The sequence below is a fragment of the Diplotaxodon limnothrissa genome, linkage group LG20 (assembly GCF_057381915.1).
Source record: "Diplotaxodon limnothrissa isolate DT_005_m linkage group LG20, D_limnothrissa_male_GT1.1, whole genome shotgun sequence".
In the NCBI taxonomy this organism is placed as follows: Eukaryota; Metazoa; Chordata; class Actinopteri; order Cichliformes; family Cichlidae; genus Diplotaxodon; species Diplotaxodon limnothrissa.
This window is the reverse complement of record NC_140615.1, coordinates 24,502,485-24,646,663: the sequence shown is the minus strand read 5'-3', so window position 1 is coordinate 24,646,663 and position 144,179 is coordinate 24,502,485. Positions and strand designations below refer to the sequence as shown.

The 144,179-nt window shown below is 40.0% G+C and overlaps 5 protein-coding genes and 1 non-coding gene across 11 annotated transcripts; 1 reads left to right on the top strand and 5 right to left on the bottom strand.

Moving 5' to 3' along the window:
- Window positions 1–44,789: 44,789 nt before the first annotated feature.
- Window positions 44,790–46,327, bottom strand: LOC146610984 (potassium channel subfamily K member 15-like). The gene is made up of 2 exons (XM_085344591.1): window positions 46,036–46,327; window positions 44,790–45,790 (listed from the first exon to the last, which is right to left on the bottom strand). Exons 1-2 carry the CDS (start codon window positions 46,325–46,327, stop codon window positions 44,790–44,792), a joined length of 1,293 nt encoding a protein of 430 aa, XP_085200717.1.
- Window positions 46,328–58,395: 12,068 nt separating this feature from the next.
- Window positions 58,396–85,318, top strand: col9a3 (collagen, type IX, alpha 3). Of its 3 annotated transcripts, XM_085344099.1 has the most exons (36): window positions 58,396–58,521; window positions 59,044–59,109; window positions 59,206–59,287; window positions 59,387–59,465; window positions 61,981–62,047; window positions 70,827–70,895; window positions 72,161–72,196; window positions 72,887–72,958; window positions 73,094–73,147; window positions 76,235–76,270; window positions 76,698–76,721; window positions 76,910–76,963; window positions 77,728–77,781; window positions 77,962–78,003; window positions 78,108–78,164; window positions 78,674–78,727; window positions 79,229–79,282; window positions 79,414–79,467; window positions 79,554–79,607; window positions 79,738–79,791; window positions 79,871–79,924; window positions 80,009–80,062; window positions 80,152–80,205; window positions 80,308–80,352; window positions 80,442–80,495; window positions 80,614–80,667; window positions 81,402–81,455; window positions 81,538–81,609; window positions 82,155–82,190; window positions 82,385–82,429; window positions 82,946–82,978; window positions 83,592–83,738; window positions 83,850–83,904; window positions 84,025–84,207; window positions 84,881–84,958; window positions 85,134–85,318. In XM_085344099.1, the coding sequence occupies exons 1-36, from the start codon at window positions 58,396–58,398 to the stop codon at window positions 85,316–85,318; spliced, it is 2,391 nt and encodes a 796-aa protein (XP_085200225.1). The 3 variants fall into 3 exon arrangements, with proteins under 3 accessions (XP_085200225.1, XP_085200226.1, XP_085200227.1); XM_085344101.1 differs by lacking the exons at window positions 58,396–58,521; window positions 59,044–59,109; window positions 59,206–59,287; window positions 59,387–59,465; window positions 61,981–62,047 and adding an exon at window positions 70,006–70,071; XM_085344100.1 differs by lacking the exons at window positions 70,827–70,895; window positions 72,161–72,196; window positions 72,887–72,958; ... (26 more) ...; window positions 84,881–84,958; window positions 85,134–85,318 and adding exons at window positions 63,013–63,161; window positions 63,251–64,358.
- Window positions 85,319–86,853: 1,535 nt separating this feature from the next.
- Window positions 86,854–90,794, bottom strand: LOC146610982 (uncharacterized). The gene is made up of 7 exons (XM_085345498.1): window positions 90,732–90,794; window positions 89,111–89,682; window positions 88,859–89,015; window positions 88,690–88,756; window positions 88,419–88,575; window positions 87,388–87,529; window positions 86,854–86,976 (listed from the first exon to the last, which is right to left on the bottom strand). The coding sequence occupies exons 1-7, from the start codon at window positions 90,792–90,794 to the stop codon at window positions 86,854–86,856; spliced, it is 1,281 nt and encodes a 426-aa protein (XP_085201624.1).
- Window positions 90,795–91,872: 1,078 nt separating this feature from the next.
- LOC146610981 (uncharacterized) lies at window positions 91,873–122,953 on the bottom strand. Of its 2 annotated transcripts, none has more exons than XM_085345648.1 (17): window positions 122,862–122,953; window positions 119,521–119,605; window positions 119,356–119,437; window positions 118,113–119,274; window positions 117,763–117,994; window positions 117,302–117,598; window positions 116,973–117,150; window positions 101,711–102,245; window positions 100,812–100,971; window positions 100,608–100,724; window positions 100,365–100,469; window positions 100,049–100,205; window positions 99,326–99,938; window positions 99,073–99,226; window positions 98,874–98,963; window positions 98,574–98,769; window positions 91,873–98,424 (listed from the first exon to the last, which is right to left on the bottom strand). In XM_085345648.1, exons 3-17 carry the CDS (start codon window positions 119,402–119,404, stop codon window positions 92,366–92,368), a joined length of 10,104 nt encoding a protein of 3,367 aa, XP_085201774.1. In that variant the 5' UTR covers window positions 119,405–119,437; window positions 119,521–119,605; window positions 122,862–122,953; the 3' UTR covers window positions 91,873–92,365. The 2 variants fall into 2 exon arrangements, with proteins under 2 accessions (XP_085201774.1, XP_085201775.1); XM_085345649.1 differs by having other exon boundaries at window positions 117,302–117,595.
- A 4,194-nt stretch (window positions 122,954–127,147) lies between these two features.
- Window positions 127,148–142,810, bottom strand: LOC146610980 (MYND-type zinc finger-containing chromatin reader ZMYND8-like). 3 transcript variants are annotated; one of them, XM_085344038.1, is made up of 21 exons: window positions 142,683–142,810; window positions 142,353–142,588; window positions 137,395–137,465; window positions 136,654–136,817; window positions 134,533–134,754; window positions 134,119–134,232; window positions 133,899–133,991; window positions 133,653–133,740; window positions 133,519–133,574; window positions 133,340–133,417; window positions 133,101–133,216; window positions 132,487–132,962; window positions 132,236–132,364; window positions 131,968–132,117; window positions 131,135–131,647; window positions 129,974–130,402; window positions 129,711–129,856; window positions 129,521–129,601; window positions 129,362–129,440; window positions 128,982–129,221; window positions 127,148–128,318 (listed from the first exon to the last, which is right to left on the bottom strand). In XM_085344038.1, the coding sequence occupies exons 2-21, from the start codon at window positions 142,364–142,366 to the stop codon at window positions 128,143–128,145; spliced, it is 3,435 nt and encodes a 1,144-aa protein (XP_085200164.1). In that variant the 5' UTR covers window positions 142,367–142,588; window positions 142,683–142,810; the 3' UTR covers window positions 127,148–128,142. The 3 variants fall into 3 exon arrangements, with proteins under 3 accessions (XP_085200164.1, XP_085200163.1, XP_085200165.1); XM_085344037.1 differs by having other exon boundaries at window positions 142,687–142,810; XM_085344039.1 differs by lacking the exons at window positions 142,353–142,588; window positions 142,683–142,810 and adding an exon at window positions 139,577–139,617.
- Window positions 142,811–143,731: 921 nt separating this feature from the next.
- trnak-cuu (transfer RNA lysine (anticodon CUU)) lies at window positions 143,732–143,804 on the bottom strand. The gene has a single exon. It is a non-coding gene; the product is annotated as a tRNA-Lys (tRNA).
- Window positions 143,805–144,179: the final 375 nt, after the last annotated feature.

Genomic DNA, 144,179 nt, shown 5'->3' with positions numbered 1-144,179 from the left:
CACACTTCCAGCTATTTTTGAGTGTCACAGTTAGTGCTAATTGTTTTGAGTTTTCAATCACAATTTACCTAAAACACTTGACAGTAACAGGATTTCCATGTTATTTCCCCTCAGAAGATGCTCCTTTTTCCGGCTGTACAAGGATACTTTTTGCTTCTTTTTTAAATGAGGATTCTCTCAATGCAGCTCTTCCCCCACTAAACAGCTGAAATGGGAAATGATAAAACCCTGAAGATAGAAAAAGAGAATTTATGGTTTCAGTTACAAAGGTTGTGACTGGAAAGAGCTCCAGAGAAACCCTCATGTCAGGACACACAAACAAGATAACAAGAAGTAGGATAGCAGCTAAAAGCTTCATTTCAAGGTTCATTATTGTTGCTTAGACATGAACACGGTATAGCACTTTAAAACTTGTAGGTGCAGTCATGGTCTAATTGGTAGTAAAGTATTTTGTTTTTTATTTATCTATTTATTTGCTGGCTTAGACTTTAGGGGTCAGTGAAGCACAAAATTGCTGTGCAAATACATATTATTCACTACATGGCAGATTTATCGTCTCCATAGAAACTCCTCTCTGTTTTCTGCCTTGAAAGCAATTACTAAACAATAAGGTCAAGAGAAAATGGGTAAAATTGTCATGTTTAAATGAAATGACCCCGAGTGAGACTGTGGATGGAAAAGAATGAAACAAAAATTTTGTGTTTACAGGAAAAGAAACAGTTAATTTGTCTCACAAATGATTTGCAAAGACAATCACTATACTCCAGCACACAGAGTCAACAAGTACACCCTGACCTGTACTGACAATTCAGTGCTTTAAACTGAATGGTCAGCTAAGCAATAAGGTAATGGGCAGCCTGCATAACTTAAACTCAGGTGACATTTCAGCTCCACTTGTTTTTCTATTATCGCAGTGCAGTGTGGGACAGGTGTGCACAATTTATTTCAGATTGAGATTGTCAGCACAGTGACCTGAATGCAATTTTTTTTTTAAATAGTAAGGCCTGTTTTACTGGTAATGTTTTTGTTTGTTTTTTAATAGTAAGAAGACAGTGTTGTTATTTCCATCCATTCATCAGCTTATAATTTATAACTGGTAAGTATGGAGCTCTTTTCTGGGACCTCCCCTCTCTTCCATAGGCGAATGTTAGAAGGCTACAGAGAACAGTAGTAAGATAGAATAGAATTCAACTTTATTGTCATTGCACATGTCACAAGTACAACGCAACGAAATGCAGTTCCCTACATGCAAGATCCATGTAGGGAACAAAACAGACAGGACACTTACACAAATGAGGAAGACTGCAGGTTGAGGCGGGTTGCAAAATGGCTTGCAGATGAGTCGAAATTCGTGATGATGAGTGGCAGGTAAAAGTAGAGTATTGCCAGGTGGAACAGCAGAATTATCACCTGATGTTGGCTGGCTTTGAAAGCCTCTAAATTACCAGATTGCAGCTCAGCTTGACTTCCCTGCCTGCACTAAAGTCATGCTCGATTTTATTTTCTTCAGACCTAAATGGCAGTAGTAACACTACTGATTTCCTTGAATGTTTGCATAGATATTTGTGGTCTCATTGGGATTTACAGATGAAGCCTTTGTGTATTTGGTGATATAATGACTTTTCTTCAAGCAGTGTGATGAGGTTGTCTTTTGTTTTTCAGTAAAAAAGACTTGACTATTAATTGGATTGCTTTGAAATTTGATGCGCACGTTCCCATTTCCCTCAGGATGATGAGCTCTTATTTTCTCCTCCAGCAGCTGTTCAGTGCTTTGGTTTATGACTACATATCTGCAGAACTAATTGCATTCTCATTAGCCTCACCTGTACTTTATGTTTTGAAAGTTTTGATATGCCACCTCACTTGGGCACATTAAGCATAAACAGTACACTTGCTAAGATTAACATGTTAAATATATGATGTTATTGCGATTCCAAAGAAAAAGTTTATTCCATCACTAGAAATCTTAATCATTAGTGAAATAACACAATACACTAGTAATATTTTACATACAAATACTTCATGAGTCAATCACGTGGCACCAAATTAGTGCAATTAGTGTAGGCATGGTCATGGAAATCTGCTGAAGATAACCAACCAAGCATCACACTGGGGAAGAAAGATGATTTGAGTGCCTTTGAATGTGACATGGTTGTTGGTGCCAGACAGGCTGGTTTGAGTATTTCAGAAACTTCTACATGACCACCTCTCAGGTTTACAGATAATGGTCCAAAGAGAAAATATCTGGTGAGCAGAAGTTCTCTGGCTAAAAAAGGTTTATTGTCAGAAAAGAATAACCAGACTGCTTTGAGCTGAAAGGAAGGCAACTGTAACTCAAATAACCGTTTATTGCGACTGGCATTTGCAGAAGAGAATCTCTGAAGGCACAAGTTATCGAACATTGAAGCAAGTGGGCAACAGTAGCAGAAGACCACATGTCACTCCTGTCAGCTAAGAACAGGAAACTGATGTTACAGTTCCCACAGGTTGACCAAAATTGGACTGAGCTGAGTGGTGGTTATGGGTCAGCTCCTTGCTTCCATTCTTTCTCTCAGTGTGAAGGTCAGTGCTGTACATCAGCATGGCAGGAAGACTGGGTCTACGTTCCTTACCACCAGATATACCACAGGACCTGTGGATAAGACAAAAGTTCAAGATGGAGGAGAAAAGCGATAGGAATGAACGTTTATGGTACGTTTGTACACACATTTACACAGAAATTTGACAATATGAATACTAGAAAAACATTGCCTTCTCTAATAAATCTTGATTTGTGCTCCGACATGCAGCACATACTCAAATGGCCTCCACAGTCACCAGGTCTCAGTCTAATAGAGCACCTATGGCATGTGGTGGAACAGGAGATAAGATCTGATAAATCTGCAGTAACTGTGTTTCTATCATGTCAATATGAACTAAAATCTCTGAGGAATTTTTCCAGCATGATGATGAGTTTATGCCACAAAGAATTACAGTGTTTTGAAGGCAAAAGGGTGTCCAACCCCCTACCTAATGAAGTGGCTGTTGAGTGTGTATATTGCTGTAATGGAGTGAGTTAGGCTCACACTGTTTAAATGTTTACCCAATAAAAGAAGCTCTATCACTCTTCTTTCAATTTTATTTTTTCGTTTAATCCTGACAGAAATTTATCATGAAGAGTTTGTATCTAGCCAACATTGCTGTTTCATAGTTTTAATAAATTAGACAATTTTTGATGTCTTTCAGAAAACTATATCACATTAGCCATCCAGATTAGGGTAGACTTTGACAATGGAACGATACATACTATTAGATTACATTGTTAGGTAAAATTATATAACACTGGTGTTTGTGGTTAGATTCTTCTGAGCGTTGTCTTGCATCACAAGCCAACAACATCTCATTTAAATGCAGAGCAATATTACAAACAGACAGCTAGAGTGTATTTCATTATGGGAAACACAATTTTCAGAAAATCTGCAAACTAAATTTTGAATTAATATGGGTTTGCAGTCAGCACTGTTGCTCTGAATATAATATTTGATAAACAGCTCATGGCTCTCATGTTTCAGTCGCTGTTATTAAACCACTGCAGAAGAAGAGGCTTCATGAGGGGATACAATTAAAAGAGCATCAGACATATCTTAGACTATGAAAAAACTATGTGATGAAAATATTGCACTTTTATTCGTTTCATTTGTCAATTTTTCATTACTTCACTGAAGCTGGAGTCTTAGTTTATTCAATAAGCCAAGTTTTTAATGCCCTTTGTTGCATAGACATGCCCTATATATATATATATATATATATATATATATATATATATATATATATATATATACACATATACCGTATTTCCCGGACTACAAAGCGCACCTGAATATTAGCCGCACAAGCTAAAATCAGGGGAAAATCCTGTTTTGTACATACATTAGCCGCACCTGACTAAAAGCCGCAGGTGTTTCAATATTGACTTATCATATGTAAGAGAATATGCACAAAGCGAATTGTCAGGAAAGAGATGGCTGTTTGGAGACACACCCCTTTTATTAATATTTTGAAAAACAAGTTATGGGTACATATTTGCACATGTGCTGTGCTTCATAAATGAGTAACAAATGTAGTACATAACAGTAACCTACAGCACACCAGAAAAATAGATTCAGACTACCTTTTAGGCTCAGGTGCAGAGACACGGCTTTAACAAGAAGAAAAGTCAGTCATTCACCACCATCTTCCTGCGCACTAAAACCACCAAAGTCCTCTTCTCCAGTGTCGGAAACGAACAGGCTCAGGATGGCTTCGTCATCCACTCTCAGCTTCTTTCCTTCGTTGTCACTTTCAAAACCAAAGAAATCCTCATTGTCATTGTCAGTGTCGGAGTCGAACACCCTCTGAAGGGCCGTGGCGGTGTCCTCCTCTTCATCATGCAGCAGTCCAGCCCTTCGAAATCCGTTGGTGATCGTGGATGTTTGCACACTTTTCCACGCTGTCAGAATCCACCGGTAGAGTTGAGCATAACTTGCTTTTCGCAAGTTTATCGCCGCTCATCATCCACGCCTCCCGCTGAACGCGTAGCGCTACTTTGAAGTTTGTTTTTCGCGCTACTTGTACGGCACTATGTTGCCTGGCGGATGAACATGTGACCAACATACCACTCTTGAACCCCGATCCTTCCGCCAGGCAACGTAGTGCCGTACAACAGCGGAACAAACAAAACAAATCGTCTTACGATATGACAAAAATCATGGACAATCTATAGAAAAGCCGCACCTGACTAAAAGCCGCAGGGTTCAAAGCTTGTGCAAAAAGTAGCGGCTTATAGCCCGACAATTACGGTACATATATATATACATATACATATATATATATATATATATATATATATATATATATATATATATATATATATATATATATAGTCACCATCAAGTGCGGGATCTACCAAGGAGATGCTCTGTCCCCACTGCTGTTCTGCATAGGCCTGAACCCCCTCAGTGAGATCATTAACAAGACTGGCTACGGATACCGACTACGGAATGGAGCAGTTGTCAGCCACCTCCTGTACATGGATGATATCAAGCTGTATGCCAAGAGTGAACGAGACATCGATTCACTGATCCACACACCAGGATATACAGCAATGACATCGGGATGTCAGTGGGTAGTCAGAACTGAGGGGATCGAGCTACCAGAAGGCAACATTGCAGACATAGAGGACAGTTACAAGTACCTGGGGATTCCGCAGGGAAATGGGAACCATGAAGAGGCCGCTAGGAAAGCTGCAACCACCAAGTACCTGCAGAGGGTCAGGCAAGTCCTGAGTCAGCTGAACGGTAAGAACAAGATCCGGGCTATCAACACGTACGCCCTGCCCGTGAACAGGTACCCAGCTGGTATAATAAGTTGGCCAAAGGAGGAGATAGAAGCCACTGACATCAAGACAAGAAAGCTCCTTACCATGCATAGAGGGTTTCACCCCAAGTCCAGCACCCTGAGGCTGTATGCTAAGCGGAAGGAAGGGGGCCGGGGACTGGTGAGTGTCAGCACCACAGTCCAGGATGAGACAACAAACATCCAAGAATACATTGGGAAGATGGCCCCAACTGTCCGAGTGCTCAGTGAATACCTCAGGCAGCAGAAACCCAAGAAAGAGGAGGGAGACGAGGAACCATCATGGAAGGACAGGCCCCTGCACGGTATGTACCACCGGCAGATAGAGGAGGTGGCTGATATCCAGAAATCCTACCAGTGGCTGGACAAAGCTGGACTGAAAGACAGCACAGAGGCACTAATCATGGCAGCACAAGAACAAGCTCTGAGCACAAGATCCATAGAGGCTGGGGTCTATCACACCAGGCAAGACCCCAGGTGCAGGCTGTGTAAAGATGCCCCAGAGACAATCCAGCACATAACAGCAGGGTGCAAGATGCTAGCAGGCAAGGCATACATGGAACGCCATAACCAAGTGGCCGGCATAGTGTACAGGAACATCTGTGCCGAGTATAACCTGGAAGTCCCGAGGTCAAAATGGGAGATGCCCCCAAGGGTGGTGGAGAATGACCGAGCCTTTCATAAAGGCACCATTTGATGTGCTTAATTTCTGTTGTTTCAAATTCGGCACACATGAGGAATAGTAAACAGGATCATTAAAATTATTATTTATCACTGTTATCACTGTTGGCTAATTTGCAGTTTTGATCAGGCATTATTAATTTGTGTTTAAGTTTTTAAAACCTCACTGACTGGAAGTACACTCATAAAGACTTGCAGGTGTTATTTAGAGCAAAGTGTTGTTTTGGCCTTAGACTTAAGGAGCTTTTAAATTTGGGAATTTTTCAAGTGGAAAAAAAAATAGCCTGAGGCTCACGGGGTTGACTGTGTGACAGATTGAGGAATGAATGAGTTGTGGAACTCTAAACCTTGCAGATTGCAAAAGCAAGCAGAAAACGCAAAAGAGTTAACTCTCAAATTTAGATGAGAGTTAAAACACATGCTGTGAAGCTTAGATGGAGTCTTAGACTTTTAACACAGATGCCCCTCGATGTGGGATATTTTTGTCTGCTTTATGTTTTGCATAACTTCTAACAGATTAGTCGATGGGCCTTCATTTGTCTTGGACTCGGACAAGCAATAAAATGTATATGAATGCCAGTAAACTAGAGACAGGCAGACTGTTGGAAAGAAGAAAAAAAAAGAAAACGGATAAAATAGTGAATAAGGACTGATGATGAAGACTGGTCAGGGAAATCTGCTCACAAGCCATTCATTTCCAATCCCCCATCCTTCGCATCTGCTCAATCTTTCTCTATTACAGGCCAGATGTATTCCCCAGTGTGTGCAGCACCGGTGTCATTTCCATTCGACACTTTGCTCTTAGCTTCGGTGCCACTGGAAAATGACAAAACTGGAACCACAGCAGAACTTTCTGTTCCACACACCACAGGCAGAAAATTGCCCTCTTTTCACTCTTCTTGCTCCATTTCATCCAGTTGTAGCAGGGCTGCAGTATATGCTTATTCATTTACTGAGATCCATGCCAGACCGTGTCACTTCTTTTCTGCACACATATACAATTGTGCAATTCCTTCTGAATGCATAAGAAATGTAGAAATATGAGGGACCGTGGTGTGCATTGCTTTTTAAATGTATGTAAATCAGCTTGTCTCTGTGTGATTGACATCTAATGCAAGCTGTGTTTTTGCTTTGAATGTAAATGATTTGTGGCAGACAAGGATTACAAATTATTCGCTGACTTTATTTAAACGTCTCTAATCCCACTTAATTACGTACTGGCTTCCACACTGACTGCTATCCTCGAGTTGTTTACTTAAGTCTAGTTTATTCAGATATGGCTCCTGCCATCCCATCACACCCCCACAAATAAACCAAGCAACCACCTTCGGAAATACTTTCTCCTGCTATCTCTTTCATGCAAGTGCTACTATTTATGGGCTTTGTCTCTCTCTGACTGGATTTGTGTGCATGTGTGTATAGTTGTGTGTCTGTGCACAGTGAGTCTATATATAAGCCATTATGTAGAGTGCAAATGAGAGAGTATTATAACCTGAGTGTCACCTTACTTGGAAATTTCGAAATGAACTGCAGCTTTTTTTTTTAAAGAAAGAGGGAAACATTTACAGAAAACATGTCAACTTCCACTGAGTCCTGCACTGAGTCTGAAAGTAACTTAATTACTACAAATCATTTTGCAAAAGGCCTAAGCTGCATAATTTATCAATATCTCTTTGCTGTTCATGTGACATAAACCTGGGCTAGGGGGTTTTATCAAGTTTTAATATAGCCACTATTAGCCACAATAGCTGCTGGCCTGATCAATGGATTGCAAAATAATTCCAATATTTGTAGTTTAAAGTGTATTTGTATTTGTTAGAAAATATATTTGCTCATTTGTAAACTGCGTTTAGCATTTACGTGTGGACGAGGAAGACGGAGAAAACGCAGCGTCAAAGGTGTGCGCCTATTTTGACGCCACACTGTGCGCCATGTTTTTGTCTCGGTGCCATGAATTCCTACAATGGCAGACTTAGACAAAATACTGTTAATTTTATTATCTTCAGTGTTTAAATGCTTACATATACGGGTTTGCTTGTAATTGTTGCCTATATACATTTTAAGCTATTATTTATTATTTAGTTCAATCAATAGATCAAGTTTTGTAGTGACTATGAAATATATTGTAATTATCTGTTTCCTGTTTATCCTAGACAGGGCAAAAAAGGACTCCAAATTAAAAAAAAAGATAAAAATGAAAGACTGGTGCATTGTGCAGTTTAGCACTGGTGGTACAAAAATAGTCCCTAGATCATGGATAAATGGGGAGAAATTGTCATGGCCTCCATATCCTCCGTGAGACACATTCAGGATCCACGACGCAGTAAAGAGGAGAGTTCATCCTGGTGCAACATGGCTCACCTATGCACCAGTCCGACTTCTAATAAGCCATGGTGGGTATCATCTGGATTGGTGTTGTATAAATGTAACAATAACAAGTTTTTCGTGTCCTAATTTATGTCTGGCCATACATTGGGTTTGTACTTCCAGACACATTTCACGAAGCAGAACGCAGTCTTCAGAAATATCTAAGTGAACACTGTGATATGTCTGACCTTCAGTCCGAAGCTGAAACTCAGACCAGTCATAAAAGAAAGCACAAGTAAAACTTTTTTTTATTTCTTATTTGATTGCTAAGAATTTATGATCTTGTCTTTTATACATATCTGTGGTGCTTGCATACTGCAATATCACCACATAATATAGTCCAAAAAGTGGAAGCTTGTAAACTTTTTATAAATGCAAAGCCGTGTACACTTGTGCACTTCAAAAATTCCTTGTATACTGTACCTTCTTGCACATCTGTTTCCTGTGTGTGTTGTTATAAATCAAACTGTAACTTTAGGAAAAAATATTCCAAAAGCACATTTGTAATTACTTATGACCGTTTTCAACTTTTTTTCTTTAGACCAAATCCCCTGTACACATATAGTGACTCAGAGGATGAGCAGCCCACCAAAAAATGGTTTCCCCAGGCCCCTCGAGTGAAAATACCAGGTAATAAAATACTGTCTAGTGTCTTTGTACTTATCTGTGTGTGACACAAGGAAACGTTTGACAAGTTGTCTGTATTCTTAAATACTTAAAAAAAATTTATCTTTTTCTGTCAGACCTGACGAGAGCTGTTAATGAACTCCGTGAGGAGGTCAGAGCCATCCGCAATGAATCGGTAGATGCTGGGGTACTGCCTCTGGATTTGCCCTTGCACAACATTGAGGAGCTAAACAATGCAGAGCCAGCTCTTCAATCACAAGAGGCAAATAAGGCAATGGTAAGTATATAAAGGTTATGTACACTTTGTAACTATAAATTGTAATAGCTGTCAGATGTGATTTAAATACATAACAACGGCCTGTTGATTAAACACACAAGCACTTGCATACACATTTAAGACATGAGACACGCTAATTCCATCTCTTAAAATGTGTCTATAGGTGAGACGCTTTGCCTTGATTGGAGCCTGACGCAGCAGTTAGGGGCAAACTCTATGTCCGAGTTTGTCTTTGCACAAGCAGTGCAGAAATGGCTCCGATACGCCCCAGATCGTTTGGGTGGGTGCAGGACGCACATCATGCAAAAAAATTACAAACTTCTGTGAATCATATAAACGTAAATAGGAAACTGTCTTTTAATAAAGTATTTAGCAAACGAAACATGCCTATTGACCTTTTTTTGTTTATTTTTTTTCTCTCTTACATCACATGCAATGCTTTCTTATTTTAGGATATTAATGTTGACATGATACATTGTGAGACATTTGGGTTTTTTTATAAAGGGTGTCCAATTTAAGGAATAAGTACAATTATGTGTTTAGGTGGTTGAAGTATTGATGGAAACATGCAGTAGTTTAGTATTGGTTAAAATACCTATAAAGAAAGGTAGATTTCCAGTCATGATTTAACTGTTGTTTTAATAAAAAGCAACTGTGCGAAAGAGGTGGAAAATCAACACCATAGCTCAACAGTGTTTCAATATCAGAATCTGACATTGTTTCAATGTCAGCAGTATTAGAAAATATAACGTTGAATCAACGTCAGGTTTCAACATTGATTCAACATCAAAACCTGACGTTGTTTCAACGTTAAAAAAGGGTGCAAGAGTGACGTTAGGTCAACGTCACACTTCAACGTTGATTCAATGACACAGCCTGATATTGACTCAACATTGTTTCAATGTTTCCTTGCTATCTGGTATGTAGTACATGAACCATCAACCTCCACTTCAAATGCATCCTAAGCAGTTTCCAGTCCTGGGCGTTTTTTCCTTGTATTGTTGCAAGTTAGGAATGATAAAATCTTCTGGCTGTGCCTAAATGGCAAAGTTGAGCTGCGGTTGATCAGTCTAACCTTTTGATCTATGTGGAACATGTGTGTTAAGCAAAGCGCTTCAGTTCTCCATTTTCATCATGCACTCCATGCTCTGCTGTGCTCCCTGCACTAGAAAAAAATACCAACAGAGAATATTAACTAAACAAGATTATTTCTAAAATAGTTATGATCTTACTGTAAGAAAACATCTGAAATTCATGATAAATGATGAAACCTGGATGTCAGTATTTCAGAAAAAGTTCACATCCCAATCTGGGGCTGCATCTGAAGTGCATCACATGTTGTTGCATTACACTTCTGCAAAGCTATTTTTAACTGAAGTATTGCCATTGTAACTGATGTACATCTTGCTGCTGGTGAGCTCACCTGGAGCTATGGGGTCTTATCTGCCTCTGCTCCGATTTAAACCCACAAAAGTGAGAGTGCTGCTCAGAAGTGCCTCGGCAAAGCGTGCAGTTTTGAGTTACGGGTAGGTCGGTAATGGAAACTCAGCCTTCAGGTTATATGAGTTTTCTCATCAAACCAGAGAGCATGGTAATATGGTTGGTACAGACAAACCTTGAAGGGTTGTGGTGACTGTGGAGAATCAGGGTGTGGGTGCTCAGGTCACTTAAGGTTTGAGATGATGATGTAAGCAGTGAGAGAAAACATTATGCTGCGGGATGAAGCCTGGTATTGCTGAGTCCTGAGTGGACGGCTGAAAAAGCAAGTCAGGAGGTGATGTGTTGGATGTTTTCGTGTGAATTAGGTGTTGTAGATTTTCCAATTTCCTTTTAGAAGAATGTTGTTTTGAGAAATACTCAGCACGATGTGTTCTGTAAACGCATTCTTTTAAAAATGGAATTCTTACAAAGAGCGGAAATTCTAAACAATCGCATAGCAAGAATATTGTGGAAATGGGCTTGAAGCACATCATGGCAAAAATGCGATAGTACTCAGCAGACTGTTCGTTACTGCAGCACAAGTAAAGTTTCTTAAAAAGGTGGTCATTTCTCGGTCTATGTGAAATATATCTTGAATATCTTTTTTAAAGTCTGTATCATTACAGGCCATTTTCTCCTTTAACCAACAACATTCGGTTTAATGTGGCAAAGAGACACTTTGAGTGATCTGAAAAAGGAGTTCAGAGAAAAACGACTGCAGCCTCACCAAGTGTATCAGCCAGCCAAGCGTTGATAGCATTATCAGAACACTCCACAGAGAGCCAAACAGCCAAACTTTTCACATCAATGTGCTGCTTCTGTTGTTTTTGTGTGCAGCTGAGAGACAGAAAGTGTGTATGTGTCTGTGTAGAAGAGCGCGAGAGACAGAGATAGATACTCTATAATGAGTTTCCATAAAGCACTCAGTGTGCTATCATTGTCGTGATTTTATGAATTCATCATAAAAGAGTGAGTAAATGTCACAGTTGAAGGTAATGGAATGGGATGCTGGGTCGAAAATGAAAGGCAGAAGAGTAAGAGAACAAAAGGGGGGGGGGGGAAGGAAATTGTGGGGACTCCTGTGATGATTCGGCTGATAACAAAAGCCACGACTGCTGTTGCTCGTGTGTGCCGTCTTTACCCGGGGAGATGTGGGGGAGGGGGGGTTCACTGGGCGAGAGCTGGCCATGTCTCTAAATAAAACACGACATTGATTTATGAGTGTGAGCCTGCTACGAGTGTAGCAGGACTCTGCAATCACCCGCACAAGTGCGCACACACAAATACACACACACACGCAAAATCACAGTGCAGTTAAACCACTGAGTACAGTCTTGCACTGTACATCTCAGCAATTCTACTTTGCTTCCAACAGAGCACAGCTTTCGGCACTGCTCTTTTTTTTTTTTTTCTAAGAAAGGAAAAAGAAACCTTTTAGGTATTATTCATTCCACAGCTACTTTTCTTTGAGACACCATAATGCGCTCTTCAGCCTTCATCATCACAATGAAAAGGACTTCAAAGCGGGGAAATTAATTAATGAAAACCAATCACTGTGCATTTGAGTTTGGAAATGAAAGTCGCTGGCCTGTTTGTGTAAAATGATTGATATGGTGGCGTTTCGGGCCCGTCACAATGAAGTTTGAACACAGAAGTGGCGAGCTACTTCCGTGCCAAGCTGACGGCAAACAAACGCTGCAAAAGCAATAAATTCTCCCTTGAAGTGCCTGTTTGTAAAGTTGTGAATCTTTGATGCCGTATTAAAACTACTGCTGTTATCTGGCTGTGCTGCTTGGTGATATGCGTTTGTATCATTTATGTGTCCTTTTAAAAAAGCGCACCCAAGGATGACAAGGTTTTACCAATCGAATGTATAATGTGTATAAATAAAAATGAGCAGGAACCACAAATATAACCAAAAGTTATCAACTGTAAACTTAAAGTTTAGGCTGTAGGTCATGAATGATCCAAGGAGAGAAACAATGGTCAAATTGGGCTTCAGAACAGGTTTAAATTAGTTGAAGCAAGAAAACTAAAGAGAAGAATGTTGCACTAAATGTTTGATTGAATCACAAAAAGCTGATGATCAAGCAGTGAAAGTTTCATGGTGTCCCATTTACCTCGATGGTAAATAAACAGCTGGCAAGTTAAGCTTTAATCGTGTCATTTTGGTTTTAATTCAAATCCTGTTAATGTCAAGTTCACCTTTGCTCAGTTTTGTCCTGCTGCACTGCACTTGGCATAAAATATTCTCTCATATTTCAGATATTTATCCCATTACCAGACAACACTGGCTAAATTAGTATAAAAGACGTCCACCTGGGAGGATGAGCTCATGACGTATATTGAACTTTTGCACCTGATGGTAAAAGTGTGGCCGCATGCAAACTCCAGTCCCAGCTGATCCAAACGCTTTAATCTGAATGACTTCAATCTGGATGAAAGGACCAGATGTACAAGTATTTTCAGTATCTTTAGGATACTGTATTAATATAACAATGTACCATTTTTTTTATTATTTAAACATCCTGAACTAATGTAGCACATAACAAGCTGAAACAGCAGAGGTTTGTGCAGTCGTTCCACTCTGTCGGCCTCGCTTGAATGCAGCATCAGGTCCAAATAAACTGGAACAGTTTGCCAGCAGCTGAGGAGTAATCAGGACAATGAGAGGCAGCTGAGTGAAGTCAATCAAGGAAGATTTAGTACCTGTAATGGGATGTAGAGGACTCGGCCATGACAGAAATGACACCTTTTAAGTTTGTTTGAACTTCAGTCTGCTTGTAATGTGCTCAAATGTCATCCTGAAGCGGAACCAATTTAAAGAAAAGCAACTCCTTTTAAGAAGTATTTTTAGATTAATGATGTATGATTACTCTTTGTAATTTCTATACCCAGCAGTACTTTGAAAAGCTCACTCCACGATCCGTTAAATTAACCAAAGACCTTTTAAATGAAGCAAATCAAAGAGCGAGCTAACAATTAATATAGCTCTGAGAATAGCACCAGCTGAGCTGACACAAAATCCCAGGCACAGTAAAGAGAAGTGGACCACTTCAACTTGAAAACTTTTCAGAAGAAAACTGAACGTGGGAGCTTTATTGCCGTGTAATTAGTGGACAATGTACAAGCTTGATAATGACTGCAAGGGTTCCTGTAGTTTCACGAGGATGTGAAGTAAAGACTTTTCAGGGAAAGTATTTTATATTTTTGTATCTCTTTTGATTTCAGTTTAGGTTTTGTTGTTGAATTCTCAGAGCTTGTCTGCTCACATCTATCAGTAGCACATACATGCTGTTCAGTGCCATTGCACAGTCTGTATTTATGACTTTTTTGATCCTTTGATAAGACACAACAAAAGAAAACACAATCCCAAAACGAATGTAAGGTGTTTGATTCTCCAGCCTTTGTTTAAAAAAGGGGGGGAAAAGAAATGTGGCTTAGATAGATGTGAGGTAAGAAAATGCAAAATAGTTGAGCTGACAATCAGCGTGAACATTATGGAAAATTAGCTGGTGCTGTAAGAAGGTTGCTCTGTTCTTTTATTGTTCTGAAGCCTGAAAAAATAATTGTGCTTTTACTCTTTTTTCCAGCTCCTTGATTTTTCTTTTTTCTTTTGGTTGAAGGTTGAATCTATGTATCTCCGCTTCCGTGCGTTTTAACAAATATTATCTCTCCATGCAACGTTTATCACAATTTATTCATACTTAACAGCAACTGCACTTCTAAAATGGCATCCATTAATGTGTGATATTTCAAAGCCACATCCAACAAAGGCTGCTATTATCCAGCCTTTTTCTCTCTTTTTTTCTTTTTTCTCCTTTTTTTTTTTTTTGATGTTAGAACTTTGAGGGATTCGCAGCAGAAAACAATGGGACAGTAGAACGAAAGGTCTACACAGCTGCGGACAGACAAAATGAATAGACCTGGAAAAAGTCACCAGCATCACCTTTGTACCTGAGCCTCCCACTGCTACTTCACTTCAGATAAATCAAAATGCAGTCATTTTCTGTTTCCCAGTTCTAACCACGACTTTGTCTACACATTTCACATCATATTTTTCTCTTAAATGAAACATCATCACTTGCAAATTAGCAGATAGCACGGCAGGTATCATAAGAAATCACTTGGTAGCTTTTGTCACGACTGATTCTCAGCGAGAGATATTTCAACTGAAAGATATTTAAAGGAGCTTGAGTTGTTTACCTAACCTCCGCACAAAAACTAGAAACACAGGGTTACGCAAGGTGACGCTAAGCTTGACACCTTTGGTGACATTTGTTTGGTCATAAAATCAGACATTTCTGTTTTATCTTCAAGAACACTTTTAGACAGTAAACAAGTCAGTCCCACGGGCAGCTCTAAGACGTCGACCTTATACGTATGGACAAAAGAAGCTTTAACAAAGAAACTGAGACCTATCATGTGACAAACTTTCCTTTATTTCTTTTTTTTTTTTTTAAATGACATCAGAAACAGCAGTATGCGACATTACGTGATGGCAGAGCTTCAGTTCATCCTTTGTCATTTTTTTTTTTTTTTTTTTTTTTTTTTTTTAATAAATAGGACAGGGGGAATGAATGAGAGAAAGAGGGGGAGAGAAAGAAAGAAAACCAAAGGGGAGAAGAGACGGTGAGAAGGGGGGGGAAGAGAGAGAAAAAAAAAAAGAACTCCTGGGTCACCTGTATGGAGAAAAAAAAAAAAACAAACAAAAAAAACAAACAGAGGAGACAGCAAACAACAAAGAGCAACATAATAATAGAGAAAACAAAGCACCATCACAATAAACTAGCTAGTCATAGATATCAATATTTACTAAATAATAAACGATATTGTGCAGCACGCAAGATAGACAGCGCACAGTGTGCTTTGAGGCAGCAGCCAAGAAAGCTTTAGTCCGCGTCTGTGAATACCCATGTGTGCATACCTGTGTGGATCAGCATGCTTGCATTCCAAAGGTTTCTCCATGTAATGATCTGCTAGGGAGTGTGGGGGGGCCACAGCCCCGTCCTCCAGGGTGTGAAGCGGGTATGGAGGAGATCAAAACTCCAGACATCCAGAGGCCCCAGAAGTATAGCTGCAAGGTGAAAATTTTTACAGAGAAAGTGCTTTTTTTACTCTGATATCCAGTTTTTTGTGGTAAAATAGCAGATGTTAATCAATATTTTTAAAACTTACACTGAACTTTTTTGTAATGATTTTCTACCCATTTTTTCATCCTCTTTCTGTATCCTGTGGGTATCATATAGGGTAGAAGTGGAGTCATGCACATCAAGAAAAGTAAGCATCCACATTATTGCCTCCTGTGATTTTACTCAGATCCCAGTTTTTTCTCCTTGTTGACTTTGTATGTCCTGTTTTTAAACCTATATATTAGTTACATATATCAGTGCTTCATTTCATAACTTGGTTCTCAGTTTTTTAAACTACATTTGCTATGGCAAGAAAGTTACAAAGAGAAAGAAACTCTGAAACTGCACAAAAATTCTCTTTCCCTTCACTTTTTTGGGTTAATCTGTTCTTTGGCAAACTAAGCTTTATTTAGTTAAAACACTTAATGCGCATTTCGTGTGACTCATGTTGAGTGTGAGAACTGCAACACTGGCATCTCTCCTTCTTTCAAGTGATGTAGTTTTGCTATGCATATTTAAATAGTGGAAGCTTGTGAAAGATGTTCTTATACCAGAACCAAAAATGATAAACAGAAGGATCTTGTATGTTGTCAGAATGTGTGCTGCAGCAAGTGTGATTTTTAAAGTTTCATGAGAAAGGCGAGGGTTTAAATCTTCCTGCCTGAATATTGGATCAGACAAGCATAAGTAACAATCACTAAGGGAAAAACAGAAAAATCGTAATGTGTCAAAATCAACAAGTTCATCCTTTTTACATAATCTCTTGGTTGCACCAGTAAACACAATATACCACTTATAGACCATTTCAGCAGGTTCAGTGCATCCTCTGACTCAGGCTACAGCAGAAATCAGTCATTTGAACATGATGCTTATTCACAGCTCTTTGATGCCAACATTGCTCTGTCATGCAAAGTGGTGCCATCCTCCATGAAGTATTCAGAATCTGTTGGTGTACTGTCAAAATCAGGGGAATGAACCTGTGTTCAATCATGCAAAAACTTCTTAAAATGGAAATTAATAGAGGGCCTAAAGGTGGGAGAGAATGCAGAAATATACAAGATGCAATAAAACATGCATAAATCGCCTTTGCCCCTTGACTCGCAAAATTGAATATGGAAAATGCATTTGCATGGTTTTGGGCACTGGCAAAAACTGCAGGCCCGGAAAGATGAGCTGACTGTTCTGTCTTAAAGTGTGGGCAGAGTTTATGTATGAGGATACATATAGTAGTTTTATTATCTGTCTATATGCCACAAACACCACCTCTCACACCACCTCCTCTGTGTTCGTCTCCTTGTTTCCTGTGCACCTACTCGCATTTGAGTGACGCTCTGAAGGTTCACTGAAGATCACATCTGAAAGCGAAGACACTGGTGCATACACCATCAAGCTGCTGCATGTGTGTGGAGATGTGGCATTTGAAAAAAGATGAGCGTGCATGTTTAAAAAAAGACAAGGTGGAGGATGTGGGGGATGCAGGGGAGGGGCAGTCGAGCGACAAAAGTGCGCCAGCGTACCGCACACCGACAAAGTGCCTTGCGCCTGCCTGCTGCCTGGTGTGGGGAAGGGAGATGCGACCTGTCAGTATGAGGGGGCTGGCTGAATGACTTCACATCACCCTTTCAGCTCCAGCAACTTCCCATTTATATTGTAATGCAAATCCACGGCCTGTCCCAGATGGTGCTTTTCCAGCATCGTGGGTGCATAGAAATATGATTATTTATCCCAAGCACTTCTCAAGTCTTTAATGCACCCTCCTCCGTCTGTTTCTATCCCTTCTTTCTTCTGGCAGCAGTTTAAAGTCTGTGCAGTGTAATGTGTCTCTCCCTAATGGCAAAGGAGAAAAAGAATGGATGATAAATTTGCTGAGAATTTGACAAGGACCTAAGAGATTACAGAAAAGCTGGAGAGAAACAAACCTGAGTGCATAGGTCTAAGGAAGGAAAAGGGAAAAAAAATCTCAGGTAGATCATTTTCTTGGCTGAGCATTAGGGTGAGAGGCATACGCGGTAATTCTCGTGACTCAAAAGGCTTTTAATCACCACCACTGAACAAAATATAGCCCACAAGCCCACATCAGTGCTGAACATCATATTGCTGAAAGCACATTCAGAATTTTCCCTGAATCAATTTGCCCATCTCTGCCTGTGTGGCACATGGAGGCAGGCTTAATGTTTCCCGCTTACACCGGCTCATGCTTTGGTTTTGTACCATCAGTAGCATCTACTAAACAACTTATAGATTTCACTGGATTAAACTTTAATGAAGTGTTAAATAAGCAGTAGATTTTAAAAAAAACAAAACATTATAATGGATCTATTTTACAGATATTAGATACAGATAAGGACAATGGAAGTGGAAGGCAAATAATATCGACCCATACTCGGAGTTTTGATTATCCTGCTTTTGCAAATATTTTTTTATCCCACCTAAAAGTCAATTTTCAGACTGCTTTGACAGCGCTTTGTAGTCATTCTTGATGGGATCATCTGTGTGAGGTCATGCACAATAGCATAAACAGCATAGCTGTGTGAGGTTAGCACATCCTGAGGGAATGTGTGTGCTGAAATCAACTGTGTACTATAAGTCGCTCTGTTATACTGTCAGCATTTCTATACTTTCATCATAACACCTTCAACAGATCTGCCGCCTGCCTCAGAAGCATTTAGGTAGCACTTGACACCTCCTATGCAGAGTAATTAAAATCACGCTCTAGTGTCAGAACAACTCATCCTACCCCCCCTCACCTCATTATACCATATGTTCTGACGAGTATTTGTACCTCTAACATCAGTTGCCTTGACACTAAGTTTGAGTGAAGCGAGGAAAAGCGTCACTCAATTATGAACATTACTTGAAGATGATGGCTAACGACAAAACAAGGTGCCTACAAACGTACAGAAGCATGAATCTCAACTATTTCCGTTTTAAAAAGGAATGAATATAATTTTGTCCGTTTTTGCCGATGGCTTAAAGGGCGGCGCTGTCTGTGAGGGTGTAACACAAAGCCACTGTCTGTATCCATGTATGCCACAAATATATCTGCTTGTGTATGTGTTCCGATTATACCTGAAGTGAGTTATTTTTTTGAATTGTTCGAGCATAAAAAGGGGCCTAATTCAAAGCAGGGGCAAGTGCTGTGTCTACACATAAAAGACAAAGAACCAGTTTTACATTTTGTCCTCAGGCACTTCATTACCAGCACCATATCACAAAAACACATAATTTGTTCTCATTTCTTTAGTTGAATCTATGAAAAATGCCAATCATGACACAGTTTGACAGTCATAGAGTAGAATTTTTGTATCAACAAGCAGCTGTTAGCTGAAAACTTGGCTTATCTAGGCATGGTGTGCAGTGTGGCCATACGAATGTTTGACGGGACTGGACAAGCGGCAAAAGACGAATTTGCAGGTCTAAAAATCTATCTACAGTAGATCAATAGTATCTGAAAGCCAAGTCCTTAAGAAATAGGAGGCAAAATCCAGCAAAGACCTAATGCAGGACTTGAGAGGTTGATCCATTTACTGTTCACTGAACCCTCATCACACTTTGTCTCAATGGAAAGCAAATGTGGAGAAAAGGCTAAGGTATGTCAAATGACATAAGAGTATCAATATGCAACACCCTCATTTTTCAGCATGACATATAATGTGGATTTTAAAAAATACATGCATCGTGGAACATTGTCAGTTATGGATTGGCCTTCCCGGACCCTGGACCTCAACGTTATTGAAGTAGTGCTGACAAAGAATGGAACAAAAGACAGCCAACATGCAAAGAAGATCTTTTAAACCTTTAGAGCCGATCGGAGCGGACACGCTCTGTTTTGCGTAACTATTTTTAAATCCCAGTAGCACTGCAACCACGTAAGCTAGCGCAAAAATTTTTTTTGCATATGAAACCGGAGGAGTTGTACTTACATCTTATGCCATCAGCTTGTCCTAGGTCACGGTTTCCTTCCACATATAGCTTTGCAAAAATTGCATAAAAAGCGCTTGCAGGAACAAAAACATAATATTCCAGAAACACGCTTTACCGATCCGATCAGCTGTTCATAACACTTCCTATGTTGGAATAGACGTCAGCGCGAACTTTTGCATTTCCGCCATTACCTGCCCGAAACCGGAAGTGACGTCATTTTCGCAGAAATGTAGTCTTTTTTGCGATCAGGGCCTCAGGGCCTATACTGGTCTTTTTAAAACTTATCTTTGACTTTATGACTTTCTGTGTCGTTTCTGGGATGCTTAGGACTCATATTGCACTGCTGGAAATAGTTTATTTTGATGCATGTGCTGCTTTTTTGCAAATTTGCACTATAATATTTATTTTCGTTTTTCCTGCAGTGTATAAAAATTGGTGTATTTCAAAAATAAAACTATGAAGACACTCAAAATAAATTTCCTGTGGTGGGAAACTATTTTGTGCAACTTTTTTGTATTTACAGTTTTGAGGGATAAGCCTCTTAAATTTCTCTAACTACAAATATATGTTAAAAAATCAAAAACGATTTTCAATTTTTTTGTAGTTTATTGCACTTTTTTGCAATTTATGTAATTACTATGCACTTAATGGATACATATTATTAAAATCTGGGCTATAATGGTTGTATTGATGTATAGCAACTTGAAATGCTCCCAAAAATGGCTCCACAGCATGTAAAAATATAATATAAGCTCTGGCGGACTTGGTTCTATGGTAGGTCTTAAAGGGTTAATGTCTCAGAGGAAGACTAGAGAATAATTTCTGTAGAGAAATTACATCAAAGCTTCCCTAGGAGAGTTCAAGCTTTGCTGAAGAATAAAGGCGATCATGACTTCCAAGCTTGTTGTCAATAAATGCCAATAAATTAATAAATCACTTTACCAATTTATCATTTTTCAAACAAAATATAAAGAAGTGAGGCATGACTTTGTAACCACAGTACAGTTTGTAAAGGCTTACAAAAAAGCACATTTGAGGGGAATTTTAAGCAAAGAGAAACTTTCCCAAACTTCCAAGAGTTTGCGTTTCAGGCTTGGGGAGTATTAAAATGATAATCAAATGATGTGTGTTTTTGCACATTACACATGCACTTTATGAATACAGCTTGTTAAACAAGCTTACCTGTTAACTTAGAAGTGCATCCTCTCTGAAAATAAAAAAAATGGTGGCAGTGGTCAAGCTGACTATGTCTATCCTTTATAAACAGTCTATGCTTTTGGTCTCAAACTTGAAACTTCATCACTTCCTACTGTCAGCTCAGACAGGGTGCAGGCTTCAACATTGTGGGTGACTGTAGCTCAGGTGGCAGAGCAGGTCAGCCACTAATCAGAAGGTCGGTGGTTCGATCCCAGGCTGCCTCCTGGCTGCATGCCAAATGTCCTTGGGCAAGATACTAACCCCATGTTTGCCTACTGGTGGTGGTCAGAGGGCCCGGTGGCGCCAGTGTCCGGCAGCCTCGCCTCTGTCAGTGCGCCCCAGGGCAGCTGTGGCTACAATGTAGCTTGCCATCGCCAGTGTGTGAATGTGTGTGTGAATGGGTGAATGACTGAATGTAGTGTGAAGCGCTTTGGGGTCCTTAGGGACTAGAAAAGCGCTATACAAATGCAGGCCATTTACCATATCATAACGTAAAAAAACACAAATCCAAAGCTATTTTCCATTGCACAACAAATCCAGCTTTAGTGAGGATGAACCTCACAAAATGTCTAAATATTACACATAAACCACCTCGGTGTTATTTGCCTGTGGTCTGTTTGTTTATTTTATGGCGAATCATGGAAAGTCATGGTCCTTTCATGCTTCTGCACAGAGCACATTATCTGCTCATATCCAATAAATTCGCATTTGTTTACATTCCTAGTACTGCGGTTTTCAAATGATTGTTGCTGAAACATCTGAGATGACCCCAACATGATGGAGGGAAAACTTCAATTTAAAAAAGAATCCATAGCAAAACAATATCCCGATAAGTAAGGGATATCCACAAACACCATCAACAGTTTTCTTTGTGGTAGATTCGAGCGGGAAGTATCTATAACTGTAACTATACTTTATTTATATGGAAACAACCTCAAATAAGCTTTATGAATAACATATTAGAGCTGCTTCAGCATTTACCATATGAACTATATGAGTGATAACAGCTTGTTATTCACATGCGAGCATACAGTACAGCAAACATGTGGACACTAGAGAGATTTTTTTTAAACATCTACATGCAGATGGGTAATTTCCATAATATGCATGCCTTTATTTTTGTCAAGTTTTCCAAATAGAGTAAATTAAAGGCAATCTAACTTTGAGCAAATGTAAATGGCTTAATGGAGCTATCCCCTGTAATTGCTCCACTCAGTCAAGCATTCATTAAGTGCTGGGGAGGTTGGCTACCCTGTACTTTTTATAAACAAGTACAACTAATTTTCTCCTTGAGCAACTTTCACTTCAGATTTTCACCAATTTTACTTCTCAGATCTTTTCTAAGAGCCATAGAATGATAATATATGGAAGGATTCATTCTTATAAACAGGTCTTTGAAATGCATATGAAATTTTTTACATGCTTCCTCACTGAATGTCAACATAGATTTTATATATACTGTTTTTACTGCCTGTGGACGGCTGTGTTCAGACCAGCTTCATGTTGCGACGTATAGATAATACAGCAATTTTCTTAAGTTAAGTTAAGTGTGTCATTTGAAATATGTAATTAACTTTTCATGTTTATGGTATGTGGAGTATTGACACCCTAATAGCATCCATCCATGTGTGGGTCTGGGTCATGCAGGCAGCAGACAAACTAGGGAAACCTACACCTCCCGCTCCCAGACCACCTACTTGAGTTCATTCAGGGAGGATACTGGAGGTAACACATCCCCAGAATACCCCATCTAGGAGGGCTCCTTACTAGATGCCTGACCCATCTCAACTAGCTCCTTTTGATGTGGATGAGTAGCAGCTTTACTTTGGGCCCTCCTGATTGACCAGCCTCGTCATCCTATCTCTAAGGGAGAGCCCACCCAATCATTAGTGAATTGCCACCTTCTCTAGTGGAGGGGTTTGTTTGCCCTAGTGATTCCAGGAGCTGTGTGGACTTCCAAGGCAAACTGATGAGGGGCCAGATTTTACAGCTTGAGAAATAACAGCATGCTGTTTATATGCAATTTCATGATGTCACTGTTCTGACCCTTTAGGAGACTTAGTGGGAGTTAACAGGAGAAGTACCATAAGAACTAATGCTGGTATGTTGGTAATAGTGTCAGACACATTGTTGTTTTGTCTGTGCAATATGCATTACAAATAAACCTTACTTAATTTACTTTATTTTACTGTCCAGAAAATGTATACCAGCTCATACCGCTAGTTCTCTTAGAGGCGGTTAGGTGGATGTTGCTTTATTGAACTTAGCTGGAACTGGCGTCACACAGATATTCAAGCAAGGTTGTGATGCACTTCAGTATGTACCACTCATCCCAGAGAAGCCAAACTAACGGTCACAATAACCTAATGTCATCGGATGTGTTGTGAATCATTTCATCACTTCTAAAAGCACAAGCAATCAAATCCATTTCGGCCCCTTTTCACATCCCTGAATACAATAAAAACTGCAGAGCAAACACTGCAGACTGCTCCAACTGAAATTACAAGCTCTCCATCCGATTAGTTCTCTTTTTTAACTTTCTAAAACAATTGCTTGTTTACTGCAAGAGCCAAGATGACAGCATCTTTATTCAATGATCCAGCCATCAGGAAATTATTGTGTTCATCGTGTCTGGCCTCTTGTCATTTCACATCACTCAGCAAACAGTTTACCTGCCCACACAAAGAAAAGCATTTGGCCAAAAGCCTGAATGGTCCCCATAGTTTGATGTCATTCACCATCTGTGCTGAAGGCAGAACCTCACTACAGCCTTATAGTGAAGAGACAATGAAAGAGGTGAACCTGGGAGGTTAATGTATACTAATACTTTACACTACACCATCAGAAAGGAACATTGGATAAAAAGGACAAAATTAATGGGGCGTTTTTTTTCTGTAGGTAGCAATAGACAAGCCTTTTAACCCATAAATAATTTTTGGTTAAATAGTTTTGAAAGAAAAGGGGTCTTCAACTTCAGAGCAAGTTACAGAAAACAATACTTTTATATCTAGCCAGCAACTTTGGATTGTGTCAGCTGATTGATGCTTCTTTTCCACATTACTCAACATTTTCAGCTAATTAATGTTTAAAATGTAAAATGGTAGCTTTGACAGAGAAAGAATTTTTAATTGTTTCTGCTCTTTATGGCTCCGTATTAGATTCAAATTATGGGGGTGGGGGGGTACTGACTAATTACAGCCATGTTTATTCACAGTTACATTCTGCAGTTTGAATGCAGTTGGAAAAATGAACATAGTCATAATTAAAGTGGAGCTTTTTTTAATACTTTGCAAAAAAAAACACTTTAGAGGAAATTCCTGCCTGAAGTCTGAAACCCAGAGAAACCTGAAGGATGTTTTTCTTTCTTTTGTTTTTCAGGCCTTTCATTCAGCTATCTTCAGTTGTTTATTCTGTGGGTCGTCCAGCCTTTGGCTTTGTCTTCGGAAATTAAAATGCACGCTGAACTGGGTTGAGATTCGGTCCATTGCGCAGTAGTCCACTTCTTTACCTTCACAAGGTAAAGGTGAGGTAAGGTGAGTCAGTAAACAAATCCAAATTAATATTTTAGGTGAACAGAATCCAGCGAACTCTATCCTATCACTACTTTAGAAAAGTTTCCCCCACATCATAAGCACTGTGTTCTTCCCGTAGGCCATTTGGCTAATCAGAAAACAGTTGGTTTTGAGGCTGGTGGGCATTAAAGAGCTGAGAGCTGATATTGCCTCCTTCAGCACACAGAGGCTCAACCACTGGGCCAAATAACATGTAGTATGATACAAATAAAGATTTTTTTTTTTTTAAAAAACCTTTGAATAAAGTAAAGCTCTGGTAGAATCCCAGAATGAAAATATAGAGGTAGAAATGAGCATGACCTTTCTCTAGCAATATACTGGTGTATACTTGGAAACAGTGTTTGTAATTTCAGGCAGTGTGCTTCACTTTCATACAAGAAAAAGATATGAGAGTTAGAAATACCAGATACTTGAAAATATTAAATTATGAAACACAAATTCAGCTCCAGTTGCAAAAGTATAATTTGGAGGAGGTGTTTTAGTTGCATGAAGCTGTTAGATGTTGCTTTTAAAAATAACAATAGGTGTTGTTGTCATGGTCCACCCATCCTTCAGGTGAGGACCTGCCTTCTAGCATTCTTGTGTCCTTTTACTCTCTCTTGCTCTCCTCTCTCTGTGTAGCTGTGTGTGTGGCTGGCACTAAGCACTCTCTTAGAGGAGTGGGTGTGGTCCAGGGAGGACTCATCACAAAACTTGCTCTTCTCTCCACTTATTGCAACTTTGTCATTGTACTCATGTTGTAGTATAACTCAGGCCAAATACTTCTGCTTTGCTGCGCTCACCTTTTGTCCTTACCTGAGCTTACCTTCTCCATCCTGTGGTACCACAATAATAACCTGCCTGACCCACTCTCGCATTCCTTCAGTTGGAGACCTGTCTATCTCTGGTCTATGGAAAACTGGAAGCTTGAACCTGTGCTGGAAAAGTAAAAATACCCACATGAATACCTACCTAAGGGCATTTACCTAATTGAAGTCTTTGCTTCTAGAAAAACTGATCTTGAGCATAATCTGTTGCACTTAGCTGAAACTTGTTAAAATCATTCATCTGTGTCCTGCATTTGAGTTCCTCAGGTTGCACTTTAACAGTTGTTCTTAATGAGCCAAATTAGCATGGCCTGCTAATTTTAGCAACTTGAATAAAAAATAGAAAACAGTGTTCTGTTTTTTTTTGTTTTTTGTTTGTGAAAGAAAAGAAAGAGTCCATGCTGCAAAGTCTTAAAATACAGAATATCACTCTTACAACAGTCTGATGCACACCTGTTAAAGATGTCCACTGAACGTTTGCTAGCTAATTAGTCACTGGTCAGTTTGAGGAAACGGTTACAGGTACTGTGTGAGAGCAATGCTAAAAGAATGAGCAGCAGTATGAAGTTGGAGGCAGAGAACAGTAAAATAAACCATGATAATCTGATAATCCCCAAACACAACATAACAAATCTGAATCTATATGGCATGGGCATCTGCTGTTTTTGACCACAGCTGTCTCTTTGTTTGAGGAGGGATGATCACTTAAAGCCCCAAGCAAAGTCAGATCGAGGCTTATTTTGAGAACAGCAGGAAGTGCAGCATCACCATCTATAGGCTGGTACGGCAACGACACTCTTGAGCCTTAACAACAGCTGCTTTTTACACAGTGCCTGCTCACCCTGCAGACACACATTGTGCCCACAAACACTGCTTTCAGAATCAATTACTCACACACCACAGGTCACATAACAGTTCATTACTGTTCAACTACCAGTGATTGTTCAATAGTGAGCCTATTACAGAGATAAACCTCTGCCAAGACAAGAGGAGAACAATTAAGACATTTTAATGATGCTTTTAATGTAGATGAAGAGATGAGTAAAAATAAGTAAATAAAAACAGATGACGTGGATGAGAAAGAATAGGTGAAAAAGGTAGGAGAAAGATTGTAATCTGTTTAATAGAGAAGCTGGATTCTAAATTGTTATTGATCAGCTGTATTATATTAAACTTCCTGACCTTTAATCTCAGTATCTCTAATATTCTAATGATCAGTGCTGTTTCCTTTGTAGCAGAACAACATTTTTAAAACTCCTAAATGAAAGAAGCTGCATGTTTTTCTCCACTGACTCATACAGGTAGTTCAGTTCAGCAATCTCTTCGATGGCAATTCACTTGAGAGACAGTCTGCAGCGTTAAAGTCTCTGCTGTAGCTAATTAGGTCACACTTGACACACCTTTTCATATCTTTCTCCGTGGCAATTATTCTAGCAGAACCCACTCGTGGTAAACAGAAAGTTTACTCTTCGACTTCCTCCAGTTTTTAAATGTACTTTTTCGTTCCTTCACTTTCTTTTTCCATTCAGGTCTCCAGATTCCAAAGTCTGCCTCCTCGGTGGAAAACCACCACACTTACTTTAGGTTTCATCAGATGAAAATTGAGTTGTTGGAAAGAACATGAAAGAAAACAACAAAATTGCAACAACACAAAAAAAAGCTTCCGAACCAAAGAATCACCATGCCCTCATATAGATAACATCCATGCAAATGTTGACCTCCTGCAGCATTTTTACAGAAATACAGAACGGTGGGTCATGAAATCATTTAATTTTCTTCCAGCCTGAATGCAGCATTGAAAGAAAAGGTCTCCGTTGCCTCTCTGAGATTTGCGCTTGACATTTGAGAAACATATTGCATTCTGTTTTTTATGGTTTCTGCAGTCAACAGACACGAGCTGTCTCTGACAGTTACACTTTTTGTTTAATAAAAAAAACATCACATGCAGGCTGTCTGTGGAAGGATAGAGAGGTAAATCTGTATCCAAATAAGTGCAATGGCATTACTATTAGGATCCTTTCCTGAATGAAAAGTGCCAGTGCAATAAAACATTTGAAATGTGTTATGGTATGTGCTTTAGGTATCAAAGGTAAAGGACTATCTGATGTGATTATTCTAATCGGTTATTCCGAAGTACCAAATCAGCATAAAGTAAAGCATAAAGTCGGCTAGCTTAGTCCACCGATTTCCAACCTGATTGTAAGTCCCCTCTAAGGGTCACAAGTAAATGTGGGAGGTCACAAGATGATTAATGGGAAAGGAAACAAGGGAACATAAACTGTTGCCGTACACATTTGTATTAATTTTTGAGAGTTTTTCTTACTGTCTACCACTGATTACCTTCATAATAGAAACACAGCTATGAAAGAACGCATTGTCACTTTCATAAAGTTCACTTTTGCTATACGCACATATACATCATCTTTCACAAGGCCCCATTAAGCACTGACCTGGTGACTAAGATGATATATCATCTATCTGATATTGGTATTGTACTTTTCCATCATGTGAATGACACACAGGCTTTGCTGCCAACGTGAATGGATCCATTCATTCTTTTGTCATATTTGAAAAATGACCACTCATCATAAAGACTTACTGAAACCTTGGGCTGCACTTAATGACCACTGAATGGTTCTCGGTGTGTCTGATAATTTGCAGCAGTATTCAAATTGACATGCACAACTTACTGCAACATGTTCGCCATTAATGATGACCAAGAGCTGTGCTTACTCTCTGCTAGGTGAACCTGAGTTCCAGTTGACATAATAGAAATCACTACAAAAAATGCACAGATAAGTGGAGAAAAGAGCAATATTTAGACTCATTGGTTAACAAAGTCCTGCTGGGAACCCTCAAGCTGATGGTTTTTGCCTCCACCAGAAAGCGAAGGACAAGCGCACTCATACACTAGCATTAGTCACCTGGTAAAGCATAATCATTTATCCTCCTTTGGGACTCTAATGGCGACCATAATTTATTAAATCAACACCATATATTACTTCAAATTTAAAATTAACATACACTCATCAGGAAAAAATGTTGTATGGTTAAAGGCTAAGGAGAAACAAGTTCTGTTTAAGTACAGACAAATGGACGTCTTCTCGTAATCATCAGAGTCGCCTCCTGATGGTCATTAGAAATAATACAGGTACTTCTGCATTAGCTTTACTTGTCAGACCCTGACGTTAGCAGTCTTTTAGGTGCAGTCTATGGGAGAAACCTAGGGCAGAGAAGTCTAGCTAGACAGCACCAAGGATGTAATAAGGAAGGTAAAATATGTTTTGTAATTTAAATGTTGAACCTATAGAGGCTGGACACAGTTGTGGGCATTGATAGTTATTTGTCTTTCTGAAGTAACCCCGTGATGGACCGGTGGCCTGTCCAGGGTGTATCTCGAGCTCTTTCAAAGCTAGGATAGACTCCATGAGTATGGATGGATGGATGTATTCCTTTAATATTTAGGGGAGCTCAAATGTGTGCTCATAAACCAGACCGAATGGCTAATGATTACTGGTATCATGTCTTTATCTTTTATCTTTGCTGCTGTGCGGTGTGTAGCGCCCAGATTGTGAAAAATCCAAGTATTGACAGAGCTGAATTATCAGACAGACATTATCTACATTTATGTGAATGCTGAATTCTTCTGACAGGCGTAATTAGCGTCTATTGTTGCAGTGAAGAGAAGGCTGACAGATGATACTCGCGATAACACTGTTATCAGAGCTGTTAATGCAGTCATTATGTAAAAATGATAATGGCTTTTATTTGTCATTGCAGAAATCATTCAAAGAGGTTTTTCTTGCTAGAAGCTTGCTCATTAAGATGTTTTGCATTAAAGAGTTAAATAATGTGTATAAACACAATCATATTTCAGAGAACTGTAAAAAAAGACTGAAACATGAATATGTTATGAGCCTGAGAGCCATAAATCAAGCAAAAGACAATGTAAGTGTCATAATGTTGAATTATTTCAGAGAACTCTGTATGTTTGATCAATGCTTTGAATCTACCATGAAAACGCATTTCCCTCTTCAAATGCTCCCCGCAGAGCGTGGTCTCGCAGTGAAAAATAAGAGAGAAAGAGCGACAAGAGAAAGTTGGCTGGCAAGTACTGGCTCCCCTGGCGTCTTTTCCAGAACACAGCCAAGATGGCCATATTGTGTCTCTAAACATATCGAATGGTTGGCACTGTGACAAGTCTGCCTCTGTGGTGTTCAGATTTACAGAGTCAGCACGACTGTGCTCCTTCATTCCCAGGTCACCACATGCAGCAGCCAGCAGGGAGTCTTGGTTGTGTTTACTCTACTGCTGGATGGCAACTGTCATTAGTCTTTTGGCTGCAACGTAAAAAAAATAATAAAAAAAGAAGGATTGATTACTTTGTTCAAAGTTTATAAACTAAATGCATCTCCGCTTCTTTCCAATTCATTAAGCTATATTGTGACAAAAGGTTCCTGCTGGGTTGAGGCTGAGCTGTTTCTATATAATCGCATTTGTCCCCAAGCTTGAAGGTTTCACCGAACTCTTTCTGTGTCTGCACAGAAGACTTACAAACACTTTTCAGTGTGTAGTTTTGTTGCTTGCATTCACCAAATTCATTCATAAAATGAAAAAAATATTCTGCTAGAAAAAAAAAGCATGAATGGTTTGGTTGATAAAATGTCAGAAAACTCAAACAAATCACAAGATTTGTCCGGCCAGCATAGAGAGCCACAACACTGAATTAAAGCTCATATTAATTGCTTTACATTTTATAAAATGCTTACATTTTACAGTCTGCAGCTATTTAACAGTAAATTGTACTGAATCAAAGAAAAGAATAATTGATTCTAAAAGTAGTATTTTACATTTACTCATCAGTTAAACTACAAATCCTTTCACAGGTTTGGTTAGATTTAGACTACAGAAGGACTGGACTGAAAGAGCAACAATCTGAAACAATAAACCACTCTGAAAAAATCATATGTATATGGACCTTTGAGGACCTCTTATATATTGCCATTTTTTCCCGCAGAGGATAGTTTCATAATCATGAACAACTTGTTAGGTAATGACCAGGGTCACAGCTGAGATAAATTAAAAATCTTTAGTCTCCTGTGGCAAACAGCCCGTGCATCCACCCTTACTCTCTCCCCTGCAGACTTCATAGCTCTGTGAGTCACCACCAATAAAGTGACTGATGCTAAAAATGTCATATGCTGTGGGAGTGTCTGGTTGGGCGTGGTCCAGGTTCCTGTCATTTGTCCCTGGGAGTGGAGTTGGCCAGCTCATCACCTGTTGTCAATCTCCGGGGCTCCACCTAGAGGGTTTTTAAGCCAGCACGGCCTGCCACTCCTCGCCAGTTCGTCCTGCTACCATCTGTGGTAAACTCGGCCTCCTCTGAGCTCTGACTCTGTATATCTGGACCTTGGGTTAATATGTTTTTGTTTCCTGTATTCTTCAGATTCTCCACCCATCGCACTCACCAGTAGTGCTGTTTTTGGTCTCCATCCTGTCCTCCCATCTGCTCGGAACCCGAGGATTATATACTCCACTTCTCCTCAGCCTGCCCTTCAGTCTGTATTCTCCATCTCTTCGAAATCTGGACCGGACTCTCCACTCTTGACCCTCTTTGGAATACACCCCTGGCAGCCTTTTCCCCGTTAAATGACTAGGGTCGCCAAGTAAGCCCAAGACTATTCACTGGCACTCCGTACCTTTGTCCCTTACTCGTTTGTTTCCCATTCAGTAACATTTCTCCCCTGTGTTTACAGAAGTTCCCGTTAGAAGTCTCCCCGTGCTCTACGCCGGTTTCTCCGCCCACGGATTTCCTTTAGTTTTCTGCGTATGGTTTTTGTTAAACCCAGTTCCGTTCACGTTTTGTTCTTTTCAATAAATTATACACAGTTCTAAGCAAATTGAGTCTGCTCTTGAGTCCACCGCATTCTCGTCCGTGACAAAAAATGACTGGTGCTGTCATTTGTCTTGGGATGTCTCTATACAGCTTCTATAGATGGACCATAGAGGTTGTATCTTATTGCTGTACTGATTTATATTAGATTGCTTATAATTGTTCATATTATTTTATGAGCGCAGCTTTCATATACGCTGTGAACCCAAAACATGAGAAAATACTTGTCAAAGTCATCCAGTACAAGACCATAAACTTCCAGCTTATGTGAGCACAGAGCTGAATCAGCAGCTCTCTGACACTGCGTGAACAAAAACGAAGCATTAAACTTTTATTTGGTATTTATTACAGAACTGTTATGTTGGGGGTTCTGCTTTTGTGGTCACTCAGTGTATATTCTATAGTGAATAAATACAATTTGCCCACTTTCATAAGGAGACCATATAAAGAAGCTCATGCTGTCAGAGACAATTACTGCTATATATTCCCATATAAAGCTGTTATCTCTAAAGAGTCCAGAAACCTTTTTGTCTATGAAACAGAAATGGCTTCTCTCTCTGGGGCAGTGAATGTCTATTTTTTACGACAGCTCTGCAAAAGAAATGTCTCTGCAACACACACCTACACAAACAACATACACACACACCACACATTCCTATACACACACACGGCAAGGATTTGACAGCCTTAGACGCATACATCCATTACCGACTTCCCAACAACAGCCCTTTACAGGCAAATAAAGGGTATTTGTGTAAAAGCTGTAAAAACCTGTCACACCTCCAGTTATGTGTGTCAAGCTCTGAGCAAAAAGAAAGAAAGAAACATGTCCAGCGGGAGATAAAAGAATCGATAAAGGAAAGAGAGATAGTGAAGAGAGAGAGAGAGATTAGCCACATATGTGCTGTGTACTGACTGGGATGCAAGCAGGCTAATTGCTCGGAGACCAACATGAGGCACTGGGATGAGAGGATGAGGAGCGTCAGCCTGTTGGATCGATTGTGCTGGTGATATGTGAGTGTGTGTGTGTGTGTGTGTGTGTGTGTAGGAGAATAATGATCAGTTACTAAGCACATGTACACAAATATGGAAACAGTATTCTGATCATTCACTTGCTTTAGTTACATCAAAGTAAAATTACCACAATGTATTTACATTTAATTTAATGCAGCCACTGCTGGTTGTTTGTCTGTCTATCTCAGCCAGGGCACACTTAAAATATATATATTTTTAATTTTCCTGTTTAAATAAAGAATAAAGGTTTTTTTTTAAACTCTCTATTGAAATATCTGAAAAAATATATATTTTTCTGTTGTCTATTAATTATATTAACTATAAATTTAGCCAGCGCAGAGCTACCTTGAGCTTGCATTATTCCTAATGGTCAGCAGGGGGCAAGTGTTCTGGTTTCAGCTCCCTTACCTGACTAGTGATGTGTCGGTCACGAATGGAATGGCTCTTAGAGCCGGATCTTTGACGTGAACGACGCGAACCGGCTCCTTATCGCGAGCCATGGGGTTTTTTTTTCTTTCTCTCACCCTCTCTCTCTCGCACTTGTGCTTTACGCTGGGCAGGGGGCGGTAGTTACACTCAGTAGCACAGGAACAGAGCAGGAGGGAGAGACAGAGAAAGAGCCAGGGACAGTAACGTCACATTAGAAAGGTATAGTAATCATCCACAACTAGTATTTTCAGTTGCAGATGATAAAGGATTCAGAAAGTTTATTCATGCAGGCCCATATGACAGAGAATATGCATGTTCTTTTAGTTTTCACATTATAATTTATATTTAATTGTGTTGTGGTTTGCAGTGTTTTGTGTTGTTGCACTTTAAATTTGTAAAAGGAATAAGCTGAAAATTTAAATAGTTAAAAGTTGAATTGTGAATAGTTGATTTTTGTATTATTTGATTTATTTATTACATTTTATGTGTTGAGCTTTTGTTACCTAGTGGCTACATAAGCCATCAAGTACCAACGACCGGATTTGGTGTGTGGTAATAACAGGTAAATGAACTTTTTTTTAAGGATTTGACTATATATGAATGCTTGTGTATAAATACACAAACAATACACATGTGCTTTCATGCTTTCAATTGTGTAATTTAAGTGATCTAGGTAGCTCTGTTTTGGAAGTTCAGTTCATGCTAGAAATGTGTTTTGGAGTTTGTATGTGCTTTTTGGAGTTTGTACGTGTTTTGTCTCTAGGCACCGCATATATTTATATATAAACATATATAAATAAAACCACTTTTTTTTTTACATTAGTAATTCCTTTTGTGCATAATTTTATATTATTGATAATAATAAATTAATTAAAGCAACAAAACAACCTGAAGAGCCGGTTCGGAGTCGAAGGAGCCGGATCTTTTTAGTGAGCCAAACCGAAAGAGCCGGTTCTCTAAAAAGAGCTGGAAATCCCATCACTATACCTGACCCCGGTAAACGCTTTTCTCAGGATTTCAGTTTCGAACGCTACTTTCAAGACTTATTTACAGCATTATGTTAATTTTGTAAACTATACGGCCTCATATAGAGTGGAAAATGATAAAGAATCACTTGCACATGAACTTTGGGAGTTCTTTCATTTTGCTGGTAACATACAGCCTGCTCTGAGAGATTGCTCTTCATCATAGAGGGCCCACAGCTAGAGACATGTGGTTCGCTTGTACATGGGAATTCCGGCTCTTTTTAGAGAACCGACTCACTAAAAAGAGCCGGCTCTTTCGGCTCCCAACCGGCTCTTCAGGTTGTTTTGTTGCTTTAGTTAATTTATTATCAACAACAATATAAAATTATGCACAAAACGAATTACTAATTAAAAAAAACAAACGTGGTTTTATTTATATATGTTTATTAATAAATATAATAAACTTTTATTTATTCAATACACATAAAATGTAATAAATAAATTATAAACAGAAAATCCAACTATTTACATTTAAATTTTTAAATATTTAAATTTTCAGCTTTTTCCTTTTAAACAAATTTAAAGTGAAACAACAGAAAACACTGCAAACCACAGCACAATAAAATATGTGCAAAAAATATGCAAAACAAAAAGAAGATGCACTTTCTCTGTCATATAGGCCTGGGATGATTTTTTGGGAGAGTGTTTTCCTCCTTGGAATTGCATACATAAGATTCACTGCATGAATAAACTTTCTGAATCCTTTATCATCTGCTACTGAAAATAGTTGTGGATGATTACTATACCTTTCTAAAGTGATGATGTTGTCTCTTGATGTTGTCCCTGGGTCTCTTTCTCTGCTACCTCGAGTGTAACTACCGCCCCTTCCCCTCTGCTCAGCGCAAGCACAAGGCTCATGTGCAGAGTGAAGCAGAAAAAATGTGCGGCTCGCATCGTTCACTTCAAAGAGTCGTCTCTAAGAGCCATTTCGTTCATGACCAACACATCACTATTGTACACCCACTGCAACTGGATGTATGTACTTTGATTTCATCCGACGCAGTGTGTGCTCATGAGTTCATAATAATCCAAGAGATTTTTGGCTACACCCGTAAGCTAAGAAAATGGTGAAAGAATAATGGAAATTCCGAAAAAGTTGACATGTGGGAGTCCAGGCGGATCAGTCAAGGCCCAGTGTTTCTGACATCCAAATATTTGCATTGATGAATTCTTTCTGTTGTCACACAAAGGTCCTTACAGAGTTCACTTGTACATTTTCAATCAGACTAGCTTGCTTTTTAAAGGCTTATGGTGGACTCTTGTTGTTTATGTTTAACTGTATTGACATGTTGTAATAGTATTTTAATTTCATAACAGTGACAAGCAAGGGTGTATCTGGGCTAAATGCTACCATCGCCTTATTGTCATAAAAGCAGGTCAGACACATAATGGTGCGCCTTACGACTTTGCTTGTGCATACCTGGTTACGATGACAATGAATTGCCAAAGAGGTTTTTAAGCTTTTAATTAGGAACTGATGCCACGGACCAAAAGTAAAATTATAAAATAGAAATTGAGGGAAAAAACTCTTGAAAAAATTGAACTTACCAAGTGAAAAAGACCAGAAGGGCTGGTGCTTGAGCACCACCTGGGGTCCATCTGAAGATTTTCATTGGGAGTGACCAGAAGAGAAAGGACTAGAATTAGTATATCACAGGGACACAGAGAGGCAAGGCTGAGATGGATTGGGCATGTGCAGAGGAGGGATAGTGCATATACTGGATGAAGGATGTTGAAGACGGAGCTGCCAGGCAGAAGAAAAACAGGAAGGCCACAAAGAAGATTCATGGATGTAGTGAAGAAGGACTTGCAGAGGATGCTATGGCAAACCCTGAAAGGACCAACAAAAAGAAGAAAAATGTTTTAAAAAATCTATTTTTTAACCCTAAAGTCTCAAGTATTTAAAATGAAAGTTTAATACAGTAACTGGTAACATGGTGATGTGACTGTTTTGCTTGTAAAGACTGGACCGTGCAAAACTACAGATTGAACGTAATTGCAGGTAAAGGTCAGGCACGTAGAAATGTATTTAAAAACATATAAAAGAATATAAGTAAAATGAACATATAAAAAGTAAAAGTACTCTTAATGGCCCTTTTTTCAGATGGTTTCACTTATGTGCACAATTTGTGGGAATGCATTTTATGTAAAACCTCAGTTTTTACAGTAACCCGTGAGAAGCTGAAAGTGGAATAAAAAAATATTTATTTTCCTTCAAATGTAGTGGAGCAAAAGTACAAGAATGCAAATGGCCTCTGATCACACATTGGCACACAAATGGTGACAGAATTGCTATGCAAGACGCCGACCTTCCCAGTGGGAGGATCTCGGGGTTCAATTTCTTGCTCAAGGACACTTTGACAGGAGGAGGTGTTGTCTCCTCAAGTACTCCAACCCTGTGATTAATAGACAACCTCCAGAGCCGAGGTTTCCCCACAAAGTAACAAGTTTGGTTGGATTATATTGGACGGCTTTACCTCCTTCACCTGTGACAAGTGACCGGCACCACCTCTGTCAGATGACAATGGAGATTTAAAAGTCATGTGATGAAGATGACTCTTGAATATTTGTCAAAGACAAGTAAAATGTGAGCTGTCAGTGTCATTTGTTAACCACCAAGCAGTAGGCCTAGACAAAAAAGCATCATTTACACTGCCACCATGAGCAATGAGAATTGGCTATAAAATATTCCACTTGTCATCCTCATCCACTTAACTCCATTTCACACATGGATCAGTTCTATCAGTGGCAGCTCGTCCTCATTTAAAACCATTAATGACTTTCCTGCAGAGAATTTAGCAGGATGGATGAGATTACTTTGTCATTTTTGCACGTGTGTATGCGTGTTGGTGTCCTATTCATTTGCTCACATATCTATTTGAAGTAAGTGTTTAATTATTGTGGTGTTTGAGCCCCTGCTACAATGTGCTCTGTCAACATTTGTATTGAAATGAATGATGAAAGATTTAGCACATTAAAAAAAATCACATTAATATTGGCTTTTCCTTTTGTATCCGTTTAGGAAGACCCTGATTGTTATTCATCATCACTTACCTCCATCTCATGCTTAGCTCAGTAGTGGCAATAGTAAAGAGGATGGGGAGATTGGGAGTTTGGGGGGAAGTGGGGCGGTTGGGGTAATGACAGCACACAAGCTACAGCTGGGCAAACATAGGAGGTGCATTGTGTAAGCTATCTAGTGTGTCACTGCCTCTTAGTGGTGGCTACGAAAGCTGCATGACTGATTCATCTTTATTAAAAGCTCATCCCCTTCCTAGTTTCTGCGACTACGTGTGCTTCTGTTAATTAAAAGACCATCAAAAGGGTCCTTTGGATATCTAATAGAAAAAAATAGAGCATATGCTTGAGCTCTGGTCCTGTAACCATCAAACTCCCAAAAATAATACATATGTTGTTTATATGTACACCACAGCATTTGTAATGCCTGTCTCTCTATATATATATACATAACAATACTCTTAAACAGGGGTGTCAAAGTCATTTTAGTTCATGGACCTCGTAAATACATTAAAAGCTTGGGCGCGGCTCCTTGGCTAAACAGTCTTACTGCATCGTGATTTCTCAGGCAATTGAAAACGTCTTTGTCAATAAGAAGGCTATAAAGCTCACAATGACTTAAACCTCTGGTTATTAACAGCTCAGGCCACCATTCTCATGGCTTGATCCACGGATAACACCTTGAAAAATGATGCTTTCTAATATAAGAGGATGGGAAGATCAAAATTTAGGCCTTAGTTCTCTGCAGTTTCACACGTTGGCAAGCGGTCCAACAGACCAGTTCTATCACATGGACTATATGTTGATTGATTGATTGATTGATTGATTGATTGATTGATTGATTGATTGATTGATTGATTGATTGATTGATTGATCGATTGATCGATTGATCGATTGATTGATTGATCATACTTTATTCATCCCGAGGGAAATCGGGTTAAGGCTGCCAGCCGTGCCAGCGCCATCTTACCCTTCCAACCATACATACATTACACAAACATCACATGGGGAAGACAGGTCAGAGAGGTATAACAATGGAAAATACACAACATGAGGAAAGACGAGGAGAAAAAAGATCTCCCCCCAGACTGAGCTCCAACAGGGAGATGAGTTTGAGAACAGAAAAAAAACACCTCAGCGCATACAAAAAGCACATGACTATCAATACACCATGGAAACACAAGACAAGCAACAGGGGCGGGTCCGGTCCTGCAGCATATCTGCGCTGGTCCAGTCGACCGCCATCTTCCCCGGGAGGGGACAAGCATCAAAGGCATTTGGAAAGGGAGGGGGGATGGGTGTATATCAGTGTTGCACTCTCCTGCTCTAAATAAACAACATAAGAATAAATTCAAACTTTAGTAATGCAATAATCCTTGCAGGAAAATCCAGAAGGAAAAGTTAGAAAGTTAGAATGAGTCTAGAAGAAACCAAAATGTGCATGTGTATGATTTTGAATTTCATTATAATTTAATATATTGGAAATACAAACAGACATATAATTATAAAGGAAAATGGATAACACTGTAACAAAAACAAACTGGAACAGGAACCGTTGCCTGCGACCCATGCATGTAAAGAAAGTTGCGTTAATCCTATCAAATTATCAAACCAATAATCCATCAAAATATGGAGTGTGCTCCCTGTTTCTGTACTGCAGTCCTCTAGGATACGTCTATAGTTTGATTTATAGAGGCCCTGGGCTGTATGCGGCACATGTTCCTCATCATCAGTGTCACATCTCACATTAAAGAGATCAAGCAAGCGAGAAAGCGTTATTTATTTTTATAGCGCTTTTCACAGACAGGAGTCACAAAAATGCTTTACATCAGGCAGGAGTTTGCTGAGTGATGGAAGGAGAGATTCGGCTTTAAAGTCTTTGATGCATGTTTTCTTGCCATCATCAGCTGCTAAAGAGAACAGATGCTTTAAAGCAGCCCCATTATCCACGTGAGCTTAGATTGAAGACAGAACAATAAAGTGACCAAAACTTTTTTTGCATGGTGAATGCTAATTATGTATTCACTTCCTAGAACGGGGGGGGTCTTAGACCTAAGGCGCCGGCCTCCCGTTACATTTCAAAAGACTCAAATTTTCAATTAATTTGCAGTGACCATCACAAAAGTATAATAAGCTTTTCAAATGCTACCAGCACCATCTCCTATTTTGATGAGTCTCTATTTGATTATCCCTTTCAAGATTATTCATTTTAGCAGGAGATGTAGCACCTTACTTTGATCCATGTCCTCAGGCACAAGAAACCTTGTAAAACCCAAAATTGTTTGGGCGGATCATAAAATAGGATGAAGGGATTCTCCTGTCACCGCGGGGAGTTTTCTTGGGTTTATGTAACACTGATGTGTTAGGAGAGAAATATCACTCTCTCTGTTTCAGCCCACTTCAGCCGGGATTAATTTTACCTTTCGGATAGAATGGAAAATGTACAGTACAAAAAAAAATTTAATTAGCAATACGCTTAATCTGAGGTTATTTAAATTCATTTAATTCAACTGAAACCTCTTATCCAGAGACATCCAAATGAGACGTGTGAAGTGGCCATCCATAGCACACCCTGTCATATTTCTAGCTGTTTTATGTTCCATGTTCTAAAAGTTTGGCCATCTTGGCTTTGTTCCATCATCGTAAAATTAATCATGTCCTGGTTTAAAGCCAATACTTTCTTTGTACTACTCATGCAGTTCATTTGATAACTGGTTCCTGGAAAATTGATATTTAAATCGATGGATTCAGTAAGAACTGTGCAGTGGATTAGAAACGATAGCTACAGATGTTGATCCGACAGATATTGATAATCAAATGTAATTATGGCAACGTGGCCAGTCAAAGAGAAAGTATATACATGTGTACAGTACAGCAGCACGTTCAGCAATATCACCTTACATCTGTACATTTCTATACGTCTCTGTGTAACACTCACACTTGACAGTTAAAGGGATGTGGGGGAGTGTCTGTTCCTGGGGGCATGTGAGATGACATTTGAGGCAACATTCCTGTGGCTGAAAATGGGTTTAATTTATCTTGTCAAAAGTATCAATAAAACCAATATATAACATTGTTCTGAGTTTCGTTATCACTGTCAGTATTAGCAGAGCTAACTCGCCACATGGTAAGAAACACTACAGGCACTGCTACTGAACGCAGGCATGCATGGAGCAATCATATCCTCAGTTTCATTACATTTTTTCATTGGGTATTTGTTTAGAATACCTTATCTGTAACATACACATATGTTACATACATGTTCAGTGAAGTAACTGAGACTCGATAGTAAAAAGAAGAGCTACGTCTACGTGTCGTAATGGTGACATTGGAAGAACCTTCAGCTTTCAGGCCCTTCTCCCAGAACCAGCTCCCAGTATGGATTTGGGGATGAGACATCCTCTCTGCTTTTTAAAACCTTCGTTTTTGGTAAAGCTTATAGTTGGGACTGGATCAGGCGACCCTGTATTCACTCTTAGTTGCTGCAGTAGGCCTAGATGGCTTGAGCCCTCCCATGATGCCCTGACTGTTTCTTCTTCACTCACCTCTTTCACCATGTGTTCATACACCACTCTGCATTTAATCACTAGTTATTTTTAATCTCTGGCTAGCTACCACAGTATGTTTTTTTATCCTCTACCCCTCTCCTCACCCCCAGATGGCTGCCCCTTCCTGAGCCTGCTGCTGCCCTAGGTTTCTTCCTGTTAAAAGAGAAGTTTTCCTTCCCACTGTTGCCAAGTGCTTGTTCAAAGGAAGTTGTTTGATCGTCAGGGGTTTTTTCTGTGTTATTGTAAGGTCTTTACTTTACAATATAAAGCCCGCTGAGGCAACTGCTGTTGTGATTTGGCGCTGTATTAATAAAACTGAATAGAATTCAAAAGGAAATAATGTAACCTTTTAAAATACTGACATGTAGCAGGTTATTATTTTTGATCATTGTTTCGATACAAAGTAATAAAACTCACATCTTTGCCTCTCCTTTGTTTGTCTCTCAGCTCTCAGTTCCTCAGGGTGTATCTTTTCTTTTCCCATAAGTGTGAAAGGTATATTTCTGTACATTCTTTTTTTATATCCTTTTTGGATCAGGTATACCCGTACCTGGCATACCTGTTAAGCAAGAGCTGGAAGTCGTTTGTCCTCCTGGATCCATATTTTCCATCGTTTCACAATTCATCAATAATATTGTCATCTTGTATTCCGTGTATACTATCAATAAATTCTGTTCGTGTGACCTCTGCTGCATGTCTGAAGGATCCATCCTCTTTCCCCATTTTCTTCCAAAGATTCCTTCCGATTCTTTCCTACTGGAACTCTCCTGGGAATCCTTTGGGTTTCCATGATTTTTTCCTCAACCGAATTGGGGGTCAGATTATAGACCGTGTCATTTGCTGTACAGATTGTCGAGCTCTAGGGGGTAACAGTAGGAGGTGTGATTCCTGATGTCGGTGTACTGACTAACAAGCTGCTTGTGCTGCATTTTTTTAATGTCTTTGATAGTGCAAACCCAAACACACTTAAGTTTTTAGATTGCTAGACTCTTGATTTATATAGTTCAACCCTATAGATATCAGATAAAAACACAATTTTCATAAAAATGACAAAATAATGACATGTCTGTACGTGTCATGAGGGGGGGGGGGGGTTTGGAGTGCATGATCCTGTTCAGTATATCTGAGTTTACTCAAGCTACACTTTAACAGATGAAAACATCAGGGGGTTCACTGCCTTTTAAAAGACATACACTGCCCCCCAGTGGCTAAAGGTTTTTTATGACTTTACTTACTTCAAATAGCTCCAAAAACTGTTACCACCTTTAGAGGGCCCCCTTGTCAAAGGTATTGTAGCAGATTTCCCCTCCGTTTTCTCTGCCATACAGAAAGATCAAAATACTTCATATTCTAAAGTATGAGACAAACAAATTGTGTGATTGGGCTTGTTGTACTCAGCGAAGAAAGGATGAGATTTAGTGATGTGACAATATAAGAAAGAGCGTAAATGCCATTGTGTCCATTCACAAGCAGCAGGAGCAGATGGCATTTCAGAACCAATCACCATTTCAGATTCTATTGCCCAATCAGTTTTACATTTATATGTAAAGTAGCTTTCTGTTCCAGCAGACCAACAGATGGCTTGAAATGTAAGCTCAGGGACACTTATGTAAAGACTTTATGACTTCTGGTTTCCCATTCCAAACCAAAAACAGGTTTTAAAAATAGCAAATGGAGGCAATGGGCAGACATTACGACACGTAATGTGATTTTATCTCATGACAGTGGAGAAGACGTAGTGTTTAATGGCTTGAAATATTGGGTGCTCCACTCGAGAATGTAGTTTTATTTATTATTTTTGTTGTTTATTGCCACTTTTGATTTACTCCATATCTCAAATAGACAGGGGTACTCAGGAGAGTTAGAAGTATAAATAACATAAAAGGGCTCCTGGGCTGGATTTAATGCAATAGTCTCAAGGGAACTACATATGAATAGTTCATATGTATTTAAGTCCACAGGTAGTTATTAACTTGCTTTTGGGGGTGGTGTTTTAATATAATATGTATGTAATTTAAACTTTTTTACAGTGTATATATAAGTGTATGTGTGCGTGTGTGTGTCACACATGGTGACATGATGAAGAGAGCATTCAGAAACTATTTTTGTTTTATTTGTTTTTTTAATATATTTCTATTTATTAGGTAGTTTATTATCTAACAGCAGAACGGTGCAGTTTAATAATACATCTTAATTTTCTTAATGTAATGTAATGTAAAATCTATGCAGTACACAAAGTAAACAATGTGTAAAGTGCATTCACTGAATCAGAATTTCAGTGGCTCAGTGTAATTCCAGTAACTGGATCAAGTAAGTTACAATGCATAAATATAGGCTTACTTTTATTAAATTCCACCACAGTATGCTGTTGATTTGCACTGTTGCCTCATGTTGGGTAAATTGGCCATAGATTTCCATTTGTCAGCAGCCTGCAGTTGGTAGTTTATCCACCTTGGACAGACAGCTGACCTGTCCAGAGTGAACACTGCCTCACACCCTATGGTAGTTTAGATGGATGGATGATATTGTGAAATACCTTCAAATTTTTAACACAACTGGGCAACCGTTTCATGAGTTGCAGAACAAACAAATGGTGAAGGTACAGTTAAACTGGATACAGATTAACAAAAATATTTATGTTACCAGTGCTTTAACAGCTGTAATTGAGTGTAAAGCATGCACTTGATATATTGAAGCTGACATAACACAGAGAACTAAAAAATCTTGATATTTCAAATAAATTTGTCTAATTTTAATCTTGTCTACTGACCTAAAATAAATAAGCCAATGGACTAGGTTGTTTTTTTCTTTATGTAAACCCTATACCATCTTAACAAATGATGAAGTATCACCACAGTAAGTGCCTTCATTAAGGCACCTTTTTATATGCCTTTGCTCAGATATGTTTCTGCAGATAAAGGGAAGTCAACAAAGAGAAAACTGCTTCTTTCCTGCATATTTTTTTCTTTTCTTCTTACCACATATTGAGATGTTCCAGTAGATTAAAAACTGATCAGTGGAAGACAAGTGAAGGAAAATAACTGCATACAAAGAGGAGCGATTTTGTTTGATGAACAATAAGTTTGAAAAAAGTAAAGAAAAAGAAGCCACTCATTTAATGGCCCTTTTCTTTGGTTTAATAAAACAATAAAACAGACATTCACATTGAATACAAATCAAGTCTACAAAGAAACAGCACTTCCTTTGCTAAAAAAAAAAGTTTTCCAGTTTCACTAAAAACCTGCTACATATACGTTTCTGTTGTGTGCTACATTCAGATTAGTCCTCTAACAAGCGTAATTTCTTTATATCAGAGTGCAGCAGTGCATCCCACTTCACACCTGCAATGCTCGATGAGTAAAAAGCCACATTTGTCATGTGCTTGGTCAAAGTTCCTTAAGGCATTTATATGTGTATATATATATATATATATATATATATATATATATATATATTATAACCTGGATGTCCCAGGGTCAAAATGGGAGACGCCCCCAAGGGTGGTGGAGAATGACCAAGCTAAGATCCTGTGGGACTTCCAGATACAGACGGACAAAATGGTGGTGGCTAACCAACCGGACATAGTGGTGGCAGACAAACATGAGAAGACGGCCGTAATGATCGATGTAGCGGTTCCGAATGACAGCAAGTCAGGAAGAAGGAACACGAGAAGCTCGAGAAATACCAAGGGCTCAGAGAAGAGCTCGAGAAGATGTGGAGGGTGAAGGTGACGGTGGTCCCAGTGGTAATCGGAGCACTAGGTGCAGTGACTCCCAAGCTAGGCGAGTGGCTCCAGCAGATCCCGGGAATAACATCGGAGATCTCTGTCCAGAAGAGCGCAGTCCTGGGAACAGCTAAGATACTGCGCAGGACCCTCAAGCTCCCAGGCCTCTGGTAGAGGACCCGAGCTTGAAGGATTGACCGCCCACAGGGGCAAGTGGGGAATTTTATTTTATTTTTTTATGACATCTTCCATCTATGGCACGAAAAATTTAATTCTCTCCAAACCAGGAGCAAATTCCACTGAGGATTGTTCACATATCTTCACCAAACAGTTATACAGTCATAACCCTCATAGCCAAAATACTTTTGATTAAAAGTGTAGATTAAAAAGGCTGACTTTTTACATCTTTACATGGCACTCGTGCAGTCACCTTTTGTGCTATACATTCTCTTTAGCATGCACTGCACTGTGCCTAACATGCATGCAAAACAGCAGAATCACCAACAGAAAAAAAAACAGTGAAAGTAAAGAAAAAAAGAAAAAAAATCCTTCTCGCTTTAGAAATAAAATTATTTTCAATAGCCACAACAGACAACTTATTTACTAAACAGAACTATTGTCTTCATGCACAATGGAGAAGTAACACAAAATACAGTGTCTCTGAAAATACTGTTTACAGTTTGTGCAAACACAATAATGCTCCTTATACTGACTTTCTTCGTAAATGAGGGAACTCCCGGAAACTATGGCCAAGTGAGATCCTGCTTCCTGGCGAAGTTAGTCCAGTGTTGTCCCTGGAACTTGGTGAACAGCCCTGAATCCTGTAGGAAACTGAGTTGTAATAAACAGAATTAACGTGGCAGCCACGATGTTCACTGTGGGACATAAGAGGGCTATCGCAAATCTCTAAACGGTAGCACATGCAGGAACAGAGGGAGCTAAGGCTCGACTCCTGTCTGCTTCTGCCTGCCTTTATCTGGAAATGCAACCTGTGCCTGCAGGGGCTTTTTCGTCTTTCCTGATCCACCGGAGAAGAGATGAGGTTGGTGCGACTGGTTCCTTCCTCCATCGGGAGGAAAAGTGTGCTATGGCTGTGCACCATGTTGCTCCTGTTCCTCTCACTGTGGCTATCTCTGCTTTGTTCCCCTAAAACACCAAGGCCCAGGGTCCCATCCAAAAGGCCTCTGTCTCTCTTCATTGAAGCCCTTTCTTGTGCATCCCGTCGCTCATCCTCAGTGTTCATGGTGAGAAAACGGAGCACCACTAAATTAAGAAATGCCCCGATAACAGTTAATCCCACCAGAATGTACATAAAGCTGAAAGCGACATAGGGCGTTTTCTCCTGGAGGTCCTCTTTTTTCTGCAAAGCCACAAAGTCCCCAAAGCCAATTGTGGTGAGTGTGATGAAGCAGTAGTAGTAAGCATGGAAGAAGCTCCATCCCTCAAAGTGGGAAAAGGCTGCGGCGCCCACACACAGTGTTCCGATGCAGGACAAAAAGCCCACCAGGACCATGTTCTCCATGGACACCTCAGTGCGTCGAAAGCCCAGGCATTGTTTCAGCTTATGTAAGAGATAGCGGACAAATGTGTTCATCCTCTCTCCCAGGCTCTGGAACATAACCAAAGTGAGAGGAATGCCGAGTACAGCATAGAACATGCAGAAGATCTTTCCAGCATCTGTTCCAGGGGCTGCATGTCCATAACCTTAATGCAAAGAGATGGAAAATGTAATGACACTGTGACGCATCATGAAGCAACGCTTAGTTGGTAAAACATGGAGCAACTGTCTATTTTTAATCAACACGTCATTAAAACCAAGCCTCAAATATTGCATTCTTGCAGAAAAAATAATGTTGTGCTGTGAATTACGAAGCAAGCAAAGTGACACATCACCCGTCATTTCCAAAAACATAAAATAAAAAAGCAGAAGAAGCCTTACATTGACTTACCAATGGTAGTGATTACTGTTATGGCAAAGTAAAAAGAGCCAGCAAATTTCCACTGTCTCCCGGCGCGATGGGGCTCAGCTTGCAGCACTACTCTCTCGATTTCGCGGTAGTCGTCCTCGGAGAAGCGGTACTTCTTCTTCATTTCGTTGCGCTTCTGCTCCAAGATGCGCCGACGGGAGCTCTCCGACTCAGACTCCAGCGCGTCAAACACCGCGGCGCCCACCAGCAAGTAGGAGAACATGCAGAGGATGAGCGACAAGGTCCGGACGTTTTGCTTCTTCATTCTCGGCATCGGCACGGAAGTCGGAAGCACGAGCACGGTGTTACAGGTGGTACTGTTCTTCAGCTTAGACTCCACATTGGTTTTGCAGCCTGTTGCGTGAAATGTAATTTCACGAGGGGCGGGTGGGAAAATAACGCCTTTAACTCTTGACTGTGTTATGGTTCAGACGTCTTCTTTGTTTTTAAAACGCGCATATTTTCCTGTGCGTACCGAGAGCTATCGGCTCTCTGCGCCGTTATCTGTTTTAGTGGCCTCAGCTTGCCTTTTCGCATGCGCAAAACAATCACCAATAAAGAAGAAGAAGAAGAAGAAGGAAAAATGTTTGTGTATATCTATATAACATAGATATATAAGACATAGCACAAAATACAAAGTAATATTTTTCGCGGATGTTCAGTTATGTTATGTGCAGCAATTTCTATGCCTATTTAATATGAAGAGGTTTGCTCAGCACCATGGACAGCAACCAGTGGGATTTCACATTTGACCTGGCACTGTGACTGCACATACTAAGTGGAGGCTCAAGAGGCTGTGAAGCAGGGAAAAGGTTCAGGTGCGTTTAATATGACTGAAAATCTTTGCAGACACCAAATCTGGGGAACAACATAACCATTAAAAAAGTTTAAAATAAAAAATAAAACATAAAAAAGCTCAAAGTTCTAACATCTGGTCGTGAAGTAAGTAATCCCCAGGTTAAACGAAAGTTAATTAAAATCCATTCAACTGTACTAACATTAAAATGAAAGCCTAATTTAAGCCTTAAATAATAAAAAATAAACATATAAAGGTCCTCATGAGCTAAAGACATGGAAACAAATAAAATATCAGGTAAGACAGTGTTTAGAAATCTGGCGTATTGGATTTGTTCTATAAAATAGATCAGTAATAAAACAGCGAGAAAAATGAAGTAATAAAGATATCAACAACAAAAAAATTAAGGAATCAAGTTAACAGTAAAAATTAAATAAGACTGAAGGAATAAAGTAAATATATACATATATATAGTTTATCCCAAATTACAATGTGGTCAAAAATACAAACGGAAGTTAATACAATCTTAATTCCTTTTTTAAATCAGTTTCCTTAGAGCGTTACTTATGTGAGAGAGCTCTTGCGTTCATGTGCAGTGGCTAAAGAGGAAAAAAAAGCACTGCTATTGTAGACGCTTCTAGAAATTTTTCTGTAGGTGATGCTGGTTGCTATGGTTACTTGTACCAGTGGCACAGACTTGGACTATCAGTGAGGTTGACACTAATAAGTTAACAGTAATGAAGCCGGTTTCGTTAATAACGTTGTCACAGCATCACAACATAAATTATCCTTATTTAGACCTTTTTTTAAGTTAAGCAAGAAGAATCCTCTGTATGTCAGTACAGGGCAGCAGCAGGTGGATTATTGTGTGTGCTTTTGTTCCTGTCAAACAGAGCAACCTGCTCTCCGTGGTCCTGTTTTTGTGGCAAAATCAGCGCACTTACATCCCTGTTTTGATTCAAACCAGCGCTCCATAAATCAATTACATCTCAGCTGATAAGAGAGGAACACAAAGCCCCAACAGCCACCCATCAATCCAGACAGCTTGTATTCACATCGTTTTCAAAGCCCAAGGACCTGGAACAAAGCGAGAAGGCCCATCAATCCCCACAGAGTTGAAGGATAAGTGTTTAGACTTAAACAGAAGCTTCATTAATCGAGTTATACCTGTTGTCTGTTTTCTCTAAGGTGTATTTTATTATAACCCCGCAGACCTACAAATTAATATGTCAGGAAAATATTAAGTAGACTATGGTGAGGTCATATTTATACACATTCAGCAGGATGCATTAAAGGCAGTGTTTTCCTTTGTTCCCTAAACAGTACTTGTGTTTTGCTTTTTTCAATCTAATATTTATGATACTACAGTATGACACATCACAATGAAAACTTGAAATCAAGTAGTACATGTTCAAGGGCTGGATTATACTGTGTTTGCGTCCATATTCATTACATTAATATTAACTTTCTGACAGCTGCCACATGACAGCTGGTAAGTTTATAAGGCTAAATTATTTGTGGAGAAAAATGTGAACATAAACAGCTATGCTATGCAGAGCTGTGCACTATCCACGCACAGCATTTGCTATTTTTGTTTTGTTTTTGTTTTTGTTTTTATCTCACAAAGTCAGTTACACCCACAGTGCATGTGGTAGTTGGTAAGTGTATGCAGATTTTGCAAAACCTTGTTAAAGCTGCACATGGCATGCAGTGAAAAGAGAACCTCATGCCTGAAGGCCCATTTTTTTCCACTAAATAAAACCCATCTGTCAGCTCTACAACAACAAAAATGCAAATCTGTCAAAATCCTGGAGGAGAGATTGTAAAAATTAATCTCCTCTACAAAAAAAGAAAAAGAAAAAAAAACTTTCAGGGTCTTTTTGTTTAACAGGCTGCAAGGACAGAAGAAAGAAAATTATCTAGGGACAATACGTGTGATGCAAGAAGCAGCTAGACACAAAGACACGGACAGCTGTGGGTTTTTGAATCGAGATAATGAATTTCTTGTTTCTATAGCGTGGCGATTTAGGACAGCAAATAAGAAATTGTAGCAAAAAATCTAAATCAGATTGCTTGACAGCCTGGACATGTCATACTCTAATTTCTTTATGTCTTATTAAATATTTAAATTATGACCCTTAAAAAAAAAAGAGATGCTGACATAACCTTCTTATATAAATTATATATGTGAGAGCTGTGTCACAATGAATTGATTGAGCAGAAGTCACATCGGTTAAATCAGTGTCAGCACAGTATAACATACTGTCTTTATCAATAAAGAAAATACACTGCAAGAATAAAACAGTGTGTTGATCTATATAAAAAAAAAACCACCCAGCACGCCCCTGCGGGCGGTTTATCCTTCAAGCTCGGGTCCTCTACCAGAGGCCTGGGAGCTTGAGGGTCCTGCGCAGTATCTTAGCTGTTCCCAGGACTGCGCTCTTCTGGACAGAGATCTCCGATGTTGTTCCCGGGATCTGCTGGAGCCACTCGCCTAGCTTGGGAGTCACCGCACCTAGTGCTCCGATTACCACGGGGACCACCGTCACCTTCAACCTCCACATCCTCTCGAGCTCTTCTCTGAGCCCGTTGGTATTTCTCCAGCTTCTCGTGTTCCTTCTTTTTGATGTTGCTGTCATTCGGAACCGCTACATCGATCACTACGGCCGTCTTCTCATGTTTGTCTACCACCACTATGTCCGGTTGGTTAGCCACCACCATTTTGTCCGTCTGTATCTGGAAGTCCCACAGGATCTTAGCTCGGTCATTCTCCACCACCCTTGGGGGCATCTCCCATTTTGACCTCGGGACTTCCAGGTTATACTCGGCACAGATGTTCCTGTACACTATGCCGGCCACTTGGTTATGGCGTTCCATGTATGCCTTGCCTGCTAGCATCTTGCACCCTGCTGTTATGTGCTGGATTGTCTCTGGGGCATCTTTACACAGCCTGCACCTGGGGTCTTGCCTGGTGTGATAGACCCCAGCCTCTATGGATCTTGTACTCAGAGCTTGTTCTTGTGCTGCCATGATTAGTGCCTCTGTGCTGTCTTTCAGTCCAGCTTTGTCCAGCCACTGGTAGGATTTCTGGATATCAGCCACCTCCTCTATCTGCCGGTGGTACATACCGTGCAAGGGCCTGTCCTTCCATGATGGTTCCTCGTCTCCCTCCTCTTTCTTGGGTTTCTGCTGCCTGAGGTATTCACTGAGCACTCGGTCAGTTGGGGCCATCTTCCCAATGTATTCTTGGATGTTCGTTGTCTCATCCTGGACTGTGGTGCTGACACTCACCAGTCCCCGACCCCCTTCCTTCCGCTTAGCGTACAGCCTCAGGGTGCTGGACTTGGGGTGAAACCCTCCATGCATGGTAAGGAGCTTTCTTGTCTTTATGTCAGTGGCTTCTATCTCCTCCTTTGGCCAACTTATTATACCAGCTGGGTACCTGTTCACGGGCAGGGCGTACGTGTTGATGGCCCGGATCTTGTTCTTACCGTTCAGCTGACTCCTCAGGACTTGCCTGACCCTCTGCAGGTACTTGGTGGTTGCAGCTTTTCTAGCGGCCTCTTCATGGTTCCCATTCGCCTGCGGGATCCCCAGGTACTTGTAACTGTCCTCTATGTCTGCAATGTTGCCTTCTGGTAGTTCAATCCCCTCACTTCTGACTACCTTCCCTCTCTTTGTTGCCATCCGACTACACTTCTCCAGTCTGAACGACATTCCAATGTCATTGCTGTATAGCCTGGTAGTGTGGATCAGTGAATCGATGTCTCGTTCACTCTTGGCATACAGTTTGATGTCATCCATGTACAGGAGGTGGCTGACAACTGCTCCGTTCCGTAGTCGGTATCCGTAGCCAGTCTTGTTAATGATCTCACTGAGGGGGTTCAGGCCTATGCAGAACAGCAGTGGGGACAGAGCATCTCCTTGGTAGATCCCGCACTTGATGGTGACTTGTGCTATGGGCTTGGAGTTGGCCTCTAGTGTTGTACGCCACATCCCCATTGAGTTCCTGATGAAGGCTCTTAGGGTTCTGTTGATCTTGTACAATTCTAAGCATTCCAGTATCCAGCTGTGGGGCATTGAGTCATAGGCCTTCTTGTAATCAATCCAGGCAGTGCACAGGTTGGTCAGTCTGGTCTTGCAGTCTTGGCTGACTGTTTTGTCTACCAGTAGCTGGTGTTTTGCGCCTCTGGTATTCTTGCCAATCCCTTTCTGTGCCCCACTCATGTATTGACCCATGTACCTGTTCATCTTAGCCGATATGATGCCTGACAGGAGCTTCCATGTAGTACTGAGGCAGGTTATTGGTCGGTAGTTGGATGGGACCGGTCCCTTCTTGGGGTCCTTGGGGATCAGGACCGTCCGACCTTCGGTTAGCCATTCCGGGTGTCTCTCGTTAACTAGCAGCTGGTTTATTTGTGCTGCCAGACACTCGTGGAGTGCAGTCAGCTTCTTCAGCCAGTAGGCGTTGTAACGTCGGGTTGCGTTTAGTGGTTGAGAGGAGGCGACAAAACACTTAGCAGGGTAGCCAAAAGAGTACACACTCACGCTGGCGTTGGGAATTCCACAGTGTGTTCTTTAATATACCTTCTCTTCATCAACCATATAAGCCCGGTTGAACGGCTGCGGCTTAACAAACATAGCGCACAGTGTTCGTACAACCCATAACGTTGCAAACAAAGGTGTCTGGAGAGGTAAAACATGAAATCCGTCCCTCCTCATACACTAGCGTGCAAGCACATGTCCACACAATCACAGAGAGAGAGACCAGTGGCACAAACTGATGACACCATCAACCCTCGACTTGGGTGTCTTAAAGGGACACCACACCATAGTGGCTGTTACATATTCCCCCCGGGTTAACAAAGGCTGCCTTCAGCCGGACTCAGATGACCCTCCTCCCGCTACCCCCTTTCACCACACATAGCTACTTTAGGTAGTAAGCAGGTCGTGGAGGAATTGTTACACACCTGTACAGCATTGGTACAGTCCAGACTTAACCAGCCTCCATACATGGTCAGCAGGATAAGAAGTTAAAACCAAAACAGGGAAATGTACAGTGCAATATTGACAAACTGGCATACATGACAGTGTCCCACATGGTGAATGTCCATTTAAATAAATGTTAAAGAAAGAAAATAAACTTAGGATAGCCAGGACAATTACAGAATGAAATTCCCTTTTTCTTTCATTGCGTTTCTTCTACTTCACAAACTTGCAACAGACAGCATAATATGTGAAAACAGTACCAGAAAGTACTGTAGAAAACCTAAACAACAGTCATGTTACAACAGTAACCAACACGAAATACATAAGAAAAAAATGCAAATTCAGGAACTATGGCAAAGCTGCATCGAACCCATGCCCAGGAAACGCAGGTCCACGCACATCCAATGGAGCCACGACGAAGAGGCCAAACAGAGAACGGCGCCACAGTCCACAAACCATGCTGGAGCAGCTCCAGTCGTTGCCATGGAAATGCACCGCCGCGACCCTTTGATCCTCCCGACGTCCTCGTCCAGGCCAGCCTGGTCCGTTCCCGCGAAACATGGCGGACAGCCACTTTGCCGCGTCGTACCTTTTTATGTACCAATCATCAACTGCTCGAAGATACTGCATACTGAGGTCCAAGAGAAGATGTTCGGGCGCCATTTTGTAACGTCGGTTTGCGTTTAGTGGTTGAGAGGAGGCGACAAAACACTTAGCAGGGTAGCCAAAAGAGTACACACTCACGCTGGCGTTGGGAATTCCACAGTGTGTTCTTTAATATACCTTCTCTTCATCAACCATATAAGCCCGGTTGAACGGCTGCGGCTTAACAAACATAGCGCACAGTGTTCGTACAACCCATAACGTGGCAAACAAAGGTGTCTGGAGAGGTAAAACATGAAATCCGTCCCTCCTCATACACTAGCGTGCAAGCACATGTCCACACAATCACAGAGAGAGAGAGACCAGTGGCACAAACTGATGACACCATCAACCCTCGACTTGGGTGTCTTAAAGGGACACCACACCATAGTGGCTGTTACAGCGTGAACGATGTCGGGCCCTGGTGCTGCCCAGCTCTTCATACTGGAGACCCTTTCTTGGATATCTGCCACTGTGATGGTTACTGGACCCTGTTCAGGGAGGTCGCTATGGTCTGCCCTCAGATCCACTAGCCACTGAGCATTGCCGTTATGGGTTGTGTCCTTCTCCCATATGCTCTTCCAGTATTGCTCCGTCTCCAGCCTTGGTGGTGCTGTTCTCTTATTGTTCCCTTGCCACTGAGAGTACACCTTTGCTGGTTCTGTGGAGAACAGCTGGTTTATTCTCCTGCCTTCTATCTCTCTGGTGTACCTCCTCAAGCGGCTGGCCAAGGCTATATATATATATATATATATATATATATATATATATATATATATATATATATATATATATATAAAACACCCGGCACGCCCCTGCGGGCGGTTTATCCTTCAAGCTCGGGTCCTCTACCAGAGGCCTGGGAGCTTGAGTGTCCTGCGCAGTATCTTAGCTGTTCCCAGGACTGCGCTCTTCTGGACAGAGATCTCCGATGTTATTCCCGGGATCTGCTGGAGCCACTCGCCTAGCTTGGGAGTCACCGCACCTAGTGCTCCGATTACCACGGGGACCACCGTTACCTTCACCCTCCACATCCTCTCGAGCTCTTCTCTGAGCCCTTGGTATTTCTCCAGCTTCTCGTGTTCCTTCTTCCTGATATTGCTGTCATTCGGAACCGCTACATCGATCACTACGGCCGTCTTCTTCTGTTTGTCTACCACCACTATGTCCGGTTGGTTAGCCACCACCATTTTGTCCGTCTGTATCTGGAAGTCCCACAGGATCTTAGCTCGGTCATTCTCCACCACCCTTGGGGGCATCTCCCATTTTGACCTCGGGACTTCCAGATTATACTCGGCACAGATGTTCCTGTACACTATGCCGGCCACTTGGTTATGTATGCCGCTGTTATGTGCTGGATTGTCTCTGGGGCATCTTTACACAGCCTGCACCTATATATATATATATATATATATATATAGTAGTGTAAGTCTATATTAAAGTTTTTATTGCAACAGCAGGGCCAAAATAGACACACATAGCCCAGGTATGGAAATAATCTGCAGAGTGATCTGAAATTAAATTCTTCAACACTTGCTGAAAACTTGACTGAAAGAATTTTATCACAGGATAACAATCAAAATATAAGCTTTTATTCAGGGTACTCTGCACACATATTTACAAAATGTTACGGGAGCTGCTTTCTTCCTGGAGGTAAGCTGAATCTCCTAAAAATACTTGCACTCCACAAAGTGACACAAGACCAGCATTAAAAATATTTGACCTTTATCTCAAGAGAGGAACACAGCCGGTAAGAAGGCAATAGTACGGATTATCCCCCTGGATATGTCTCTAATTTACAGTTATAACAACTGCTGGGGTGTAGCAGACACACAGGCCTGTCATCTTTGTGCTGTACACAAGGGAGACCAAGGGTTAAATGCATAACACAGACTATTTGATCATACCTGATTTCATCAGTTCTCTTACTTAATTAATTCCAAAGGGAAATTGCACATGAAGTCACAGTCTATGCAGCTCTCCAAGAATAGTTTTGAATGTTCATCCTTCAGTCTGTGACTTCTGTCTGATATGAGAATTGATCTTTTTTGGCAGCTCTCTTTTTTCCTGTTCTTACTCTTCGCTTAAAATGAATAACTTTTCTTTCCTCCGTGTGCTTTATCAGCAATTAAACCATTTTTGTGAATTCTGTACCGCAGGTGTAAATGCATACTATTGATTCCCATTTTCCCAGTTCCCTGAAATAAAAGCACCCAGATATGATGAGACTGAAAAAAAAATATGACTCATGGTAATACCTCTGCAAGGCTTTCCCTGTTAAACAGCTGAGGGAGATATGGATTCTCTTTTTCCACAGAGTCAGGCACCAAGAACTAAAGATGTTCAATAAAGGTTGAGCTAAATCTTCATTTCCTTTGTGAAAACCTAAAAGGCATCAAACATTTGTATTACTCTTGATGGACACTTTATAAAGTGTGCCCTTTGACACTTGAAGCACAGAGTTCTTAAATGGCCAGCGAAAGCATATTTTGCACGTAATTAGGATTTTGATTTATTCTGATAATATGCAGTCGATACATTTTAACACACAAAGTCTGCACATCATTTGGTGACCACATTTAATGTCAGAATTATTATAACAGCAAGGTCATTATTAAAGTTAATGCACTCAAACTTAATCTTTCAGTGCTCCATTAACATGTGTAGAATACAGTGCATAAATGAGTATGTAAATGCTAAATATAATTATATTTAGATGCCATAAATAAATTAAATACTACATTTTAAAATGCTGGGACTGGGTTTTTATCAGAGATACAGGGTTTGTGCATAAAGGCACACATTTTTCAACATTTACATTATTTGTATGAGGAAGGAAAGGAAACAGAAACAGCTGTGTATTAATGATATCAACTTGTCCATAAGGCACATTATCTTCTCCTCATTGTAAGACTTATAATGCCTGGCTAACCATAGTAAAGTCAACAACTGGCAATTAAAATAAATACATACACCATGATTGTGCCCATTTGAAACTTTAATTGCTGTAAACCATCCACACAAACGTCATAGAGCCACTAGGTCCTTATTAGTAGGTTTTCAGATGGGTTTTCAGAAGTGACTGTGTGCATTTGTCCTATGCTTTAAGATGTAAGATCATTAAATAGCCACTGGTGAACAAACTATGAGCCATGCAGGGATCAAGAGAAACACATAAATGTCAGTGGTCTGGCAGCCGGGCCATGAGCTGTGTGCCTGCTTATGTTGGACATGTTGGATTACCTTGGGAGAGTTTAAGTCTGTCTTAAAGGAACGAGAGAACAGCTCTTTTACTCAGTGTGATTGTTTTTAATGTACTCTTAATTTGATCTGTTATTGTATATTTTACACATGTTTGTATGGGATATTGTATTTGTTTTAAATGTTATATACCTATGTGGTATGTGACTTTTGTTGCTATGATGCCAGGTCTCTCTTGGAAATGAGATTTTTAATCTCAATGAGATTTTTTACCTGAATAAATAAAGGATTAATAAATTAAAAAAAGGGAGCAAATTAGCTAAAAGAAGTTTCTATGCAAACTTTGCTCCACTCTACTTTCCACCAGGTTTCATGAATTTCAGCTTCATTTTGCATAATCTTGCTGAAAAACAGACATGTCAGGACTAATTATGTACCTCCAGCTGCTAAGCACCTGAATTACTACCTAAAGTTACCAAACAGGAGTATTGCAACACAAAAAAAGAAGAACTTGCAGATCGATCACAAATGGAAATATGACCATATATACTACTGGTAAAAGTGCTGTTGCCCAAGAAAATCTGTGTACTTACTGTGAAAAGAAAGTCTTGCATGCATGCCTTTATGTTTCTGGATGGCAGTGCAACAGATTTATTGAATTTGTGTTTTTTGTGGGGGTTTTTTTTAATCATTTCTAGTTAAGTAAATTAGTTTAAAATTGGCTTAAACATATGGTGCTTTTTGCAGAAGTAGCCACAAATGTTCAGCCGGTCCAGGTGTCTTCTTGTTCTGTTGCAGATGATCCTTAATTCCAACCACCAGCCTGTTGCCGGAAGCTCATAGTCAGAAGGGGTGGCAAGGGTTAGGCATTATATTACTATCAAATCTCTGACAAACACAGCTAGATGGGCTTACATGCTTTTTCTAATCTCTGTGTAGAGCTTCTCATCTGTACTGAACTTGCTGGGGGGGAAAAGGCGACAGAGAATCTGTTTTATGAGGCAGAGGTACTAAATAGCAACAGCAAATACTGGATGCCTGCAGAGCCCTCTGGTTTCCACAGTAACTGAGACCAAAAATAGTAACCCACACCAGCGGCTATTCAACACTGAATCCCCTGTGATAACACATGATTCTATTTATACCTTCTAATGCTGAAATACTGGCGTCTCGTATAAATAACTCTGTCCAATTACTGTCAAAAAATGATATAATGGTCCAATTATATGTTATCACCTCTTAATCCTTGTTTATGCTGCAGGTTCTTATTGTATGAAACCTAAATGCAAGTTATTAGACCGTTATGCTGAAGATATTGCACGAAAGAAAATACACAATCACATAACTTGTCAGTGTGCATTTTCTGGCATCAATTAAATAACTAGTTAGTAGACAAAAAATGTCATGATCTAATTGATAATGTCATTTTTTTAAGCTGAAATAATAAAACAAAGTTGCACTGTTTAATAACTAGTAAAAGATTAACTTGGGATTTTAGGCTATTGGTCAGACAAATAGTAATAGTAGTAAGTGATATCATCTCACCATAAGAAGGTTCCCAGTTTTCAAACTTCCTGGTTTGCTGAGGGATTTTTGAGTGGGTTCTCATGCCTGCAAGGGTTTCCTCCTACGGTCCAAAGACATGCTTGTTGTTATGTTAATTGGTGGTTCTAAATTGGCTGGACTGTTGTGTGAGTGTGTGTGTGGTTGTCTGGCTTGTTGTGTGATATACTGCCCCCCTGCCCCAATGACAACAGGAAAAGTGTGCATCCTTATAGACAGAATAACTCCCTCCTGACCCAGAAGTAGATGGCTTTGTGAGTGAGTAGGAAATTGAAAGATTGCCTTTTTTGTTGCTATTGCTCAAAAATATATATAATAATCAAGATTGCAAATAACTGCTCATTTTAAGCAAACCTTCACATTTATAAAAGTTGCCAGATCACTATTGTTGGATTTTTGACCTTCCTTTAATATCTGAGACATTCAGCTACCAGACAGGAGGGGCATTAGATTCACATGTCATCTACAAATTAAATGAGATAAATTAGTAAGACACATTTTAGGTTTATTGGTCTGGTTAGTTTTCCTATTTTTATATCGTTTTTCTTTATGTAGAGCTGTTTCTTTTTTCCTTTTTCATTAATGCGTTAATCAGTCCTCATCTCTCATTCCTGCCCTGTTGCTTCGTTATTATATAACAGTAAAGTGAAAGTTTTTTCTGCATTTAAGATATGCTGTCTGACTCAGCTGGTTTGCGGGTTTTAACACCGCCAACCAGCTCAGTAAGCTGATGTCTTCGGGGTGTATCGGAAAAGCGCGTTGCTAATGAGTATATTTAAAAACCCAAACGATTGCAAATAACACCAAAATGGAGTTAGATTTATATGATAACAATTACTAAGAGAGGGTTTTTAGCAATGCATAGCTTCCAGAATTAATAAATATAAAATATAGGTGGATTAAAGTGCTAGTAAACGTAGTTAAGTCACGTGGTTGATTTTTAAATGAAGCTCCTGAAAGCAGCACTAGGACTGCAGCCGCCAGCGAAGCCGCTATCTGATGATGGTAGACCTGAAAGACGGATGGTCAGGGCCGTCCTCGTCTAACCTGAACATGCAAGTGTAGCTTCATTCAGCAACGGTTGCAGCGCTAAACCAGGCTACTCGACAATTTAGCCTTAGCTAGTCGCATTTTTTTTTTTAAATTAAAGCATGGAGGACGATTGTGTTTGTGAGTACGACTCCACCTGGGACACAGAGAGTGATGGAGACGACCCGGCCGGAGAGAGCCAAACCCGTCGGTCAAATCAAGACAAAAACAAATCGAGCTGGGCTTTAGTACGTGCTTTTATTATTACTCAGCCAGAGGACAAAGGACAAAAAACCCTACTGTACCTTAGTGTAGCTCGTTTCTTTTACATGCAATGCTACGTTTTCTGTTGCCTGTTGTGGAAAGCTAACGTTAGCTTTACGCATCACTGCTGCGACTTTGCTAACTAGCCTAGCTTGCTGCTAGTTTACTTTTTAGTTGAAAATCGTCGTCAATGTTTACTCTGGCCTGCTCACAGTTAGCAGTAGTCTGTGAGTCATAGTTAGAATGGAGGAGGAATTAATTAACATCTAGACTTAATTCATTGCAACAGTGGGAATTTTATTAACCCGACCTTATATGGCAACTCCTATGACGTTATCAGGAACAGCATAGGTCGTGACACAATTATTAATGACCCCTTGATTTGTAGTATATCAGTTCAGGTTGTTTATACTTTTAATGCAATACAATGCAAGACCTGTATTTAATTTATGTGAGACGCCTGATGCATATCAATGTTTTTTATTATGTATGCTTAATATTTGCAGTGGCACCACACGCCCAGAAACATGAGAGCAGCAAAGGACATGCAAAACTACAGGAGAGGATACCCCGTAAGTTACACCTCAGCTCATCTCTTAAACAAAAAAACAAAAAAATCGTGCTCATAGCTGAAAGATGTTAAAGTCTCCTTTATTCTGTTTGGACAGAATCTTGCAGACGAGGAGTGCTCAGAGGACAAAATGAACAATCTGCAGTTTTATCTCAATAAGTTTCCCTCTGCTCCTGATGGTAAAATACTCATATGTTTGCATATAATATAATATTTGCTGTATGCGTGAAAGTCGTGCTTGTGGTGATGATACCAATATTTTGTCTCATTTGTCGCAGATATCTACATTGAATCCTTTCTTAAAGAATGGAAAAACGACTACAAACGGCTGGAGAGAGTTCACTCGTACATCCAGTGGTATGTACTGTTTGACACTTTGAACTTTGTACTTTAGCCATATCCAGCCTAACGGCAACAGAACTGACCACAGCTTACTTTTGCCATCTTGATGAACTTGTAGTCTGAAGCCTGTTACGCATGCACACAAACACATTCACTCGTTTCTCATTTTGTACTTCCTTCATTCCTTGCTTCCCCTCCTCGCAAACAGGAAGAGACATTATTAATTCTCAGTAGGGTTGATTAAATAGGACATGAGCCACACTTGCATTATTTTCTGTTATTGCCCAACTTCTGCTTTATTTTATGATGTCAGATGTAACTGTCTTTTTTTTTTTTTTTTTTTTTTTAATTTTCACTAAAGCTGGTTACACAGTCTACTGTATTTAAGTAACTAACACTACTCATGAATACTGATTGGACTAGTTGTTTGTAGCATCCTTCCATCTGTGCTGTGCAAAAGTCCTAAGCCACCTGTCATTTCTTTATATTTTGCTTTTAAGGAGACATAGTTAGAGCAGGACATCTATTAATGAGAAGGCTGGTAGTTTGATCCCTGGGTGCTCCAGTCTGCATGGCGAATATCCTTGGCTGGATACTAATCTCCTAGCATCTATCAGAGTTTGAATGTTAGATAAAAAGTACTTAAGCATAGAAAAAGTGTTTGTGCAAAGGAGACATTTTGTATAAAGCACTCTGAGTGCTCCGGTAGAGTAGAAATAATATAAGAATCAGTCTATTTGTTAAGCCTAAAAAAGCATCTACTTCAAGGGGTGATCTACTGCTGTCTACACATAGCAGACAACTCAGCAAAGAACCAATTTTGAATTGTATCTGTAAGCACTTTAGTCCTCACAGCCTGTCACAAAAACAGATTTTTTTCCTATTTCTTTTGTTGAATCTAGTGGAAAAGCCAAAAATAACAATTCAAAAGGCATAAAACTGTATTTTTGCAACGAACAAAGAGAGCTATTAGCCAGAAGCCTGGCATATCTTCAGTGTGTGTGTGTGTGTGTGTGTGTGTGTGTGTGTGTGTGTGTGTGTGTGTGTGTGTGTGTGTGTATTTTTAAAAACAAATTGGAAGAAACTAGATAAGTGAAGGATACAGTAGGAGGTGAACTATATCATAAAAGTATGCCTTTACAAAATATGAAACAAATCTAGCAAAGACCTGGCACAGGAGATGCATCTGGTGCTTTGGTTGGTCAGTCTATTGTTCACTGAAACCTTATCAGAAATGGCCTCAGTGAAAGGGAATTGGGGAGAAAAGGCTGAGGTATGCCAAATTACACAAGAACTGCACTGAAAATCAATGGCAATGGGTCTTAAGGTTCAAATATGTCAATATCTATGGAGGAGTTAAGGAGACAGACTCGATGGTGAGTGTCTACAAAATACAGTGGAGGCTGTGTCATGGTTTGGGGCTGTCTTTTAGTCAGTGCTGTTAGCGATGATTTTAAAATTGATAGGTGGATGATTGCAGAAAAGTACCCTCAGATTTTGATCCACCATAAACTACCATCTGGAAAGAGTCTTATAAGCAACGCTTTCATTTGGCACCATGATCCCAAACTCAGTGCAAATGCACTAAAGGCGTACCTGGATAGGAATTGTAGTGGAGAACTATCAGTCATGTTTTGGCCTTCCCACAGGCTGGACATCATTGAAGCAGTGCAAGATCATCTTTACAGAAAACTGAACAGGCAAGAAAGAAGCCTGGAAAACAATTCCTGAAGACTACTTAAATAAATTACAAGAAAGTTTGTTTATATACCAGATGCTGACTGTCAAAAAACTCAGTTTTTGCTTTTTATATACTGATTTTCCATGCATGTTTGCACATTTCAGTAAATCGCTAACACCTATTTTCCTAGCAAAATATAAAGAAATAAGGGCTGACTCGAGACTTTTGCAAAGTACTGTATATTTCAGCTGCGTGCCTAGGACACACCTGTACAACCTCAGTTATAGCTACATCGATACGCCTCTGTTCTCCTGACACGTTTTAGGATTTGAGATATTTTTGAGCATGGAGTACTGAGATCGATTTCCAGATCACAGGCAGGAGGATTGAGGAGACGGAGAAATGAGAGAAGCCTACGCTCTACATGTGCACAAGATGTCAAGTAGCAAATGCTTTTCCACATCCATAGTACATACCAGAAATAGATGGAGTGTTCACAGTGGGAAAAGAATTGTTACATATACCCTTTCCTTTCGTGGCACGTTAATAGTTTTTACATTTGTTACTGTAAACTGCCAAAAAATAAACGTTAATACACTGAAGGATGTCACGTTTGTTTACACAGTGGTGTTTTGTTTAAAAATGTTTTTAAGAACGAGGCAATTTATGAAATTATAGGATATACATGTTCTTTTAAAGTATTGGATGAAGGCACTAGAATATATTATATTTGGGTCATAAACTGTTCGCAGGGACATCTGGCGTCAGCACCACTGAATTAAAGTGTCGTGTCATTAGAAGTTAATTGGTCTTCTGTTGTTTCTCTCTTGAACTGTCTGCTGTTGCAAGGCTGTTTCCACTGCGAGAACCAGGGGTTAATTACATGGCTTCAGAACTTACCAAGAAGGAAATTGAGGTAAGTGTAAAATGGAAAGCGCTCTCAACAAACAGTAGCAGAGTTGGTCAACAGTGACTTTCTATCACAACACAAAGCAACTGAAAAAGAATTAAGGTTAATGCCATAAAGTTGTCAGAGTCCAAAGTCGGAATGAAATGAAGTCTATTGAATCTGGACTGGAACTGCCAGGTTAAATCAACCAAAAGACTGCTATAGTTTTCCTAAAATTACTGTCTTGGTCAGGTACTCTGACTTCCTCACACAGTCCAAAGACATGCAGTTAGGTGGGTTACGTTAACTGGCGATCCTAAACTGACCGTCGGTGTAACTGTGAGCATAATTAGTTGTCTCTCTGTTAGCCCTGCGACAGACTGGCGACCTGTCCAGAGTGTACCCCGCCTCTCGTTCCAGCCCCCCAACCCACTTTGTTTGACCATTAACTGTGAAACAAAGTCAGTTTGTTGGACAGGTTAAATTTCTTATGTTTTCCATAATAAGTTCATCACATAGTAATGTTGGCTGTTTGTTTGGTAACTATTCCTAAAAAAATGTAGCATGAGAACTGTCAGTGTCTACAATATGGCTGCAGGTTGATGCATTGGTTTTATCACTTGGCTACAGGTCTGTTGGTGTCTCCACAGCCAAATTTATTTAATTCTTTTACATTGTAAGGAAACAAAAGAGCAAATGCAGTGGCTATATGCATGTCACTAGGCAAGTTCTACGATTCTTTCAACAGCATGTTGAAAAAGGAAACAAAATATGTGATGTAACCTCTTTGCAGCATTGTGGCTTTCCTGCCTCTAGGAGCGCCCAATAAAAGGTTACCGTAGAGGTCAAAAGGTCAAATAAGATGCATCACTGAAAATTTGACAATTTCATTTCATATTTGATACAGTTCTAGCCAGTAAATCTATTTTCCTTTTTCTTTTTTTTTCTTTTTTTTTTTTTTTCTTTTTAAATGTGCTGTAAATTCTCACCAGGCCTTCAAGAAGAATGAAGATGCCAAAAGGCGACTAGTCGAGTCCTATGAACTCATGTTGGGTTTTTATGGAATCCGTTTGGTTAACAAAGAGACGGGTGAAGTGAAACGTGCAGAAAATTGGAAGGAGCGCTTTGGAAATCTGGAGCGGTAAGTATTATTATTCTCATGTCAGTAATTTCCCGCATATGTAGTAGTTGTTTTTGTGATTACAGCTTCAACTGCCTTGTCCTTTGCAGGAATATGCACAACAACCTGCGGATAACTCGCATATTGAAAAGCCTCGGGGAGTTGGGCTTTGAGCACTATCAGGCTCCTCTGGTGCGCTTCTTCTTGGAGGAGACTCTGGTCAAAAAGACTCTGAGCAGTGTTAAACGGAGCGTGCTCGACTACTTTCTGTTTGCTGTGCTGGACAAGCATAAACGTCAGGAGCTTGTGCGCTTTGCTTACCTTCACTTTGAGCCAAAGGATAAGTTTGTGTGGTGTCCCAGAAAGGTTCAGAAGCTATTCAGAAAGGCAGAGAAGAGACCTGACACTATAGGGAATGGTGATGGAAAGGAGGAAGTCTTTTCACGTGTTAAAGGCAAAGATGGAGAAGCAGCCCTGCAACAGAAGGAAGATGGACTGGATAGTGTTGCAAAGGCTCAGAAAGGAACTGTTAAAACTGCAGTTAAGGACAAAAGCAAACCATCCGAGGCATCCCCTGAGCCTAAACCAGAGTCTGAAGTAATCGAAAATGGAAGTGTGGAGACTGAGTGTAATAATGAAATTTTGGGTAATGGAAATGACTCTTCAGATGACGTTAATGAAATGGAACATTCGCCCAGTAACGACACTGTGAAAGGGAAAAGCGAGTCCTGTGCAGACAGTGAGCTGAAATCTACAAGTAACTCAAATGACCAGGATGGAGACATCAATATGCAAACGGAAGAGGATGTAGAACCCGAAAAACCACCGAAGAAGAAAAGAGAAGATAACAAGGTGCTGCCAAGCAATGGCCTGGCTGGGGGCTTAGCCGGTGGGCAGATAGAGGAAAAAGCTGTTCCTAGTAAAGCCACTGGTCAAACGAGCCCGTCAGTGCAAACTCCTCATAAGACTTCAAAACACCCGCCCTCTCTGTCTTCAGAAAGGGAGGAAAAAATCCCTAGGACTGATTTTAATCAAGTGTCACATAAAAAAGAAGCAGACGAAACGTTGCAGGACAGTATGTCTGCAACAAACGGGTCACTGATGAAAACCGACAACGGTGTGGATGAACAGACAAATGGGAAGGAACCCGAGGATATTGACATGGAATCGAACCCCACGAGCTCAGACCAGAATGTGGGGAACTCATTAATGAACTGATTCATATTAAATTAAATGGAAAAAATGTAATATAGGGACAAAGTATGGCTTAAAATCTTTCTAGGCCTTATTTCTACTATATTTAATGTTAAGATGTTAACTTTGAAGGACTATACAGCTATCAGCCACAACATTAAAACCACTTTGAGGTTGAAGTAAATAGCACTGATCTTACAGTTTCTGCGGCGAAACATTACGTCCTGGCTTTTATATATTTTGATACATATCACCTACCTAAACATTGTTATAGAACACGTACATGCCTAGTTGATGTACTTCCTCACCCAGCAGGATACGTGACCCAACACACCACAAAAACTGCTCAGGAAAAATGACAAATCACCCATAGTGTTGACCCAATCAACACCAATGTCCCCAGAACCCAATCCAACATGCCAGACGGAGCCCAGACTATGAAGGACCCAACTCTCAATGATCAGGACCCAAACTTCTTTATGTCAGACACCACCAGACTGTGTCCATGCTTTGGATGAGGTTGGTCAGAGCTGTTTGGTGGAATGAGGAGGACCTGCACAGTGTTATGTAGTTAGTTGTAATGTTGTGGCTGATGGGTATATGAATTGATTAATTTGTTAAATGTGGGACCGGATTCGACTCTTATTTCTACATGGCCGTCAGACAATATTAAAGGATAAACACGACGTATTGTATATTTTTGACTTTTAAACCAATCCCAAAAAAAAGGACCAAAGCGTCACCAAAGTGTGTGATTAGTTAAGCCTCAGTCACACAGGCCTAGAGACCGATTGGCAACTGCCTGGCAACCAGTGGTTTCTATAGGAAAATTAGTATTGCTTGACCAGTTGCAAGCAGTTGCTGTGAAATTGTTAATGAAAGGCCCACTTTCATGAACAAGGGGGACCTCGAGACCCCCTCTGGTAACCAACGGGTAAATGTGCAACAAGTTGATGGGTGGTTGCAGGAGGTTGCTTGCTGTTGCTCAAGGAAGCTGGTGGCAGAGAGATGTACAGTGCTGCACCAAAGGTTTGTGTGCGGGTGCTTTGGTCACTAGCAGGTTGCTGCAGTCGCTAGTAGTTTGCATGGATGACGCTGGCTTGCAACGCAAAATATAGAACATTCGCCTTTAAAGTAACAGTTGTGCCTTTTGATGCTCAAACCAACAAGATGCAACTTTTACTTTGATACAAACCTTCTCAGTTTCTGGTGTGCTAGCACCCAAAGCAATCACAAGGAGTTCTTTGATGCCACCACGCTCTTTACAACCAATTTCACACAGCAACAGTCAGCAGCTGTTCACCAACCAGTCAGGTAATATATATTTTTCCCTAGAGATCAGGCTGGTCGCCAACTGGTCTCTAGGCCTGTGTGACTGAGGTCTTAGACTCTGAGTAATTTATATACTCTGAGTATACTGTATGTTATGTACAGTAGCAGGAGAGTGTCTGGGAGATTGAAATGGTGGGTCACTGATGCATTTTCAGTAGTTTTAGAATGACAGTGGAGCTCTCTGGCACCTAGAGCCTGACTGCAATATGCAAGTTGGATAAATCTACTGCTATTTTTGGTCTTCTGCTTTTTGTCAACAGTAAAAATATAGAATATGGCCTGTCTTATCCTTTAAAGTCGTTATGACTAAGACTGTCAGCAGCAGATACTTAATAATTTTGCAGAATTCATAAAGTACTATTATTACTGAATATCAATGAAATGAAGTTTTCAGCGTTTTTAACACCTTAATACTTTGAATTTTGAACATTTTTTTTGCACTGAGAAATAATGAATTTGAAGAGCTTTTTTCCCCTCTTTGAGGTGTGTGTGTGTGTGTGCGTGCGTGCGTGCGAGAGAGAGATTCTTGTGTTTCTGCTGGATCCTGCTGTTAAAATGGAATTAATACTTGGTATCATTTAAGTTATATTTCAGTAGTGTTGCACAGTCTGTATGTCTCCATGCGGATTTGGGAGGTAGACTTTTGAACAACTGAAATCCTTGCCAAAAATGTGATAAGACTGGTTGATTGTACAATGTGTAATTCTTTGTGGCAGAATTGATAAAGCTTTGGATATAATTTAAAGTCTGCTGTATGTTAATTTGAAATGGGTACAGTCTGTGAACTTACAAGCCAGGGTGATTATATCGATGCATCTTTTTATATTTGCACTTAATTTCCACTGTTATTGTTCAAGTTACTGTATTTGCAAAATGAAATGGTTATGACTTTATATATTCCTTTTTTTCCCTCCTGACTTACCTGGCTGTTAATGAAGCAGAATAAAGCTGTACTATTTTCTGATTATTTTTTTTGAAATGCATTTCTGATGTCGGAGTCCAGATTTTGTGTTAAAATTGCATTTCTTAAGAACACACCGAGATGGCAGACAGCATTTGCGCCAATTCCCAAGACCCTTGCTTTTTCTGTGAAACTGTTATGTCGACTGAAATATGAGTTGTTTTTAGTATACAAATTTGGCTGTGTGAAAAGATGTGACTCAAAGCAGCGACAAGAAGAAAAAGGATGGATATTGATGCACAACAACTTGTTCAGGACTCAGGAGCAGTGTGGAGTCGAGGGCGTAAGGGAGAGCTAGAGGTACACACTGCTGGAGTTTCAGCATTGTTTTTATGCCCACCCTCAGTCGTTACATATACCCTTCCCCTCTTTGGAATATTAGACATACCTCAATGCAATATTTTACATTTAAATTACACAAAACTTGCAATGTGTCACTAATTTTGTGCTGCTTTAGCTCATCCAGCTGATGGTGTCGGTCCATAATTTACAACAGTCACTACTTCTCTTATGCTACAGGTCAAATCTTTTAGAGAAGGTCACACACAGCGATCGCCAAACAGTTATTCAACCAAATTGCTCTCAAGGTCACATTTTATGATAACCTGTCAAATCTTGGCTGGTTGTGAGTGTTAGCTACTATGTCACTGATGAGATATGATGATGTTCTTTATCTGAAGTGGGGCTGAAACGCCTAATGGCTTAAATGGTTAAATACCAAATATTTACTTGTTCAAGCAACTGAATTCTGGGGATTTAATGCTCTTTCTAAACTGTTGGTCGATGATCATTTGAGTGTCTTTGGGTCTTAACAACATTTACACAACCTTCATTTTAAATAGGTTGTTCATTCTTATTTTTCTGTGCATTTCCTGATGATCTATATAGCAAAGTGTCCATAGCTTGCGAGAATGTAGTTTATATCCATCGAACTGTTCTCTGCTTCAACAAGTGGTTAACGTGAATAGCTCAACCATGGATGCGCTTTGTTGTGCCCCTGTAAACTGTAATGGCTCAGTCACACTAGAGTAAAAATAGGACAACGGCCTTCTTGCAAATAGTTAAACTGGTTGTCCAGTGACTTCACCGATTTTGCATTTGGCAACTGATTTCAAGTAGTTGTGACAGCCTGCTGGCTAGCTTGCCTGCTGGGCTCCATCCATTGACTCATTTGGTTGTTAACTGGTTGTATTTGAGTACACTTCTATAGAAGAGCAAGGTTGCCTAGTGCTTACATCATTTTGCCTTAAATCGCCATCCTGCAGCCACTATGTCATTGTGAGGTTATGGCTGAACTCTGAAAGTAGCTGATGTTAGTTTCTGTGAATGTAGACCACAATATTGCCATTTCTCCAGCTCATCACAGTTAATTGCTGTATTATCACAGATAATAATACTTTTTTTCTTCATTTGTCTAAAGAAAAACTCCAGGGAAGCTTTGTTAAGACAAGTAACTCAAGTTGACTTCATTCAGTCGCAGACTGATAGACTGATTCCAACTTAGTGCCATTTTATCACCATGTTGCTGCATTGTTCATGCCACGGTCTTCAACCACTGTTGTCCTTCCAGCTACAGTCACACTAGACAAAACAGTGGTTGGAGACCACTGCCTGACCAAAAATATTGCACCTATGTGCAATCAGCTTGCAGTCTCCTGCCTCTGAAATGACCCTGATCACATGATCTCAGAAACCTGTGGAGGATGGATGGATGAATGCAAAAATACACTGGTGTTTGTCAATGCAGGGATCTAAAGCTCATAAGGAGAATCTTAAGGTGGACTCTGAATTAATAGAGAGGCAGTAAAAATGAATTAGCAATGATGTGACATGTGAGTACTTAGAAGATTTGGTTAGAAGCCTCGCAGGGGCATTCTGAAAAACCTGCAAATGTTTTGTTCACTTCACAACCTCCAAAGAAGTTTTCTTAATTGCACAATGACTTAAAAATAAAACCCAGAGATGAAATAAAGGGAAGTAATAAAAGTAAGAGCAAACCAGAGATTAGAATGAGAACATCCAGAGGGAAAGCAGAGTCAAAACTTATCCCCAATGTTCTTGATAGAAGATTTAGCAAAAGTAGCAAGGGCATCTAGAGTTTCTGTTACCATCAGCGCAAACGAGGATTTCTGTTTTCATTAAGATGGAGAAAATTGTTAGCCATCCAACTTTTGGTAGCACTTCATAATCATGTTAAACTATTAAGCATCATTAAGGTATTAGTAAGTATTTGTATAGCAATACTCCTCCGTAGTATGCCACTTCTACATACAGATACTATTATTATGATGATGATTATGATTATTACTAGCAGTGATAGCTGTACATGGAGTAACAGATGAATAAATGTCTGTATTTATGAATAACATACTGAGGAGTAATGGTATATAAATGATGAATTAAGTACTTGCACCTTACTGATGCTTAGTGTGACATAAAGTGATACCCAAGTTTCAATAGTCTAAGCACCTGTGCAATATCTGTAGTAGGACTTAATAGCTCTATCGATCGATCTATCGATCGATCGATCGTGTGGTATTGATAAGAAATGTCCTTAAAATGTTCAAAATGTGCTACAGAAGATATAACAGAAATGTTAAAGGCCCCAAAACAAAACCATGTGGCAATTTTTGTCAAATTGATGAGAATCACTCCAAAGCAGACCCCAATACACCCACCCAGTATCTCAACCTATCAACCATAGCTTGGTCACTCACTGGTGACACGTTTCAGTGGAATAAGCTCTAAAAGCCAGACTGAAATTTATCAAGAATCCTGTATTTGTATCAAACAGCTGTTCTCTCAGATGCTGAGGGTGAAGACTCAACCAGCTGTTAACTATTCTATTCGACTCCTAAAAAGACAAGAATCTAAAAAGAAACTAAAAACTCATGGAAAACGTTTGGATACATCAGGAGAGCAGCAGAGCTTTCCCCGTTTACTTCTGGATAATCAGGCTCCTTTTAACAACCAGAGGTGTCGCCCCTGCTGGCCAATGGTTTTTTTTTTATTTCCTGTGTTTCTTCCACATACATTTCACTGTGTGAAGTTTTTTTTTGGGGGGGGGGGGGGGGGGTTCTGGGGGGTAATTCGGCCCACATTTTCAGAGTCCGAAATCTTGTCTCCCCTCTGCATACTACCACCTTCTCCACCTCCCACCCCCCTCTCGCCTGTGTTCAGCCAGCTAGATTGAGTTCAGCCCCTTCGGCTGGAGGCTCGGGTTTATCTGGAACTAAAGAGAAAGCTATTCAGGAGCTGTGCGCCGCCAGGTGAAGGAAGGCTCCGTTTTGGACGCTGGGGGGGAGCGAGAGAGGACCGAGGGCCGGGGATTTGACTTTTTCTGTATAAACTCGGGTTTGTGAGGGCGAGTGGGGAGCTATGGCGGTGCTTTCTGCGCTTTGGGTGCTTTTATTGTCCCAACTATTGATATCATCCTCAGCCCAGGTAAGAGTTACTAAGTTATTACCCTTCTTTTTCTTTGCGCGTCATTGGTGATGGGTTTGTTTTTTACCTGCAGATCTCATGTAGTAAGCCAGTAATTTAAAAAGTGTGTCTTTTGTTTTGGTGACAGTGATGATGATGATGACAGAAGTGACTCTCTTCCGGCAGGTTTCAGGCAGACATTTACACACTACCTGAGAACCTGATGCTTTCTGTAAACCTTTTTCCTTAGTTGTACATATATTGTAATTAATCCTGACAAATTAAAGAGGAACTAAAATGAACAGGGGTCTCTCTGGTTCTGCAGGTTTGTTGCTCTGCTGTGTAATTGTGTGCAGGTGGCTCTCTTTTGCGCTAGTTAGTGAAGTCAGGCCGAACCTGTGGAATGCGCGGATTGGAGATCAGTGCGCACAATGAAACCTCTGTTCACTCCCTGACTGAGCTGAGCTGTGGAGCAAGTCTTTAGAGCAAAACTGTTGTATTGGGTGATCATAGCAGTACAGGTTTAATTGAAGAGGATTCTCATAGTGTTCTTACAGCACTGATTTGAATAATGATTTTCATCGTGATGTATATGGTTGCCGTTACATCGTTAATATCAGTTGTATTATTTTCTATCTCTCTCCCTCTCTCTCTTATTCAGTCTCACAGTCACTGTGTCAAAATATGCCAAACATTTATCACCACTTTCTGTTGCCTCCAAATTTTTACTGCATTCCATCAAAAGAGGGTTGATTCTCATTAATTTCATGTTCCAGAGGCCAGGCCTCAGAGGAGCTCCTGGCCTACAAGGACCCCCAGGGCCACCAGGAAGGGATGGCACTGACGTGAGTAGACCAAGGGTGTCTGCATATAAAAACACCTCTCTGTCACTTAGACTATTAAACATGCACCAAAGTTCAAGACGATGGGAGTTAAGAGTAGATGGTAAGCACTTATATTTTTGTGGGTAATAAACCCACATATATTAATTTATTTTAGATTTATTTTCATATTTTAAGCAAAATTGGGAGTAAAAGTACAGAATAAGAATACAGACAGATGTTGGGGTTTTTTTAACCGAAAATTTAGTTTATATAGAAATTCACACTCAGTTACGTATGGTATACTATGGTTTGCTTGTGTTTAGGTGTGGATAGGTGATATTATTTATTAGCATTATTTGAGTGACTCCTCCCACAACCCCTCCTACAAGTATTAAATAATAATGATGGCTATTAGGTAGGCAGGCTTTAAGTTTATCTTGTGAACAGAGTTGTTCTAAATTAGAAAAACTTATGTTTTCTTGAAAAAAAACATTTTATTTTGTCTACAGTGCTCCTTAAGATGATTACAGGACTCATACAGTGTTAAGGCCATTATAGCATGTAGTTAGACAAATCAGAGAATACAGACAATGTTTTTACATTCCCCTGATGCCTTGCCTTTAAGGTTTTTATTGCAGGTAAGCATATGATGTTATAGTAAAAAAATTAATAGAGAGTAAAACAATAAAACAAGGCTTTATTTGCACAGGGATGAAGAGGAAATTGGATTACAGGCAAGCTAAGTAAAAAGAACAACTTTGCTAACGTTGCAGAGTACTCCCTTATCCTTTCTGATTTTTGTCAAACTAAACTAAAAAAAGAAAAACACTGAAAGCAAATGTTGTCCATGCCTGTCAGAAAACTTTTAGTTGTGACTCCAGTGAAGCTTAGGCTAACAGAGGGCCCATTCATACATTCCCCAACCCCGTGAGACCATCTGAAGTTACACCTCATACCTCCTGCCTGCACCTTCAGCACCCCTCCCCTATACAAACCAAACTGTCATGTGACCGGTCAGCATCAGGTCGCTGACTGGTTTGGTAGTGTTTGCTCTTCCCCAGTCACAGCAGAAGCTAAACATTGTATAGAGTGAAGCAACCCACAGTCTCACTGCTTCAGTTACCTACAACACTAAGTTACTGATGAGTATTAAAGATGGGCTAATGCTAGCTCTCCAATAAAACACTAAAGTTTTTGGGTCTGTGTAGCAGTGGCTTTGAAATTTGTCTCTTTCAAGATTAGCTTGAAAACAAATTTACTTCTTTTTTTTTTAATCTGATTAACAGGGTAAACCAGGACCTCCCGGTCTGCCAGGGAAACCAGTAAGTATTCCAACAATTTTAGCAAAGTGCGTTTTATTCAGCCACAACTATAAGCATGCACCTAACTGTAAGTGTTTTTCTTGCACCTTTTGAGTTCCTCAAAATAGGTCAAATTATTGTAAAATGGTGTTAAATAGCTGCAACTTGTTTAAAGACCATGATCCAGAGACAGAATTGTTTCTCCTCCACTTGAAGTAAAATGCATATCCATGAACTATGGAGCAAAGAAAGGCTGCCATTTAAATTTAAATAGTGAATATGCAACTCACTAACAATTAACTAGATGTTCAGTTCAGTTCAGTTCATTTTTATTTCAAACATTTCAAACATGTGCCTTCACAATCATTACAAAATATCATTCCATTATTTGTTTGAAAAGGAGTAGGCTGAAGTATTTACTTATTTGTCCCTACCCCCTCATGTGCAAAACAAATAAATTAAGCGTAACATTATTAGGAGTCTTTCCTACTGCTTCATAAGTAATCAGACTAACCTGCCTTCAGTCAAAAGAAAACATCACCTTGGTGCCTTAAATAACCTGAAATCAGAAATGTGTTACTTTACAGTCTTTCTTTTAGGTTTTCCCTTTAACGTGTTTACCTTTATTTTAGTTTGATGATGATTTTGTGACACAAGAAGAAGAAATCAGTTGTTTATCTGGGATGTAAATTACTCACTCTGCTTTTGTAGGGTCCCAAAGGGAAAGCAGGAAAACCAGGGGGACCAGGACAACAAGGATTGCCGGGACTTCCAGGTGTCGATGTAAGTGTCTGATAAGCAAACACAGCCAGTCCTTAAACTAACAGGACACCAGCTCTGTTTTTATCTGTACACAAACATAGAGATGCTATAAAATGACCAGTTACTGTTTAAAACATCATTGCACTTCCTCTCCAGGGTTTGACAGGTCCCGATGGTCCTCTTGGCAGGGATGGACCCCCAGGAGAACCAGTAAGTTTTTCTCAGTTTTATGAGCTTTCTGGGACACTGCGAATAAATTTAAAGATGCACTAGCTGGGTTTAAAGACCTCCTATCTACTTCACACTGGCCTTCATAATTTAGCTGAAGTCAGCCACTTGCAAGACACATGTAGGAACGTATGCATGCAAACTCTGCATGTTGATTCTGTTGCATGAAGATGCTTAAGAGGCCTAACAGGGACAAGGTCTGTGCTTTCTCTGTCAGCCTGGATTTGTCAAGCTGGCTCAGCCTCCTAGTGGGAATATTTTTAATGAGGGATCAGAATCGGATTTATTTCTACTGCTTCCATAATCCGGCTAGGAATGCACACAGTTTCCCACCAATCTGTGAAACCATGGGAGATAATGAACTCTTGCTCCAATGCCGAGGGTAAACTGGTATTATCCTATCAGAGGCACAAGAGAAGACAGAATTACAGCACCTATGACATCAACTGCTGCTGCATCTTAAAATGAAACAGGAAGGCTTTTCTTTACCATTGTGAATATATGAATATAACATATGATATGATAAAGACCGTGTGGCCACTATAAAATGGCTTCAAAGTGACCAACTAGACAGATAATGCTCTCACTCTCCAAGCCCCTTAGCAATTCCACTAATTAGCCAACTTAATGAGGAAGCTTGTGTCAACCCATGTCACTGATTACTCAGACGACTACACTGTTACTGCTGGCTCATAGTACTGAAGAGTCATGCAAAGACAAACAGGATTAAAGTGCTAAAGTCTTTGACAGAGTCAAAGTACAACTAACTGAATCAGACAAAGTAAAATCTGTGTGAGTGTATACACAGCAACATCACAACCATTTGTTTATGATTTGTGTGACAGTATGTCCTATTACACGCTGAGGAATGGAGCGAATTAGTGTAACATTGCTGTGTTACATCTGTTTGTTTGGAGTCATTTTGCCAATCGTCCTCTGAGGCACCACAAATACAGCTGGGAGGAAGTAAACAAAGGAGAACTAAAAGAAAAGAAGACGGGGCACCTCAGCAGACCACAGTTTGATCATTTAGTCCAATAACTTGAAAAATAATTATTGAAAAAGCATCTTATCACTGTGTCCTCCACAGCTAGCCTAAATCTTGGCTAGAAAACCAAACTTAGGCCCAGCCAATGAGATTATCTGTTTTTATCTTTCTATTGCTCTTTCTTTCTTTTGTTTGTTTGTTTGTTTGTTTGTTTGTTTAGTTGGGAGGGCATCATTGTATAAATATTACACATGAGTTCAAATAATATTTTATTTGTAATGTGCAATACTAAATATTTGACGATATGCTTTTGTTCTGAGACCTCCCCGTCCTCCCATGCACGTGTGAAAAAGTGTCATAATGACACACGAGATGCTCACAAAAAAGCAGTCTTTACAGCTCAGCCCAAAAAAGCCCTTTAGCTCACATATTTCACACGATTCACACGTTTTTTTTGCCGACATCTTCCAGTACTGATGATGGGAGAGTCCATCTGCTAAAGTCTTCTGCAGTGCATCCCACAGATTGTCTCTGGGGTTGAGATCTGGAATCTGTGGTGGACAATCCACGAGTGAAAATGATGTCTAATGCCTCGTGAACCACACTTTCACAGTTTGAGCCAGAAGAATCCTGGCACTGGCATCTTGGAACATGCCTCTGCCATCAGGGAACAAAAAATCCATTGATGGAAAAACCAGGTCGTTCCACATATTCAGGTAGTTAGCTGATCTCATTTTTTCAGGTACATAACGTTGCTCAGTGTACGCCTCCAATTCAGTGCAAGAATCTCATATTTTTTCTATGTTCATGTTCATGGACATTAATTCTAATATTTTGTCATGTGAGCACAAATTTTTGAGTGACATATTTAGAGATAATAAGATAAGATAAGATAAGATAACCTTTATTAGTCCCACATGTGGGAAATTTGTTTTGTCACAGCAGGAAGTGGACAGTGCAAAAGTTATGAAGCAAAAATTAGAATACAATAAGAATAAATAAAGTCCACAACTGTACAGAATAGAATAAAATAAAATACTATATACAGTAGAATAAAATAAAATATACAATAGAATAAAAATAGAATACAAATGCTGTTTACAACTGAGTAAAAATACAACGATGCCAGAAAAGAGTATTGCATTGTTGTAATTGTTTGTATTGTATTGTAATTGTTGTGTCAGAGGCACATATTTTGTCCAGAGAAAGCAGGAAGGAACCATCATTGCAAACAAGAAATCAAACCTTTAAAAGAGATCACAGCCATTGAATTTGAACCCAGACAATAACCTTTTTCTAAATCCAAGGTAGTAATTCTTAATGCCTAACTTAAACCAAGTTGAATTTAGGCCCCTTGCATGAGCAGTGAAATGATTTGCTCCATCCCCAACCCATCCAAGTCCTCCAACCTTTATTTTTCATTTATATGCCATAAATAGTAGCAGATCACAGATCTGATACAGCATGACAGCAGGTGTTTGGGTGGGCACGGGTTGCAAAGTGGCTTGCAAATGCACAAAAACGGCAGACAGACCAAGACAAATTCAGCACTGCATGATATTAACCAACTGGATGCATAAAGTGGCATCAGATGAGTGTTCAGCTGATGTAGCTCTGTTGTTAAGATCAGGTGATCTACCAGAACTGTGGGCTGGCTCTTCCTGACCTAACACTAGGCTGAAATGTATTGCCAAAACTATGGAAGCTTGCGTCGAGATAGACGTTGTACTGTTTGAAACTATTTTTTTCATTTAGAATAAGTTGATGTTTATCACCAGTACTGTTCATCCTGCTGGAATAGCAGACTTTATTAACACATAAAACACAAACTGTTGCAGACAGGCTACTTTAAAGCTAAAGTATATATATAAAAAGGAAAAAAATCGGAATTTCTGTTATGTCTATATGTGAGCATTTATTGTAGCGTCTCTACTTTACAATATAAAGTGCCTTGGGGTGAGTGTTTTTATGAGTTGGCGCTATATAAATAAACTGAACTGAATTGAATAGAATGGGCCTTAAAAGTTTCTGCTAGGTGTGATTATGCCTGAGAGGCTGATTGTGATTTTGTGTATCTACAGGGTGAAGCAGGTCCTCCTGGGCCACCTGGACCTCCTGTAAGTAACCCCACATGTGTAAAACCTAACAAGCCTTTATTTTCCTCTTCTCTTATAAGTAAGCGCATGACTGAAGCTACTGTTACACAGAATATTTCCCTACAATACTTTTACCCACAGTAATTATTAAACCTACAGCAGTTGCTTTTTTCCGACTTTATTATTTCATGCTGAGAGAATACCTTTCTGTACTTGTGCTCCTGTTAAGTCAGGTTTATGATCAGCTCTTGCCTGACTCGCGACAAAATGTGACACTCAGTGTCACATTTTGTCTTAGGATTACTCAGATGTCATATACATAAGCGCACACTAGCCTCAAAGCAACAATCCATGAGAAATATTCTCATGGTGGATATTGTTTCAGTGTGTGAATCTAATCATTTCCCAGGTGTTTGTGACTTAATTTGCCTTCCTGTGTCTTCCGTAGGGCAGAGGGAGACCAGGAGCTTCAGTGAGTACACAGCACTGTCTTTTTATGTTGTTCTGGGGGAGTACACCTGTGGTGTCCTTTTTTTATTTATTCATTTTTGCTTATTTGCATTCTGCGATTAGATGCTCGTTATTCTTTGATGTAGTTCAGACAGTGTGCGGCATATGTACTCTGGTGGCATGCGAACACCCAGTCTCTTTTGTTTCTAGGGACTTCCCGGCACCAACGGGTTGCCAGGCGGACCCGGACCCCAGGGCCCAGTGGTGAGTGTCTCTAATTAAGATCTCCTGTCATCATTAAGTGATTTCTTCATTCAAATAAGAATGAGGTAGTCTGTTTCATTTCTGTAACTACAGGAAACTCTTATGTTCCGCTTGATTTTTAATGTGAAAAGATAATCGCAGAAAATGTATACACGAGCCTCTGCAGCAGAAACAATAAGCTACAGTAAAGCTAACAGATCCTGTGATCTCAGCTTCAAATCAACCACGACAACATTGCCCTAAATTTCTGTATACTGTAGCAGGAGGATAAGAATAACCACTGACCGAGAAGGACACATCGTCAGTGTTTCTACTGGGTCACACTTTATTTAGGCTGAACTCAGCTCATTTGTAAAAGCTCAGTAGGTTTCCAAAGACCCCGCAGGCCTGTTAGACATCAGTGCAATGTTCAGGCTACTCTCAGAATTACTATAGCAACGGGTCATCGGTTGTTCACTGAATAATCATAAATAGTGTTTGATATGGGTTTTCTACAAAAAAAGTCTAGCAAGACGTTTCCTTTTTAAATTAAATTATTCTGATTGCTCTAGAGGTTTCAAGTTTACTTCACTCTGTACAGTTAAGCTCAAACAACAGTGTGAAATGAAAACAAGAAAATCACTTTTTTTTGAGTATAGTACAAAGAAAATTCCTGATTTTAATCTAGTTCCATCACAACCTTCCAAATTAAATAATCACGTCTTTTATCCTGAGATGCTGAAGGTGCTTCTGCTTCCCCTGATGCTCCTCTGTGTGTTTCTCAGGGTCCTGAGGGTCTTCCAGGACTACCGGGACCTACTGGCCCAGATGGACTCCCAGTAAGTGCAGTTATCATTGTATATCTGGTGCTGGTACAGTAGCCACATTGTCATATTTTCCCAGTCACCCAGTGGATATCAGGAAAAGCACTAAAAAACAAAGAATGCAGCAAAGTCACGTTTAAAGTAAATGTCGCCGTATTTCTCACTTGTGTGTGTTGTCATTATTCAATCTTTCAGGGTCTTCCCGGTACACTTCATGATCTCAATGGAGACCTTCTGGTAAGTGTTTCTTGTGAAAACGGTGTGATTGCAGAAAAATGAAGATGTGCTCTCTACATGCACTGGCTGTAGAGGTCTCAGTTTTTTGTCTCTGTACTCTGCAGTGTCCTGCAATCTGTCCCCCTGGCCCGCCTGGTCCTCCGGGAATGCCAGGATTCAAGGTAAACAGAGTTTTGGGGGGTTTTGTTTTGTGGTGTTTTTTAAGCACGATGCTAGACCAAAGGTGGCCGACAGGAAAGAGTCATACTATAAAAAGCAATTTAAGTAGCACTAACAAAAGTGTTTCAGAAATGTAAGATGACCTTCTCAGAATGCATCTGCTGCTACAGCCTATATCTACTAACCTACCAACAGCAATGTAGCATGGCATTGCTCATGAAAAAAACAATGTATGGAGTTAAAATGCACAAAACTAAATGTTTGGCATTCCATTAAAATTAAATTTAAAATGAGCTGAATTGTGGGAGCATTGCTTAAATGATCCGTAGTCCATCACAACTGCACAGAGGAAGCTGTGTGGTGAAAAGAAGAAGCAGAGGTGTTATTGTCATACAGTTTATTAGATCTAGATCACAGTAAACCCAAAATGTTGCTGAAATCTCCCAGTGTGTAAATATAAGCACTCGGCCTATGACGGCATTCACTTCTGTGTGTGTTTGTGTTCATTTAGGGTCACACTGGGCATAAAGGAGACAAGGGAGAACCTGGAAAAGATGGAGAGAAAGTGAGTTAGATATATGGCTTGAAGATTTTTTCCTGTTTCTGTTATTATTATTTTATATTACGGCGGAAATGAGCTTCCTCCGAAGGGTGGCTGGCCTCTCCCTTAGAGATGGGGTGAGAAGTTCGGCCATCCGGGAGGGGCTCAGAGTAGAGCCGCTGCTGCTCCACATCGAAAGGAGCCAGCTGAGGTGGTTCGGGCATCTGACAAGGATGCCTCCTGGGTGAGGTGTTCCGGGCATACCCCACCGGGAGGAGGCCCCGGGGCAGACCCAGGACACGCTGGAGAGATTATATCTCTCGGCTGGCCTGGGAACGCCTTGGTGTTCCCCCGGATAAGCTGGAGGAGGTGGCTGGGGAGAGGGAGGTCTGGGCCTCTCTGCTTAGGCTGCTGCCCCCGCGACCCGGCCTCGGATAAAGCGGATGAAGATGGATGGATGGCTGAAAAGAGAATCAACATCTTTCTGTGATTTAATGTTTACATTTTGCCCTGTTTTGTCTGTAGGGTGATGCTGGACCACCGGGTCCACCAGGTCTTCCTGGCACTGTGGGTCTGCAGGTGAGATTTGCCCACATAAGTTTTGCTGATTTAATGCACTACGAAAAGGATTTTCTGAAGAATTATTTGATGATAATAGGTTGTTGTTGTCTTTTGTTGTGCTTTCAAAATGTTCAAATGCTGTGTTTCAGGGTCCACGTGGTCTAAGAGGTTTACAAGGCCCAATGGGACCTGTAGGCGACAGAGTAAGCAGCTTTTACCTGTTTTCACTCAGTAGATGTAGATTTGTGTCAGGGTGTTTCTTTTGACCTCGTTCTCTGTTTGTCCCCAGGGCTTCCCTGGTTTCAGAGGCAAGCCTGGCATCCCTGGCATTATTGGAAAGACAGTGAGTCTCCCAATGTTTATATCACAAAAATAGAAAGAGTTTATTAGTCCTGGTTAGTAGTTCACAGCTTAAATAAATGGCAGATCCCATCAATGAATAGCTGTGTGTGTGTTTAATCTGATGTTTCCAGGGTGGTGGCGGAGAAAAAGGACCACAGGGATTCAAAGGACCCAAAGGAGAAATAGTATGTAAAAGAATTTTGATCTGTGATTTGAGCGTATACATAAGATGTAAATATCAAGTCTCAATGTGTCTTTTAACAGGGTAAAATTGGTCCCAAAGGAGCTTCTGGTGGACCAGGGCCCAAAGGAGAGCCTGTAAGTGCAAATATACAGAATTTAAGATTCTATATTTATATAACCTGTCAGAACAATGCGAGTCATATCTGATGGATTCAACAGGGAATTCCTGGCAGAGATGGCAAAGACGGAACCCCAGGGTTGGATGGTGAGAAGGTAAGATGCTTTTTTTTTTTTTAAATCTTTTGCTTTAACTGCTTAATTAAAGAGATTTTACACCAACTATGACGTCTGTCTGCTGACAGGGCGATCCTGGACGCCACGGGGTAGTTGGAGAGAAAGGACCAAATGGCCTTCCTGTAAGTGTTATTAATAATCACCACTTTCATCACTGCCATGAGAATCACCTTCACTTTCTGTGCTTTATGATGTACATTCATGTCATTTTTGGGGGGTTCTAGGGTCTGCCAGGAAAGGCTGGTACAACAGGATCTAAAGGAGAAGCTGTGAGTATCACCACAAAATCTATTCTAACTTTAAAACTATGATTAGAAACATGGAGGAAAACTGTTATGTTCTCGTTCCTTTACACCAGGGTGATCCAGGAAAGCCCGGGGAGATGGGACCCTCTGGAGAGCCAGGGATTCCTGTATGTATCTGATGGTGCTTTTAGGGAGTTACAGTCTAATAAATGTGTCACTTGACCCAGCAGGTGAGCTCTCTAAACTTTTCTGACTTGTCTTGCAATTTCTTTCACTTCTCTTCAGGGTGAGATTGGCATCCCAGGAGAGAGGGGGATAGCAGGTCCAAGAGGAGTGGCGGTAAGTTAATGATCACGCTGTATATTAAGTGAAATCGTGCACTACCTGTTGGTGCATTGCTGAAATTCTAGCATTGCTATTTTAAAAAAAAAATCAGAAAAAGCCTCAATATAAGCTCTGCCACATTATTAAAATTCCTGCTGCACATCTTTTGATTATAACCCATTTATAGAATTTAGGCTTAGGAGTTTCCAATACTTTAAAGTTTGCTTCTTTAATGACCAGTAGGCAGTTTTTAAAGCACAATGGCTGAAAAAGAGATGGGATTAACAGAGCCCAAAGTAAAAGGCTAAAACGAGGAGCAGTCTACAACATGGTACTAAATTGGAATTAAATGAACCACTGGCCTTCCATGTGAATGATAATCTCGAAGAGTGCTAGGAGTATTTTTCTCTGATTCAGTGACTTACTAAGGTGGAGTAATGGAGCGATACCTACAGGGAGAGCAGGTATTCATGAGGGAAGAATTTATAAACAGAGAGATCTTTGTTTTTCACATCAGAGCCTGCGGCAAGGAAAGAAAGATAAAACTCGCAACGGAATTAACACCCCTACTATCACACAACGCACTGCATAATAAATCCTGCCTCACATAACGACCTCCTGCATTTGTTTAGTTTCTCTTACCCGAATCAAAAGAAGGAAGCATCATTAATTTCCAGTGCTTTTTTTTTTTTTTTTTTAGTGCTTCATGTTTTCTAGAAAAATGACATGACTATGTCTCTTTCTGACAGGGAGGTATTGGACCAGTGGGCAACCCTGGGCCTCGGGGAGTGAAAGGCTTCCAGGTAGTTGCTTTAAATGATTTATCATCATCATTTTTTCTTATTACTATTTCTTAATTTAATGACTTTGTGTCATGTGCTGCAGGGAGTCAAAGGAGACTTGGGAGATCCGGGTCTTCCAGGACCAACGGGAATTCGTGGAGAATTTGGTGACAGGGTGGGTTTTTAATTATTCAGGAGAATGATGTCCCTGTAACATCTTAAAATGTCTATTTTGTCACCCCAGTAGTCCAAAATGCAAATGTGACCAGTTTACAGCTGAAGTAGAATATGACAGCAAGAAATGTAAAGTGATGGAGTGACTGACTTATTTGTTGCTAAAAAAAAAAACAACCCCAGTATAAAACAAACATGGACATGTGTGGGTGTGTCCCCGCGTATCTCCACACAATCACAGTGGAGACGTGTGACTGTCCAGCTGTGTTCACGTTAGGACACTGTATCCCACTGTATTACCATCCTGTCTCAGTCTTAGTGGTATAAACTCAAACTGCAGCCCAGCACAGACACAAAGTGGCCTCCTGTTCAGAACATGAGGACAGAACAAAGCCAGCCTTTATACCAGTCCTGGTTCCCCTCAACCAGCCCACCGTGCTTCCTTTCATCCCCCACCCCCATCCTTTTCCCAGCCAGCCGGCCTTCAATAAATATCTCTGCATGCCTCTTATTTATTCTCTCATTCTCTTTTTTTCAATCCTATAGGGCCCAGTCGGGGCTTCTGGACCTAAAGGAGACATGGTAAGTCACCAACATCTCCACTGATGTCCTGTGATAGTTTTCATCCAGCTTTTTGAAAAGTAAACTAAAGAAATGATTATTTTATATGTATAGTCCTGCAAATACATCGATTTTTCATAAGCTTATAAGATGAAAGACTTTCTTCAGTTATGAGTTATGTCACATGCAGTTCAGATCTCACGTTGTCATTTCAGGGTGTTGCAGGAAGTGATGGGTTACCAGGAGAGAACGGAGATCCTGTAAGTGTTTTCGTCATTGTCTGAATACTAACACTGTGCGGTGTTCGTAACCTACAGAGCAGTTACTGTGTTTGCAGTAGTTAGTTGTACTCTTGGTACAGAGGCTAAGACCATTCCACCTACTCAAGTACATGCACATGTCTTTAACGCACTTCATTGTTTTGTACAAGTGTATTTGGCTCTACGGGTCCTTTCACACGGGTTTTATGGTGCTGGACAAAAAGTTTTAGGGAGGTATCTTTTAGTTTTTGCTGCCAATGGATCAGAAAACACTGAAAATATGGATATTTGTACATAATTATAAACAATTATTTAAATCTACTTATTCTGATAGTGTATTTCTCTGTATTTTAGCATGACTTTGGGCTCTTATCTATTGTCTTTATCCCCTCTTTTTTTTTATTCAAAGCTGCATGAAAGATGCTGTACCAAACAATGTTTGACTGTTTGAATGCTGCATACTGTTCTGTAATATAACGTTTTCAGAATTATCTAAAACAATGTCCTTATTTCCAGGGTCCCTTTGGGCCAGTGGGACAAAAAGGGCAGGTGAGCTATATTTCCTGTCACATTTTGCAATGTTTTGTGCTTTTACATCTTAGAAATCAGCTTTTTATCACCAAACTATTAACATCTATTAACACCAAACATTTATCAGATGTTGTGTGTGGGTGTAATTAGCAGCAAGTTTGTTCCAAACTCCCTCTGTTTCTGCTCCCTCACTAAACATTTAAAACTGGCACCTAGCTCTGAGCTTTTGCCTACTTATCAGAGTCACTGCACATGATTCAGCCTCACATTCCATGTTTAATAGGATTAATTAGAGATAGGTATTGCTGCTTTAGCTTTATTGGCCTGTTTGCTGCTATGGCCACGAGGGAAAGGCGAGTAACATTAAGCTGCAGCACAATTTATGTAATTAGAGACAGCACTGATGAGCCACCCTCTCTTAGTCTCATTTACTGTTTGCTGTGCTAGTTGGAGTAATTATCAAGCAACAAGATGCCACCCTCGCGTTGTTTCAACAGACCCACTTTGCTCCTCATTTGGTGTTTAGTCAGCGATCAAATGTTATGGATGTTTTCAGCTTCAGTTTGGAATAAATCAATTTGTTTTTGCAAACATAATGAGCGATTTAACAGATAATTGTTGTTGATTGTAGCCAGGGAAGCGAGGTGAACTGGGGCCTAAAGGCGTGACAGGTCCACAAGGAGAGGTTGGGGGAAGAGGGCTTCCAGGAAAAGAAGGCCCAATGGGCTTCCAAGGGGAACAGGGTGTGCCTGGACTTCCAGGAAAGAGAGGTGTACCTGTAAGTGTGCTGTTCTTTTTTCTTTTTCTTTTTTGACTGCACAAAACTACCTGGTTAGAACATATAGATGTAAATGGTTTCATATAAACTGCCTCAAATCTGGTGTTTCAGGGTAAACTGGCAAGTGAGCAACACATCAGAGAGCTATGTGGCCCAATGATTGATGGTGAGAGATCCTAATTCAATCTTCACGTGTAACTCATTCTATTGTCAAATATATATATGTACCGGTATATATTTTTTTAAATGTGGGGTTTTTACCTTTTGGTGCTTCTCCAACATGTAGATCAGGTTGCACAACTGGCTGCCAACCTGCGAAGACCCCTGGCACCTGGAATGGTGGGCCGCCCCGGCCCTCCAGGGCCGCCAGGAAAGCCAGGAGTTGCAGGCTCTATTGGGCATCCAGGTGCCCGAGGTCCACCAGGGTACCGAGGCCTGCCAGGAGAACTTGGAGATCCAGGTCCCAGAGGTATGAAAAATAAAACATGTCACAGGAGCACAAAAATAATTTCACTGCTGTTTAGCCTTACGGTTGCATAATCAGATGGTTAACATCAATGATAGAAGACATACTCAGATCCTTCACTCAAATAGCAATAGTACACAAGTACCAGTAAACACGTTGTATTAAAAGACATATTAGCAACATAACAACTTAACTATTCAAAAATAAAAATATTCATTTTAGCTGGAAAGAGATTTAATCATTCATTACTTCAGTGTAGAAACAATACATGAGATATTTAAGGCTGCTGATTACCAGCAAAAGATTGTGAGATGATTATTGGGCTAAAAAAACTTTCTTGCTACCCAAATATGAATTCTGTTTTCTTACTTTTGTTTGCTTTTCCTTACTAAAATATTGGATCATTTGATCTAGCTAAGCCTCGAGCAGTTACTTCCATAAAACCATCCCGAGTTTTTGGGGTTAAGAGAGAGCCATATTTGGTGGAAAAGCTAATTAGTCATGACAAAAAGCCCCACTGGGATTTTTATAAGAGGCAGCAAGACACAAAGGTTTGAATTCACTGTAAAGTTTAAACTGGTATAAAAAGGAAACATGTAAACTGTACTTTAGCACAACACCTATGTAAATGCACTTTGTTTCCACCACCGATTGAAATTTTCTGCTTTCACAACAGGTGATGTTGGTGAGGCAGGTGATAAGGGATTCATTGGTAAAGCCATTGATGGGCCTCCCGGAGACCAAGGATACCAAGGTATGTGCTCTCATACGGAGAACTTCCATCTGAACCAGTCATTTTCTTTTTTATACCTACATTTGAACTACTGTTCTAAACATCCACTCATCTCAGACTTTGACTTGTCAAACAGACATAAGTGTATAAGTCTTCTATCACTCCTGCAACTTCTAACTACAGCACATTCCCACAGGTCTTCCAGGGGTACCTGGAATTGTTAAAGATGGGCGCGATGGCTCTCCAGGAGATCCAGGTGAGCCCGGAGAGCCAGGCAGAGTAGGCAGGACTGGGCACCAAGGACCTCCTGGAATCTGTGACACATCAGCTTGTCAGGGAACATCACCTGCTGGGAAATCCTCTAACCCCAAAAACAATTAAGCATAAGTTCCTGCACCCTGACACCATCCACTCCGAGGTGAGAGTTATAAGTGAGGATAAAAGGAATGAAAGAAGAGAGTGGCCACAAAAAAAAGTCCTCTTTATTTAAATACATGCATCACAAGTTGGGAAGAGTAACATCAGACGGTGTGATATTTCTGACAAAATAGAGGAACATCCAGCGAGTGACATGAACATCAGCGCAACTGAGAGACAAAAAAACAAACAAACAACTTTATGATATGAAATGGAGAGAGGTAAGGAGAAGTGCAAGAGAACAACTGCATTGATCCAAGTACTATCACATGACAAGACTTGACTTACAAACACCTGGAAAGTGAATGATGAGTCCTTTGTGTATAAAAACTTTGTACATGTTGCTTCAACGCCCCAAACACTTTGATTAACATCCTTCTGCAGATAACACTAAAAAAATGGTGACTGTCTCTGATGTGAATGTGCATTTATCATGGCCCATTATGTAAATCACAGATGTTACCTCAACATGGAAATAAGTGCAAGAAGCATAAAAGCCTCTGTGGAGGAGCTGTGTATGTACTGTAAAAGGAATAAAAAACAAAAATCCAGGTTCCCAGACATTGTGTAGATTAATGCAAGACAAAAAAGATTTGAGTCTTCTTTTTTTTTACAGCTTGTTTTCTGTTATTGTTTTTTTTATGACATGTGAATTTGATTCTTCAGACTTCAGAATCAAAAGCAAAATAAACTCATGAAAGCATAAATCACACATTGTAAAATACAGTTTAAGAATATTAGGAACAAAGTATTTTATTTTTTTTTCCCAATCTGCAATGACCACATCCACTATGTACTACCGGTGCTGTAACTATTAAATATACATGACTTTAAATACTATTTATTATTTGTGGGTGACTGTTGTATGTACAGTAAGATGCTACAGCGACATGTTGTAAGAAAGAACAAATAAAGCCACTTTTCAGTAAAACATTACTCTTCTCTACATATCAAATGAACAGTCTGCTTTTCAGAATACTCTGCTGTAAACACTGAAATCAAAAAAGTCCATTAACTAACTAGGAAGTAACACTTACTTTGATACCAAACTGCTTAAATATCCAAATACAGAACAGATGTTGGCAGGCACTCAGTAGAAAACATTCTGAATGAATAAAAACCAACAGAAAACAAGACATTAAAGTGCAATTTTGAATACAGGGTATAAATACTGCACATATTATCAAAATAAAATAGTTGAAGGGACGGCATCTGCCAACTAGAGCGCCGCCTGTGCTTTTCGAAGAGAAACAGCGCCATCTGTGTGTGGAAAGCCCTTCCTTTCCAAAAGGTTGATGTGTTAAACTCGGCCCTCACACTACCTGAACTAATCCTTCCAGTTTCTAGATCGTTGCAGTGTGATCGAAAGGATATATTTTACCATGTCAACAATACTTCATCTTAACCCCACACCCACACCTCACTGGGCAAGCCTGAGCTACTCTGACAGTTGAATTTAGTTTAGTGGCTGACATATAGAAGAAAACAATGAGGAGAGGTCACTGCTCTGCTGCCAGGGAAATGCTGCTCAGTGTCTCATCCATCCTGTGGTGCACTGGGTCCTGACCTGAGCTGGACTTACCAAAACGTTCTCTCTCATGAGCGAAGACTTTCTGGAACTCCTGCAAACAGAAGAATTGGAGGTTGAAGTGGTTCATGACACATAGTACCAGAGATGTTTTATCTTCCTGCAACTCTGTAGCTGTCTAGATCGCCCTTCTGGTGGCGGTAGTGCATGTTGTAAGTATGGCGTGATTTTATTTGCTGCGTTGTACATTTTTTTTCAGCATAATCTAACTGCAGCAGATGATTTCTCTCAGTTAAAACAATAAAGTTTATTTGATTTTAAACTGTAAAAATGTGAAGACTTTAGTTTGAACTCTAAATAACAAAAGTCACAAAGTTTCCTTCACTAATTAGACAGGCAGCAAGGGGAAATGTAATTAACTCTTATCTTCCAGCCACAGCTTTCTAGTCTCAGATAATTCAGTTAGAGGACACTTTTCATCAATCACTTTTCTACACATGCCCACCTCTTTAAAAGTGTCTCCATACGTTTTAGTAATGTATCTCAGGAAAGCTGTGGTCCACTGCAGGGTGGTGACTTTGTCCGTCTCCGAGTCACAGAACGGCACCAACGTGTTCAGTTCATCACAGCACAAACGAATCCTCTTCCTGTACGACAGCGCAGACAATGCAGATGATTTTGAGCGATGCAGTCCTGTATATTTAATAATCAGTCATCAGTCACTAAGAATTCTTTGGTAACTCGTCAGCAGTTTCAAATCATGAACCATTTAACTTCTGAGTGTATCAGTTTTAAACTGATTTAGCATTTGCATAGGAATCAGGTTTCTTTTCAGTCCTCAGTGACACTCTTATTTTAAATCAAAATAAATCAAGTTTCCACATAAAGCAGCTAAAACTAATGATCACAACCCAAAAGATGTTCAGTTCTGATGCGTTGCTGTTGCACTACTTATCTGAATATATTCAAACGAGGACTGAGTTCACTTAAATCATGCCATCACCACACTGTGAGTGCGAGGCTCTGAGAAGAAACTATGAATGCACTTTTGGTAAAAGGACTGGTTCTTATTTAGCACTTTTCTACTCTACTCAAGCACTCAAAGCGCTTTATACAACATTCGCCCATTCACGCAAGCACTTTCTATTACTGAAGGATGCATCAGAGTACAATATGGGGTTCGGTATCTTGCCCGGTGATACTTTGGCATGCAGACTGCACAAGCCATGGATTGAACCACCGACCTTCCAATTAATAGATGACCTGCTAAAACAGAGACAGACAACCACACATATTCAACTACAGCCACCGCTAACCAGTGCACCACTGTTCCACCCGAAATAGAGGACAAAATGTTTAAAATTTGTAAATAGTTTTCTTTTTGTGCCTAAATGCAACGCCTTTTAAATCTCTGACCTTGAAAGCAAGCACACTTAACACACTTTAAGCATCCCAGGATATTCCTGAAATGCAAATGTTTATCTTGTTGCACACTGGATGCAGGGACGCTTCCATGTGTAACCTTCGGCTGCTCACCTGCGCTCCCTCTCCTTACTGTTGTGTCTCTCCCGGCGCTGGCTGAGCAACATACTAGATCTAGCAATTTTCCTCCTGCTGCTCTGTGGCTCTCCAGCAGAGTCTGGGCCGGCTTTAGCAGCTTTGGGTATCACCGCAGCAGGTATCACCGCATCCTCTGTGGAAAAAACCCAAGCATGTGAGACCAAGTTAGACACAGCCTTTCAGTCCATAATTGTAGCCAACAACACAGTTATGGCTTATGAAGAAATATTAGAATACTAATTATTACTTTCTAGATTAACCAAAGGCAGCTCTTCTGCTGGGTGAAAATTTAAAACGCTCTTGGGGATCATAACCTGAAATTAAATCAGAAAAACCAAGGATTAAACAGTGGGCTCTGCTTTACCATTAAGAAATATTAAAAGCACATTGATTTGTTTTTTTTTCCCCCAGCATACCTGTCCACACGTGTTGGTGACTGGGCCATAAACACCCTCTATATATGAACTAGACACCCCAAAAGAATTTGCTCTGTCCATTTTCACCCACTTCTGCTTTGGAGGATGCGTGACTGTCTCTTGAACCTCTGCAGACTGCTGAAGTATTGTCAAAAAACTGAAACATGACATATCACACAAAATGAGTACATGTATGCTATACTTTAATAAAATGATAGTCACATATAGTATATACATATCTCTGAAACTTACTTGCTGAGAACTGCAGACTGTATATCTTGTTGTCTTGTGGTTTCAGCACACATGGCGCTAAATCTTTTCTCTAAGCAAACTCTAGCAGCTGGTCTGGTGCGATTCTGTACAGACTTCTTGTCACTGGTAAAAGGTTCAGCTGGGCTTTCTTCAGCTCTAATTCTGGCCAGCACAAAACCTGGCACCTCTCCATAAGACACTGGTGTCTTTTCTCCAGGCATTACTATACAGTGGTCTTCATTTGAAGTTGATAGATCAATAGCCTGAGCGCTTCTGAAGGGAGAAATCACTGTGGATGTGGCCTGTTCTTTGACCATCACTGTAGAGAGGTGACATCTGACATCTGGAAACTCTGACTGTGCCTCCACATGGGCTTGGAGAAGATGCTGAAGGTGAGAACAGTCAACCTCTGTCATCTCCATCAGCCCAAGCTCACTGCCCAATACCTCCCCATGTTCATGGGTAAAGCATCCACCTTGACTCACAATCATTCCAGCAGAGTCACTTATCTGTTCTCTCGATGAAGGTAACACATTGATGTTTTTACAGGTTGAAGAAAAGGACATATTTCCCTACAGATCAGGAAAAATATTAGATATAATACAGACCACTTACTCTAAATACTTTGTTACTTAAAGTTACTCTTAATGTTAGCTAAAGAAATTGTATAATTATAATTTAGGTCGTGAAGGTACGTTGTCGTGAATTTTAGCTTAGCTACAATTAGCAAAGGAGACGTTGGCATAACCTGGGCAAAATCAACAGGCTGTACCGCCATTTTAAAACTTGTAATACTATTAGAAACTCCAGGGCATTTAAAACAATCAGTCTTAAGTTATACAAATGCATAAAAGGTTGTTATTACTGAATTAATAAAGTCTTTGTACCGCTTTCTGTTCGGGGATTAGCACGTATTAATGCTTGGCCTCAGGCTGTAACGACGACCGTGTCCAGTTACCGGCGCTAACCTTCTCCCCGTCACAGATAAACCTCCGATTATCTCAGTATACAATCATTTCTTTAAGCTCGTAAGCGGAACTTTAAACACAAAAACAAGCGGAAAATATACGAGGGGTCCTAAAGAAAACCGACAGCTGTCATCATAAATTACTTATGTCAAATTAGAAAATGTTATTTTTTTTATTGATCAGTTAGGGGGCGGAATAGTCCTACTTTTTCCACGCTTTTCTGTCATTCAGTATCTTTTTGGCGATCAAAAATAGTTAAATATGTTACATTTTTATACAAAAAACAGAATATGTAAATACATTGATTGCAGCTTCTTGAAACTTCATGGTTAGACAACTACATTTATACATGCGCATAGATAGATAGATAGATAGATAGATAGATAGATAGATAGATAGATAGATAGATAGATAGATAGATAGATAGATTTCCAGATTTTCTGTTTTGTTTATTTGATTCATAAAAACTGAAAGAGTGTCATTTTTTAAATGAATAAAAGCATTTGCGCCTAAAAAAAATTAGCACAATAAAAAAATATCTTAAAGTCTTTAGATATATAAAATAACTATCTAGTTTGAACCTCGTGGGGTCCAAAACAGACTGTGTCTCATGTGTTAAACCTGTTATGGTCTGGTGAACTTTCCAGATTTACCTCATCTCCTGCTCTGAGCAACCTGGGATAGGTTTCCCCCACACAAATGACCCTACCTTCCATAAGTCGTTGAGAAAATGAATTAAATATATATTACAAAGAAAAAGAAGTTTAAGCACCACCCCTAACAGCACAACTGGCCAACATAGTACTTTTCTACATAACAAAAACTGTTCCACAATACTCATTCACATTGCAAAAACTGTAATGACTTCCTTATTTATTTTAAATAAAAGATTATTTCCAGTTGCAGTTCAAACTTTATACAGATTATCTCTTAAGACCTGAGAATAACACTACTATGGAAAACAGAGAAATTAATCCTAAGTAAAATGACAGAAAACAACAGAACAGCAGTAACAATGCTTGAGTTAAACTAGACTCCTGCAATACAAGTTTTATACATGTGGAGGGTTACAGAAAATATGTAGACCCACTTTCGCATATTGTGATTTCCACACTACCCAGCAAGAGGCCTCGAAAACCTAAAAACGAATTAAGTATTGCCTTAATTTGCCTGAAGTTTGAATCCATTGTGTGTGTGTGAATCAGCACCCACTTTACAAGACAACCAGTAACAATTAATACCTCAGAGTCATGAGTAATCTTTACAGTGATCAGAAGATCTGAAATGTTTCACCGAATAGTTTTAGCAGTTTGTATTTAAATAAAATAATCCAGCTTTTATGTCTCAGAATAATTTATTGCCATAAAGGTAGTAAAACTGTCACTTTTCTTTGATATGAGATTTGCTTGTTAAATTAACTGGTTTTAAGCTATCAATCTAAATGTGACAAAATAAGACTTCATATAAAGTGTGTTACTTTATTGACTTCTTGCATTCTAAAAGAAATGGAACGGGTCATTTTTAACCAACAGAACTACATAAAAGAAGATGAGAGCTACCATATTGACAATCTGGCTATTAAAAAAAACAAACACAGAAAAAAAACTGTACATTTTCTGTACAAAACATTTATGACTTTGTCAATCTACAAATACAAATAAAGTTAAATTTACAACTGAAAATTATATTTAGCAGGACTTTTACTAATAATCAAAAAAACAATAATAAAAGCATCTACTTTGAAAACAGAAAAACTACAACACAATAAACTTAAATGGTAATCTCTGAGCACTTTTCTATCAAGTTACAAAGTTGGATTTTTTGCATGGCTTTGCCTGTATGTCATATTAAAATTTAACAAGCACATGGGTAGTCAGTCTCAGTGAGAAAAGAAATACATTCATTGGGCATTATGATAAGGTATTTCTGTCAAGTCTAACAATGCTAAGCAATTTTAGATGTCTGATTCTTCAGCTTTAGGTCCTTAAAGGTCTGCATGTTTTTCCCAGTGACTAATCTGGCTCACCATTGCTTTAATTTCCAACACTGATAATAGAGGTTAATTGTTTGTTTGTTTTTAATTCTGAAACCCATTATTATTTTTTCATTCAAATTGACCTTATCCTTTGTTTCTTCTTCCCTTATGATTGGACCTTCAGGTGTGCTATTTCTTTCTTCTTTCTTACAAGCAGGTTTTACCCATTCTTTACATGTTATCAATTTACCTACATCTACTCCGCTCTGTCTGTTGGAAATGTGTTTTAGTTTCATGCCAAAATCCAAGCAATCATATTTTGGGGAAACGTATGAGACCTTCTTTTGGAGTGGGAAGTAAGGCACCTCTGTGTCTTTGAGGTCTTATGGCTTGCTGATTTTGTGGGTTTTCAAAACCAGGGAATGGTTTTCCTCCGCTATTTGGACCTGGGCCACGGGGCCTATTAAACTGTGCCAAATGTTGATCTCCAGGATGTTGGAATCTTGCAATGGGACGAGGACCTCTTCGTTCATTAATGGGTGTATGACCTCTCTGCCTGGGATCTCTCCCCCTTATATTTGGGCCCCTACTAACATAACCTGCCCCCCTTATATCTGACACCTGCATGTCATTATTTGGATCTGGCTCAGACCTAGTGTTGTCACCCCACCTACCAGGTCCATTTCTAAAATCTGAACGCTGAGGTGATGGCCCCCTGCTGTCTGTTTTATTGGGCCCCAAACTTCTCATTTTTGGACCTCTACTTTCCCTTCTGAAATCAAATCCTTGTCTACCTGGTTCAGGATTTTCAGGTTCTACATTATGCCTTTCAGATCTTAGATCACCACTATCTGAAAATCTCCCATCACACCTTGGAGCTTCAATGCTTAGATTTCTGTTTGCAGGTCCTGGGGGTCCTAGATCTCGACCTGCTGGAGGTCTTCTATCAGGGCCTTCCATCTCAAATTGCCTCCTGTTTAGACATGAATTCATCAGGCCTGGACCTCCTCTGAGAGCCCCACGCCCTTTAATGTTTGGCCCTCTCATTTTTCCCCTGACATTTGGCAGCCTCCAGTCATTTCCCATATCTGGATGATTGTGCATATGTGATCCTGGCCCTGCTTTTCTGTCTTGTCCTCTATTGTCTAGATCTCTTTCTCCTGTAAAGAATTCCCCAGCACCCTCTCTATCAAGCTCTGTCCAATCATTTCCATGACCTCCCCTACTTGGCCCTGGGCATACCATATCTGGATTTTCTTCAACAGGCCCTGCACTTCTGCAGCCAGGAGCATTCCAGTTATGTCTACGACCCCTTACAGGTCCTTGAAATAACATACTGGGTCTATTCTGCATGGGACCTGGTCCACTACTTTCAGGGCCTCTCCATTCACTAAATAGGCCTTGATTAATATCTTCTTGGTCCTGTTCATCTTGACCCTCTTGGATAGGTCCAAATCCTCTACTAGCATATGTTTCCCAGTCATCCACTGAGCATTCTCTGTCTTGTCCTAAGAATTCTATATTGGTCCTTCTTTCATCTAACCTTTGTTCCTCTGTGTCTGGCCCTCTCCTCTCAGGAGCAGAACCCCAGAAGCCGGGCCCTGGTCTTCTAATGTTTTTCCTCATAGGCCTTCGACCTCTAAAGCTCTGGCCCAATCTATCAGGTTCTGGGGCATGGTAATCTGGGTTTTCTTGAATAGGTTCACACGCTACCCAGTCATCCCTTCCCCCATGTCTTGGATCTTCAGTATTTGAACTTTCATGTTTGTAGCCTGGAACTCTTAAATCAGGGCCATCTGATTTTCTCCAACCTGGTCTTGAGCCCTCCATATCTGGATATCTTTTTTCACTGTAGTCTGGACCTACTAGAGCTATTCTGTCAGGCCCAGGATCCACATCAGAACCTGGCCTTTCCACCCGCTGTGCACCAAATTCTGGACCCCTCCTATGAGGCCCTGGAATCTCCATATTTTGATACCCAACTTCTTTTCCACGACCCCTGAAATGTGGTCCACCTCGTCCTCTGTTGTGAGGCCCTAGATCTCCCACACCTGGACCAATTCTTTCAGGCCCAGCAACACCAATATGTGAACCTCTCCTGTCAGGACCCTGTCCACTTGTGTTTATTTCTCCAGGTCCTCTCCTTTCAGGTTCTTGGCTATGCATAGGAAAACTTGGTATTTCATTTATTGGCCCACTAAAATCTGGACCTTGTGAAACTCTGCCAGGCCCCATAGCAAGACCTCTACAATCAGACCCTAGCCTGCTGATATCAGGACCTCCAGGTCCTCTTCTCTCGGGCCCAGAACCTTCTATAGGTCCTGGTCCCCTGAACCCAGGACCTCCAGGTCGTCTATTCTCATGTCCAGGACCTTCGATAGACATACTTTCCCTCTCATGCCCTGGTCCTTTAAATTCTGGACACCCAGCCCCTCTCCTATTAGTCCCAGGATCCTCCATGGAATCTCTCCTTTCAATTCCTGGACCTCTACTATCAGACCCTGGACCAGCCATATCCAGACCCATCCTTTCACCCCAGGTTCCCCTGAAATCTGGACCGCCAGGACCCCTGATGTCATGTACTTTTTGCTCCATATGTGGACCTTTTTTCTCAGGTCCTAATCCTCTAAAATGTGGACCCACAGGACCTCTTTTGTCAGGTCCAGCAACCTCCATGGCTACACTTCTTCTTTTAGGTTCTGGTCCCACAAAATCTGAAGCCCCTGGTATTCCTAAGTCAGGTCCTTGATTGTCTATAATGGGGTCTATCCTTTCAAGTCCTTCTTCCATGAGGTGTGAGTCCTCTGGTCCTCCACTATTAAGCTTTGGATACTGCATGTTTGGACCTCTCATTTCAGCCCCTGGTTGTCCGAATTCTGGGCCTCCACTCCCTCCCGTGTAAGGTCCCTGGCTTTCCATGTTTGAACCTCTTCTATCAGACAAATGGACACTCCATTCATCTTGTACCAATGGTGCTTCCCTGACTGAATCTGACCCTCTCCAATGATCTCTTATGTCTGATCCTGGGCCATTCCAATCTGGAGCACTTATATGTTTATTTTGATTCTCCTTATCCCTTAGTCCTTGACCTCTCCAATCTGAATTCAACATGTTTGAATTAACTGCATCTGCATGACTGCCACCAAGCTTGCCAAAATCTGCATTTGTGCCATGTGGCTGAAGAGTACTTTTACGGGGGCACCTTTCTTCAAAAGCCATACTGCCATCATGTCTTGTCTTTGGAGGTCTTCCTAAGTCCATAAACAATGGACCTGACTCCCTCATCCCACTACTTACATCAGATCTAAAAATCTGACCTTCATCTTTATCTTTTTGTCCTCTACCACCTCCACTACTATCTGGAGCCATAGCTTCTACCTGTGGACCCCCAAATGACTGCTTTGTTCCCATTTTTTTCACATCTTTCCTGATATCTATGTTTTCTGGCTCTGATCTATGTTCATTTGTCTTTGGACACTGTAAACCTTCCTGCACACAACTAACATTTTGGTTTCTCTCATTAACTTCAAACAGCCCGCTCATATCTGTATTTAGATGATACACAGCTGATAAAGAATCCCTTGGACCTGGACCAACATTACCAGGTGCAGATCTGTCAGACAAAGGGCCCTTCATGATGTTAACTTGTCTTTTGCGCTGGAGGCTTGCCTCTCCCATATACAAATTTGTAACAGTAGGTACAATATTTTGTGTAACATCAGGACTTGGGCATTTTATTTCTGGATTTACACCAGAAATAAAAGGCACACCAGCATTATTACTATCTAGTGCTTCACTTCTCATTTCTGAATCTCTCAAGGCTGGCCATGAACCAGTTATTACAGTATTTTGATGTTGAATACCTTGTTCTCTCATTCCTAAGATTGTACTTGGATTTGAATATCCTCCCTCTTGACCCTTTGTTTCTGAATGCTTGAAGCAAGGATTGTCTGCTAGTGTCTCATTATGTGTCTCTGTCAGACCTTGTCCCTTGGCACCAAAAGCTTTCAGATTCAATGCTCTAAAATCCATGCTTTTAATATTTGAGATCACATCTCCAACAGACACCATTGCTTGACCACAAATTGGCAAACAATTATTTTCAAAGACTCTAATATCTTCCCTTGAATCGCTGACTTCATCAGTTCTAACAGAGTCATTCTTTTCTATGCTGCTAGGTTTCACAAACTGTGGTTCTGGATCTGGGCTTTGGGGAGAATCTCGAATAGGTGGATCAATTTCTCTAAGAGGAATTGTACTGTCAAGTTTGCTGTGAAACAAATTGTCCTGTTTATAGAGTTTATTTTGCTGTGTCATATCATGGTCACTCAGTGAAATCTTTTGAAGCTCCTGAAATTTTGGTGGTTCGGAAATCTCAAGCTTCACATTACATAGAGGTTCGTGTGAGTGTTTTTCAGAGCTCTCAACATGATTACACTCTGATTTTTGTCCATCTGGATCACTTTTGATTGTAACATGTGATATGTTACTCTCTTCAAATTGTCCAGCAGAGTCTAGAGAACTGCATGGAACACTTGCATGTTTTGATTTCTCAGGGACCTGAGGCAAGGGTCCTCTGTTCAGTTTTGGTGAAACTGACACAGATTCTGTTTTTCTAGAAGAAGATGGGGATCTTCTACGCCCAAGAGAATGCCGGCGTGTGGTATGATCTTTGCGATGGCGTCCCTGCCGTTCAGATGGATCTCTAACTCTGTGTCTTGACCTGTCTCTTTCACTCTTTCTGTGTCTATCCTTTTCTCTGCGTCTTCGGGACCGAGAACGAGAACGATGCTGTGACTGTCTTGAAGGACTTCTGTGGCGGTCCCTTTCCCGATGACTCCGCTTTTTTGGTGATGACCTTCGTTTTCTACTGTGGTATGAATTTGGAGACATACCCTTGTGAGAGCCACCATACCTTGCTCTAGACACAGAGTCCATAGTTGTTACAGTTCCCCCCTTAAAAACATCATCTTGAATTTCATTGAAAAGTGATTCATCCTCAGGATCATAAGCTACATCAGAATCTTCAATCTCTCCAGCAGATGAATATTTGTCAGATTCCACACCTTTCTGTGTTTCATCTTGCTTTGCAACACCATCTGTATCATTTCCTAAATTTTTGACAGGTGTTGCGTCTTCTACTTTCACAGCTTGTGAATCCAAATTTGAATTGTCCACAGTCTCTGTAAGGGGGGTAGCCTTGTCTGTTGTTTCTGAAGATTTTGACTCTGTTTTTATAATACCTTTCTGCAGAGAGGACAGTTGGTTAAGCGGCAAAGATTTTTGTGGGGGAGACATAAGTGAATCCGAAACAGAAAAGTGAGCCATGAACATTCCCACAGCCTCTCTCTGCTGACGTAGTGCTTCCTCCTGCTCTTTTAACTGCCGTTTTTGCTCTTCAATTTGTTTATTGAGTTCCTCAAGCATCCTCTGTTGTTCACTTAGTGTTGCAGCTGAGACAACCACTGTGCCCGTAGGGAGTTGTGGCATGACTGCAACTGGAGCAGAAGTTTGTGCTGGGGAAGAAGTGGAAACCGTCACTGGGCATGATGGAGAATCAAATGTTTGAGTTGTAACAGGGGGCTTTGCTACAGGAGTATTACTTTGAATATATTCAAAGATAGTGTCGTCCTCTGGATCATAGGCCACATCATCTTCCACAAAGCTTGATAATGCTGGGGCATCAGCTTTAATTTTTTCTGTGGTCTGTGGAGCAACGGTTGCATATCCCATTGCTGGATCATATTCTTCCTCTGGGTCATATGGTCGGTCAAAGTCATTTTCATCTTCAATCTCCTTGGCTTTGGTTTTGTGTCCATACTGTTGGACAATTGGATCCACCACTGATCCAGAAAGCACTGGGTTCTTCTTAACAGTTACTGTTGTTTTTGTAGAACGTCCATCAGAGACAGTGGAGTCAGCCTGATTACTACGAAACAAGGTACTCAAGATTGTCTGTAGTGGTGTCTTATCACTGGATGCAATAATGGGATTTTTATCAGAGCTGCTGTTAAAGGTGGACTGTGTTGCAGCAATAGTGGCTGAGGTAGAAACAGAAGGGGCCGCTTTAACAGAAGTTAATAGAGATGGTATGGTGACTGAGCCAGAGGAGGAAGAGTCTGTTGGTGACCCAGGGCATGATGGTGAACCAGGAGGGGTGGTACTAGCAGGAGTCTCTGGATCATAGGGTTGGAATATCTCCAATTTGTCAGAACCGTAAAGGACTGGTGGTTTTGGGATCCACATAGGGTCCTTGGACATATGAACTTTGGGTCTTTTGTCTTCCATTTCCTGTGGCAAACTTCCTGGACGTTTGACCTTCTGGACGATTGCTAGACCAAGAAGAAGATTGGGGTGGTTTCTTTCAAGTCCTGGAAAAAAATTAGATAACACATTAGAAAACACACTAAGTCTAACAACTCTCTGGTATGGTTTTGGTATGAACCCTCACATATTCAAACATATAAAACAGAAAAATGTCAATTATTTATGAATAGGCAGCAGTCAAAGCATTTCACACCTGGTCCTTCAAGAGGTTGTAGCATAGATGGGATTGGTTCCTTTGCACTGAGTGGGACAAGGTATACATCTTTGATGGAACGGCTGCTATTGGCGACCACACCGAAACGACCTCTGCTGCTGAAATAGGAAAAAAGGGAGACATAGGCGACCTCCTCTTCCTCTGTTGCAGGGTGAAACCGGATCACACATAACTCCTAACAAATACAAAGCAAACAAAAGTGCATGTAAAATACTGATGTAGCCTCAACATTATTATATGTGGTAAGATGCAAAAAGAAATACAGTATATTCTGCTTGCCTTTGTAACTGAGGTCTTTAGTTTTGCAACGTAGTCCCACACTGTTTGAGGCATGATTCGTCCTCCAATTTGTATAGTGTCAGGTAGATCCTATACAAACCACAAAAATAAATGCTTTTTATATCTCCACCCAGTGACAATTATAAATCCTTTTGATATAGCCAGTAAAAAATGTAATTAATATCATGCATTACAATACCGCTTTAAGATTTTCAGGAGATCCTGACACCAGATATCCCTTGGTGACAAACTTGGCTACAGTGAGCATGTTTAGAAAACCCTTCCACAGTATTTCCTGCTTTGCCAGGAACTGAGTTGTCTCACCATCAGCTGGAGATTCAGAGATCACTGTTCTGAAACAGAAACCACAACAATCACATGTACACAATGCCCAGCTTCTGGACAAATTTAAAACAAAAAGCAAAAAAACATTGGCTTGGAGTTCTTTATACCTCGAGCGTGGTCCATAAAGTCTGGGATCAGCAGTGGAAGATGGCTTCATTAAGATGGATTTAGGTACTGTTTTGGTTGGTGGTAGTGATGATGCTACGTTCGATGCAATGTTTTCTTTAACAAGAGCATAAGGAGCTGCCCGTTTATGAGTTGTGTTACTGGAACCAAAGGTGCTACTAGACGAAGCTGAGAACCTGTTTGCAGTGCGGGGATCACGACGCTGTGTAATGGTTACCGTGGAAACAGGTGGAACCAAAACTGGTATATATGGTCTTTTTGGTGCAGTAGCTTTAGAGGTATCTGGAGTTGGGGATGCAGGGGACTCTATGGTAGGAGAAGCAGGAGATTCTAAAGTGGGGGAGGCTGGAGAATCCATTACAGGAGAAGCAGGTGATTCCACTATAGTCAGTGCAGCAGAATCAATATTGAAATGGGATGAAGGGTCCAATAGGTTGGATGCTGGAGAATCCATGTCAGGAGAGTCAGGTGGTGCCAGAAGTGGGGAGTCACCCCCTGCAGACTTTCTCCAAGATGGTTCGTGCTTATCTCTGGATACAGATAGCTTGGATTTTTTCTTTGCAGGTTCCTCCTCTTCCATAGGTTGCATTTGGCCTTTAGGAAGGAACGACAAACTACTTTTAAAAATCTGAATTTAACAGCTAATCAGCAGACAATGATGTCTAGTAGTTTTTACATTTATTCTCATCGTTTTTTAAATTTACCTGTGCATATCTTGCATTTTAAGTCAAATAGATGAGTTTTGTGCTCTGATGTTGTGTCTTTTAGCATGCAGGCAAGAACATCTGGCACTGCATTGGCCAGGCTTGTTTGGCTTGCCCTGGGCTTGACTGCAGGAGCAGGAAGACTTCTCTTCTGTTCCTGTAAAGCAACATATACCAACACAAGAACACAAAAAAACAATTCTTAGTCGATGTTGATGTAACGCGTCATGAAAAAAAATATGATGTAAAAGACACAGCATAATCACCATAAAAACTGTGTATCCAACTGTTTAATTTAAATAAGATAGGTACGTACCATGCTATCAGGTTTTCTGTCAGATTTTGCAGGATTCAAACTGGGTAAATCAACCTTAACTGCTTCAGGCTTGGGCAAACTTATTTTAGCAGCTGTATCCTTAACCTAGAAAGACATAAGCAACCATTTAAGATAATCACTTATGACAAAAGCATTGGCTGATCTTTATCGGGCCTGATATCAAGTAGAAGCATACAATACAATTTTATTTCACTGATATGGTTTATGACTAATACTATTTACCACTGTTGTTTCTTTCACACTTGGCTCAGGTGCCTTGGTAGCCTGCATATCCTTCTGGCTCATCCTAACTAGTCTGAAAGGATTGATATCGCCATGTACCACACAGTATAACAAGCCCTAGAAGACATAAAGAAGTAGATTGTCAATTTGATTTATATTTATATGTACATAAACTAAAATTGGTGTTAACAAATTTCAACATACCTTGTTTCTTGGGTCTTTTAGGTTGAACATTATAGTTCTGTACTTGTTCATGTATTTGCTGTCTGTGTTGCGAAATATGTCAAACATCTCCATCTCAATGCTTGCAACAAGCTTTGCAGCTTCGCTCTCAGACATCTCCAAATCCTCACATTCACACACCCTTAGCAAATGGAAAAAGAAAAACAGTTAGTCCAGAAATATGCTGTTTTTCAAGACTGAGAGACATTTACTGAAAAAATTTAAAGCTTAGTTTGAGAAAACTGTTAAATTGTCTAGGACACTTATTTTCACTGTGTTGGTAATGCTACTTAATAACCAGTCACCGAGATGAGAATGATTCTGAATTGTGGAAGGCAAATAAAACAAATGTTGGTTCCCTCAGCGCAGTTCATTACTGCATGCTCAAGTAAATGGCCTGTATTTATATAGCGCTTTACTAGTCCCTAAGGACCCCAAAGCGCTTTACATATCCAGTCATCCACCCATTCACGCACACATTCACACACTGGTGATGGCAAGCTACATTGTAGCCACAGCCACCCTGGGGCGCACTGACAGAGGCGAGGCTGCCGGACACTGGCGCCACCGGGCCCTCTGACCACCACCAGTAGGCAACGGGTGAAGTGTCTTGCCCAAGGACACAACAACCGAGACTGTCCAAGCCGGGGCTCGAACCGGCAACCTTCCGATTACAAGGCGAACTCCCAACTCTTGAGCCACGATCGCCCCGTCATTTTTAAAAAACAAAAAGATACTATACTTACATTTTTTTCTACTAGACCTATTATTATATGTTTTTAATAATCTCATGTTACATTTACTCCCCCAAAAAAGCAGAATATGTGCAATAAAAAAACCTAAGGCTGTGACTTTCATTTAATCAGTGATATAGTTCTCACCTTTTGAACAGGATGCTGGTGAGAGAGCGCTGGATACTCTGTCTGACCTGGTTATTGGGTTGAGAGGGCCTGGAGGAGGGTGCACTGGGTGCGGGTGGCACCGGCAGATTTCGGGTTTCATTCAGGGGTGTGGGGGCTGAAGACAGCTTCTGGCATGATGCTGAGACTAATGTGTGGCTTGATGGAGACTGAGATCCAGACTGCTTCTTTGGTATAACATATGTGGTCTTCGTTATCATAAGAGCCCCAGTCTCATGATGTCTGCGCGCTGAGGTGGTTGGGGACGATGTGGCTGGAGTCGGGCTAGATTTTTCTGGGGCGGGTGTTATTAGGGGATCTGATTCTGATGACTGATGCTTTGGCAAGTCACTGTTTACAGTTTCCTTTGCTCCTTCTTCACAGTGGCTTTGTGGCTGGGCTGCTTCAGTGGTAGGTTTAGAAAGGAGACTTGCATCTAGTGAAGGGTCTTCTGGAGATTGTGCTGAAGGAGATACAGCTTCCTTCTCAGCCTCTACCTGTTCACTGTCCTTATTAGCTGTTGGGAAAAAAAAGCACAAGAGGCCATTCTGTAAATATGAAGAAATCTCTCAGAACAGTCTATCAAATAAATCTAACTGTGATAAGAACCAACATGGCACACTAGATAAGCAAGTAAGTGGCATCTTTAAAAAAAATAAATAAAAAAAAATCACAATTTCTTACTGCAAATCCATGAATAAAAACTGGTCTTGCACCCCATTAACTGCTCAGATACTAAACAGTAAATATAAAGATTTACAAGTTCTGTATCAGATTCAGAGTCCCATCTATAAGATTCGGATTCAAATTGCCAGATGTGTGAATAAACTTGTAGTTTATACGGCCAGATAATAATAGGTTAGGTGATTTAAAAAAATTCCTTTTGGTGATTTTATGACTGTAAAATTAGAAGAGGCAAAAACTGAATTACAGGCACAGAGACTCACAAGTACAGGCTCATGAACATTTAACATAAACCTGCTGTTTAAAAAAACACAAACTTTATTGTATAATACATCAAATGCTTCCCTACAATGATATTAAGGAAATTTATAGCACTTCTTAATTTGTTTTTTTTAGATTAACCAATTCAGCCTGGTTAAACATACTCTAAATGATAACAAGGTAAAATGTTGTACTTTGGAGCTACAATGATTAATCCAAGAGCAGTTTAGGCATTTTAAATTTGCATGTACAGCTACACTTAATATTTGCTTTTCAGCATCATTAGCACTGCCTGGCTTTACTCTCCTCACTGTTTGCAGTGAGAAGTCTTGCATTTATCTTAATTTATTTGTTTATTTTTTAGTTTTGCATTAAAAAACAACAACAAACTGAGCTAAAGTTCAAACAACTCTGAATACACTGAGTTTTATGTGTTTAATTTTTGGTTAATCAAATATCAAACCTTAGTAAAATGTGTTTTTATATGCTATTGTTGGGGCAATCACCCATTTTATTTATTTATTTATTTTTTGTAGATGCTGAGTTCACAATAAAGCCCAGTATAGGCGGATATTTGAAATCTATTGTGGAGAAGTCTTTGTTTGCTCATTGCTCCATGAATACTTTCATTCTGGCATATAACTATATTACTCTGTCTATCCAGAGTAATGCTAGCAAGTGAACTGTATATGTGCAGTTATTGTTTTCCGGTTCCACTCAGTGGAAGAAAAAGAAAAAGATCCTTTTTTGTATACATCTATATTCCATGTACATTTTGTATGACTTCAGTACTATGTGTTTGGTAACTCTTGTACAAAAAAAAGGACAGACTTTCCAAAACCTCTGCACTCCTGGGGTGTATTTGTTTTCCTCTCAAAGGCTTTTTAAAATTTATCAGCAATTATTGTTTACTGTGGAATGCTGAGGCATTAAAAAAGCGTGTTGAGTCTCATGAACACACTTCACATTTATCACTATGAATGAGAATTAACCACACAGGCATAGTTCTGTGATTCCAAACTACTGAAAAATAGACCCAATGTATCATTTATATTTAGATTACAAATTTCACATGCACACAAAATGTTTGATAAATGTGCTTTAGAGTTCTGCTATAAGGAGGAAAATCATAATCTACTGACTTCCTGTGCCTGATATAATAACACAAGTTCTTCCAAATAAAATTTCATAAGAAAAACTAACATCAGATCTTCATAAATCACACTGCCTCCTACTGTGTATTGGACTTGCTGTGTAAATAGCTGTCTGTGCATAAGACACATACAAATAGCTCTGATATATTAGTGCAGAGCCACTGGGATAATAAGCAAAAACATTACAATATAAAGCCAGTTGTATTGATGAGGATGTTTCCAAAAGGACGTTAATAATCCAGCCCAAAACCTGAACTTGGTATTGATATAAAGTTAATTGTTGCTATTTATGAATTACAGCTGAATGAAATGACAACATTTTATGTTAGCTCAACCAAAGACAACCAACAATAAAGGCTTGTGTGTAAACCTGTATAATCAAAGTGCCCCTGAGGACAGGTAATGTGACTATTACAGGTTATTCTAAATAGTTAATCCCATATTTAACCATGCTAATAATTTTTAAAAATGATTGATAATGATTTTACTATATTTATTATACTTTTACATATTTAACTTCAGTTTTATTGTGAGAGTAAATTATTTTTGTTCAACAGCTAAAACACCAAAAAAAAGAAAATATATGCAATTTGTATTGCATATATAAATTGATAAACTGCACAAGTGCAATAAAACATCCCAGCTTTGCATACTACTCTGTTAGGCAAAACTTTTTAAATTGCTATTTATAAACACAGCTTTTGAACCCTAACACAAATAATGCGTGCATTTTTCAGCCTTTCCACTTATAAAACTGATGAATTTTATGCATAACATATAATACACTGGTCCCATTTGGAATATCAGACAAATACCATCCAACCTCTGCAAGACCACACAAAGTCCTGTTGACGTTGTATGGTGTGGTTTGGAAGTCTTAATGTTCACATGTGGAAGTGTTTGAGTATTTATTGTGGGATTAGGACGGATGGCACAGTGTAGCCTCAGCTTAGCAAGAATGGGAAAGATGAGCTTTTTTAGGTCAGTGTATGGCATGACCATTATTATGAAGCAGGAGGCTTAAATCAATGCAATGTGAAGGAAATCAAGGAGACTTTGTATGAGTAATGTAGGCTCTTAACCTTGGATTATAAGGTGCCTTGAGGTGACTTATTGTGAGTTTGCACTACATCAATAAAAATTAAATGAACAGAAAAAGTGAACTTCCAGAAATGATGAACATTATGGTTAGAAAACCCAAATTGCTAAAAGAAAGAGGAAACAATGACACATCTTCAGAGAGACAGGAAGCACCGTAGATTGTAAAAAGAATTTGGAAAAGCAAGAAAATAAAAGATCAGGGATTTAGTGCGTCATCTGCAGAGATTTTACTGCTTTCTTTTGTCCACTGTCAAGCAGAAAGGCTTAAGACAAAATGAACAATATAAAAAAATAAGGATAGAGCAAAGGAACAAACATGCAAGTGAGTCACTTCTATGAGCTAAATCATGAAGAATCTTTATTTGTGTGATTAGGCTACTGTGTATGTGAGTCAAAGTGAGAAAGAAACAAGCATTTGCCACAGTGAGTAGGTGCAAAGTTATGATGCAAATCTTTTTCAGTTGTTCAGAACACATATCTATGAAACTCCTTATTTATTGACTAAAATTAAGAATGTCGTCACTTTAGGTATTTGTGCTGAAGTTTCAATAAATGTTCAGCAAGGGAGTTTTTCAGTCACAAACTTTGGTCTTCTGAAGGTACATTTCTGCTTTAATCCTGTTCTCATCCTTTGCATAATTTCCACTGTCCCATACCGTCAGACATCATTATAATGAAAATGAACACAAACACCAACCGATTAACACCTTGACATTCAGGATCCTCATGAGGACTTAAGGCAAAGGTTCCATCTACTATTTCTTTGATTAACCTAACCACTATCAGATGAGGTGTCTTCATAGTGTCCTACTATTAGTGAAAAAACAAGAGTGGGCCAGGTGTCAACAACTGATATTTGCTGCAGACTTCAGTAAAAACAGCTTTACTTTTCCCTGCTCACTATACGTGTTAATTGTAAATATTGCTTTTGTTGTTTTTCTGGTGTATTTACTGACAGATGTACTAAATCTGTCAGGAAATCAGTTATTGCACTGTGAAAAACACAGAGCGTCGATGTGGCAGCTAACTGCAGTTGGCTTAAAGTTTAAATAGCAATGAATCAGTATCTAGCTCCCATGAGGTCGTTTTGAAAGCTGCACCACAGGCATACCCAAACACAACCTGACAGCAGTCCCCCCTTTTTCTGTCAATGGACTTGAGGTAGAATATTTAATATACACTGATTTGGCAAAATATCATGACTACTGTCAGGCAAAGTGAATAATACTGATTGTCTCTTCATGATGGGCATTTGTTAGTGGGTGGGATATAACTAGGGGGCAAGTGAACATTTTTTATCCCCAAAATTGCTGTTTTAGAAGTAGGACACATGGGTAAGGGTAAGGATTGAGTTTTGATCAAAGTCAAATTGTGATGGCTAGATGACTGGGTAAGAACATCTCCAAAACTGCAGCTCTTGTGGAGAGTTCTGGGTCTACAGCAGGCAGTATCTATCAAAAGTGATTAAAGTAAGGAACCGTGGTGAACCAGCAACAGGTCATGGGAGGGCAAGGCTCACTAATGCATTTCGGGAGTGAAAGTTGTTCCATGTGGTCTGTTCCAACAAACAAGCTCCTGAGGCTCAAATTGTCGAAAAAGTTCATGCTGGTTCGTACAGTACATTGGAGTTTGTTGTGTAATGGGCTGCATAGCCACAGACCAGTCAGGGTGCCTGTAGTGACCCCCCTCCACCGCCAAAAAACAGAACGTGACCAGCAGAACTAGACCACAGGGGAATGGAAGAAGGTGGCCTGATCTGATGAACCACATTTTATTTTATATATACACTGTGCAATTTTTTCAGTCGCGTTATTCAGCTCCTGCTTAAATTGTACGATTGAATCGCAGGGGTTAGAAGTTCATGGGTCCCTATTCACGGTCTCACACTATACGGCCCGATGCTCTGATGCGACCTGAGTGCTCACACTGTGCGTCTATAACATGAGGTTTATAACACAAAATCTGTCACTTGCTCTCCCCCTCTTTCTGTCTTTCACTCACACAGACACACACACACCACCACCATCAACTTTGCTATATTGCTAATGAAAAACATTGACCAGGCAGCTGCAATTGAGCAGCAATGTCCATCCAACTCTTTTCATGGTTGATGCAGTCGTGATAATTTTGTGAGGCCACATCGAAAAGTTCTACGCGCTGCGCTGCCATGCTACTCCGTCTTTTTCACTTCCATTTCTGTGTTTGCGCGTGCGCAGTGTGAGGGTTTGCGTTGAAACCCTCACGAGGGGGCGACAGGATTTCAAACAGGTTTGATTTTCTTGTGACCATATGATTGCTGATCGGGAGCTGATCGTGAGGTTTTAATCGCTTCTCGTTATCCCATGTATACAACATGGGATGCATGACACACAAGTAAGGCCGAACTCGGGGCGATCCCCAAAACGGTCGCACGACTGAAAAATAGTCTCGAAATGGGCCAGTGTCTCAAAATCGCACAGTGTATGCCCAGCTTTAGGCAGTAGCTCATAATGTTATGCCTGATTGGTGTATTTACTAACAGCAACAGATTTACCAAGTTATTATCATAACTTTTTGTACCACTCTTTTTTTCTTTCTTTTTTAGCCAGACTGGTGTAATAATTTCCTTTTCTATTCATTTTGTAATTTTTCCAAGCAGGATATACTCATCCATCACAAGGCCCTGTCAAAATGGATGCATCTGATTTTTTTATTTTAAACAGTGCGATTTCTAATTTAACTATATTTTTTACAGCATTCTTAAGCATACGAATCCATCTAATCCAGGGGTGTCAAACTCAAATACACAGTGGGCCAAAATTCAAAACTGGAACAAAGTCGCGGGCTAACGTTAATATTTATTGAAATATATTTATTCCTCCAGATATAAGAATGAATCTTTTCTTATGGACTCAAACACGTTTTGCTGAAAAACTGAATATGGAACAAGCAAAGTTTAATACTAAACAATATATATATTAGCTGTATAATACCAGTAGGCCAGCTCTGATAGTAATTTGGTATGGCTTCGCGGGCCAAATGTAAGTAGGCTGCGGGCCAAATTTGGCCCGCGGGCCAGAGTTTGACACCTATGATCTAATCCATCCATATGCACAAAGAATAAGATAAAATAACAATGAATGTAATGATTTTTAAATAATTATTGTAGGTTCTTTACCTTACAACATAAAGTGCGACAAGGCAACTATTGATGTAATTTGGCGCTATATATAAACAAAACTGAAATGAATTTAAATCTTATAGTTTTTTTTCCTGCAATGACTCCAGCACTAAGAAATTATTACAACAATGCAATTAAGTGTTATCTGTAAAATCAACTTTTGCTTTAGCTTTATTCCCACTGCACAAACCAAATTTTTCTTCTCAATAAAACCTTTGAGTAGCTGAGATACAAACAATATACTGCATACACTGTATATACTTTTTATTTAAATTAAGCAATTAGTCTAAGTAAAAATATAATAATCCTGTTATTGAAATTGGGTCAGTCTTCTTTTTGAGGTTCTCTTTTCTTACATCTCTGGGTTTTCAGCACTGCTGCTATTTTTAAGTCACCCGTTGGAAGACCACTTGCATGTTGACATTTGTGATATACAAATGTTTTAACTTGAACCCAGGTTCTAAACATTAATGTATTACAAATTCAGACTGTGACCATCAACACGCAGAGTTCTGGAATGAACTTAAATAATTGCACGCCATTATGTGCCAGTACACATTTTTTTTAAGCAACACAATCTTTGCTCGCTGCAAGTTATGCACTTCCACAAAATGAAAATCAAATTAAAGGATAACTGTAATATGGTTGGGTGATTTCCTCCACAGTCCAGATGCCATACTGTTGCTTTCGGCATTGCTAATGGCCAGTAGCATACCCTCAATAATGCACACTGTGTAGCCCAAGCAGGAGAAGAGGGCACAGGTGAAAGAGAAACACACACACCAGGAGTACATTTTTGGTCCAGCTTGTGTTTTGTGTGTAAAATATTTCATCTGTCACACTTTCATTCTTCAACTGCCTAGTCCTAGACAGCTGAGTCCAGCAGTCGAAAAATACAGATCTTTTCTCATTTGATGATGATGGTTGAGCTTCATTGCTTCAGTGACTTCAAAGCAGCACAGAAGTCCAGACATGTACCTGTTTGTGTGCACCCAAGCATGCTCAGATACCTGTGTTGCAAGTGTCGGCTATATGTGGAGGTGCAAAATGAACCAAGAGCGAGGCAGACTCAATTTTTTATGAATCTTATAATAATGATAATTTAATGCATTACTTGGGAAATGAGATCTGTGAAAAAATGCCTTGACCTGAGAGCTATAGCTGCTCACTTTGCCCATAGGTGATCTCTGACATCCATCACCATAACCCTATACTGCTGACATACTGGACAAAGAACTGGTAAGGAGTACAGATGCACAAGTGCTAGGGAACTAAATGGGACTGAAAATAGCATCCGCATGGGAAGACGTCTGGATATGGGTCGGATGATGATCTTGAAAATGTGTTTCAGTCTTTAAAAAAACCTGTTGAGGCCTCAAAATTAATTTAGTTTCTAGCACCTTGTTGGGAGAACATCCAAGAGGAGTTGAAACTTTCAGAAATGGCGACAGTGATGAGTTCTCCAATGTGTTAAAAACTGTGTGGCAAATGATTGAACAAATTATGAACCAAATGCAAAGATTGGAGATTTTCTCATTTACGATACATATAACTGAAAAGTTCAGAGAAAATCTTTGTACACAGGGGACAAATCTAAAAACCAATACTAATCTTCAGATCCTCTGGCTGCCTGGATCAAAAATATTCCATAGTGCAAAATATTGTGATCAGAGTCACACCCAAATTGCAAGCAAACATATTCTGACCCTGCATTAACAAATACGAAAAAATAAAATAAAAAAATTCTAACTTAAAAAAAATAAAAAATAAATGTGAATCATGGAATTGGCATGCTTTGGACGAAGAAATAGAGCATCCATTAGAACTGTCATATTTATCAATGGTCAGCTTCTACTTAAAGGGTAAATTGGTGCACAATGGGTGGCTAACTTACACATCTGTGACCGATATTTGAAAGTTCTGCAGCAACATATACTGCTTGAGGCTTGCTCATTGCAGTAAGACATTACCAAGTCACATTATGCAAGTACTACAACAGCATGTCTCCTCTGCAGTGTGGCAGCTTAAAAAAAATTAAAAGATCAAATGATTTTCCCTTAGTTTCCAGTTTTAAAATCAAATATTTTTTCTCAACTTCAAATAAATTAGATTAAAGAAGAATCACAACGTTTTTGGAAATGACACTACCCTAATTTGATTTTATGAGGCGAGAAACATAATTAAGTTGGACCCAGAAGAAAATTTAAACTGTAAACCTCCTCCTCACATCTTTAAGACTCACTGAGAGTAGAATTTCAGTAATTTAATACATTTATAATCAAGTTGTGTTTTAATGATGAATAACATGCTGGGCTATTTTTCAATCAAGCTATTCCCTTCTGGTCATTAAACTTTTTTTTTAAAACTAAGACGGCATAATGTTACTGATCTTTTCACGTTCCCAACACAAAATCAAAATAGGGGTAAAGTAGGTTGAGAGCACTTCACACCAAATTTCACTGAACAAAAAAACCCCAAAACCCAAAAGAGTTTAAAAATGTTTGTAAGCTGCGTTTCTAAATATCTCCTTTCATAAATAAGAGATTATTCAGCACTGTTCTGCTATACATACTTACACACACACACACACACACACACACACACACACACACACACACACACACACACACCCACCCCTTCAGGAGAAAATAGTGAACGCTTCAAACACTGCAACTATAGGTATGCTAGCACATATGTTTGTTTTTTGATGGAAAAAAATCATTTAATTTCTTCAAAATGATACTACTTAGAATAATATTCAATAATAAATACTCTAGGTTACTAATTCTCTGCTATCACACAAGAATGTCAAGAAATCTCCACACTGAGCAGATGTCAAAAATGTGAACTACTCAGAACATCAGCAGTGTTCTTTCCATGGTTGCACATTATTTGTTTGGCCAGTAGAGGGTGCTTGTGTTTTACAATTAGGTTTGAGATGGTATTAAAAAGATTCGACTGTTGGAAAAAACACACTGAATATATACAGGCCTTTCGAAGCATGCAAGACAAAACTAAAGAGGTTTAAGATGCAGCCCCGAAAATAAAAAAAAAATGAAAAAAAAAAACCTTCAATCCGCTGAGGCAAAATTTCTCAAAATGGAATTTAACAATCAAGTATTTGTGCTCTGATTCAAATTAAATATAATACAGCCCCCTCTTTTCTTGGTGTAAACAATCAAACTAATCAAAAGTCTTTCCCTCAAAAGCTACACTACACACCATAAGGTTGCAGCTTGGTGCTCAACCTGAAAACAGTGAAGTCTATGAGGACATATAGCTATAATTTTCACACATGCAGCGCAGCTCCCAAACTTTTCTCGACACAGCCCAGCAGAGGTGGATGGGAGAATGCACATAAATGTCCAGCACAGCTGGATTGAACATAAATTTTCTTCAGCCTGCCAGCTCCCTTTCCAAAGTCTGTGTGATGTCTGATTGCAGGCAGGTGAAAATGGCACAGGCAACGATTAAATGCATTCACAGTTTGTGAGTGGGTGTCATGTTTGTGTACACCATTCCCAGGCAGCTCCTTCGTCCAAACCAAGCAGAATATTTTCAGAAGTGAGAAAGCATGAAGCAAACTATGACTATACATGAAGCCTGCTGAGTGCTACTTATGAATAAAGGATAACTTTGGATAATATTTGGACCTCGTTCTCCTGAAACTGTCTGGGCAACATGTGTGGTAATATCCTAAGAAATACTGTGGGGGAAAAATGCTTGCATGCCCGTATGTTATCCAGAAAATCATTCAGGTCTCATATGAAAGCATTTGTCATGTGCAAGCTCTATGAATACGAAATATCTGGTATTCATGCTTACTTCGTGACATGTGTTCAGAGGAGTGGGCTGAAAGTTGGATGCTGGTTTGGGAAGTTTGGAAAAGTAAGAAATATACTCTAAGCAAGAGCTTCACTCAGATAACGTCTGATACAATTCATTACCATCATCACAAAAATCATGACACCCATTGAATCACTCATCCATCACATCATATGTGTGTGCAGCTACACAATCAATTGAAAAGCTATAATTACTAATTAAAGGCTTCTCCAATCAGAAAGGTTATTCAGGGAAATATTATTACATACTCTTAAAGGTTACAAGTGTAAAGAATGGATGGAGACCACAGACCTTGTCCCTTCCTGCAACTCCAAACTGATCATAATCCAACAAGGCTTTGCATTTTCAGCTTCATTGGTTTTGTGTTTTGTCATGTGTGACAAGATGTGCTATGACACAAGTATGACAGGGACTACTGCAGCAGACCACTCAACTCCATCAGAGTTTTGAAAAGAAAAAAAAAAAAGGCCAAATCCATTTGTACAAGAAAAATAAAGCAGGTAAAGAATTTTTTATCCAGATGCAGTCACTGCTCTAAATCAAGACTAATTACTGCAATGTACTATAGCATTTTTTGTCTTCATAGTCATAATTATCTTCAACTGAAAGAGTTCGATTTATTGTATGAATGTTGTTTTATTTATTGCTTATTTTCATAGTGTGTACTATTTTAGAGGCACCTACAGAAGTAGCACATCTATTCGATGTATTTTATAATTCAACAAGGAATTCCAATTCTAAACGTTTTAACTTAAGAAATATATGTTAAAATGGATTTTTATGCTTTGTTGTTTTCCCTGCCTACTGAGCAATGAACTTGAGACAGAACCTGTTGTAAATAGCAAACTTTTTGCGATGAATATGGTCTTAGGTCAAGTTGATCAAATGTGTAGCAACAGTGATAAACGCTGCTCAAGATAAATAAAAAAATAAAAAAATCATAGCTGGTCACATTTTGGTTCTGTATTGTTTCCTTTGGTGTTTTAAGAACTATTATTTTTTCTATGAATGTATCTGTGTGAAAACAGACCCTTCAGACACCCAAACTACGGACCCTTTCTCTCTTTTTTTCATTTTAACAATGCCATGCACTGACTTCCAGCAGTACAGAAAAACTTCTTTAAAGCATTTTGGCTCTAACACAGAACTTTCATCTCTTTCCAAAACAAAAATAAAAGAATTATCAATACACGAAGCAATACTACTGTTCAGCGTACAGACACTAGACTATTTCGCCTGCTTTTGAGAGTGTTTGTGAAACATTATGCGGTTTAATTTGCTTGGTAGTGCACTATGCATTTTTCGGAGCAGTGCTAAAATTCCAAAGAAAAAATGGGATACGAATGACCACCTTTTTGGATTGGTGTATCTGAGAGCAAAAATGCTAAATTGCTGTTCCATGTACTGTATCACCAATAATGAAAACTAATGGGACACAGATGGAAAACCTATCTGATTTCATTTACTATCCAAAGGAAACCCCATCCATTCCATCACTGTTCTGCAACTATGAAGGGGTTCAACGTCCATGAACCATGCTTTCAGCTTTGCAATAACATGCTCTTTCCTTTGGTTGTTAGGTTACATGAAAGAGGTTACATCTTTCTGAAAGGTGCAGGTGCTTATTGAGGGGACAGCTAGAAATGCAATTTGTTATATATACACTGATGTAAAAGAAATTCTGCATACCAAGTAGGAACAAAGAAAAATTTTTTGTCTTCTAATTTAGGAGTACCAATATAATTAATATGATTAGAAACCACAGCGAGAGATCCCTGAGAGTACTTTGATGGTGGGAAGGGGCAATCCTCAACAAGCTCCTCCTTACACAAAGGTAAAAGCCATATGAGTTCAACGTTCCATTTCTGAGTCGGCTCATGTTGCAGCAAATGAATTGTGCAGAATATCATCACATTAAGTGACACCACAGTTCAACAGGTCATAATTGACTGCTGCCATCACAATCACCCTGAGGAAAAACTGGTGAAAAATTATGTCTCTGCCTGCATCGCTGTCTGATCTCTATCCCACTGAGACACTGTGTGGCACAGAACAAAAGCTGGAGATATGACTCCGAACCATCAGCTTTTGCCAGAATTGTGCCAGTGATCACACAGCTCCACACATTCAGAGGCTCCATGAGGCATTAAGCAGTGGCTACCACCAGTGATCAACCAGGTTTCCGATGGGCTGCTGGGTAGCTACTGTAAATTGAGTTCATGTTTTCAAGAAACTTACTGTTTTGATCTCTTGAGTTGTTTTGTGTGTTTGTGCAAGTGTGTAGAGTAGACTTCCTTTGCCATCAGTATATAGCTTAAATTTCATGCTCCCATCTTTCTCCCTCTTTTACCTATTTATATCTTTCAAAATGTGAGAAAGACATGATATTGTTATCTTGTCATAACCAGACTATTTTAATCTCGACATTTGTTGTTTTCACCTTTGTGTTTTTTAGTCTGTTGAGTAATTTTGCAAAATTTTAATTTTGACAATCCAGTCAAGTTGGGCCAGAGCCCAAAGTTCACAAAATTATTAATTAATTATTGTTGTTAATGTGTATAAAATTGTAAAGAAATATGGTTTGTACATGTTTGAAAGAGCAAAAAAAAGAGTGTAGGGATTTAAATTTTTAAGTTAAATGTGGGATAACATGGCCTAAGTAAGGCTATTTAACACTATGAATGTACCAGGTTTAAAAAAATAAATTAATTAAAAAAAAAAAAAAAAAAAAAAAAAAAAGGATGTACACCTCTTTCATTCCCAGTGTGTGTGTGTGTGCGTGTGCGTGTGTGCGTGTGCGTGCATTGTGAAGTATTTTTTCTTCATTTGCAGCAGTGTGAAGACTTTTCTCAGAGGAATGGAGCCTTTTGCTGACAGTGGCCAGCTGACACTTCAAAATCTTCATGAATCCTTCAGTCCCCTCCTCCTCTTCCTCCTCCATACCAGCTGCAGCGTCTCTATTGATTCCAAATCCTATCCAACTTAAGGCTGGTGTGTCTGTGAAATGACTGATCCAAGAGTGTGTGCTTGTGGTTGTTTGTGTGTTGACGACTGAAGGCATTGGAAGTTGGAAAAATAAAGTTTTCCTTGAAATACCCAAAACGTTGCATGACAGTGAGACAGAGAGGTTTTCAACTTGTGCATGTGTATTTAACACAAAGGGTAGATTATGCTCCAATGTTGACTGCCCACAAAATAAACCAGGAAGATGCTGCATGTTGGAGGAATCAGACCAATGTCTGAAAGCAAAATGCATCCTTATGGCAGGGTTGCTGGAATATTAGGGCACTTCTTTGAACAGACGATCAACTTTGAGAAAATTATACCATCTGGGCACTTGAGACATCATTATGAGGACTTCACAAAGCCAGTGTACTTGGTGGCATTGTGGAGCAGTGTGTGATTGATGGTTTAATGTGGTTTGGTGTGCAGGTGATTTAGTTTAATACATGTAAACCCAGGAATACCAAAAACCGGAATGTTTAATGTTATCTACGGTCAAACCAGCAGCAGGACAGCTGCAGCAGGTCTATACAGTGTTTGAACTGCGGTCTTGAAAAGAGGTCTGCTTTTTTACAGGAGTGGAAAACATGCATGTAATTTTAGATGAGTGTATCCTAACTTGTTAAATAGAAAAAAATCAACCCTTACATCCACCATCATATGTTGGCTGCAGTTGATTTGAGAAGAAGAACTTGTATAACTAGCGCTAAATTATTTCAGAAACCAAAACCTTTCATTACTTTGATTTAGTTTTGAACAAGTATTTTTTATCCATTTAAAATTTCTTTCTGTCTGTCTAAGACTTAACCTTGTTCAGAAAAAGTTCTGCATAAATAAAGTTTCTCATTATTATTCAATACTGAAAAAAACCTACTGAAAAAAGAAAGCCTCATATCAATTTTCATAAAAACAAGCTTTTGGGCAAAGACCTAAAGGAATGTCATATATAGTGTGGAATAAAATATATGCAATGTAGTGTTTAATGTATGTCGCAATGCACCATATTACTGTTATAAGTTGACGTCGGTCTTGTTGAATGCTGATTTTGGTAAGATGACTTATTGACCATTGCACTTGTCTTCTAACAATCTTCTAACTGAATATAAAGAACTAAAGATGTTTTATACACTAGCAAAATGTTGGAATAAATTAAAACAGAAATATATACTGATTTTGTGACTTTAAACTGACATTGGAGCCAAAATTTCACATGAATCCCTTGCATAGTTTTAAAATTGAGTATGCATTTTTTCTTTATATTCCCTTATATGTAACCATCAATCAATTACAGAATCATATATTGTGATTCTAAAAAATAAATCTCATAACAACGTCATTATACTGCATGGCCAGACATCTATAATGGAAACTTTCAGTTTCTGATGCTACAACTTGTTATAGTTTAATTTTAGAGAGTATAATGAAAACAGAATGCACGAAAATGCTTAAATTATTAAATAATGAGTAATGCTGTGAATATGGGAGCACCATGCTAGAGCTAAGCATTACTGTACGTTTTATGTGCTGTTTCGTCCATCAATTTAACATAGTATTTCTTAAGGAGCCCTTTGCATCACAATAGATATTTTGTTTGTAGAAATAGAGATCATCCCAACAATAACTTGGTTCCAGCTTGCATTCATAGTTTTACATTTGCAAAAGGTTTAGACAAAGATCAAAGCATTGTTTGAACACAGTCACCAAGCGCAGCTGTGTGTTGCTCATTTAGGGATTTTTGTTATGACACGGATTTTATATGCATGTGCTTCGGTAAGACTGGCATTCTGACTTGTCAAGATTGTTTCATGAGAACATCTGTACTACTGCAACTGAACAGGGGAATTATAAAAGTGAAAATACTTACCCACTGCTGACCCCTGCTATGAACCAGGGAATAAGTAAAAATGTGTGTGTGCGCGCACATTGCGAATTCTACTGATTCAAAAGGGGAAGGTAAAGCTGTAATTCCAAAACAGGCACTTTGTGCATGATGTGTAAACTGCTTGAATGTGTGTGAGTATAGAATGATACATACACGCTGTGTGTAAGTTTGATGCTGGTGTGGAGGTAGCCTGAGCTTCTGTGAGACTGGGGTCACAGATGACAGGAGATGCAGCCGCCTCCTGCTCACCATCATCCTCCTTTTTCTCCTCCTCACCTCGCAGCTCAGCTTTTTCTGCTAGCCTCTTTGATGTCCGACTTGACCTTTGAGCCTATGATTGAAATGTTTACATAGGGTGAAAAAATATGATTTTTCAGTTGCTGAAACTAACTACCTGAAACTATAGAAATGAGCCCAAGATGAAAATCTTATTACCCACACACCTCAATACTCTTCTCAGTCTGCAAGCTAATTTTTCTTACCTTTGCAGCAGGTCTTGACATGGAAGCTTTTCTCTGTGCCCGTCCTTTGGATTTGGGCACCTTAGGGCCAGAGAGTGTCTTCATAGTGAAAGCAGCATGCTGAAGGATGCAGTCATTGCCACAGTAAACAGAATCTGGTAGTGCTTGTTTAGAGCAACCAGGTCCGATGCACAAGGGAAGAGAGCTATCCATCTCAGGCTCAGGTTGAGCTTCAGGTTGAGCATCAGGGTCTGGCCTTGCTTCAATAGCCTGCTCTTGCTCCTCCTCCTCTGTTTCCTCCTCTACCAGCACAGTCTGCTGAAAACAGATGTTCATCTTAAATTCAGAGAGCAAACTTTCTTCATGAAGATTATCTATCACACGTATGTGGTCACACAGGAATGAAAGAAAATGCTAAAGGTTTTGTAAATGAAGGCGATGGGCAGTGTAAAGATTGATGACAACCCAAATTAAATTCAAACCTTAACTGCTCGCTGGTCCTCTTGTGCTTCTTCAACAGCAGGACTTTGTGTCAAGCATTCAGGAAAGCTAAGCTCAGGGTCTGGCTGAGGGTGAGACTCAGACTGGCTTTGTTTCTTTATAGTGCAAGGCGGGCAGACGTACTCTTGCATACTCTGATGGCCTTGTGTCTCACTGACACCGACGCATTCACCGTGGAACCACTCCTGGCAGCTGTCACAGCAGATCATAAACCTTTAAAAAGCAGTGAATAGATAATAGGAAGTGAAAAATGGTACACAGCTGAACTATGCAAATCGTCCGAAAGAACAGCTCAGCCTAAGAAATCCAGTTACTACATATAAACATGTACCTCTTATCTTGTTTCTGTCTGCAGATGCAGAACAGAGCATTTGAGTCATATCCTTCATTGTGTGATATCCTTGAAAACTCTTCTGTATTTTTAGCATCTTTCTTCTCCTCCTCCTCTGGCACTTCATCAAACTGACCGGGAGTTAGCTCAGGAATCTGATCAAAGTCACTGTCTATGATCATGCAGTCTGAGTTTGATTGCTGAGCAGGACTTAGGGCTGTATCAAAGAGAGCAGCCGAACCCTCTTTTTCAGGAGGACTTTGTGGATCAGTTTCTTTTTCCACTTCTTGTAAATGCTGTTGCTCAGTTAAATTAACCAGCACCACATCATCATCACTGTCCTTATCATCTGCAATGGTTGACTGAAACTCCACAGCCCTCCCCTTTCCTCTACCCCTCCCTCTACCTTTGCCCCTACCTCTTCCTCTACCTCTCCCCTTTCCTCTGGCCTTTCCCTTTCCTCCTTTCCCTCCTCTAGCTTTGGAGTCTTCCTGTCTGCTATTAGAAGCCAGCTGTTCCTTAATCTGTAACAAAGTCATTTCATCACTATCCTCTTCATGACTTGAGATTAAAACCACATCATGGATCTCTTCTCCCTCTGCATTGCCAGAAGCAACTGGCTGTGCAATCTCCATGTCATCAATGTTATCAGCCATCTCAGTTTCATCTATAGCCTGTGGATTAGGAGACTCAATGGCTTCAGTGGCTTCTAAAATGTCAGGAACCGCCAGTTCATCTGACATTGTTAGTGACAGGCCCTCACTGCCCCCAAGCAGTGTGAAGGCAGTGTGGAAAGCAGACCCAAAATCCTGCCATAAGCTGGGATCAAGGCTGCCTCCTGCGGAAGTTTCTGAACCAGTTTTGCTATTCTCAGAGACAGGTGAGGATGGGGCAGACCACTGAAGTTCATCAATAACACTCCTTGCTGTACGAGTAGCTTTCTGGGTGGTGGGGGTCTCTGTAGCGGTCTGGGCTGCTGTTTGATTGGTCCGACGATTTCTGCCTCGTCGAACAATTGGAGGACTGCAGGTTAGGTCTCCAACCTCCTCCATGAACTCCCTTCTTGCAATGGTTGTTCGTCGAAACCCCCAAGACTTTCTAACCTGTGACAAGGTCGGCCTAACACTTGACTCGGCCTCTTCTGAGGGCATCTGCCGTTCGTCTGCAGATAAACAGAAAGAAATTGATTTAACAAAAGCAACACCCACGTTTCACCTTTAGGCAACTGGCAGGCTGATTGTACCTGAATTATTATTATCATCAGCAACACTGCTGTTGTCCATCATGTCCATGCTGACATTTAAAGGAAGCCACGCTGTTCAAACCTACAAGATCCTTTTAGTTAGTGTCTGTAAACTATGTTCACAATTCACTAAGTTAAACAAGAAATAAAACAGAAAACACGTACCTGTGCAAACTGTATGCAGACAGCTGCAAACACCAAATGTGTTTAGGGTGTGTAAAGAGTCATCCCAATGTTTCTTGCTGTGAACCTGTAAAAATCATGGATGGAGAAAAAACCCAAACCAATCTACATTAGAGACAGGTGATTTAAAAAAATATACGCAAAAAACAATTTTGTTAAAAAGCTCAATTCCATTTGTTGCTTTGCAATGAAAGAGCACTGCAATAAACTCCACATCACATAGTTTATTCATTAGCACCACAAACAGTTTCAACACTGAGGATTTAAAAGGATTTCTGATAGCCTGTATTAACTTTAGCTCCTGGCCAGCTAATGGGCCTCTTTGACATGAACTCCTATTCAATACTCTGATTGCATCTTAATTTATGAAAGTGAGCAGTGGAAGCCTTACAAAGTCTCACCATGCAATGTTCATGTATAATTTTTAACACAAGTCTAAACCTCATGCAGTTGCCTTAAAAGAAAGGCAGTTACAAGATTGTGTTCATGCATCCATCTCCTTGAACTTCATGCATCTTGATTTGGAGCAACAACATGTGGGGAAAACCACTCTTCACCAATATTTGTCCACCTTGTAGTAACATTAAAATGCATGACATGTTGCTTAAACACAAATACTGTTTTTATGTGTATACACACTTCCAAGCTCACTTGCACAGTGGTCTCCATGACTGTTGTGGGTATGTCTGAACAAACCATGAGGGTCACCAATTTATGAATTGAAAAATGTTAGTCATGTAAAAGTTTTCCCATGACTCAATAAAAGACCTAATAGTGTATATAACTACCTTTAGTTGTATTTAGTGGAAGTAATTTTCTGTATGACTTTATCAGTTTCTCACATCATTGTGGAGAAACTTTAGACCTCTCTTCTTTATGTTTAAGTTCACAGGTTTACAGGCATTATTTAATGTACTGATCTCCTAAAGAACCGCCACAGCATTTCAGTCAAACTGAGGTCTGGATTTTGACTGGGCCATTGCAACACCATGTTTCTGAATTTCTTTTAACCATTCTGTTGTAGGTTTGCTGGTGTGTTTGGGGTCCTTGTCCCAATGACCCAATGTCAGCCAACCTTTTGCTGACAAACAGAAGGCCTCAATTTTGAGTCCAGGTATGTGGTATATAGAAGAGTTCATGGTTGAGTCAATGACTGCAAGGTCCCCAGGTCCTATGGCTGCAAAACAACCCCAAATCCTCATCCCTCCAATGCTGTGATTCACAGTGGGTATGAGGAATTTGTGCTTACATGTCAGCATAGTCTTGGAGTTTGTTCTAATGCAATTTTGTAAACCTAAGCTTTGCTGCCATGACTTTTATAAAGAAAAGAGACTTTCTCTTGGCAACCCTTCCAAATAAGTCATTTCTTATTGTACTGTTATGAACATTTAACATATTGAGGCCTTTAGAGCATGAGATGTAGCTCTTTTTTTTTTTCTTCAGGCATTGCTTGAGCATTTCTTTGAGTACGTCTTGATGTATGCTCAATCATCCAGAAAAAAAAGAAAGAAATGCTGACATTCAAAGGAAGCCACGCTGTTCAAACCCAGAAGAAATCCCAAACAGTTGTAGCGTTTTCAGTGGAAGATACGTTTCACTGAGTGAAGAAATGTTTTTCACATCCAGATGAACAGAATCAACATTTAGGATTTCTTTGAGCACTGACCTTAAAGTGATTTTGCATGGACATCCACTTCTGGTACTGTGTTAACATGATAATGATCAGTTAATCAAGTGTATGTTTTTTAGCACCACCTGGCTTCTCCTTACCCTCTTAATTTTTATGAAAACATTAAGGGAATACTTAGTTTTTCACAGGACTGTATAGAGTCCGCTTTCTTTTTCACATGACTGCATTTCATGCCTGAAATGAGCATTTGTTCACTGTACACTTAGTTACATGGATCTCTCCAACATCAGACACTTTCAAAACCCCTTTGAAAACCCTTTATTTCCTTTGGCTTTAAACCAGACTGAGTTACTTTTTTATCTGTCCTGCTTTCATCATGTTTTTTCCACTTTGTGTTTTCTTTTTTCAATCTCTTACCCATATCCCATAACCACATCATTTTCTGGAACTTTGGTCAGCAAGTGTTTTTAAAATGTGCTTAGAAATAAATCTGACTTCACAACTTACAGTCAGCCAATCAAATCATCCTATAGTTTAACTGTGAAACAATTGGATTTGATTTTTTAACAATGCCAACATTGGGCTTAATCCATCTGATGCGCAAAGATGTCAGTACATTTACTCAAGCACCGTACAAGTGCTTTCTTTGCACTGCATTTAAGTGTTTTCCACTTCTGAATTGGGTGTATGTGGAAAATGTACATGAAATAATGATATTTTACAATTCAGCTTAAATACAATTTGTAGCAAAATCTGTACTTTTTGCTCAAGTAGGTTTGTTGGAAGGTTACAGATACCTTTAAGCTAAGATAAGGTAAGATTAAACCACATAACAATCATGTTAACAATATCTTTGAATCATTTTCGGAGTTTTAAATAGAAACAAACTGCATATTAATAACTATATAATTTAACAAACTGTAGGATACAGTTATAAAAAGAGGGGTGAAATGTTGTTTAATGTGTATAATTTATCACGTTACCCTTTGTACTTTTGAGGATTTAACTTGTATTAAGTCTTCCCATACTGCCACAGTAAAGGAAAAGATGTTTGCACTTTTCACAGCACTGCACGTCTGTAAACACGTGCTGTGTCCCTGTTTTGCTTCGTAGACAAATTACTTTGTTGAGTTTAAAATTCAGCTCGGCTGTAGTCTGCATTAACAGTTTATGAGATGCAACTCGCAGAGACGTTTATGGTGATGAAAGTCACAGTTCATTTTCTCACTGTGGTTAATTTCTGAGCTCTACTTGCTGCTAATGTTACCCGGTGCAACCAGCTGCTGTGTTCACTGATGCTTCACATTGCAAAACTGGCCTGCTAGGAGCGATACGTTTATGCAAAAACTCAGCAAAGTGTGGCTGGGAAGTCCATAATGTTTCTGTACTCCAAATGAAACCACAGCACGTACTAATTTAACTGCCACACCTAATTCAGTTGTAAAACCGCAAACGAAACGTCCTTGCCCTGAAACCCCGCAAACACTCACAAGTTATTCCATAAAGGTAAAAGAGAGGCGTCTTCTATGTGGTGGCGACGACATTGTTCTCTGCAGCTAGCGTAGCTAAAGCTAAACTTAAGCTTCTAAATCACCTGTTAATAAATACTCTACGCAGCAGCGCTACGTCTCACTAGCGATACCGACTACGGAATTGAATGCTGAACGCCCGTACACAGACACGGAAATCATACCTTCGATGTAATTTATATATTTTCCAGCTATGGTTTGAGTCGCTCGGCAACCTAGCTAGCACCCACAGTACAGCCTTCCATTTTCTGGACCTTGCTGCAACATACTCTCGCGAGAAGTATTCGCATGGAGAGCGACGTGGTTTCTTCTTCGTCAGACCACGTGACTTTCGCGCATTGCTTTGTGGGTACCCGTGGCAACAAAATCAAAACACTGCATCAAGCGCTAGTATTTACAGCACCGGTAATCATTAATTCTGCGGTTTTAATCCCTACTTGCATTTTATTTGCCCCAAAACAGTTATGTACAAAACGACGGAGAACACGACAGGTCCGTACAAAGACAGACTTGACGAAAAGGCAAAAAAAAGGACAACGAAAAAAATCAAATGAGTGAAAGGGTTAGACGCATACGAGCATACAGAGTGGAGTAAGGACGTTAGCGTGCTGCCCGACTTTCATCACGCACATATTTATTATTATATGGTCCTAAGTTTTAGTGCATACACTCACAAAATGTTTAGTAACTTCAGATCCCTGCAACAAGCCCAGGTCCAGTTGACTTTGGTGATTTGGACTATTCCATTTCACAGGTGTTGTTAATTTCTTTCCCTTTATCTCATGTACAGGCCAACGCAATCTATTTATTGTTTCAGGTTGTAGTATTACACAACGTTTTCAGATCTAATAGAAAAAATTTTGAGTGTGTCGTAATTCATTCAATTTATTGTCTTTAATAACTGGCATTATTGTTTCTTTCTATTATAGAATCTTACAAGAAAGAGGCAAAATTGTATTCCATTGTGCTTTATTAGCTGCTTCGGTAAAATAACAAATCAACAATGCAAAAAAACCCATTGCAAAACAACATACTGGAAAACAGTTATTCATCACTTGATTGCTTCAATACAACACCTGGGCACATATATGCGGGACTTTTCCATATTTTTTGCATACTTTTTTTTGTTTTGATATCGCTCTCTCTCTTAACCGATCAAATATCGCTGTGGTAGCAGCTTTACACTCGGTATGACCCAGGTTGATAGAGGGTGCCCAGTCTGGATCGCATTCCAGCATTTTGTAGGGTGGTTTTCCTACAAAACACAACAAACATTATCCCGCAAAGCCACAGTGAACGCAGCATAGGGTGGAAATTAGTGATGTGCGATACCACTTATTTCCTTTCCGATCCGATACCAAGTAATATTCAGGGTGGTATTGACGATACTAATCCGATACCGATACTTTGTACAAAAACTTATTTTATTTATTGTATCTCAAATTATAGCATCATAATGATTGCAGGACATCAGATTACTTGTTCTTATCACTTAATAATGCAGAGTTCATCATATAGAAATAAAAAACCTGAAGTTGTGCGCTATTTGAACACCTTGCCTGCCAGCAGGACTAAAGAACTCCGTGAGAGACATCTGTCTCACCCTAGCAGCACCTGTCCCTGTCCTCCTCTTCAGTTCACCTCAACATACGCTCGTCATATTCTGTGATATGATTTACTCTGAGGTGTTTGACAAGGTTAGTGATGTTGCCACAACCATACATGCCAACCCTCCCAATTTTTCCGGGAGAATACCGAATTTCAGTGCCCCTCCCGAAAATCTCCTGGAGCCACCATTCTCCCAAATTTTTCCCGATTTTCCACCCGGACAACAAAATTGAAAAACCATATTGCAGAATTCATAGCGGGCCCAGCCAATTCCGGTTTCCAACAATGACGGCAGCGACTTAGTTTTAATATTACTCTTATTTCTCTTTCTGGGTCGCAAAAAAACTTTTAACATATTTTCAGGTGAGAATGTAGCTGTGTAAACTTCAAATATCTGAGCCAATCGACACATCGTTTTCAAACCCCCGCGGTCTTTCGCTACTCGGGTTAATATATATATATAAGTCACTTTGATAACTTAAAAATGTTATTGTTTGGCTTTTTCAGTGTTTTATTTGTTAGTGAGTAAATCGGTTTGGCTGAGATTAAAGTTATTAGATTAAATTAAATTAAATTTAACTTTATTAATCCCTCGGGAGGGTTCCTCCGGGGTTTTCACACAGCTGAATAAACGTCAAACAGAAAATGATTAAACAGAAGAGTTTACGTCAGTGCCTGGTTATATTTTAGATAGCAAGGAGCAGACGGCAGAGTTTCACTCCACCGAGGGAGCTCATGACGTACTATGGTAAATGGCCTGTATTTGTATAGCGCTTTTACTAGTCCCCCCTAGGGACCCCAAAGCGCTTTACACACCTAGTCATCCACCCATTCACACACTGGTGGAGGCAAGCTACAGTTGTAGCCACAGCTGCCCTGGGGCAGACTGACAGAAGCGAGGCTGCCATATCGTGCCATCTGCTATCGTGCCTTCTGGCCAACACCAGTAGGCAGTAGGTGAAGTGTCTTGCCCAAGGACACAACGACCGAGACTGTCCGAGCCGGGGCTCGAACCGGCAACCTTCCCATTACAAGGCGAACTCCCAACTCTTGAGCCATGATCGCTCTACCCAGCTTTCTTTAGACCACGAAGGCCGGGTCCTCAGGTGGAAGCAGCCTCTGAATTTGGACACCCCAGCTGTTTCCGGGCCGGCCAATAATAACGGTGACATTTAACGTATTTTATCCGATAAATAAACCCTGTAAAATGTATTTATCACCCCCCCCCAACAGCTCTTTTGAATGTCTCCCTAGTACGGCCACAACACCTCACTCTTGGAGCACTTTTTTGCCGCATGTATGGCAAACCACGTCTCAGCTGTTTGTGAAGGTAAAATACGTCCGCACAATTACAATCAGCAATTGTGAGTGCGCACGCCAAGGGGCTGCGAGACATTTATGCCGCTGTATTTCGCACATGACTTTGAAAGGCGGAAGAGGAAGTAGTTCCTTTGAATGTAGATAATCCGAATGTTATAGTTTCTTTCCACTGTTTTCCTGTTAATGATAAACTACAAATTTACTCTAAATTACTAAAATATCGATATTTTAATGTGAGAATCGATTCTAGAACATAAATGATTGGTATCGGAGGAATCGATATTTCAGGATCGATCCGCACATCACTAGTGGAAATGCTTGGAGCAGACTAACATGTAAGCTGGAGTGTTCTGGAACGTTATATTTGGTCTTGGAATGGCTGCAATCCAGGCCATCCGTCAGCTCTTTGTTACTTTGGAAACACGGCTTAAACAATTTCTCCTCCACAACGTAATCCGATAACAACCGATCTCTTTACCCGTCGGCTTCCCGTGGCTGTCATGCGACCGGCTATTGCAGTTAATAATACAACAGCTTCTTGCCATTTTCTGTGTTTCTTTTTATCGCTGTGTGACTGACTGTTTTCATGTGAAAGCCTGCGTGCGCTAGTACCGCTTGCCACTCGTTCCCAGAATCCTTAGCGGTTTTACCCCTGAATGACGTCACCTTTTCAATCTCTATGGGTTTGAAGAGGATGTCCAACACTGAGGTCTACTGTGCTAACATAAATAACGTCAAATATGTTTAATGCTTTTGTTATTTTAGTTTTCCATTACGAGTTTTATGTTGTTGTTTTTTATCAGTGTGGTTTCTATTAATTTCTAAAGTGAATGTGTTTCGGGGTTTTTTTGTGTTGATTTTAACTTTTTTTTTTTCAGCCTTGTCTCTAATTTTGTCACCAAAGGGCTCAACCACCGCTGTCCCTGTGATGTACTCATTCCTAATTTTGTTCACTCCCAGTGAATATCTTGGCATTTCAGCTCTGTCTCCTTATGTCAGTGCCACCCTCTTCAAACTATACTTCAAAGGACCCCCTCCACCTTGCCTGCATTCTCTTCACTTCTCTTGCGGCACTGTCTATTGCTTTGGATGATTGACCCTAGTTTGTCTGTGAAGGACACATTGGTGGACAGTCATCTGGGACTCGCCACCAATTGTTCTTAGAACTGAAGAAGCTTCTCGGATGAGAGGTGAAGCGTCTTCAAGGAAATGCTTTTCTTTCCAAGCTCCTTAGATTGACCCCAGTTATTTATCTACTCCTTGCAGTTTCGCTGTTGCAGTCAGAGTAATATGTAATATAATATTACTAACAAACAACTAATTGTGGAGAAAGTAGATTTAAAGTCATGCAGACTTCTCAATCCAAAGCCACCTCAAACTGGTTGTGCTGGTAAATGGGGCTGAACTAGGAATGAATAAAACAAATAATTCCCTGGTGCCGCCCCGCCAAAATCTTTCTCACATCACACTCAAAACAACTCATGCACCAAACTGACGATTTTTTATTTTTTTTTTTTCTTCACGGATCCATTTATTTTTATATACAATATGTAAACAAGAACGAGACACAAGCTCAAAACAGACATGCTCACAGGCAGTAATATCCAGCCAAAATGCAGTTTCTATTAATGTCTACCCAGTTCTTAGCAGCAGTCTGACCAGGATTTACTTTGGATATCTGGTCAAACTGGTTTTGCTTAGAGCTGACATTCATATAAAGTAATATACTTTCCAATAACTTTTTTTTGTTTTGTTTTTTTAAACACATAGAAATGTAATTCCAACAAACATACTATAAAAACATATAACACTATAAATATTGTTCAGGTATCTTCTTACAAAAAACTTTGTACAGTTTAAATTTTTAGTTCATTTTCATAAATTGGATCTCTTTCTGTAGTCCTATACAACATAAAACTACAATACAAAACTGGTAGGAGACAGAAATGCCACCACTGACATGAAGAGTACATGGCTGAAACCATTTTTAAACTTGCATTGCTAAATTAAAAAAACAAAACAAAAAAACCCAAACACCTTAGTTGGCATGAAGCAGTGGTTTATACCAAAGATAAAACTTGCATCAGTCAAAAGATCTCTGATGGCACCATGATAAATGTTGATGGCTGTTTCAAATGTTTTGTCTCACAATATGGTGAACTGTCGGCAAAATAAAAAACAACCCTGAAGGAGCAGCAATGGATGTGATAAAGACAAAAGTTTTATGTGGATTCATACAATCTTGCTCAGAGATGAGAAAGTGGTGAGAGAGCTGTAACATAACTACAGTATGGCAAACATATTGACTCACATTTATTTCTCAAGACAGACATCTTTCACAAGGTGAATCCACCTGAACATAGATGAGGAAACTGAGAATGACATTTGAACCAAAAACTAGGTGTACATAAGGGAATGGGAAAAAGCGATTTGTCACAGAGGTGTGGGCCTTCCGGCACCACATCTGAACCAAGGAGTCCCACAGTGACCTCCCAAAATGTGCCCATAGTGTAGCAGTTAGGTCACAGTAACACCAGCACTGTCCTTGCTTTTGTCCATATATGTGGGAGAGTTGCTTTTGTCCAATATTGATCCTGAGCCTGAAGGCACGGTCTGCGTGGCGGGAGAGTGGCCTGATGGTTTGACTGACGGCTCTGAGTTGGGGTCTGCCTCCGGCTCCTGCTGCGCTGTGGCTGTTTATATTTTAAATAAATAATAATAATAATTTAAGAAGAGAATATATACAGGTTGTCTAAATCATCTTCGCACAGTTTGTTTCTTAAACCACTGGTTAGGTAAGAAGGGAAAAAATGTCTACAATTCTCATGAATGATGTAACGCATTTGTGTTTATGATTTCACATTTGCACTGTACCTTAGGGGGCTGAGCTACCAAATAAGAGTGGGGAAGAAAAACGGACAAAATTGGAGACGATTTCATGTTGAATTTAAATCTAACATTAAATCTGACATCACATTAAAATTACCAAATAGGAATACAATGTAAGAATACAAAAGAAAAAGAATATCCCACTGAAACTGAAGAGCACTTACATTAACAAAACAAAACACTGATGACAAGTCTGTTGTAATAAAGCTCCTAACCATTTCTACCCTGCTTCTTCTAACCAATTTCTTAATCTTTTGTGTCATTTATAGGTCTGTTTATTCAGTGGGCAACTTTATTCCTTCTAATAAGTGTGATGCAGTGATTACATGACCAACGAATGACTGACTGACAGGTAAATATAGAAGGCGTCACCATAGTCACTTTTAGCTTAGTTTTACTAATAGTTTAACGCTTTAAAAAAATAAAATAAAATTACATCCATCCATCCCAGGTATGCTTTGTCTTACCCGATTGTGTGCAGGACTTCATGTGCTCTGGCCAATGGGCTTGCTGGCAGGGGTAATCACAGTAACTGGTGTTCCAGCAGCAATAGAAGATTGCCTCCTTCCGACAGTTAGCACACCACTGTTTCTTTTTGGTCTCGTCCACCGCTTGCTGCTTTTCTAACTCCATTTGCTTTTTCACCTCAGCCACCAGTCGTTCTCTTTCCTGCTCCAAACTCTGCCTCATCTCTGCCATTGTTAGTTCTGCATTTAAAAGACACCAAAACAAAAAACTTGAAACTTGTATACCATGTCGACACCTGTTTAAAATTTGATGGCGAGGAAAAGGCAGGTTGAAGATCAAATAAGCTCTGCGGAGTGACAGAGGTAAATGGGTATCTTACCCAGATTGTGCTTCATCTCTGACAACTCTTGCTGATGGAGCCACTGGAGCTTCTCGATCTCTATCCTTAACCGTCGAATCTGTGGTAAAAATACACTGTGATGATAAATACTTACGTATTATTACCACAGAAAGTGTTGCTTTGACTGACAATCTTTACCTCTGCAATCGTGTTTCCCGATGTGCTTTTGGAAAGATCATTGTAGATTTCGGTCATCGTCCCCTTTATTGTGTCCATAATCTGCAAAGTATTGGTAAAAATGTGACATTACTGTTGAACTCAGTTATAACCTTTGCAAACAAAGTTAATAGAGTAGAATTTTAATTTATATGAAAAGGCTCCAACTTACTTTGTTTGTGTATTTAGCTATATCTGCAGCTACATCAGCTGAGACTGTGGGGATCTGCAAGTCACCAGACATAAAAGGAGAGCTACCAGATGTGACCTGGGCAGATGTTGATGAGGATGCACTCAGAGGTGGGTCTTTTTGTTGCCCTGCAGAGGATGATGATGACAACAAAAAATTAAAGGGAAATTATAAAACTTCAAGTACACTTTTTATTTTGTTATGGTGACTAACGTGGACATGACTAATTGTATTGGTGTATATACCCTTGGCTGCTTGTCTGGTCTGATAGCGAGTGCTTGAAGAAGAGTTCTGCTGTTGTGGGCTGCGCGTCTGCACAGCCGACTGCTCTCCATCCTGTTGCTGTTGCCTCTGCATCTTCTGCATATGCCACTTCTGAGAAGACGTTTGAAACTTTGTTGGATTCCAAACTACAGCCCGCTGCACAGCTTGAGCAGTCTCTTTAGGCAGTAGGGGACGCTGTTTCTTTACAGCTGTAGTCACTGGTGAAGAAGTGGAGACAGTAGAAGGTGTACTGGTGGATCCACTGGTGGTGGTCGTGGCACTGGGCTGAGCAGAAGCGGCAGAGGAAACGAGGTTGAGCGCCGATGTGACAGAAGGCTGCGACGAGTCTTTCATGCTGGATGTAACATCACGTGCTGGTGCTACTGATGTAGCAGATGAAGGCAGTTTGCCTAAGCAGTAAAAAAAAAAAAAAGTCTCTTATCGGTGAGACGTTCTGCATTTCAAAATCAGCCACATTAAACAGATTTAACATTTTATAGCATATATAAGATTATATTTATTTAGAGCATTTCAAAGTATGATTGAGATCACTATGTAGACATAGAACCCAGTCACTTTGTTTCTTGTCTGAATGCATGGCATTTGAAAGCAAAGCTTCCTGATAATTACTGGAATATATTGTCCTCTCCATTTAGTACTGTTTCTCTGCCACTGACTGCCAAACAAAGCCACAGTTTTATATTTCCGCCCCCCCCCCCCCCCCCACCCCACCCTCCTGCTTGTCATTGTGGCCAAAACACTCAAACTTAACTTCCTCTGCCCACAGCCCTTCTTTCCAAAACAATTCCAGCTTATCCAGATGTTGTTTTGCAGACTTTAGAGGTCGACTTCTGTGATAATCGCAGTTAAGATTGCGACAATTCTTCAATGTAGATCCTGTTTGTGCATCAACTCAATCAATAAGCTCATGACTACCCTTACGTCACCTACATAGTCTTCCACCTAGCAGAGAAACACTGCACAGTTTAATCTGAAGGTTTTCATGGTCTTTCACATCATGCCTTAACTTGTGCAATTCCCCATACCTGACACTCTGATGTTTCGTATAACCTCCCCCCCCCCCCCCCCCCCCCAAAAAAAACAACAACAAAAAAACAAAACAAAAAAACAACAAGCCTCACCTTCCAGCTTGGCAACATTAGACTCTTTGGCAGCTTTGGCAGTGGAAGATCCCAGCTCTTTTTTCGCCCTCTTTGAGTCACGACCTCCATGTTCATCCCCTAAGTCAATCACAAGCTCTCTTTCAGAATCAGAGTCCTGCTCAGCTGCTGATGTATTAGCAGCTGCTTTGACATCCTCTGGGGCTTTGGGTTTGTCAGCAAGGGGTTGAGACTGGGGTGTTCTGGGCTTGTCCTTGAGGTCTCTATCTGGGCCATTGCTACCCTGCTTCTCTTTGAGTGGGGGTTCCGGGGTGGCTTTATCCCCCGTTGCCACAGCTCCTTCCTTATTCTCTCCATCAGTGCTTGCTTTAGACCTTTTTCTCTCCATTTTGTCCTTGTCCTCCTGAGCTGAACTTTTTGGCTTGTGTTCCTCATCACTGAGATACTCGCTGTCACTTGAATCTGATTTCTCAGAGTCCTCAGAGTCACTGTGATCCACATCTTTATACGCATCTTCAGATATCTCATCAATACCTATATTAAGAAATGGACATTGTGTTAATTTCTTTCTGTCAGAAGCAAATAGAAAGAAATAATGAACCCTTTCTCTGGTAATAGCTTAATAAACCCTAGTCAGCAGCAGTCACACAGACATGACCGCCACTGATTAGAGAGTCAGAACTGCCGTGATGCATTTGTAAAATTGCCAAATTCAAATTAGTCTTGAGAAATAATCCACAACTTAAATTTCCTAGATTTGTTATTAATCATTACATTGGCAAGTTCAAATGACTTGTACAGTACAAGAATAGAGTTCTGCAGCAAGTCATGTCACAAACTGGTTTTGTATGTACCAAGCTGTGCCTTGCAGCTTTCAATAGTCTTGTCCAAGCTCCTGATGGGTCTCTTTGGAGTAGAAGGGGGCGCAGGGACTCCTTGTTGTTGCTGCTGTTGTTGAACAGTCTCACTCAGCTCTTTGAGATCCATTTCAGCCTTGACTCGATCTGAAATGAACATGTAAATGTTTGTTTAATCACAAATTCATTAATTATTAAGTACTTTTTGATTATTAGCCTTTGTAAGAACATAAATGCGGTCTCTCTTTGCTTTTTTGTTACTGACCCAGGTTGAGATTGAGGATGCCACCTGTCCCTGCAGTCCTCTCCTGCTTTGGCACCAGTCCAGGGTTAAAGGGCTTTGGACTACCTGACACGCTGCCTGCAGGACCCATCTTCCCTGAAACAGGAGATGCTGTAATAAAAAGATTTTATTTTTTTAAAAAGCAACAAAAAGAAAAAAAGCTTATAATGGTGAATAAAATAAGTTAAAATCACATAAATAGAGTTAATGCAACCAGAGTGGAGAAGACTTACCAGTACAGTCCATTGATTCCTCTCCAGTGCTGTAATGGAGTGCAGGATTTCTGTTGCCCTTTTCCACATCTTGCTCTCCATCAGACCCTGTGTGAACCGAAGAGTTTGTACTCATGGGAGACCGAGGCATGTCTGTCATTGAGACCCGCTGATTCATACTGCTGGGTGTGCTACTCTTGCTGAGGACCATCTTAGGAGAAGCGGTTATATCAAAGTTGAAACGAAGTTTATCTGATTTCTCTGTTTTCACTGTACCAGCACCGGGGTTGGAAGGGTCCACCAGCATTTGTAGCTGGTTGTTGGGGGTGTACGGAGTGCGGAAGGGTGCGTAGTTGAAGACTCCAAACTTCTTGCGAATGTTTTCCACATAGACCTCCATTTCTTGCATGGCACTATTGAAAATGCTCTTTGTTTTCTTTACAGAGAAAGGGATCTCTTTGGACATGAGGTAGCAGTTGTTGATGGGAACCCAGGCCCTATGTGGAAATGCAACAACAGAACAAAATAATGTTTTAATACATTTAATATCCAGTGGAGATACAGCAACTCGGGTCTTTTCTAAACCTCTAAAACAAGGAGAGTTTCCTCTATAGTGCCCAAAAGGTTCATCTCACCTGTCGTGCTGCCCGAAGAAGCGTGCATCTACTTGCCCATCCTTTTCACGAAGTGCTTTTGCTGGCCAGAATGGAAAGCCCTTCAGCTTAGCCCAAACCAGGGGGTGGGGTTGACTCTGTTGGATAGAGCAAAACAGTAAAATACTGTGCTTCACAAAGCTGATATCCAAGCTAAAACGTATAAAAAATGTAAAAAAAATCTGTTACTTTTATGGATTTAAATTAATGTAAAGACCTACACATGGCTCACAAAACCAGTTGTCCCTTTTTTGGCATGCGGACAGGTAGCACTCTGGACACACCTCAATCTCATTCATCTAAAAAAAGAAAAGAAAAAAAAGTATTAAATGAAGATGATGCAAGTCCATAAATAAGACACATTTACAAAAATGTCACCAAGTAATTAAAGTTGCTTTACCTCATGTTCACAGATCCTGACAATGACTTTCGCAGTTGCTGTTAATTTGTGATTGCCTGGAAACGACGCACAAGCTTAATTTATATATTCTTACGACAGTAAAGGGAGTAATGACGTACATCAAAGTTGCCTACCTCCATTATAGATGATGCAGTTGTGCAAGATCCATTTCACATCAGCAAGAAAAGCTTCAGTACAGCCATACATCTTCTTCTTTACATTCTATAGTACAGTGAAAATAATAATATCAGTCAAGCAACTGCACTTTTGCCAGCATTTTATATGCATATTTACCTCATGTTTCATTCTAATTCTAGTTTTGTTTTTTTATTGTTAATACTTCTCCAGAAAAAAAAAAAAAAATCTATATACACGAGTACCTTCTCTAAAGTACATAAGTCCATGGGGTGGAAGATGTACTCTGCATAATCTGGATGTTGCTCCAGAGATACAGGCTTCTGAAAGGGCTCAGTCTGCTCAGATTAGACAAACAGGAAATAAGCACACATGAATTACACTTTCCTCATGGATGTTTCCAGAATCTTTGGTTGAATCTGCAACACGCAACTGGGCATATAAAGACTTGAAGAAACCCCTTACCCCAGGCTGTTTAATCTTTTGGAGTGCAAATTTGAGTAAATAGGAGAGCTGGTCTATTGTCAGCATTGTCATCGCCTTGCTCTGGGTTTCAATGCATTCAGCGACTGTAATTTTCTGCAACAAAATAATAATAAAAAAAAACAAGACAATAATTGGTAAACTAAAGAGATACTATTCATATCTAAAACTGCGTAAAATTTAAATCACTTTTTTGTGATTCAGTTAGTGTATCCCAAATTGAAGAATTGTGTAACAAATACACGTAGAAGTGAAACTTTAATCTTCTAATGTCGTCTCTTGTGCTCACAGAAGCATGAGCCATGAGTTTGAAAGGTAGTTTCTGCTGTTCATGGCACACAGTTCCACAATTACTTGTGTACACCCACATAAATGCACATGACTACAGCAAGATACCTCACACTCTGGACAGAACCAGTCGCCCTCGGGCTCAGCTGGTAGTTTGAGGCACTTGGCGTGGTACACCCTGGGGCAGAGCTCACAGCAGAGCACCTGGCCCTCGCGGTGGCACAGCCAGCAGTAGAAGTCATTCCTGCCGTCCTGCGGTACAACATCAACAGGGTCTGTGGTGAGTGCTGGCTGCTTCATATAGTAAAAGGGACCATGTCTTAGCTCTGACTGAAATGCAGGCAAGAGAAACAAGGGGGCAGGTTTCAAAAAACACGCAGGAACACAAAAAGGTGCAGTGCAACAGAAACAAGCTGGGATAAGCAGGGTAAGCAGCATAGAAGGTAATAAAGACAATCAGTCCAAAAAAATTGTTTTAAGAAAATCAGTTAATAGTCTGAACATCTAGTCATGTAATGGCTTCAAATAAAATCAATACTAACCAAACAGGTTCTACAGTGCAAGCTGAGACATGGCTCACCTTAAACCTAAAGAGTAAACATTGCATGATGTGGCTCTCTGGTAAATGCCTAAATGGTATCTTAGTGTTAACATGTTACTACATGAATACAAGTTGATAGATGGCTCAAAAGAGTCTTTCTTTGCCCAAATTCAAGTCTTTGGCATTCAATTTGAGTGGTGTTAAAATCCATCTGCTACTTATTTGACCTTTCCCAGAGAGCCAAAGCATGTATTCCAACAGTGCCACGAAGACATAACTATGCGCACGTCAGATACCTGTCAAATTATACAAGAGGGGCTAAATTAGCTTTCAATATCATGTAAGATCAACACAGGACTAAAAGGAATCACGCAACACTACATTATCCACCAAGCAAACAATAAAAACCATATCCATCTAGGCTATTTGGTACTAAATGTCAACGTTAATGACCATTGGCGACTCACGTTGCATTAAACGACTTGTTTCCAAAATAATATATTCATGTGAATTGTGGCAGCTCACATTCCTGTATGGTGGGTCTACTTTAAAAATGGCCAGTATTCAAGAGATTATGATCAAAATCAGTGTGTTCTCACAGGCAGTATATGGCACTTAGATTAGACTATTGCTGGGTTCTGTATACCTTGAAACTCAACGCTGGTCAAAAATGTCAAAGCTCACTACCATTCCAGTAAAGTTGGAAAGACAAGGAAAACAGGCTTTGCTTTGCTTGTTAGGAAGACAGCCATTTATGCATCAAGCTAGATTTCTGCAGTTTAAAAATAAATACTGCTGCTTTACCTTATTTGGCGAATCACAAATACAAAACAGTGGCAGTATAGTTTAAAAAAACTCTGAAATTTTACTACGGTTTACATTCACAGCTGCCACCTTGGATTGTTAAGTCACTGTTGGTGGGGCTGCTCTGACTTTCCGAGCTGCAAAACCAACTTGAGTTGTCTATTTGACAATTCTGACTTGGGACTATAGCACCAGTACATCTGGTAACATATTCTTGTTGAATACCCTCAGATACCCCCTCCCCCTAGTTCATCTCCTTTGATGATGGACAAGGAGGTCTCCGTCTTACCCTTCATGTTCAAAACCAACAACTGGCTAAAGCCTGGCATTTACACAGACCGCTGAAGACCCGAAAGCCAACTAGTCAATCCTGTTATACATCTTTAACGTCTACTTGGACTGTGCTGCCTGGGAAGCATATGTACTTGGTGCTTTGTAACGCAAGTACACGGACATCTGCATCAATCCTCCCACTAACTGTCTGATGATGAAATTCACGTCACTCGAACAGACCCTAGCAGACTTCCAGAAGTGGAAGGTATAATCTGCCAACTGTATGCAGTGCAATTTTTTTTTTCCATATATTGTACACATTAGTTGTGGAAGCATGAGGCAAAAAATAAATAACACTAAACACTTCCCATTCAAGACCCTGAAAATACACTTTATCATGGCTGTGTTTATACAGCGGTTAGATTGACCATAAACATATCTGATTTCTGATGTGGTCAGATAGCACATCATATGAAATGGTTCTTTTCAGGCACAACCCTGGCCTTAACATTCTATGAAAGTATATGGCCCATTATTGAAATTGGATAAAGAAATAGCCTTTGAGAACACACCTGATTTCAAAATGAACTTGCACTTACAAGAGCCCTTACCTGGTCTTTGTTGTTACAATTCAAGGCCCCTGGCTTCTTCTTCTTCTTAAGAGGGCTGGGGGAGGTGTCTGAGGGAGAGTGCCCATTGGAGGAATGGGTGGGACTCGACACCTTTCGTTTCTGTGGTGCCACTGATCTTTCTGCTGACCCTGGTGGATCAGGGACTGAATACATAAAGATAATTGTGTCATCACACAATAGGAGTCAAGCTTGTAATGTTCAATGTATTTACAGCCAACACATTACACAAGCTTAAGAAAAATAATTACCAAAAAGAGGACAAAAAAAACAAAACTATAAAACTATTATACATCACTGTCATCGACCCACACGTCTTCCCTTGAGAAACCAAGGGAGGAACAGTATTTTGAAGTTATTAATTTTCAAGCGAGCAGTACAATAGATTCAGTGTTCAGCACTATTATTTTTAACCATCTAATATTCCATCTAACACAGCAATCACAGTAGTCTGAAAAGCAGTTACTGAAGACAACACTTATACACGTCAAATTACTATTTCATCATAATAAATGGCTAGAGGGCTTCCTCAGAACTAACTACACCCCGTGTAGATTCAGCAGGCAGACTGTCAGGAAAAATGGATCCTAAGAGACCAGCAAAACGTATTACCGTAAGATTCTTCTCCTCAAAACATACAGAGAAGGTAGAGGTTATTTACTGTAACTGAGCTGTGTTGGATGCTTGGCTCCTAATGTGAGGTCCTCGGCCTTAGAGACTTACCTTTGGATCGCACAGATGCATCCATTCCCTCTACCACATCAGACTCTGTCTTTATCTCCTCCTCAGCCAGACTGCAGAGCACCGAACAGGAGCACACAGAAACACAGAAAGAGAGACAAACACAAAGTCAGAAAGGGTGTTCAGAAACCACATCAGCATAGCAGTAAACAAGTGGAACACCACCTAAGGCACCCGGGTCCCAGAGGATCTGTCAACAGGGACTCTGCTGATTTCCATTGTTGTTGTTTTCATTTGATTTTACAACATCTCCCACTTTGTTTCATGAAATTAAAATACTTTCCATATTATCATCTACAATGGAGTCTGCAAATGTTCTTTATGCTCCAAGAGAAAGGATGATAAATATCACCATGGTAACGCTGATCTCCGCTAAGCACAAGCTGAGATTTGCAACAACACGTAGGGCCATTTAGCTGTAATTACCCTGCACCTCTGTCCTTACATTGCAGTCATAGCATTTTAGTCCAACTAGGTCACAATATTCAAACAGTGCTTTCTTTGACATACAATGTATAGAGCTATAGATCTGTAGCAACAAAAAAAGAAAAGAAAAATCCACAGAGAGTTGGTACATACCACTGAAGGGACAGCCCCCCATGGCAAATAACAGCACCTCTCAAGCCCCTTCAGTAACAACAGAATACCCCTGAAGGATTTGGGCCCATTGTTAGAGACCAGTAGGAAGAGATATATCTAATAAACTTCAAACGCTCATCTGACAACACCTTTCTGGCCTAGATCCTAATTATGGTCACATTAAATCTTCTGTCATTTCTGGCACTATTTTATGTCTTTGTTTATAAAGTGGCAAACACTTTTTTAAATTAATAAATAAATCCAAAACCTAAAAATGCAACACTGGAAATGACTGATTTCCCTTTGCTCTTGCGTAGCACCCCACTTCCTCTGAGGCAAAAAACAAAAAAACAAAAAAAAAAAAAAAGACAGGAATAAAGAGGGTCTGGCAATAAATGAAGGTCTTTGAGTGTTTGGCTCCTCCTTTGTGAGAGCCACAGAGGGCCTAGTTCCAAGGATGTAGCCTTTATTGAAAAGCCTAGAGAAGAAAACCCACCCACAGACCCCTGACAGGTCACACACTTGACCAGATCATAGCTTTGGCTACAGCTCTGGTTTCCCGCTAGGATGAGTGGTTTTCGGGGTAGAACTCAAAGGTCAACCACATTTGTGGGATAATCTTTTTTTTTTTCCAGTTCTGAAACTAAAGGAATGCTCTGCATGTCCCCTCCTCCATCCTTAAAGAGACATTCCATTAAAAAGTTAAAACAAATGTCAGCTCACTGAGAGGCAAGGAGGGTTCAAAATGCAAATCCTACGAGTTTGATCAATGAAACAAATTACGATTACATATGAGCATAATGGCTAGTAAACCTATGCTTGTAATGTCTTGATGCATGCTCAGTTATCCAAAAATGTTGATTCTGTTCATCTGGATGTTACGCTTACTCATAAACGTTTGCTCATAACACCAAGTAAACCACGATGTATCGACAAAGGGGTTTAAGATTAAAGTTTGTCACTGTGGCAAAAGAAAATACACTGTGGCTCACAATCACCAGCAGTTCCTAAAAACATTCAAGTCACCGATGGTTTATATGAAACTTGAGAGAATACAAGCATAGCTTGCATTGTCTGAAAAAGTGACAAACATGGGTTGAGCAGAGTTTCTCGTGGCATTTGGGTATCTAGTATCATCTAGCCTGCAGTTTCAAATGCACATACACAGCCTCAGTCACACACACCCCAACCCCTCCGGGGCCTTCCTGTTCCGGACTGCGTGAACAAATGAGGCCCACATGAAAATAAGAAACCGTTAGCCAGTTCACTCTGCTACGTGTGCCACAGCCCTATAAAAGAACATTAGCCATCACCAAGCAGCCCTGAGCTGCCAAATAACCCTATAATACACATTCTCAACACCAATGGCAAGACATTTATGCAACTACAAAGAAAACAGGATTAGCAGACGTTAAAAGGAAAAAGAAAAAAGTATGAAGATCCAAAGTGCATTCTCAGATTAGGAGCTATGATCCATCAAATAAGAAGATTTAAACAAATAAATCCTTAGCAGGTTCTGAGATATATTCCATAATAGTCAGGTGCAAGAAAACACAGTATTCCCACTCAGTAAGTACTGAAGTACCTGACGGACAAAAAGGAAACAACACTGAATCAATGTCTTTAGATTCCACTCCTGTGAGAGACGAGCAGGGTTCTCTCGTCACAGAAAATGGAGGCCACAGCTTGCTCCCCTCCCCCCTCTCCCCCATCCCCCACTCCAAGGCTGAGACTCGGGCACTGGCACATCCATGCAGGAGGACCAGAGAGATCTGTGGAGATTACAGTCCAACATTACGAAAAAACATGGTCTATGTCGGGGCAAAGCCTCACGGCCAATGACAGAGACAGAGGCGAAACACAGGGAGGGAGACACAGGAAAATCCAGCAAAGTCAGAAGCTCTCATCCGTGTGTGTTGGGGGTTTTTTTGTTTTTTTTTGTTCCCTGTATTCAATCTTGGCTTCCCTCCTTCTGTGTGAATACTGCTGTCATGGAATAATTAGATTTCATTTTTAAGAAACACAGACCACCACTCTAAAACCACAGTCAGGTCCTGGCAAAGCTGCATGGAAAAGCTTCTCTACATGTAAAAACAATAAACAATTTTCACACATTAAACAGATAAATATCTGGCTCCGTCTGGAAATCCAGAAATGCAACTGAATGCGAACACCATACTGCACTCATTATATTGCATCATATTAGAGATGCCACTGAAAACATCTGCGAAAAAGAAAAGGTATCCTACACGGTCTGCTACACAAAACCCTAGAGAGATTATTTGATTTAGCAATACGACAAGAAACAACCGGCTTTCATGAGAGCAACAAACACATGCAGACAACTGAAGAAATGAATAGGATTAGCTTTTGCTTTTCCTGGGAAATAAAAGCATTTCATTAAACAATGACTTTAAGTAAATTAAGGTGCCTGATCTAGCACAACTCCCAGCACTTAATCAGTATACTGCTAGTATACACAGCGTATTCTGTACGAAAGAAGAAAAAAAAAAATGACCTGGATCTTATAAAAGGCTGTAAAGGGTGAATCAAAGATGGCTGTGGAATTTTCCAGAAGGCCTTGCTCTCCCTGCTGCTCTCCCTCGGATTGTCAATCTTTAACCTCAACTGCAGCTGCAATTGGCTGGAGGGCCAACAGGGTGGAACTTTATTGGTCGCTGTGTTATGCCACACAGATCACAGTATGCAGGCTCCCCTCTTCCTCTTAAAAAGCGTTTTTGCTGCAATGCAGAGATTTCCCTCTGCCTCAGACGATTTATTTTCCTTCGGTTCTGTTTGATAATTTGTGATTATGACAGCATAAAACCAGGGGGCTTTTTGTTTTCCTTTAATGTTTTTAAAAAGCCTTGTGGCTGTCATGCACAACTCAGTGTCTGTGCTATTCAACCTCTGTCACCCTCTCTATAGCCTGCAATGCTACAGAAAGAGGCTCAGAGCTTTGCCCCACATATATCCATCTAAAATTTAATAATTACACATTTTAACATAAATTCTCAATCAGGCATTGTGGCGTAGTAAAGGTTTTGGTTTTGGTTTCACAGATAGCAATCTTTTAAACTACGAGTAATTTCCTGATTATAACCTTACTCTCTTCTGAATGTTGCCTACATGAAAAAAAAAGCCTTGCGTCAGGCCACAAGAAAAAGAAATCATTCTTTGTTTCCCCGGCACAGCTGAGACTGCTAAAATGGTGCAACATGACAAAACACAACGTACCGACTATGATGTGGACAGCATGACAGGTTATTGGAAGGAACAATCCTTCTTAACGACACTTTTAGCAGCTGTTCAAATGCAGTTGATACTTATGTAAAGCATTCTGCTTGACTCTGTTTGAAATGTGCTATTCACATTAAACTGATTTGACTTGAAACATTTAAAAATATGTCTGTCTTATGTTATTTCCACGAGTAGTGTGTTATATTTGCTTATGCCGTGTGATCTGTGAAGACAGCAGCACAAAATGGCTACTGCCTGGCTGAGAGCGTAGGAAGCAGTTTCACAACAGCACTGTGGAATTGCAGAAGCCAGGGGCAATAAACTCCAGGCCTATGAGTGTAAATAGAGGCAACCAGTTTATAAAGATTACACTGGAAAAACTGGAAGGGGATTACCCCTGTCACAAAGTGTTTGTATGTAATGTGGCCTCTGACTAGTATGGACTGTAGAAAACCCAGTCTTAGTGCAGCTTTCCTAAATGTGTATACACTGTGCTACAGTTTTCATGTTCTAGATATTTTTCACATATGTGTACATAAAAATGTTACAATGACGTGATGCACTGCGCACTCTGCCCTCCTAGCATGCACTTCTGTTTCCCTTTGCATGTAGTCCCCATCCTGGCATGACACAAGAAAACACCACAGAGCCAATCCACTTAGAAACAGTACATAATACACCCTTTCCTCCACTGCCCATCCCCCATTCTTCCTCTGCCATTCTAAAAAAAAAAACCCACAAACACTCCCACAACAGAAAGGAGATGTGTGTGCCATTTTAAAATCCAACTCTCTTTTGCATTCTAAAAAAATAAAAGGATTTTTCATGGTCCACTCTGCCTCCTGTATGGCAGGCTGGTTGTCTGGGGCACTCATGTGACCCTGAGACATAGAGAGAGAACAAGGGTGAGAATCGTTAGCCAACCCCCACCCTCCCACCCTCAGCACTGTGGAGCACAGAGGCCTTACGAGGCCTCCAATCCACCCCAGCTCCTCCTCCTCCTGCACACTAAACTGACTTTAAGGTGTGCGCATTCATCATTAGAAACCAACAGTCAGCACAACACGAAGAAGGAAGCCATGTTGTTATCAGAAGTCTGAGATAAAAAAGACAGAGCTTACCTCTGTGGATGCATGGCTGCCTGACACACTGTTATGTCAACACTTATAAAACATGGAGGACACTCTCAGCTCTCAGTCGGGGAAGGCTCCGCTCTTCAGGCAAGGCGATCAGGCCCCGGTGATGTTAGCCAGATCCTGACTGGTCGCTTTCCTCACGAGCAAGATGCAAGGCCGCGCCTGATAGGCCGAAATGTTTCCTGAGTAATTATCTTTGTTCAGTGCAGGCAGGGGCAGCACTGTGAGAGTCAGAGACAGGGGAAGAAAAATAAGCACAGAGCTAGGTCTTAAAACCACAAAATATTGTGATTACTGCGAGTATTTCTGACATACAAACCCATGGAACAATGCTTTGTAGCTTCCAACAGCAGAATCAGGAAACAACCGTCTTAGTTGAAGGTTTTAGAAGGAGAAACGGCAGCATGTAGTGTTGAGAGCAGGACACCATGGCTTCTCTGCACAAGCTTCCATTTTTTATGTGGAAAGGGCCTTTGTTTAAACTCCTCCCTCTTGGCTTATTCCAAAGAAAAGAGAGGCTAAAGCTGTTATTCTATTCGGACATTTCAGCCATCAAAAAACAGAACACCATAAAAAATTATATAAGAAATGATATACTTGTATTTAATCCTAAAGAAGCTAACCCTCGCTTTTTATTATGTATATATGAATAATGGCCAGTTAAACAAACCATATGCAAAAATACTGTGTACGAGTGATTACCTGATAAGCTTGATCAGTTACCAGATGTGGTCCCGTCTGACTTTCAGCAGACCCATCTATGACCAGATAAAGAGTAAAATATATAGATTATTAGGCAATACAATATAACAATTCATTCTGAGGAACACATGCACGTTCCTTTTTGCTTTATCTCATTTGTTGAGTCTGATCTTGGGTCATTTGTAAGGCTTTAATTTGATGTGATGAAAAGTCTATTTTTATATACTCTTATGTAGAATTCAAAGCAGTATTTGAATACTAGAAAAATGTGTTCAATGCATAGGACTTCATTAAATTAAACATAAAATATGTCCTGATATATAAATATTGCCATATGTTGCTTATCGGTATTACAAGCACTAAAAATTACACCTCAATTATCTTTTTTGAACTTCCTTTAACCACTTTGGGGGCTTTTTTCAGCAACATTTTTCTCCTCCAAGTAAGGCTAATTTACATTTCAAACATTGTAAAGTAGGGTGATGAATTTGAAAAGACAACCAAGACTTGCACAAACTATGGCCAAGTAATTTTTGATTAGTTATAAAGCAGAGCAGACTCGCGGCGGATCAACTTGTCTCTGATTTCCGTGTAAGCACAATGGAGGCCTGTGCTCTTGTGATTTGGGGAAGTGAAGCACACAGAAGGAAAAAAAAGACTTCCGCCCAACGTGGGGCTCGAACCCACGACCCTGAGATTAAGAGTCTCATGCTCTACCGACTGAGCTAGCCGGGCGCTGATGAAACACATCGCCGTTTAGAAATTTCACCCAAATTAGAGAAAATGACCTGAACTAAACATATCTTTTGTACACACGTTGTACTCGAACGGCTACGTGCAGTTCTCTCCGGTCTGTCTCATACTGCCCTCTGGTGCCATGATGCAAGGAGATAAAATGAACGTGGAATTCTGTTTAAATTGTTGGGAAGTTAGCTAACAAGTCTAAACACGTTAGTGTTAAACACACAGCGCCTGGATTTGAACAAAAAACGAATAGAATTGTGTATATATAGGGACTTGCTTCTTTAGACGAATAACACCGCCGATAAAAACTAAATTAAAAAATAAAAATCAATGAAGGTTAAAATTAATTGTCGACGGTTAGCTGTC

Coding starts and splice junctions, on each gene's coding strand:
- col9a3 (XM_085344099.1), top strand. CDS start 58,396: ATGGAGGACGATTGTGTTTGTGAGTACGACTCCACCTGGGACACAGAG. Junction 58,522..59,043: donor ACAAATCGAGCTGGGCTTTA/GTACGTGCTTTT, acceptor TAATATTTGCAG/TGGCACCACACGCCCAGAAA. Junction 78,165..78,673: donor CGGGAATGCCAGGATTCAAG/GTAAACAGAGTT, acceptor GTGTTCATTTAG/GGTCACACTGGGCATAAAGG.
- LOC146610981 (XM_085345648.1), bottom strand. CDS start 119,404: ATGGACATGATGGACAACAGCAGTGTTGCTGATGATAATAATAATTCA. Junction 117,151..117,301: donor TGTCAAGACCTGCTGCAAAG/GTAAGAAAAATT, acceptor TTTCAATCATAG/GCTCAAAGGTCAAGTCGGAC. Junction 99,227..99,325: donor CTTTATGGACCACGCTCGAG/GTATAAAGAACT, acceptor TTTCTGTTTCAG/AACAGTGATCTCTGAATCTC.
- LOC146610982 (XM_085345498.1), bottom strand. CDS start 90,794: ATGGAAGGTAGGGTCATTTGTGTGGGGGAAACCTATCCCAGGTTGCTC. Junction 88,576..88,689: donor GCCTTTGGTTAATCTAGAAA/GTAATAATTAGT, acceptor TTTTTTCCACAG/AGGATGCGGTGATACCTGCT. Junction 87,530..88,418: donor AGTAAGGAGAGGGAGCGCAG/GTGAGCAGCCGA, acceptor GCTGTCGTACAG/GAAGAGGATTCGTTTGTGCT.
- LOC146610980 (XM_085344038.1), bottom strand. Junction 133,741..133,898: donor ACTTATGTACTTTAGAGAAG/GTACTCGTGTAT, acceptor ACTGTACTATAG/AATGTAAAGAAGAAGATGTA. Junction 133,418..133,518: donor TCAGGATCTGTGAACATGAG/GTAAAGCAACTT, acceptor TTCTTTTTTTAG/ATGAATGAGATTGAGGTGTG.
- LOC146610984 (XM_085344591.1), bottom strand. CDS start 46,327: ATGCCGAGAATGAAGAAGCAAAACGTCCGGACCTTGTCGCTCATCCTC. Junction 45,791..46,035: donor AACAGTAATCACTACCATTG/GTAAGTCAATGT, acceptor CTTTGCATTAAG/GTTATGGACATGCAGCCCCT.